The sequence below is a fragment of the Triturus cristatus genome, chromosome 10, assembly GCF_964204655.1.
Source record: "Triturus cristatus chromosome 10, aTriCri1.1, whole genome shotgun sequence".
Taxonomy (NCBI): domain Eukaryota; kingdom Metazoa; phylum Chordata; class Amphibia; order Caudata; family Salamandridae; genus Triturus; species Triturus cristatus.
This window is the reverse complement of record NC_140593.1, coordinates 7,432,908-7,577,086: the sequence shown is the minus strand read 5'-3', so window position 1 is coordinate 7,577,086 and position 144,179 is coordinate 7,432,908. Positions and strand designations below refer to the sequence as shown.

General features: G+C 47.2%; 1 protein-coding gene across 3 annotated transcripts; it reads left to right on the top strand.

The window, feature by feature from the left end:
* Window positions 1-65,962: 65,962 nt before the first annotated feature.
* LOC146788713 (uncharacterized) lies at window positions 65,963-135,778 on the top strand. Of its 3 annotated transcripts, XM_085630321.1 has the most exons (5): window positions 65,963-66,186; window positions 81,005-81,089; window positions 95,101-95,179; window positions 124,120-124,161; window positions 133,473-135,778. In XM_085630321.1, exon 5 carries the CDS (start codon window positions 134,101-134,103, stop codon window positions 135,463-135,465), a length of 1,365 nt encoding a protein of 454 aa, XP_085486447.1. In that variant the 5' UTR covers window positions 65,963-66,186; window positions 81,005-81,089; window positions 95,101-95,179; window positions 124,120-124,161; window positions 133,473-134,100; the 3' UTR covers window positions 135,466-135,778. The 3 variants fall into 3 exon arrangements, with proteins under 3 accessions (XP_085486447.1, XP_085486445.1, XP_085486446.1); XM_085630319.1 differs by lacking the exon at window positions 81,005-81,089; XM_085630320.1 differs by lacking the exons at window positions 81,005-81,089; window positions 95,101-95,179.
* Window positions 135,779-144,179: the final 8,401 nt, after the last annotated feature.

The window sequence follows — 144,179 nt, the reverse complement described above, 5'->3', positions numbered from 1 at the left end:
GCTGGTCTATAAGGTTGACTTTACAACCAATCACCATAAGGGTTGCTTGGACTGATATAAGGTGTACACTAGAACTAGTGACATCATACATCAGGTCAACTTCTCACACCCACCCAATACCTAGGGCAGATGAGCTCATTGACAGATTGGCAGCTGCCAAGTTTTTGAGTACATTTGACCTGACAGCAGGCTACTGGCAAATCAGACTAGCTGAGAGTGCAAAGGCCAAAACTGCTTTCTCAACCCCAGGAGGACATTCTCAATTTGTGGTAATGCCCTTTGGCTTGAAGAATGCACCTGCCACTTTCCAAAGGTTGGTGAATCAAGTCCTTACAGGCCTGGATGACTATTGTGCAGCTTATCTTGATGATATTTCTGTCTTTAGCTCCACTTGGGAGGATCACCTGGTCCACCTGAGGAATGTTTTAGAGGCCCTGCAAAAGGCAGGCCTCACTATCAAGGCCACCAAGTGCCAGATAGGGCAGAGCAAGGTTGTGTACCTGGGCCACCTAGTAGGTGGGGGTCAGGTTCAACCACTGGAGAGCAAGATCCAGACCATAAAGAACTGGACAGGTCAGAGCTTTCTTGGGCCTGACTGGGTACTACAGAAAGTTTGTTAAGAACTATGGGTCCATTGTGACACCACTTAATGACTTGACCTCTAAGAAGATGCCAAAGAAAGTTCAGTGGACAGTAAGCTGTCAGAAGGCATTTGATGACCTGAAGCAGGCCATGTGCACTGCACCTATTCTGAAAAGTCCAGACTACTCCAAAGAGTTCATTGTCCAGACAGATGCTTCTGAGTTGGGTTTGGAAGCTGTTCTTTCACAACTGAATATAGATGGTCAAGACCAGCCCATTGCTTTTATTAGTGGAAGGCTGACCCCTAGAGAGAAACGTTGGTCAGCTATTGAGAGGGAGGCCTTTGCTGTGGTTTGGGCCCTGAAGAAGCTGAGGCCATACCTGTTTGGCACTCACTTCAAGATTCAGACAGACCATAAGCCCCTCTTGTGGCTAAATCAGATGAAGGGTGAAAATCCCAAACTTCTTAGGTGGTCCATTTCCCTACAGGGGATGGACTTCACAGTGGAACATAGACCTGGGACTGACCATGCCAATGCAGATGGACTCTCCAGATATATCCACTTAGAACATGAAGACTCAACTGGTCAAGGTTAGTTTAATGTCCCTAAGTTTTTTTTTTGGGGGGGGGGGGGGGGGGTTGTGTAGGAGAGTAGGGTCTGCTTTCTATGTTCACCCCCATTTTTTGCTTTTGCTTCACTGGTTTTCGACTTAGATGTGGCTGTGGGCCTGCTAATCAGACCCACAGCCCAGCTGTTCTCTCTCTAAATTCATACTATGTACTTTAGGTACATAACCCAATTGGTAAGGATCACCTTCTAGGGCCCTGTACAGTGTACCTTAGGTACCCAGGGCACAGGTGTACCCTAGGCCTACCAGGGGCTGCAGCATGTATTATGTCACCCCTGGCTTGCCTTCCATTATGACACAACTTGCTTAGGTGTAGTATTCCTATACCTACCTTATATATAGACACATGGGTAACCTATCAGTCACTCCTATGGCAGGCCTTAACAATCCTGAAGGCAGAGTGCTCGGTAACATGTGAGATGGTGCTCTAGCATGGCTGAGCCTGTCTGCAGCTTTCGGAACCATGTCCTTATAGCTGTTCTATGATATCGCCTACCATATACTCTTAAAGTGCCTTATACTCCTCGCGGTTATGGTAACTATGGTTTGGCTTTATCCCAACATGTCGTGTAAGGTGTCTAACACTTTGGAATACTACCCCCACACCATTTCTGGCGATGAGGATAGTATTCCTCCCTTCTAGAGGGAGAAGACATGTTAAAGACCTACTACCCGGTTAAAGTTAACCAGAGCCCCAGCATCACAAAATGGATGCTGCTGCCACAGACACAAGTCTGACCTCCTGCTGCTGGGAGTCCTTCCAGCGAGGGAGGCTTGGACAATAGGTTTCCTGCCTTGGGAGGTGCTAGCACCACCCTAGACAGGACTTAGTGTATTGGGGCAGGGAGGGATGAATGAAACGAGACACTAACTGGGGCACACAAGGTGTCCCATGCATAGTCTGGTTCAAACCGGTGCTGGGGCACTCCAGCCCCAGTCCTGGAGCGAAACTGGACAAAGGGAAGGGGGTGTAACCACCCCCCTCCCTGGTCCCACCCATAGGAGGGACCTAGCAGGTAACCCAGCCCCCCAGATTAGTATAAGAGTGGGAGCTGAGTCCCTAGGACTGTGGATTATCCTGAAAACTGCAACTTGAACAGAAACTCTGGACCTTCGACATTCAACTACGGAAGAAGACTGAAGAATCTCCCTTGTGGCCAAGGAGTGGCCACCCTGTGCAAACAGGCACCATCAAGCGACCTGCCATTTGCTTTGCCCAAGTTCTACGAGGAACCGACTGCAGAGCCCGACCAGCGCCTTGACTTCCAGACTTCTCCGACCCTGATCCACATCCACAGCAAAGCTGAGATACGTGGAGGCGACGAGAGACGTGGGACCGGCTACCTGTGAAAATTGGCTACTTGCTTCCAGCGCAGCTCCTGAGGCATCCTCGAAGTTGTGCTCTGGGGATTGAGAAGTCCCAACCCCGAGCACCATCTGCACCGAATATCAGCTCTCCACACTCCACGAGTTCTGCCTGGGGCCCTTCTGCATTTTCCTGCTCGATGCGTCTGTCCGGTTACTTGCCCGCTGGCTAGTAACCTCTGTGACGACGAACCCTTGACTTTCCACTGCTGGTTTGGCTTCTCCAGACTGGCCCTTGCTTCCCTGTGAAAGAGAAGCACCTCAGGCCTTCCTGGTCTGCAACAGAAGCGAATCCTTCATTCTGCGTGGGTTGCGCTTGCCAAGGCTTGTTGGGTCCAAACTCGACATCGACGCCGCCAACAGCAAGAGCCCTCATGGGACAGCTCGCCTCCTGGTTCTGGTCATCCTCGACGCCTCCTGGTACCCGTGGCTGCTGCGACAAGCTTCACCTCTTCACCTGCATCGTCACGACATCGCCTGGTTCCTTCCCGGCTCCTGGCTGGTGACCTAGACTCTGTCCCCTCTGCTTGCAGGTATCCTCCTTCTTGATTCCATCCTTGGAATCCACCGGACACTCTTCACTGACTGCCTGTCAGCATCTTTTCTTCAGGCATCCATAGGAGTCGACGACGAAACCCGACGCAAGTTCACACCTATGCACCCGCAGCCCGTGGGCTAGGTAACTTGAGTACTCCGGTGCTCACAAGGGTATTGACTATCCTAGTGTCTAGTTTCCAAGTCTCTAACTCCTAGTTCCTTCCAAAGTGTCCTAAAACTCCTAATTTCTAAATATCACTATTTCTATCGACTTTAACGCATTACGCGTGAGTGTTTCCACTCTGCACCTGAATCCCGTGGGCCTCCCACTGCCTAGCAACTGATAGGATAGTGTAGCCCCAGCGATTCCCTAGGCCTAGGCCTAACCTGTGTTCGTGACAGTGGTTCTTATACCACTTACTTAGTATATGGTTTGCGTGGCCCCTAGGGCCTAACTGTATTACTTACCTGTGTGACTTATGTATGCTTAAATAAGACTGTGTTGTACTTACCTCGAATCTCATAAAGAGTGCAGAGGGTATTTTGACTAGAATAAATACATTCTATTTTTATAATATATCTGTTGTGGTGTCCTTTCATTTGGAATTCAAGGGGTTGCAAATGGTATAACAGCTGGCTTCACATGCCATACAGAGTTTAGCCTAAGACTGCTCTTGTCCATGCTACCACTAGGATAGCTGGTCTATAAGGTTGACTTTACAACCAATCACCATAAGGGTTGTTTGGACTGATACAAAGGTTACACTAGAACTAGTGACATCATATATCAGGCCAACTTCTCACATTGGTGAGCAGCGGTTGGGATCTGAGCTTGCTGTTGTAATACCATTGCAATCTTGAGATATCAAATTGAAAGATCACAAGGATATTTGTCAGGTACATATAACATAGCTTATAAATACTTAAGTTCTACTGAACTTAGTTGTTGTAGGTTGAAGGGCCTAGCACACCCTGACTACAACTACTAGAGAGGTTTTAGTAGATACAACTAGTGTAGGTAGGTGCACACACCACACCTTCACTAGATCATGTCTCTGAGAGGAGATCAAGTTGATTCTCTCTCAGGAGGGGTATATCCTAGAAAGATACCCTCCAGATATGATACCCTAACTTTTCAGGAGATGAGAAAATTGTGTACCTCCAGAAAGTTAAAACAGGGTTCAAACCCTACCCTCATTTATCTAGTGGAGATCTTAGAAGAGTATGATGCTCAGAGAGCCTCCCAGGATGGTGCCTTAGGTACCAATGAGGGTCTACCCTCTACAGAAGACTCCCCTCACAATACTGATCTAGATGAGTCAGCAGGGACTTCAGAAGATGAGGTAGATAGCCAGGTCCAAGTTAGGAGACTTAGCCAGGCTAACTTAAGCCTACATGGGAGTCAGAATGGGGTCCCCCCATTCAGACCCTCAAGTGGACTTAACCAGAGAAGCAGGAGAGGAAGATCCCCTTCAAGGGAATCTATCCACTCCCATGTCTCTAATAGCTCCAATGCCTCTTCTCACAGGGGAATGACTTTTCCACAGAGAAAAGAGCATCAAGCCAGAATGAGGGAAGTTAATCTAAGGATTGAAAGGGAAGAACTTGCCCTTGCCAAGGAGAGACTTGCTGTGGCCAGAGAGCAAAAGTTAAGTGGGTTAGGACCCACTGGTGGCACCACTATCCCTAAAGATAGAGACAGGTCCTATGACAATAGAAACCTGAGCAAGATTGTCCCTCCTTACAAGTGTGGGGATGACATCCACAAATGGATAACTGCTTTGGAGAGGGCTTGCAAAGTACAGCAGGTACCCCAAAGTCAGTGGGCAGCTATCTTGTGGCTCTCCTTCTCTGAGAAAGGTAGAGACAAGCTCCTCACAGTTAGTGATGAGGATGCAGACAATTACACTGTCCTGAAGAGTGCTCTGATTGATGGGTTTGGCCTAACCACTGAACAATACAGGTTGTTGTCCAGGGATACCCAGAAGACATAGACTCAGGACTGGATTGACTTTGTAGATTATGCCACTAAGGCTTTGGAAGGCTGGTTATTGGGTAGTAAGGTTAAGGACTATACAGGATTGTATAATTTGATCATGAGAGAACAAATCCTTAACAACTGTCAAAACCAGCTGCTGCATCAACACTTGATTGACTCTGACCTAACTTCTCCCCAGGAATTGGGAAAGAAGGCAGATAGATGGGTCAGGACTAGAGTTAAGCAGAAAAATCAGAACCAGGGTGGTGATCAGAAAAAGGCAGACCAGAAGGGTAATGAGCTGAAATCAAAAGACCAGAAGTCTTCACCAGGCCCCCAAAAGGCTCAGGGGGAGGGTGGTCCCAAAAAGGATAAAAAGAAAGATGGCCAAAAGAAACCTTGGTGTAACTATTGTAAGTCCAATTCCCATTGGTATAGTGAATGCACCAAAAAGGACAAGCCCCCATCCACCATTGCCCCTAAGGCAACTGTACAACCTAGTCCAGCTGTAAGTGGTGGTTCCCAGCAAAAGGGTGTAATAGGGTTAACCCTGGGAACTGAAGTGGATTCTGGCCTAGTCAGAATACCCACTCAGGCTGTTCTGATCTGTGATGGGGACATAGCTTTGTCCTCTACTGGGGGTCCCAGTAACCTGGGCAAGTACAGACAGACTCCTTTGATCAACCAGAGAATGGCTCAGGCCTACAGGGACACAGGTGCTAGTGTCACAATGGTGACACCTGCCTTTGTGGACCCTGGACAGATCATGCCAGGTGAGAATTAACTAGTGACCAACACTAGCAATGCCACTACCTCCCATAGTGTGGCAATTGTTAACTTCTCCTGGGGAGGGGTAACTGCCTCAAGAAAGATGTGGTGAGTTCAGATCTTCCTGTAGAGTGTCTGTTGGGAAATGACCTTGAAACTTCAGTGTGGGCTGAAGTGGAGTATAGGACCCATGCAGAAATGCTGGGAATAGATGCACATGTCCTTGCTGTGACTAGGTCACAGGCCAAAAAGTGCAACAAGTGCTGGATCCTGGGACAATGGACCAGACACAACCCAAGAGAAAGAGCAGTAGGGTTAAGGCTGTGCCTTCCCCCCTGCCTCAGGTAGAGGATCAGCCCTCACAGGAGGATGATTCTGAGAGCCCTGAAGGAACTGTCCTAGAAGAACTGGAACCTGACCAGGTTGAGTTTCTTGGGGCAGGGGGACCTTCAAGGGCAGATCTGAGGCAGGCACAATTAGACTGTCCTTCTCTTGAACCCCTCAGACAGCAGGCTGCTGCTGAGGCTACAGGGAATGCTCAAGGTACCCATAGAGTGTATTGGGATGAAGGGCTGCTGTACTCAGAGGCTAGAGACCCCAAGCCTGGTACGTCCGGGAGGTTGGTCATACCATTGAGTTTCAGAGGCTTCCTTCTTACCTTGGCCCATGATATGCCCCTTGCAGGACACTTAGGCCAGAATAAGACCTGGGACAGACTTGTCCCTCACTTTCACTGGCATCACATGTCAGAAGATACCAAGGAGTTTTGTCGCTCCTGTGTCACCTGCCAAGCCAGTGGCAAATCAGGTGGCACCCCAAAGGCCCCCTTCATATCACTACCTGTGGTGGGGGTTCCCTTTGAGAGAGTGGGGATAGACATTGTTGGATCAATGGACCCCCAAACAGCATCTGGGCACAGATTTATACTGGTGATAGTGGACCATGCCACCAGGTATCCAGAAGCTATACCCCTAAGGACCACAACAGCTCCTGTTGTGGCAAGGGCCCTACTTGGGAGTATTCTCCAGAGTGGGCTTTCCAAAGGAGGTTGTCTCTGACAGAGATGCCAACTTCATGTCAGGATATTTGACTACAATGTGGAAGGAGTGTGGTGTTAACTACAAATTCACTACACCCTATCACACACAATGCAATGGGCTTGTGGAAAGATTCAACAAGACCCTAAAAGGGATGATAAAAGGTTTACCAGACAAGCTTAGGCGAAGATGGGACATCCTTTTACCCTGCCTTCTGTTTGCTTACAGAGAGGTCCCACAAAAGGGTGTTGGCTACAGCCCTTTTGAGTTTTTGTTTGGGCATCCTGTAAGGGGACCCCTGTGTCTAGTAAGGGAAGGATGGCAGAGACCTCTCAGACAACCCAAAACTGGACATAGTGGATTATGTACTTGGCCTCCGCTCCAGGATGGCAGAGTATATGAAGAAGGCTTCTAAAAACCTTGAGGCAAGCCAAGAACTCCAAAAAGCTTGGCATGACCAAAAGGCTGTGCTGACTGTGTACCAGCTAGGACAGAAAGTGTGGGTGTTGGAGCCAGTGGCCCCAGCAGCACTCCAGGACAAATGGTCTGGACCCCACACTATTGTTGAACAGAAGGGAGAAGTCACCTACTTGGTGGACCTTGGGACTCCCAGAAGCCCCCACAGGGTGCTTCATATCAACAGGTTAAAGGCATATGTTGACAGGGCAGACATGGGCTTACTCATGGCTACAGATGAGGGGCAGGAGGAAGAGAGTGACCCTCTCCCAGATCTGCTGACTCAGAACCCTGATGATGGTTCAGTTGATGGTGTGGTCTTTTCTGACAGCCTCACTAACCATCAGCAACAGGACTGCAGACAAGTTCTACAGGCCTATAGACATATGTTCTCTCTGACCCCAAGTCAGACAAACTGGTGCACCCATGAGGTGGACACTGGTGACAGTCTGCCTGTGAAGAGTAAAATCTACAGGCAACCTGACCATGTCAGGGATTGCATAAAGATTGAGGTACAAAAGATGTTGGAGCTGGGAGTCATTGAACCTTCAGAGAGCCCTTGGGCTAGTCCTGTAGTTCTTGTGCCAAAACCTCACACCCAAGATGGTAAGAGAGAGATGAAGTTTTGCGTGGTTTACAGAGGTCTCAATGCTGTCACTAGGACAGATGCCCACCCAATACCTAGGGCAGATGAGCTAATTGACAGATTGGCAGCTGCCAAGTTTTTGAGTACATTTGACCTGACAGCAGGCTAATGGCAAATCAGACTAGCTGAGAGTGCAAAGGCCAAAACTGCTTTCTCAACCCCTGGAGGACATTCTCAATTTGTGGTAATGCCCTTTGGCTTGAAGAATGCACCTGCCACTTTCCAAAGGTTGGTGAATCAAGTCCTTACAGGCCTGGATGACTATTGTGCAGCTTATCTTGATGATATTTCTGTCTTTAGCTCCACTTGGGAGGATCACCTGGTCCACCTGAGGAATGTTTTAGAGGCCCTGCAAAAGGCAGGCCTCACTATGAAGGCCACCAAGTGCCAGATAGGGCAGAGCAAGGTTGTGTACCTGGGCCACCTAGTAGGTGGGGGTCAGGTTCAACCACTGGAGAGCAAGATCCAGACCATAAAGAACTGGACAAGTCAGAGCTTTCTTGGGCCTGACTGGGTACTACAGAAAGTTTGTTAAGAACTATGGGTCCATTGTGACACCACTTAATGACTTGACCTCTAAGAAGATGCCAAAGAAAGTTCAGTGGACAGTAAGCTGTCAGAAGGCATTTGATGACCTGAAGCAGGCCATGTGCACTGCACCTATTCTGAAAAGTCTAGACTACTCCAAAGAGTTCATTGTCCAGACAGATGCTTCTGAGTTGGGTGTGGAAGCTGTTCTTTCACAACTGAATATAGATGGTCAAGACCAGCCCATTGCTTTTATTAGTGGAAGGCTGACCCCTAGAGAGAAACGTTGGTCAGCTATTGAGAGGGAGGCCTTTGCTGTGGTTTGGGCCCTGAAGAAGCTGAGGCCATACCTGTTTCGCACTCACTTCAAGATTCAGACAGACCATAAGCCCCTCTTGTGGCTAAATCAGATGAAGGGTGAAAATCCCAAACTTCTTAGGTGGTCCATTTCCCTACAGGGGATGGACTTCACAGTGTAACATAGACCTGGGACTGACCATGCCAATGCAGATGGACTCTCCAGATATATCCACTTAGAACATGAAGACTCAACTGGTCAAGGTTAGTTTAATGTCCCTAAGTTTTTTTTTGGGGGGGGGGGTTGTGTAGGAGAGTAGGGTCTGCTTTCTATGTTCACCCCCATTTTTTGCTTTTGCTTCACTGGTTTTCGACTTAGATGTGGCTGTGGGCCTGCTAATCAGACCCACAGCCCAGCTGTTCTCTCTCTAAATTCATACTATGTACTTTAGGTACATAACCCAATTGGTAAGGATCACCTTCTAGGGCCCTGTACAGTGTACCTTAGGTACCCAGGGCACAGGTGTACCCTAGACCTACCAGGGGCTGCAGCATGTATTATGTCACCCCTGGCTTGCCTTCCATTATGACACAACTTGCTTAGGTGTAGTATTCCTATACCTACCTTATATATAGACACATGGGTAACCTATCAGTCACTCCTATGGCAGGCCTTAACAATCCTGAAGGCAGAGTGCTCGGTAACATGTGAGATGGTGCTCTAGCATGGCTGAGCCTGTCTGCAGCTTTCGGAACCATGTCCTTATAGCTGTTCTATGATATCGCCTACCATATACTCTTAAAGTGCCTTATAATCCTCGCGGTTATGGTAACTATGGTTTGGCTTTATCCCAACATGTCGTGTAAGGTGTCTAACACTTTGGAATACTACCCCCACACCATTTCTGGCGATGAGGATAGTATTCCTCCCTTCTAGAGGGAGAAGACATGTTGAAGACCTACTACCCGGTTAAAGTTAACCAGAGCCCCAGCATCACAAAATGGATGCTGCTGCCACAGACACAAGTCTGACCTCCTGCTGCTGGGAGTCCTTCCAGCGAGGGAGGCTTGGACAATAGGTTTCCTGCCTTGGGAGGTGCTAGCACCACCCTAGACAGGACTTAGTGTATTGGGGCAGGGAGGGATGAATGAAACGAGACACTGCCTGGGGCACACAAGGTGCCCCATGCATAGTCTGGTTCAAACCGGTGCTGGGGCACTCCAGCCCCAGTCCTGGAGCGAAACTGGACAAAGGGAAGGGGGTGTAACCACCCCCCTCCCTGGTCCCACCCATAGGAGGGACCTAGCAGGTAACCCAGCCCCCCAGATTAGTATAAAAGTGGGAGCTGAGTCCCTAGGACTTTGGATTATCCTGAAAACTGCAACTTGAACAGAAACTCTGGACCTTCGACATTCAACTACGGAAGAAGACTGAAGAATCTCCCTTGTGGCCAAGGAGTGGCCACCCTGTGCAAACAGGCACCATCAAGCGACCTGCCATTTGCTTTGCCCAAGTTCTACGAGGAACCGACTGCAGAACCCGACCAGCGCCTTGACTTCCAGACTTCTCCGACCCTGATCCACATCCACAGCAAAGCTGAGATCCGTGGAGGCGACGAGAGACGTGGGACCGGCTACCTGGGAAAATTGGCTACTTGCTTCCAGCGCAGCTCCTGAGGCATCCTCGAAGTTGTGCTCTGGGGATTGAGAAGCCCCAACCCTGAGCACCATCTGCACCGAAGATCAGCCCTCCACACTCCACGAGTTCTGCGTGGGGCCCTTCTGCATTTTCCTGCTTGACGCGTCTGTCCGGTTACTTGCCCACTGGCTAGTAATCTCTATGACGACGAACCCTTGACTTTCCACTGCTGGTTTGGCTCCTCCAGACTGGCCCTTGCTTCCCTGTGAAAGAGAAGCACCTCAGGCCTTCCTGGTCTGCAACAGAAGCGAATCCTTCATTCTGCGTGGGTTGCGCTTGCCAAGGCTTGTTGGGTCCAAACTCGACATCGACGCCGCCAACAGCAAGAGCCCTCATGGGACAGCTCGTCTCCTGGTTCTGGTCGTCCTCGATGCCTCCTGGTACCCGTGGCTGCTGCGACAATCTTCACCTCTTTATCTGCATCGTCACAACATCGCCTGGTTCCTTCCTGGTTCCTGGCTGGTGACCTAGACTCTGTCCTCTCTGCTTGCAGGTATCCTCCTTCTTGATTCCATCCTTGGAATCCACCGGACACTCTTCACTGACTGCCTGTCAGCATCTTTTCTTCAGGCATCCATAGGAGTCGACGAGGAAACCCGACGCAAGTTCACACCTATGCACCCGCAGCCCGTGGGCTAGGTAACTTGAGTACTCCGGTGCTCACAAGGGTATTGACTAACCTAGTGTCTAGTTTCCAAGTCTCTAACTCCTAGTGCCTTCCGAAGTGTCCTAAAACTCCTAATTTCTAAATATCACTATTTCTATCGACTTTAACGCATTACGCGTGAGTGTTTCCACTCTGCACCTGAATCCCGTGGGCCTCCCACTGCCTAGCAACTGATAGGATAGTGTAGCCCCAGCGATTCCCTAGGCCTAGGCCTAACCTGTGTTCGTGACAGTGGTTCTTATACCACTTACTTAGTATATGGTTTGCGTGGCCCCTAGGGCCTAACTGCATTACTTACCTGTGTGACTTATGTATGCTTAAATAAGACTGTGTTGTACTTACCTCGAATCTCATAAAGAGTGCTGAGGGTATTTTGACTAGAATAAATACATTCTATTTTTATAATATATCTGTTGTGGTGTCCTTTCATTTGGTATTCAAGGGGTTGCAAATGGTATAACAGCTGGCTTCACATGCCATACAGAGTTTAGCCTAAGACAGCTCTTGTCCATGCTACCACTAGGATAGCTGGTCTATAAGGTTGACTTTACAACCAATCACCATAAGGGTTGTTTGGACTGATACAAGGTGTACACTAGAACTAGTGACATCATATATCAGGCCAACTTCTCACAGTTTTGACGATCCCGCTAAAGGTTTTGTTCTTAGGGAAGCCTTGAAAGGTTGGGCCAAAGGTGAAAGCAAAAAAAAGGATCACAGGTCCTCAATTGATTTTAACACACTAAAAATTCTTATGGACCACTTCCCTTTGGTTTGCCACTCGAAATTTGAAAGTATGCTGTTTTGAGTAACCTTTTCCCTGGCCTTCTTCGGGGCCTTTGGCATTAGCAAATTAGTAGCGAGAGCAAAAGGGGATAAAAGCAGCAGGGCCCTGTTAGTTAAAGACATATCCCTGGGCACACACCAGGTATCCTTACGGGTGCGACACTCTAAGACAGATCAAGTGGGAAAGGGACAGTACATTACACTGAATAGGATGGAGGGGCACAGCTCATATTGCCTAGTTAAGCTTTTGACCGTCTATTTAACTCAGAGATAAGAGAGGTAGTGCTGACATGGTTCAAAAATTTTCTTGGCCAAAGATGTCAAGTCACTGTACTAGGGGAATTCAGCTCTGAGGAAAAATATATCAGCGCAGGGGTCCCTCAGGGCTCTAGTCTGAGCCCTGTACGTTTCAATCTATACATGGTCCCCCTGATTGAGCTTATTTCCTCCTATCAGATCAGCACACAGTCATACGCTGATGATACACAGCTCATCCTGGTGCTGGACAGAGAGCTGCCTGGAGCTGAAGAAAACCTCAAAAACTGCCTCACTGCTACTTTCGAGTGGATGAAGTGCAACCACCTCAAATGTAATTCGGGGAAAACCGAAAACTTGCCTTTCGGTCCTCAAAATCTGTTCTCGCCCAAACAGTGGTGGCCTGAAGATGCCGAAGCTCCCCCAAACACCATCTCCTCTGCCCGTAACTTAGGCATTAAGTTCGATGACGCCCTGTCATTTAAGCAACAAGCAGTGGTCGTGGCCGGCACCTGTTTTCACATCATCAGAACCCTTAGAACGTTTTTTGATCTCCTCCCCCCTCCCAGCAAGAAAAACGGTAGCGGTTGCACTCATAACATCTAGACTGGACTACTGCAATAGCCTGTATGCAGGAGCAAATAAATCCGTGCTCCACGGACTGCAGATGGTCCAACACGCAACCGCCCGCCTGGTCCTTGGCTGGCCTAGGAAGTCATCTGCTTCGGCTGTACTCAACGCCCTTCATTGGTTACCAATACATAAGCGTATCTTATTCAAAATCCTGGTTATCACTTTTAGAGCCTTTCACTTACAGGGGCCCAGGTATCTATCGAATGGCTTCAGACGCTATTTGCCTGCGCGTAGCCTAAGGTCCTCCAATCAAAACCTACTAGTGACCCCTAAATTAAGGCTCACCAATAAGGGTGGGAAATCCCTGGCTGTCATTGGTTCCAGGGCGTGGAACGAACTGCCACCACAGCTTCGGCAAATCTCAACAGAAAGGTTCTTCAGGAAAGCCCTGAAGACCTGGGTTTTCTCCCTTACAGACACCGCCTGTAAAGCCCTAGTATAAAGTGTACAGGACCCTCGAACAACATCAGTTAGCCAACATGTTCCACCTAGGTAGGCACCAAGAGCCAAGATGCTCCTTGGAGTGATAGCTGCGCTATACAAATGTATTTTCGATTGGCAGGGTACATACAGGAATGGGATGGTGTCAACGGCGACAACTACCTTCTCACCCATCAAGACGGGACCCCAGTAACACTTTATCAGTTTAAAAGGGTGTTAGCAGCAACGGTCCAAATGGCTGGGCTCCGAGGGCATCACTACACTACACATTCCTTCTGCATTGGGGCAGCCACAACAGCTTTCCAGGAGGGTATGTCGGCAAACGCAATAAAACGAATAGGAAGATGGGAATCAGACATGTTTCGGGTTTACATTCGCCCAACACCCAGCAGTTAAAGGATTAAAAGGCAGGGGTTTGTGGGGGTTCTGGTAGGGGTCGTTTATCACACTTATGTACACCAAGCTACACGTATAATAAAAGGCTGATCGAAGACTTAACTCAACAATTCTGTCCTGTTCTACTCCACAGAATACAAAACAGTGTGGGTCATCGGGCACTCTTACGTATCCATGGCTGCAAAAAGTTTTGGGGGTGAACCCGCCAGGAGGGCCAAGTCCAACAGGTAAGAACAAAGCTCTCCGGACAAAATAGTGGTGTGTAAAGGATCGCTTGTATGTTGGAAATGCCTAATAAACTGCGGCCTCAATTCTTCAATAAAACACAAATTTGTGGTGGTCTGAATTTATTGGGATTCGGGTGGGGCAACCATGTGGGGGGTTCCTTTGCTGAGGGGCTCGGGCACTGCAGTCCTACCTCTGTGTTCTTGGTCGCAGTCAGTGTTTGCAGTCCTATCTCTGTTTTTATTGTTCGCAGCCTGTCCTGCCAGTACTATCTCTGTTAGCAGCGGGGTTCGGGCGCTGCAGTCCTATCTCTGTTTTTATTGTTCGCAGCCTGTCCTAGCAGTACTATCTCTGTTAGCAGCGGGGCTCGGGCGATGCAGTCCTATCTCTGTTTTTAGGTCTCGCCTGATCCAGCGCTTGCGCTGGTCTGGCGAGACTTATTGAGAGGGCTTAAAAAATTGCTACCATGGCCAGCCTAGAGCCACAGTGCATGTGCGCGGGCGCGCGCGCTTGATCGCGGCCACGATCACTTTCACTTTCACAGCCGCACGGCCGCTGTGATGTTTGATCGCGATCACTGTGAAAGCATTGGCTCACAGAGAAAATCAAAGCGGCAGTGAATTTCACGGCCGCAAGGCCGCTTTGATGTTCTCTGTGAGCCAATGCTTGTTTACAAATTGAGCACAGGGCAAAATCTCACGTAGGCTGCGTGCTTTTACAAATTGAGCACAGGGCAAAATCTCACTTAGGCTGTGTGCTTCACCAGTGCAGCTGACATCTTTGTTTGTGCCATCTGCTCCTAACTATCTAGCAACTCATCTGCCTGCTCTTCTCTGTCTGCCATTAATTCTACCAGTCTCAGCCTCAGCTTCTCCATGGGCAGTCAAGCTGCTGTCTTCTAGCATTTCACTTTGGTTTTCATTCTGATTCATTCCAGGCAACTTTTTCAGACATATCGCTAGCCCTGTGCTAGCCATCACTTCTCAGGCACAGCCCGGAAGAGCACACATGCAATTGCGCTGAAGACACTCTCTCAATGTCAGGATGGGGTCTGTCAGATGCCAGGAGCCAGGGTGTCAAACCATGAGCGGCCTCTGTGCTTTTCCCCGGGTAAAACTCCAAAGGCTTCAAAACCAATAACTCCGACCCGCTCGTGCACGCACCAAGCTTTGCAAGAGAAAGCAAAAGTGTTTTGGGGGCCACACAAATAGGAGCAATCGCTTTATAGGTGAAACGACAACTTAAGAGCACCGCAACAGCAGAGGTACTTACAATGGGCTCCCAGTGTCTGCTGAAGCATTAAATGACTGTAGACTAGTGGAGCCAGGTCATCGAGCCCTCTACCTCTGACATTCCCATAGGCTCACCACATGTGCAGGCTCAGTGTGCAGAGCCTAGAGAGATGCTTTGCAGCTTCTGGGCATTGTTGCTGTTACACCTCGCATGACCAGGGCAAGAGTGTTGCACCCGTTAAACTGTACTTTTTAGGCCATTACAATACACATCATGAAATAAAATGTAGCGTTAATCTCATTACATGGCCATAAATGATTTGTTCCGTTCATGATAAAGAGTCACACAAAGTGCCACTCATAAGGAATTCAAAAGTCACACATAAACACATTGCAATCATAGAAATGTTACACATACACAACCTGAAAACGAAGCAGCTGTGAATAGGTGAAAAAAGGTTTGTAAAGCAGTCACTGTCTGTTTGGGTTTCCTCTGTTTCCAACACTGTAAGCTCAGTTTGCATACAAACGTTTCATGTTTATGCTGTGGTGGCTGGCTTCCTGGTTGATTCCTGTTGTCATGGTGGCATCTTGGATGAAGTGACCTTTATGAACAATACCTGTATGATTTTGCGGCTAGAATTTCTAACCCGATATCTTGGAGGTGCGAGGATTCTAGAAGCATTTCCTCTGCTTGTGGCTTTGGGAGCTTAGACTGCCATCGTGGTACTTGATTATTAGTCCTTAGAACCAGAGTCCCACAAACTCAGTTTAGAAAACAAAATGGAAACTCATAGAGTACCCGCTTCTGAGACTGTGCCAGGTCTGCACACTGCATGTGAACAGTATGTTCCATTGGGTCCGCCATCAGAATCTTCTGCGCTTGGGGGGTTTTGACCATGCTGCAGTCGCTGGCTTTGGTGCAGGTCACAGGGCTGACCATTACCCCCTCATTGATCCTCCTCGTCCCAGTCATTACATAATGAGGAGGCGGTCCCGCCTCCCAACATGCACTCTAACACGCTAGTATTTTTTTTATTACAATAGAATAAAGGCCCCTCCCACCCGCCTCCATGCCTGCTTGATTTTCTGTCTGTCGACAGGTAAGAGTACGTGCTGGTTTTTGCTATGTTTTGTGTTTTTAGATCGCGCCTGAGCCAGCGCATTCCAGAAAGACTATTAAGGAGGCATTGTAGCTCACTATGCATGTTCCTCAACTCCGCATCCTTCTTACAACATGTCTTGTGCTGCTTGTCTAACTTTTGGTTGGTATAGTAGCACTGTACATATGTTTAACAGTACTTAGTTTAGTGGTGAGTCAGTGGTGCAGTTCGGGTTCCTCAATTTCCCTCTACTTCCACGGACAGAATGATTTCTCAGTCACACACACACACACACACATCATACGCTGGTGGGGCCCATAACACCAACATTCCTTCTATCAAACTATCCATGCCTACAAAGGGACATCAGTTCCGAACCAAACTGCTTTCCTTGATGGAAGAACCACTCTCCCTGAATCACCCTAACAATTCCTCCATCAATCGGTCGATCGAATCATTTAGTTGTTATTTAGTTCAATGATACCTTAACACTCTAAATTAATCAATAAACATTTCAATGAAATAATCACCCGACACATTAATTCAAATAATGATTTTCTTGTATCTAATTTAAATGCAGGTTAAATCTTATTAATGCAATATCATCTTTTGTCATATTTACCTATTCTGGCTAATTGTCGTTTTCTAAGTCAGAACTGGTCCTCAGTAATTCGTCAGAGTTCTGTTCTATCATGTAGAGTCACCATCCTCTCTGTCAGCATAAGGATCTCTGATCATCGGTTTTCCGTCAGTAGCTTCTCTAAACCCCTCTCTAGTCTACCAATATTTATACTAAAATTTAAATATCAAATGTTACATTTCTCATTTCACAGGAATATGATTGGCTGAATTCAAAACATCTCAGCACATGAGGAAACATTTGTCGATCTTCCCATGCGGAAAAAGTCTCAAAGCGAATGTATGGGAAAGAGTAATCCGTGGTCCTAAATGTATCAGTTTGTTGAGAACAGGTCGGGTTCAACAGTTCATATATTTCAATTGTAACATTTTCTTCACGTTCAGGGGTATTGGAACCTCGCACAGGGTAGTCTTCATGGGCATGGTCTGACAGGTCACACAGGGGACACGGTCGAAGTTAGTGCAGGCGCCTTTTTCCATTGTTCAAATGGTGAAGAAATGTACTTTAGTTAGGCTTCAGTCGGCGGCCATCTTTTGGTAGGCCAGAATAGTCAACTTAAGCAAAGAAACACAAAATCGTAATTAATACATGGAAATGATTAAAACAGTGTTATTCCCTTGCTAATACCCTTATGAGTGTGTTTTTATCTAGCCATATGCAACATCCAAAGCCATTAATGCTGGTTTATTTAAGCGCAAATCACAATAACATTACTCAAGCAACATCTATCATTTTAATATGCATACAAACTTAGTTCACTTATTATTTTAGCCATGCAAATGCATTCCCACGTGTATTCTTTCTGTTAATAAGGTTGGTTTAGTCCTTACACATCAAACTATTAATTATTATAATTATTCATTAATCGTTTTAATATAAACATATATAAATGGATTGGGTATTGTGACGGGACTCCGAGCACTACCCAGGGGGCTACTGAAGACGCTGATTGGTGGACCCCGCTGACACGGGTCTCTAACCTTCTTCCCTGTCCGCAGGATGAGTGGGATTCGGCAGCCGAGGATCAGCTTTTCCGGATGGGTGCCGGGCCCTTTAACTGGGAGTACCCAGATTCACAAGGACCACCCTGCGAGGACGTCACGACGCGAGGTCCTACAAAAGTGGGTGGAACCAGGAAGTCGGCGAACGGCGAACCCAGGAGGAGTGTTGGAGTCGCAGAGAGCAAGGAGCACGGTGAGAAGGAGAGCGAGGAGCAGCAGAACCAACCGGAGTACAGCAGGAGGACGGAGGTGGAGAGGACCGCAGGATACGGATCCGACGAAGCGCCCTGCCACGTTCCCGGGGGAGGAGCGTGGCTAGGACAGGTACGGGACCGGGTAGCGGGCTGGATGGGGAGGCGGGATCGTCCACAGTAGTCGGCGACCGCAGCGTTTCTCCCTAGACCTTATTTGCGTTTACCCCCCCCCCTCACGGTTACGATCACTGGAGTCTATTGTTTGTGGCTATCACAAGGTAGTCCCTCACTCCCCTGGCCCTGGTGTTAGGTACAATTTCAAATATACAAAACCTAATAAGCCCCTTCTCTTTCCTTCAGGGGACCGGCGAGAGCGGACCTTGAGAGACGAGAAACCGGAACCCCTCCGTGGGAGAAGACAGCCCCAAGACCTTGACCCTCATCTCATCACGGATCCCGCCCGGTTTGCCCGTGAAAGACTGACTATCAGGACAAAACGCAAACTAACAGCAATAAAACCTAAACTACCCCGACCCCGTGTTACGTCTCTTCTTGGTCCCCCGTCACACGTGGTGTCAGAAGTGGGATTAACATCTCACTCCGTCTGTGAACCAAAGATGGAGGCCCTCGTGCAGCATCTGATTCAGGGCCAGGAGAAACTCAGCTGGGCCGTCGAGAGGCAGATGACGTCCGCTCAAGCGGACCGGGAACTGTTCCAGAATTCAATGAAAGCCCATCTCGACTCACTGCCCAAGCCAATACCGGATATGCCCCCTCCTGTCCCCGTAGAAAGACGGCTCCCTTATTCGAGTGCAGCGGGGGTGTCCTTACAGAAGTATGGCCCCGGCGAAGACCCGGATGCCTTTTTGACTAACTTTGAGCGGGCCGCTCGTGCCTGTGGGTGGCCAGAAGAAAAGTGGCCCTTCTTTCTGGCCCCGCTCCTGTCTGGGGAGGCCCAAGCCGCGTACCAGGTGGCCAACCCCACCGGTGCCACTGGCTATCAAACCATCAAGGAGATCATCCTGGAACACTTGGGGCTTGATGGGGAAGCCTACCGGTGGAAATTCCGAAAGGAAAGAGGTGTACCAGGAGAAAATCCCAGGACCCTATACTTCCGCCTAAAAACGGCGGCGGACAAGTGGCTGAAGCCTGACGCCAGCTCCAAGGAGGAAATCATGGCCAAGATATACATGGAACAATTCCTAGAGGCTTTGCCCTTCGGAACCCAAAGATGGTTAAGACAGCACCCACACTTAACCCCGGAACAAGCGGTGGAAATGGCTAAGCATTTTTCAAGAGCTCAACCCCGCCTGGAGGTTGAGAAGACAACCAAACCACCGGTGGGAGGCCGACCCGAGAGAAAAGCGGCCCCTCCCCCTGTACTACCCTGTGCTAAGACTTACCGTTCAGAATCCCCAATGACCCGTGGTCCTCAGTGCTTCGAGTGCGGAGAATGGGGCCATATCGCCAGGATGTGCCCCAGGAAGAGGACAGAGGAACCCATGGACGTGGGGTACCTGGCAAAAAGCGTCCTCTACTCAGCAGAAATGGGCCCGTCATTTTACGTACGTGTGGGGTTGAATGGCTTTTCCTTAAGCGCGTTATTAGACTCCGGATGCCGGCAGTCGGTAGTCCAGAAAAGGCTGGTGTTGTCCCAGCAATATCTAGCCCAACAACAGGTTCACATACGGTGTATACACGGGGAGGTCCGACCCTACCCATTGGCCCTGGTAACGCTTAAGCCCATGAACAGTCCCGCCTGTACGGTGAGGGTGGGGGTGGTGGATTCCCTCCCCGAAGACATCATCCTGGGAGTAGACAACCCGGATGTCCTGTCAATGTTTAAAAAGTCCACGACAGGCGAGTCACAGGGAATAGGGAGGGTCACCTCTGGCCTGGTCTCAACAGATCCGTGGATTTCCGACAGGAGTTTCCTCTTTGCCCAGGGCAATGACCGCACCTTGTTCAATGCCTGGGAAAGCGCTCACATACACCAAAACGACCCGACGGACACGTATCCCAGATTTATCATAAAAGACAACCTTTTATACAGGGAAGGAACCAAGGATGGGGGTCTCCAGCTGTTAGTGCCCCAACCCTTCCGGGAACAGATATTGTTCTTCTCGCATGCCCACCTAACGGCCGGTCATGCAGGGAAAGAAAAGACTACAAGTGGAGTATTACGGTTTTTCTATTGGCCAGGGGTTTATAGGGACGTTGAGGAGTACTGTAAGACCTGTGACGTCTGTCAGAGGAAATCCTCATATAAACCTAGAGCTGCTCTCCTACAACCCATGCCCATCATCGGGGTTCCATTCGAGAGGGTGGGTATGGACCTTATAGGGCCACTTCCCCGTACGAAAAGGGGCCATCTGCATGTTCTAGTTATAGTAGATTACGCCACCCGCTTCATTGAGGCTTTTTCTTTGACCTCCCCTACCACCAAGAACGTGGCAGACAAAGTGGTGGAACTATTCTCCAGAGTCGGATTCCCAAAAGAAGTCGTAACCGACCAAGGCACCCCGTTCACTTCCCGTCTCATGAAAGAGGTGTGTAACACCCTGGACATTCACCAGTTGCGCACCTCAGTGTACCATCCCCAGACGGACGGACTGGTGGAGAGGTACAATCGTACTTTAAAATCTACTCTGAAGAAGATGCTGACGGCGGAACGCCAAGAGTGGGACAAATTGCTCCCCTTGGCCTTATATGTGCTGAGAGCCCAAGTGCAGAGTAGTACAGGATATTCCGCCTTTGAGCTCCTATACGGGAGACAGCCGAGGTCCTTACTGGAAATAACAAGAGACGCCTGGATAGACGAAGGCTCCCAAGACCACCGTACCGTCCTGGAATATACATCCCAGCTCAAGTCCAAGTTGGGAAAGCTCAGGGACTTGGCTCACGACAACCTGGAAAAGAGCCAAGCTAAACAGAAGAGATTGTACGATAAAGGAAAGAAGTTAAGGACCCTGCAGAGAGGAGACTGGGCTCTAGTGCTGTTACCTACCAGCACAAGCAAGTTCAAGAGCGAATGGCAAGGCCCTTACCAGGTGATAGACACAATCGGACAGACCACATACAAACTGCAATTGACCCCCTCTCGAACACAATGTTATCATATTAACTTACTAAAAAAGTGGCTGGGACCCTTACCGAAGAACGCCCACTTGTTACTTCCCTCACACCGGCAGAGCAAGTCCACGGTGGGAGACCTAGTGATAAATCCCGAATTAGCCAAAGACAAAACAAACCAGCTACTCGACGATCTCCGCCGATTTGATGAGATATTCTCAGACTCCCCGGGGAGGACCTCGCTGGCGGAACATACCATCGAAACGATACCGGGGAAGGTAGTAAGACAAAAGGCGTATAGAGTTCCAGCGGCCAAACGAGACGCCATTCGGAAGGAAGTGCACGATATGTTAAGGCTGGGGGTTATAAGACCATCCACCAGTCCCTGGGCGTCCCCCATCGTGATGATACCCAAACCTGATGGGTCATCACGTTTTTGCATGGATTTCAGGGCGTTGAATAGCATATCTTCTTTCGATGCATACCCTATCCCAAGAGTGGACGACCTCATTGAGAAGATCGGTGATGCCACCTACATAACAACATTGGACCTCACAAAGGGGTACTGGCAAGTACCCCTACGTGAACAAGACCGGAAGAAGACTGCCTTTTCGACCGACCTTGGGCTTTTTGAGTTTACGGTGTTACCGTTTGGGCTCCACGGGGCCCCAGCGACTTTCCAAAGACTAATGAACGAAGTATTGTTGCCCTACTCCTCTTTTAGTTCGGCTTACTTGGACGACATAGTGGTGTTTAGTCGCTCGTGGGAGGACCATCTGCTCCACATCCAAACAATACTCCACGCCCTAAGCCAAGCCAACCTGCACATAAATGCCAGGAAGTCTAGGGTGGCGTTTAACCAGGTCCAGTATTTGGGGTATGTCCTAGGGGATGGGGTCATAGCTCCCCAAGAAAGGAAAATCAGGGCTATAGGAGAGGCACCCTTCCCGTCCACTAAGAAGGAATTAAGGGGTTTCCTAGGTCTCATCGGATACTATAGGCGTTTCATACCCTCTTTTGCAAATCTGGCGTCTCCCTTGACGGATCTCCTCCGGAAGGAGTGCTCTTCCCATCACCTGAGGTCCCTCTCCCCTGATGCTGTGAACGCCTTCCAGCAGCTGAAAACAGCTATCACTACAGCTCCGGTTCTTCTATCCCCTAACTTCCAGAAACCGTTTATTGTAGCCACTGACGCATCAGACACCGGGATAGGGGCGGTATTGTCCCAAACCGATGATGAAGGACACGAACACCCGATCCTGTATGTCAGTCGCAAGTTGTTTCCCCGGGAACGGGCCTATCCCACCATAGAGAAATAATGCCTGGCAGTTAAATGGGCGATAGAAAAACTGCGATACTACCTTGAGGGGAAGCCATTCATCCTCTACACTGACCATGCCCCCTTACAGTGGGTTCATCGCAATAAAAGCAACAATCCCAGGGTCCTCCGGTGGTTTTTGTCCTTACAGCCCTTCGCATTTACGGTACACCACCGCAGGGGCCGAGACAATGGCAATGCTGACTTTCTTTCCCGGGTCTCACCTCTGCCCGAGCGGGAGCAGCCAGGGAGGGGTGGTATGTGACGGGACTCCGAGCACTACCCAGGGGGCTACTGAAGACGCTGATTGGTGGACCCCGCTGACACGGGTCTCTAACCTTCTTCCCTGTCCGCAGGATGAGTGGGATTCGGCAGCCGAGGATCAGCTTTTCCGGATGGGTGCCGGGCCCTTTAACTGGGAGTACCCAGATTCACAAGGACCGCCCTGCGAGGACGTCACGACGCGAGGTCCTACAAACGTGGGTGGAGTCGCAGAGAGCAAGGAGCACGGCGAGAAGGAGAGCGAGGAGCAGCAGAACCAACCGGAGTACAGCAGGAGGACGGAGGTGGAGAGGACCGCAGGATACGGATCCGGCGAAGCGCCCTGCCACGTTCCCGGGGGAGGAGCGTGGCTAGGACAGGTACGGGACCGGGTAGCGGGCTGGATGGGGAGGCGGGATCGTCCACAGTAGTCGGCGACCGCAGCGTTTCTCCCTAGACCTTATTTGCGTTTACCCCCCCCCTCACGGTTACGATCACTGGAGTCTATTGTTTGTGGCTATCACAAGGTGGTCCCTCACTCCCCTGGCCCTGGTGTTAGGTACAATTTCAAATATACAAAGCCTAATAAGCCCCTTCTCTTTCCTTCTGGGGACCGGCGAGAGCGGACCTTGAGAGACGAGAAACCGGAACCCCTCCGTGGGAGAAGACAGCCCCAAGACCTTGACCCTCATCTCATCACGGATCCCGCCCGGTTTGCCCGTGAAAGACTGACTATCAGGACAAAACGCAAACTAACAGCAATAAAACCTAAACTACCCCGACCGCGTGTTACGTCTCTTCTTGGTCCCCCGTCACAGGTATATAAAAAGAAAACATTTTACCCGCTACATCAATCCCCCCTTTGGTGATTTTATCACCACAAAAATCAAAGCCCCAAAAATTTAAATTTTTTTCCCTTTTTATGGAAATTCGAAATGTTTTCTTGCTCAATTATAATTCTGCTTCCCCTTCATCTTCTCTTTTTGTTTTGTCATACATACTCTCCTTCCATTCTTCCAATTCTATCTCTTCAAAATCCCTTTCTTGTTTATTTTCCTTCTTTTTACTAATTTCTCGTCTAATTTTCTTTTTATTTCTTTTATGTCTGCAACACATACATCCTAGTCTAAGTATTAATAATGTGAAAATTACACACGTTAATGGAAATAATATTTTCCCTAAGATAGTCCTACCTAGTTTCCCTAAGAAAGTCTTAATAGCAGCCATCTTATTACTAATTTTAGTCCAGATACTTTCAACCTCCAGTGGTACTATTCATCATGCAATTCTGTAATATTTTTTATATAAACCTTTAGATCTTTGCTTTCATCAGGAAAGTAAGTGAAACAATGTTGAACTTTCAGCATTCCACAGACTCCACCCTCTTTTGCCAATAAGATATCAAGGGCAAGACGATTTTGCATAATCATAGCACGCATAGCAACCATTTCGGTGTTTACCAAAAGAAAACCTCCAGCGGTGCTTGTTGACAAGCGATCCACTATGGTTGACAATTTCCGAATATTATTTGCGTTCAAAGATATTCCCACTGCTGGTATCAAGGCTCCAAAAATATCACCTACAATTTCTAACAAAGTTTCTCTTCTACTACGTATTAGTAGGTTATGTGCTCCACTATTTTCTACTCTATCCATGTGAAAGATTTTTAGAAAGACCAGGCCAACATAACATGTGCCATACCAATGGTTGGGCAACCTGTAGTAAGCCTTGTTCCCACAAATGTAGTACAATCCAGGAAAGACTGGATCTTCTCCGCCTCTAAATCCCCATCCAGATGCAATAAAATATGTATCATGGCACTCACTTGTCCCTATATAATAGTAATCATATTGAGATCCTTCCCTCATAATACATAATTTGCCTTTCTGTGGTGAGTCTATAGCTATTGTTGGTCTAACTTCACCCTTTGTCTCCCTTTTCCCATCTATGTTCCAAACATTTTCTCCTACTTCATGTCCTTCTGCCTTTTCATGCATCTTCAATCTCCTTTCTTGACCATATCTAGAAATTTGTTCTCTTCTTTCTTCAAACTGCAAGTTAAATTGTTTCTAAAAATGTATTCTAATGTTAGTTCCTTAGTCTCAATAAAAATTTCACCTAGTACATTAGCAGTTTTAGCTGGATTTAATTAATTATTCATGGGCAATTGTCCAAGAATGTTATCTATATTAGACAAATTATATTCTAATTTCCATACTTGATAAAATATACTTGTTAAAACGCTACATGTTATTCCATAAGTTGCTGGGAGGTGATGATAAGTCACCCCTTCTGAAACAGAGGCAGGTAACTGCATACATACGTAGCAATCCCTTACATCCATGGTTTTTACATATTCATACAATAATTTTGAAAATACATTGCTAGAAAAATCAGTTATAGACCTATCCTTGTGTATATGTTCAGTGCTTGTTTTAAATGGAACTACCTTTTGTGAATTCTTCACTACATTAGTCATATTTTCTGTATGCCCTTCTAGTGTATCTAAAGTTACTTTGAAAGAGATCAAAAGAGCGAGCACGCTCCATAGAAGCATTACCAATCCTGTACAACAGCAACACATTTTGCACCATCTTCTCATAAAAGTACATCTATGTTAGCCATTTTGATAAATTGACCGTGTCTTTTGACTTAGCCTCTTCTATTTCACTCCTTGCTCCTTCACCTGAAAGAGCAAAGCACTTAGCAGGTTAACCCAGTTCTTCGATTTCTTATTCAATCCTTTATTTTTCTACAATGACCTTCTTGAAATTACTCAGTTTGGCATCTCATTGTTTTTCACTTCCTTTTCATCATCCACATACAGAAAATCCAGAATTTCCGCTTCTTCTCCAATATCGGATAGGATAACTCTCAGGATTTCCGCTGTTTCTTCTTCCTCCACCACTTTCAGTAAAGTCTCCTCTGGATTTCCTTGACTATCTACCTCTTCTCCTTGTTCAGGCAGTGCCACATACGTCCATTCAGGTGACTTATACTTCTGGTTAGGTTTTCTTGATCGTTTTTTTTCCTCAGACACCTCTGTCTCTCCCTCTTTTTCTTGGAGCTGACTTGCCACTTCATTCACTTGCTCAGCTTTTGGGGGTTTGACTCGTGTCAATCGGTATCTCAGTCTCTTTATTTTGTTCGGCCAAAAGTCTCCTTTAGCATTTCTTCTTAGTTTACCTTCTTTACTGCTTCTTTCCTCGATCCAAGTTCTCTTTCTCAGAACTCGTTTTCACTGTCTTCAGATTCTGTCTCGTTTGGCTTTTCCTTCTCATCAGTTTCTTTTTCCACCTCTTGTGTCTGCCCTACTTCTGTCCCTCCTCGGGTCTCCGGCATGCAATCTTTCTGCTTGCTACTTGTCCCTTCACCTAACTCAGTGTTGGATGTCCCTACACCTCCTAGGGGGTCTTCTGCAGAAGTCTGTCTCTCTCTCTATTTCTGTCCCTTCTTCTCCTTCAAGAATTTTCTCCGGTGGAACTTCTCCTACTCTTTCATCTGGTGTGAATGTTACTTCTGTTGAGACATTCTTTTCTTTCCTTTTCTTCTTTCTGTGCTCTCGACTGGCGTTTTGCTCGTCTCCAGAATCTGAACTATCTGAAATCTGCAATCTCTTCCTCAGGATTTCTTCTCTTGGAGTTGGAACTAGTCTTGGCTCCTTCTCCCCCCCTTTCGGGATTTTCTTTTGTCTTTGAATTCTCATCATCTGAATCAGCACTTGATTCCGAAGCATCAAAATATTCTTTTCCAATGCTGTCTGCTGGATTTGGGACTCTCAAAGTGTGACTTGCATGTATCCAATTTTTCAGTCCAGCACTCTTCACAGCAGTTGTTGTGGTTAGGATAACTTGCCTTGGCCTTCCCCACCTTGGAACCAAGCAATTCCTTCTTCTGTGTACTTTTATTCTCACCCAGTCACCTGGGCTCAGATCATGGGCTGGTTTTCTCTCAAGGGTGGTGGCGTCCGCTCCAACCTGGTGAAACACAGAATGGACTGCGTCAGCCAGGCCTTTACAGTAATCCAAAATCATGTCATCAGTTATTGTCATCAATTTGTTGACTGGAACAAATACGTGTCTCATGGCTCGTCCCATGATAATTTCGTGGGGACTCAAACCTGTAGTTCTGTCGGGAGTAGACCTGATCGTCATCAAGACTAGAGGCAAGACATCAGGCCATTTCATTCCTGTGGCTAAACACATTTTCCCTATTCTGTTTTTGATCGTACCATTCATTTGATCAACCACACCAGAAGCCTCTGGTCGATAGGCACAATGTAGTTTTTGTTGTACACCCAATGCTTCACAAATCAAACCCATGATCCACCCCCACCCACCTCGCCGGACACACACTCGACGCAGTCTTCTCCTCCAGCACAGACATCAACTTCAGCCATGCCACAGAGCTTCAATGGACGGACCACAGCTGCGTCCACTTCACCTTCAAGAGAACGACGACCCACCACCACCAGCAACAGGCCGCCCGCAGAAGCTGGAACAAGATCACAGCAGACCAGCTCGCCACCTCCCTGAGCCAGCACCCTCCTGCCAGCTCAGCGAACCCCAGCCAGGCCGCCGACAACCTCACGAAGTGGATCAGCAACTGCGCGGACGAGCTCGCCCCGCTGAGGACCCCGCCCAGCAGACCCGGCAGCAAGAAAGCCCCGTGGTTCACCGACGAACTCAAGAGCTCCAAGAAGAACTGCCGAGCCCTCGAGAAAGTCTGGAAAAGGGAACCTACACCGGACAACAGGACCACCCTCAAGCGGGCCACTCGGAAGCACCACCAGCTGATCCGCGCCGCCAAGAAAACTGCATTCAAGGACCGGCTGGACAACAACGCACACAACAGCAAGGAACTCTTCAACATCGTGAAAGAGCTATCCAACCCCAGCGCAGGAAACAACAACATCACCCCATCGCAAGACCTCTGCAACTCCCTCGCTTCATACTTCCACAACAAGATCGCGGACATACACAACAGCTTCAACAACCAACCAACGCACACCATGACCGAACAACCACCCCCCACCACCACCCTCCACGCCTGGACCCCGATCAGCACCGAAGACACCATCCGCACGATGAACTCCATCCACTCCGGATCACCAACCGACCCCTGCCCTCACCACGTCTTCAACAAGGCCGACGCTGTCATCGCACCCCACCTGCGAGACATCATCAACACATCCTTCGACACCGCCACCTTCCCTGAGAGCTGGAAGCACGCCGAACTCAGCGCTCTACTCAAAAAACCAACAGCAGACCCCACCGAACTCAAGAACTACCGCCCCATCTCGCTCCTCCCGTTTCCAGCCAAAGTAATCGAGAAGACCGTCAACAAGCAGATGGCCGCCTTCCTCGAGACGAATGGATCCCTCGACCCCTCACAGTCCGGCTTCCGAGCCAATCACAGCACCGAGACCGCCCTCATCGCCGCCACCGATGACATCCGAGCCCTGATGGACAACGGAGAAACAGCGGCCCTCATCCTCCTAGACCTCTCCGCGGCATTCGACACTGTCTGCCACCGCACCCTAGTACAGCACCTCAGCAACATCGGAATCCAGGACAAGGCGCTGGAATGGATCATCTCCTTCCTCGACGGAAGAACTCAGAGAGTCCGCCTACCACCGTACAAGTCAGAGGCCTCCGAAGTCATCTGCGGCGTCCCTCAAGGATCCTCTCTGAGCCCCACCCTCTTCAACGTCTACATGAGCCCCCTCGCGGCCATCGCACGCCAACACAACCTCAGCATAATCTCCTACGCCGACGACACCCAGCTGATCCTCTCCCTGACCAACGACCCCGCCACCGCCAGAGCCAACCTACACGAAGGGATGAAAGAGGTAGCCGAGTGGATGACGACCAGCCGCCTGAAACTGAACTCTGACAAGACGGAGGTCCTCATCCTGGGCTCTTCACCCTCCGCCTGGGACGACTCCTGGTGGCCTCCCGCCCTGGGCACCGCACCCAAACCGACAGACCATGCACGCAACCTGGGCTTCATCCTGGACTCCTCCCTCTCCATGACCAGGCAAGTCAACAACGTCTCCTCGGCGTGCTTCAACATCCTACGCATGCTACGGAAGATCTTCTGGTGGATCCCCACCGAGACCAGGAAGACCGTCACCCAGGCCCTCGTCACCAGCCGACTGGACTACGGCAACGCCCTCTACGCCGGTACCACCGCCAAGCTCCAGAAGAGACTCCAGCGGATCCAGAACGCCTCAGCCAGACTCATCCTCGACATCCCACGAACCAGCCACATCTCCGGACATCTGAGAGACCTTCACTGGCTCCCCGTCAACAAAAGAATCACCTTCCGCCTCCTCACCCACGCACACAAAGCCCTACACGACCAAGGCCCGAGCTACCTCAACAGCCGGATCAACTTCTACGCTCCCAAACGCCACCTCCGATCAGCCAACCACGCCCTCGCCGCCGTCCCCCGCATCCGAAGAGCGACTACAGGAGGAAGGTCCTTCTCCTACCTGGCCGCCAAGACCTGGAACTCCCTCCCGGCCGACCTGCGCCTGACCCAAGACCACCTCTCCTTCAGGAAGAAGCTGAAGACCTGGCTGTTCGAGCAGTAGCGGCACCCCCCTCCCCCAGCGCCTTGAGACCCTACGGGTATGTAGCGCGCTCTATAAGTGTCACTGATTGATTGATTGATTGATCTCATTGTAAAAGTGTCCTCCTCTGTCTGATTCAATGGTCACTGGGAACCCGAATCTCGGGATTAATTCCCTTAGCAATAGCTTGGCCACTGTGATTCCATCATTCCTTCTTGTTGGGTATGCCTCCACCCATCTGGAGAACAGACAAACTACCACCAGAACATACCTTAACTTGTTATAAGGGGGCATTTCAATGAAATCTATTTACATTCTGGTGAAAGGTCCTCCCTCTCGGCCTATTGTGCCTAGGCTCACCACTGTTTTCCTTCCAGGATTGTACTGCTGACATATCAGGCATCTTTGACAGAGACTCTCTGTTATCAACCTGAATTTTGCATTGTACCAGGTCTGCTTAAAGGCCCTTATCATGGCATCCCCCCCTAGGGTGCCCTTGGCCATGATACATCCGTGCCATGGTTGACATCATGCTATTCGGCATGACTGGTCTTCCATCCCGATAGACCCACACATGGTCTTTCTCCCTTGGGGCACAACCTGCTTTTACCCACTGTTTCATTTCTTCATCTCCTGCTTCATCCTGCAACTGCCTCACCTCTTCCCACGTTCCCACAACGTTAGTAAACATTAAGGAGCAAGAAGACATTTCCTTTTCTTTAGCCCGATTAATTGAATACTGATTTCGGGCACAATACTGAACCATGTCATTTGCGTATCGGTTCCCAGTAGTGATGTAATCACTACCTTGACTATGAGCAGCACATTTCACAACAGCCAGTTCTTTAGGCAACTGTATTGCTTCAAGCAATTTTCCACCCACTTCTGCATTCTTTATAGGAGTTCCACTTGAGGTCAGGAAACCTCTCTGTAGCCAAAGTTGGCCAAAGTCATGGACAACTCCAAAGCCATACTGGCTGTCAGTTATCACAGTCACTCTCACATTCTTCCCAATTTTGCATGCCTTTGTCAGTGCCACTAATTCTGCTACTTGAGCGGATTTAACTCCTTTCAAGTGTGATGCTTCCACAACTGATGCAACTGTGCATATTGCATATGCTGCACTCAGCAATCCTTCATCCGTCCTCAAACAAGATCCATCCACAAACATCACATAATCACTTTCTGGCAATGGTAAATCTTTTATGTCTGGTCTGGGTTTCGTGCAAAAATCAAGCACATCCAAGCAATCATGATCAACATCATCTCTTACCTCTACTCTCTCCGCATCTGGCAATAGTGTAGCTGGAGTCACATACACACATCTCTCCAGACTCACATTGGTTGCACCTAGAATGACCTTCTCAAACTTAGTCAGCCGACTATGTGACATGAACTGTGTTTGGCTCCTTGTTAAAAGGATTGCCACAGCATGAGGTACAAACACTCTTACTGGATATCCCATCACAATTCCCTCACTTTGCTCTAGACTTCGACATGTAGCAGCTACTGCTTTCAGACATCCTGGCAGACCCACCACTACTGGATCTAGCATTGATGAGAAATATGCAACTGGTCTCCTTCATCTTCCATGTTTCTGTATTAACACTGAGAGTGCACATCCGTTTCTCTCACTGCAGTACAATTCAAACTCTTTCTCATAGTCTGGCATACCCAGAGCTGGAGCTTCACAAAGTCTGTCCTTTAATTGTCTGAATGCTGCCAATTCTTCTTTGTTCAATTCAAGAGGATCTTTAACCTCACTTTTTGTCAATTTTACCAAGGGTTTGGCAATCAGGGAAAAGTTACTTATCCACTGACGACAGTAGCCAACCATCCATAGGAACATTCTCACTTCTCTTTGGGTCATTGGGGCTCTCATCCCTCTGATAATTTTAATTCTGTCTGTTGTCACTTTTCTCAGCCCTTTTTCAATGTTATGTCCTAGGTATTGTACCTCCTTTTTGCAGAATTGCAATTTTGTCAGATAAACTTTTAGTCCTCCATCTGCCAAATGATTCAGTAAAGCTATGGTATCTGTTTCACAAGCTTCACGCGTTTTCGATGCCACCAGTAGGTCATCGATGTACTGAACTAAAACTGAATTTTCAGGCATAGTTAGCTTTCCAGAGATTTCTTCAGCAACTGATTAAATATTGAGGGGTTCTCTGTGTACCCCTGTGGGATTCGGCACCATGCCAAAATACGCTCTCCAAACCGAAAGGCAAAAATCGGCTGGCTGTCGTGATGCAATGGAATGGAAAAGAAAGCATGACACAAATCAATTACTGTTTACCATTCTGCATCATGGGGAATCTGGTACAAAATCACTGATGGATTTGGAACAATGGGACAGCATGACACAACAATTTTGTTAATTTTTCTCAAATCCTGCACAATTCTGAACTTTCCATTAGGCTTCTTCAGTCCCATTATAGGTGAATTACATGGACTGCTCATGATTTCCCTCAACACTCCTTGTTGAATAATTTTCTCAATTAAAGGTGCCACTCCTTCAATTATTTCAGGTGTCAGTCGGTATTGTGGAATGTTTGGATAAACTACTCCTTCTGTTAATGTAATTTTTACTGGATCTACATTTCTCATAAGGCCTACATCTTCTCTAGTAAAATCCCAGACTCCTGCTTTCACACACTGCTTCAATTCTTTGGGTAACTCATCAGGATTGAATACTGCATAAGCTCCTGTAACTTCATGCTCCTGATTAGCCGGTGTCATTTTATACAGTACATCCTCATCTGGTGTCTCAAATGCTATTCCATCCGGGGTACAGAATATAGTGCAATTCATCTTGCACAACAAATCCCCAGGACTGGTATCGCACACCACAAATCGGTGCATGTCTGTGAATTTCCCTATTTTAACCTTTACCGGTTCAGTAAGGTAGGTCCTAATCTGGGTGTTTGACACACCAACTACTTGGATTGTTTCATCCGAGAGAGGAAGATTCTTCACATCTGCTGACCTGACAGTAGATCGCGTAGCTCCAGTGTCTACTAGAAAAGTAATGTTTTCATCATTAACTTTCCCATCCACAAATGGTCCTGTCTGATCTATTTCTAGAGTTGCGCCAAGCACGCACTCTTCTTCCTCCCTTCGGCACCGTCAATAATTCTCCTCTGAATCACTCTCTTCATTTCGCAGCCAATATTGTGAAACAACGCTTGCGCGTTGCGGCTTGTTTACCTGTTCTTCATTGTAGAATCCCACTTCTTTATTGTATTTCTGGGTATTTCTGCTTTGCGGTAGTGGCAGTTTTGGCACCTGATTCTGTGGATTAACAGCCTTCTGCTGTTGCTGCGGCTGGCCACCCATCTCACACTGCACCTGTGGATTCAATGATGGATTTTCATTATTAGTACTCGGTGGATATTTACACTCGGATTTCCAATGCCCTAACCTTCCTCAATAGTGGCATGGAAACTTCTTTTTGGCTTCTTCTATATTACCCTTCCCCTTTCCTGGGCCAAATCTCGGTTTGATTCCTGGGTTATTGGCTTGTTCGACCAGCTGAGCTTCCTGTCTTTCTGCGACTTTCACTTGAGCCTACATTGCCTTTTCTTTTAGTTTTCGCTGCTTTGCCTCAATCTCATCACTAAAGTATTTGGCATGTCTCAAGATCTCATCTATTTTCTTGCTTTGCCAGTCTACAGTGTGCTGCTTGATCATTTCACTAATTTCGGGACGTAAACCATACACAAATCTGTACACAAAATGACTCGGCTCCTCGGATCCTTTTCTCCCAGATTTTCATCTCCACTAAACTGTTTGAAAGCCAGTATTAGTCTCTCATAGTAAGCATGAACTGATTCCTTCACTTCCTGATGTGTTCGATCTATTTTTACCCAATCTGTTTCTTTGGGAGGTACTTTGTTTTTCAAAAATACCATAACCTGTTCGTATTTCTTCATTACCTCGGGATCTGGTGCTCCTGTTTTGGGGTCTCTCGGGTATTCTTTAGCTGGCCAATCAATGACTATTTTGCATTCTGCCCATAACTCTGCTGGCACTATTATATCAAATAGGCTATTTAAATCAATCCACAGCACTTTTGACAGCTTAACAAATCTGTCCACCTGTCTGTACCACTCGACGGGCTTTTCCCGCAATTGAGGGAAGTCATTTGTAAATGACAAAATGTCCTGTCTGGTCCATGGAACATGCACATATCCCCCTCCTGGAATCTCTCTCATGGGAAACTCTGTCACTACCTTTTTCTTTTCTCTCACAGGAAATGCTGGGAAAGTTCTGTCTGAGGTATCACCCTGCTTTCTATACCATCTGCTTTTCCATTTGTCCACATCTCCCCATTTCCTTAACAATGTGATTATATCCTTAATCTGCCCTATTCGTCCTGCAGTGTTCACATTTTCAATATCCTTTTCCGTGAAATCCACTCGGTAAGGCTTCTGTAAAGCTTTTACCTTATCCATGTCAATTCCCATTTCACTTGCTATTTCTTCTAGCCTGTCATGTAAATTCGTTGCTCTCCAAGTGACGCTCTTACATAAGAACAGCTCCTCATCCTGGTAATTTTTCAGATTTTCCATGTGGATTGTCCCTACTATTAATTCTTCTAACACCATGTGTAATTTTGCCACATCAATAGTTTGGGATTCTTTCTCTTTTCCTTGCAAACCCTTCAGTCATTCACTCAATTCATCTGTAGTTATACCTACTGATTTTTCCACATTCCCTGGTTCTGTCATTCTTTGTGGTTCTAATATTGATCCTCCTACTATTCTGTCTCTTTCTACAGAATCAGGACTATAAAATGGGTTATTTGACACGTTTAGTCCACCTTCACTCATTGTATGTCTCCAAGGATTCTCCCTTGCTCTCATTAGGGGCTGTTCCGCTTGTCTACTGCTTACATACGGAACTGATAGACCATGCTCACTCTCTTTCTGCTTCTCAAAAATGGGCATAACCGGACCTATGGTTACAGGGACTGTAACTGCTTCTAGATTCTTTATCAATTCTCTTATTTTCTCTGTTAATTCTAACGTGGTTTTTGCTAATTCTTTTGAATTTTCACTTCCAGCCTTGTTTTCCATCTCTCTTTCCCTAAGGGAATTTCTCCTCTTTACCTCTGGAGTCACGACCTCAGTCTTAATAATTCGTAGGGTTTCCCTTACTGGAGTATCTGGAGTTAATATTTCTGATTCTTTTCTGTACGGAGGTGGGTTTTTGTAAAACATATCATCTAGGACGCCGTCCTCTGATTCATTTGCTCCATACCTTCTAGGTTCTACATTATGTCTCTTCTCTACACATTTCCTTCCTTCATTTTCTCCTGCAACTCTTACGGGAAACAGTCCTTCAGGCATACTTGCGTCTCGCCACCTTCTCATTCGATCACAATGAGTTTCTCGATCATTTGGCCATCCAAACATATATCTATACCTACTGCCATTTCTCTGTTTTCTCGCTCATGTATCTCATCTTCCCACTCAGTCAATGCCTCAAATTGTGTAGGTCTTGGTCGGGGATCTAATCCCATCATCCTTTCACGTAGGTTCCTTAAAATCGCCAGATTAAATGTTCCGGAAATGCTAAAACTCCATCTTCCCTTGTATACTTTGCCCAATTGTCTAACTAAATGCAAGTATGATAACCATATTTCACAACCATGAAGGATGCGGGTGTCTTCGTCGGAGGAATTAACTGTCCTTCCCTTGTCACAATCTCTTTGTCTTTCACAAACCACCCTTTTATTTTACTAAACAAGGATTTCTTCTTCTTTTCGGCTGAATGATAATACATCTTCCTTCCTTCCGCGAACCCATAGGCTTTTCGTCAACTATACGGTCTCTAGTCCAATAGCAGCGCACCAATCCTGGGCGTCTACGTCACTGTCACAATCCTCAAATCCCAGCACGACTCACACTAACGCACCAATCCTGGAGCGTCTATGTCACCCTGTACTTCTCCCAATCCTTTCGCGGCACACACTTACGCACCAATCAGGGCGTTTCTGCTGTTCTGACCCACTGTCCAATCCCAGCGCGGTCTTTCTGACGTCAGCAGTCGCTGCAGCAGCTCCTGCTCCTGTCTCCTGTCTCCAGTCTACCCCTCCTTTACAAAACTACTCGGCAGACTTTGTTTCAATTTTACGATACTGTTAGTCACAACATATAAACATCTCCATTGTCTGCTTCGCTAACCACACAATAGCAATAGACCTTTCCCACGAGAATTCTGCCTTTCCCGAGAGCAGTGCTTACCTCTGCCCTACTACAGAATCATTACTTCCGTTGATAAAGTAGCACATCCCTCTACTTCACCCTTCTATCAAGCATCAATTAACTGTTTCTCCATGTGAGAAGTGGCCTGGCATATGCTGTTCCTAGTTATAGGGACACCTTGCACCAGTCCAATTCGACTCTTATTGATGATAGGTTTAAGACAACCTTTAAAGAAAGCTATCCTAGTGGTAGCTGTGGAGAGCAGCCTTCAGGCTAAGTCTTGAAGGAGTGTTAAGCTTATTGTTTCACCATAATAACCTCTTGAATAACCAAATGATAGAGTAGCCCACACAGGTATATATATAAAATATATGTATTTATTCTAGACAGAATCCCACAGTCGCTTTATGTGACTAGTGGCAAAGTTACACTTCAAACAAGCATTTATAAACACAATAAATAGCACAGAAATCAATGGGCCCCAGGGGGTGACCAAACCATATACCAAAATAGTGGTATAAGAACCACGACAATTCTACAGGCAATGCCTAGGGCATTCAGGATCGCTTGCCCCTTCAGAATCCACCCACAGTTATGAGGAAGGGGACCCACGGGAGACGCATGCAGTGCAAAGAGCTGCTATCGGGATCTCAATGTTAGCCTATCGAGAATGTCGCGGTTTGCAATAAACAGTTTAAAGATACTTCTAGCAGGAGTACAAAGTTAAAACTTTAGACTTAAGCTTTTGAGATGCCCACAACCACGAGAGTACCGAGGTACCACTGTTATCTGCCCCAGGGAAGCCGGGTGCATAGGTCGTTTCTGCTGTCGGGTCGCGGGCTGATTTTCAATGGGAAAATAGTCAAAAGTTCTGCTAGCCAAAAGCGTCGATGATGCCGTGAAGATCAAAGATGTGAAGAATGTAGACAGGAACCTGAAAGCAGAGGGGACAGAGTCTGGGTCACGGCAAAGTGACCAGGAGGCTCAAAGCAAAGAGCCCTTCGATGTCGGGTGCTTCAGGTGGAAAGTGGTGTAGATTGGATCTGCAGCCACGGGCTCCGGGAGGCTTCAAGGAAGGCTAGCTTCAGGAGGGTAACTGACCCGCGTCGGATGAGGGTTGCTGCGGTGTTAGTGTCCGGAATATATCCACTAAGCCTTGGCAACCGCAACCCACGAAGAATGCACAAATCTGCTACAGTGCAGACCCACGAGGTCTGGGAGAGGTCTCCTTCAAGGAGACTGTAGAGCAGGCCTGGAGCAACCAGGGGAACTCTTGTTTTCAAAGATAGACCTCCGCTAGGGCCCATGAGTCGAGAGACAAGGGACCGCGGGAGGCTGCAATTTGGCGTGCGTAAAAGGGCACCCACGGGCCACCGGAGGAGGCTAGGGCGCTGGTCTTTGGTACAATTGCTGTAGAGTGGTTGGCTCGATAACAGGCCAAAGCACAACTTCCCCACTCGTCAGGGTCGTGTGCTATGCAAGAGGTGGCCGGTGTCCTGGGGTATTGGGGATCTCGGCACCCACATGGTCCACGGTGCCCAAACTCGTTGAGCACACTCACTGGCCTCTGGGATGCGCTGGAAACCCACCTCAAGGGTGCTGGAAGTCGTCGAAGTCCGTTGGAGCAGCGAGGTTCCAACGGGGTCACTTGCAGTGTTTCAGGTGCCTGCCAAGCAGGGGGATAACTCCTTTATCTGTGGTAAATAAAATATCACGCTCTCATAATTTCATAATATCAATAAGATCATGCATAAAGCAAGAGGCTGAGTCTGTGGTATCAGGTTCATAAAGGGATTTATTCCAATAACTCGAGTCAAAGGGAGAATATTTCCATCACCAAAAAAGGATCTGGAAGGGACTGAAAAGTATTCTCAATATTCTCAAAACATTATTCACAGAGTACAGTATATATACATTTCTCAATTGTACGTAAGCAAAAGAGCAAGAGAGAATGAGATAAGAGCATGTGGGCGTGTAAGTAGGCGTGAAGGTGGGCGTCCATGTGGGCGTCCACTTGATGATAATGGGTAATTTGTCATGTGTGGGTGGATACCTGGAGAATCCTGCAATGTCAGCAGAAATATTTGGCAGAGATGCGTGCGCAGTCGCATGACGTGTGATAGACGTGCAACTAGAGGGAGAAAGGGACTTGACATTTAGCTCTACATGTGGAGACAAAAGTCTGGGGTTATGTCAACCTAATCCCAAATCATATCTAATTTCCTATGTTTAAAGAACTGTGTTATCCAAAAAGAAAGGTCTCTCGAACAAAATCTATTCTATACTGACTGTGAGTGCGTGTACAAGCGTCTAAGTGTCTACACTAAATGCGAGGGGGTAGGAATATTCCATGGTAACAGGGCTATGAATTACTTGCATGAGGACAGAGAAGCCGGGCCTTTTGCTCGGTAGCTGGAAGAATGTTTACTTAAACTACTAGACAGGAATGCATTGGATAGGGAGCGGAGCAGATAATTTCGAAGGTGAAATACAGTTTCTTGGCAGGCAACAGGCTGATGTCAGGCATCGTGAGCCGCGCAGGGAATGAGACAAAGTTCATGGTCACAGATGCAGGCTCAGACTGGAGCTTCAGAGGCAGGAAGCAAGAAAAGCTTGATGACAGAATCAGGGCCTACTCGCCTGGACTGAAAAATAGCATAAGTGAACCATATAAAGCCGGTGGCCTTTCGTACTTAGGAATGGAATATCCGGCCCATTCATGGCGGATCTGAAAGAGGACATGTTAACGGTGGACGCACATGTATTTGCGTCTTCATAACTGGAACTGGAGGGAACATACATGTACTTGTAACATGCACATAGAACCGTTGGGGTCCAAGATAGGGGACATAACTGACCAGAAAAATCCATATTTCCACATTCCCTCCTTGTCCCCTACTTGCCCGTCAAGAGATATCAATCTTCATCAATCCATTGATCTGTTCATATAGCATCATTTGTTCTTCTTTTTTCTTCTGGGACGAACGAAATCTTGGTGGTGGAATACACGATGTGGCACACAGACCACAAATCGCTGGTCCACATTGTAGGCATAAGCAGCAACTGAATAGTATGAGAAAGCCAATACCTAGGAAGGATAGGACCCTCCATCCAAAGGTAGATAATACACTCCAAAACCAACCGGACCAAGTCCAGGTGCCTGGATTCTGGTGTATCTGGCTTACAATCTTATGAAGGCGAGTTATGGCTTTATATACAGATGGCGAATTTTCTGGTATGAAAAATGCAACAGCTTGATTTGATGACCCTACAAGCTCCGCCCCTATCGGCCAGGATAACGTCAAGGACAAGACTATTTTGAAGCACAACAATCCGCATAGCAGACTGCTCTTCTGTTAAATTGCCTAAGGCGGAAATAGTTTCGTTCACTACTGCTTCAAGGGTTCTGGTTAATCTACGTATCAGCTTACTATTGGTAACTGTACCTATATAGGGAAAGAAACCTTTATTGAAATCTGTGTATTTTTCCCATGCTGTTTCAGTGTAATCGACAATTGGGAGATCTCTCTGCTGTCTATTGTGTACTAAATGAGTATTTCTATGATAATCAGGAGGAGCTAGGAAAACAGGTGGTAGGAGGAATGCTATGTAACAGGTACCATCCCATCCCAATCTAGAGGTAGGCGTATATATGCGGTCTGGCCACATATAAAGTAGGAATGACGAGAAGCTCTAAATGTAGACTTGCCTTGATCACTAAATTTTATTACAGTGGTGCATTTACTATGGCCCATGTGTATGGAGCCATTCTTTCTTATACATAATTCCCCTTTTACTGGGAATACGGACATGGCGGGCAAGATTGGTGTAGCTTCAGATTCAACGTTCAGGATCATGAGGTTAAGTGTAAAATTACCTAATCCATATACTTCATTTCTTAGATCAGTTCCTGTTCTTTTGGGAAGTCCCTCCTTGTTAGGGTAGCAGACTTTAAGCAAAACTAAGTTCAGGTTTCCCCATACCCAGTTGTCTTGATAAACTGCGGAATTCGAATCTAGGGAATTAATCAAACTAAACCATGCTCCACAGGAGCCATTGTGTGTGAACGGATAGAGAAAGAGGGGCAAAACTCCCTTATAGTTCTGATAGGGGGGGAGTCGGCCACAGACCCAGCAGTCTGTAGCATTGCTAGTCTGATGTGAATGGTGCAGCATCTGAATAAAGGTATTGTTGCGTAAGGCAAGTCGATATGATAGCTCATAGGATGGCAGATCACTAAATGTGTGCTTTATGGTATCATTAGTGGAGGAGTATAAGAGTGAGGCAATAGGAGAAAAAATAGCATGTAGTATTAAGCTGATACATATTATCGTGATGCACATCTTGCTTTTTCTTATCAATATTATTGTCCAAGATCTTATGCAAGCCAGAATACATGTTCAACCACTTCACCACCTAGTGGACTTAATTGATCAAACGGGTTCTGACTTTTTAGATCTAAGTTTAGCTTTGTGGAAACTGCTGGGGAGTCTCCTCTAGAAAATGGTGTTCAAAATCCAAAATCCAAGTTTAAAGTCTTTTTCCTTTGTAAAAGAGTGGTGAAGGTGCACTTTGACTTTAACGGCCGTCCCCGTGGTCCAGAGCACTGACTTTGGCGCCTTTCATCCAGGAGCGATGGAGTATTCTTTGACCTGGGTGTTGTCAGGGAAGGCGGCAGCAACCTGCGAACAACAAGAGAGTAGTGCAGACATCAAGGAAGCCAGGTAATCTGTCAGCATGTTACTATTAACATCAGTAATCTTTTAGGCATTGTAGTGCCCCACATATTTGGTGGTCTACCAAAGACCACTTCATAGGGAGATAAGCCTGTTCTAGAATGAGCTACCATTCGCATGAAAAAGAGGGCAACCGGCAGGGCTACCATCCAATCTACACCTTTGTCTGCGCAAATTTTAATATCCGATTATGTCTTTCTACAAGGCCTGCTGCTTCAGGATGTCGCACACAATGGAATTTCCAGGTATACCCTAACAGAAGGGACACCTGCTTCATTAGTACCAGGACATGTTTGTAACCTCTACATCTGTTTATTTGGATATAATCCATTTGGAGCACTTCAAAAGGGTGGTCAGGTGGATGGAATCCACCTTGTTCCATCGGAATGCCTTTACCTGCATTGAATTGGCAACAGATCATACATGTTCTGACCTTTTGTTTCGCTGCTGCACGCAGGTGCTTGTTGAACCATATATTCTGTAAGCTATCTATCATTGCTTTCTCTCCTAAGTGTGCAGGACTATGTGCGGTATTTATAATCACTTGTACCATAGAATCAGGAAGAAACCATATGGATTTGCCCTTATTCATCCAACCCTGATCAGTCAGTACCCCTCCTTGTTCCGACCATTTCTTTAATTCGTCCATAGTAGCATGTGTCTGTATGTCTTGTACATCCTTGGAAGGATCCCTAACTGTCATGGCTTTGGACACTTATTGAACTTGTAACTTTGTCATGTCTAGTGGGGTCTGAGCTGTCTGTTTAGCTGTTCGGTCTGCCAGATCATTGCCTTGGGAAATGGTATCTGTGGCTCTAGTATGTGCTTTACATTTTAGGATAGCTATGGCTGTTGGTAAATGTATTGCTTCCAGTAGGGCTTGAATATGGGGGCCATGCTGTATCTTGGCCCCATGAGAGGTCAAGAAACCTCTTTCTCGCCAGAGAATCGGTGTAAATGTTTACTCTCAGGTGCTTAGCTCTTATGCACGCTTGTGTCAGGGCGATGAGCTCTGCTGCTTGTGCTGACAATATGTCTATTCTTTTAGTCTCTATTATTACAGTATCAGTAGTCACTGCATATGCTGCCACTAATTCTCCCGCCCCTGTCCTCATGCATGAGCCGTCAACTTATAGTGTTAGGTCGGGGTCTGGGAGTGCAACGTCTGTCAAGTCTTGTCTTGGTTTAGTCACGGTATGTATTACTTCAACACAGTCGTGTGGTGAAACGCTTTCTGTACTGGAGGGCAAAAGGGTAGCAGGATTCAGTATGTTGCATCGTCTGATCTCTATGTGTGGTTGAAATAACGTTGGCTCATAGCCTGTCAGTCTAGCTACAGTCAGGTGTTGTGTTTGTGTCCGGTTCAAGAGAACCTCTACTGCGTGTGGTACTTGTACTGTCAGAGGGTGGCCCAGCACTATCAAGTCACTTTGTCTTATGGCTAAGGCCGTTGCTGCAACTGATTTTAGGCACGCAGGCAAAGCCTGTGCTACTGGGTCTAATGTACTAGAAAAATAAGCACAGGGCTCGTGTTTTCCTGCATGATCTTGTGTTAGGACAGATAGTGCTGTTCCATCCCGCTCTGTCACAAAAAGCATAAACAATTTGTTGTAATCAGGGTTTGCTAAAACTGGTGCTTGACATAAAGCTCTCTTTAATTCTTCAAATGCCACAGTGTGTTCTTGAGGACTTTAGTCTTTTTGTGTCTTGGGCTGGGAAAAACCAGAAATCAATTGAATACGTTCCGGTGCCCACAACTAATTCCCCTGAAAGATCACAATAAAACATGAGAAAAAGGGGAAAGCACCATACCTATTTCCTCGACTTAATTTCTAAGGGGGCTAATTTCTAAGGGGCTTAATTTCTTAAGGGGCTAGCGGGAAGCGAACCTCCTCAGGGGCCAGCAGAAAGCCAATATTCTCCTCCTTCCCCCCCTTTTTTGACAGGAGGAAATCTGAAACAGATTTCACTGCTGTCAAACACTATCAAACCCTGTGTCTTGTCAACACTATTAATCCCTGTGTGTAGCTACTGGGCGTAAGCAAAATTATAGGAGATACACAGCGTATTTGAAACGGCGAGAAATCCTTCAAATTAATGTACAAACCTCATTGTGTTAGCTCATAAGCTAGCCAAATGACATCTCATATGCAAATGTCCCTATTACATGAACCTACACCAACCTGAAGTCAATATTAATGCTAGTAGGCCCTAATAGGAATGCTAAATTACCTAAATATTCGGAAAACCAAGTTTAAGAACAGTTGTTAATGTTGATAATTAATAATTTATCTGCTAAAAAAATCAGTCATTTTGCAATAATTTCCACCTATACAATAAATAGCCTAATTTAAAAACAAGTCAACTTTTGGGGCCACCACTTACAAGAATGAGCTTACTAAAGCAAACTTGAAAAAGGAAATCCTGTCAGATATTTTCTCATTACCCTAAATACCGAGCCTCATTTGTCACTCTGGGGTGGCAGTCCTTATTTAAAACAGGCCTTTCAAGAGTTAAGATGCGAGTGCACAGATCATAAGTGTTCCTTAATGTCCAATCTGGAAACATATGACCGAGGCTGCCTGTCTATAAGAGAAAGGCAGTCATGTGAAAAATATTTTAGTCTTGCATAATTTTTCCTTTTATTTCATTCATCTCCAACACCAATTAGACATACACTGATAACGTGTTGTCTGCTATTTTGACAGCATGATAAAGGTAATATCACGTCTGTGAAATTTAGTAATTGTGAACAAGTTCCAGCCAAGCGCTGTGCAAAGATCGCCGTCGTCACGACTATCTCTGTACTTGCACAGGAGAACTTGGTATTAAACGCTAAACAGACTGGTCAATACAACACAAAAACAAAACATATATAAAATACATATGCCAAGCCATCAGTATACCAAGCACAGAAAGCATAGACAATTGCACTAACATATATAAATGAGCAGCGATGCGCAATTACAGTACCTACAGCTCAGAGGCGAACATTCTGGCCTGCTTAATTTGTCAGGCTTATAATCAATAATTCATTTACCTGCCCTATACACCCCCATCTGAAATCACCGTGTCAAGTCTGACACACAGAATCAGCAATAATAATCAAAAACGAAGAACACACGAACCTGTTTGTTTTCTTTTATAAAAACAGAATCAGCAATAATAATCAAAAACGAAGAACACACGAACCTGTTTGTTTTCTTTTATAAAAATGAGCTATGCATCTTCGTCAACACAATGTACCCTAATGTCCCAGACGAAGACGCACCTCTCATCTCTCCTCACAGACTTTTAACCACCGGATCATTTATCCAATGCAACTGGTGGCAGCTTGTGGCCACAATTCAAAAATGTCTGAATTTGAAAATCGTTTTTATATAGGCACATAGCCCTTAAAATTCCAAGCAAGAGCAACATTTTACTTTCTGGCCAGAAGCAATATAGCATTTTCTAAAAAATAAAACAAATCTTCTCCATAGACATTTCCTCGGGGCACTCGTTTTGCACAGAATAGAACAAGGGAATCTTTCTCGACTTACATTTCTCAGCTTCCCTGTCTTATCAGAGAAGTTAAAAATAGCCCCTCAGCGCGGCCTGAGCCTGGGCTGCCAGCCAACTTTTTTCGTTGTTCCGGCTGCAGGCATTACACAGATGCGATGTCAGAGAAGCTTTCTAAGCAGTGCCTCTGTTCTGCTCCTCTCACCGGCCCCCACCTACACTGGCTACAAGGTCAGAATCTGTCTCCGATTTCTGTATCACATACTGCTCTACACAGCCCCCACCTTCTCCTCACTCTGAAGCTGTCAAAGACAAAAAGACTACTCAATTCCATAAAAACTGCAATAATTCGCTCAATTGAAAAATTATTTTTACATACAATTTGCACTCAGGGGGTCATAATCTTACCGACTTGACCCAGCACATTGGCTCACTGGACCACCAAGAACACAAACCTGTATTCTTGAACAATTTGCAAATTCGAAATACCCACAATTCTTTTTTTTTTTTTTTTTTTTTTTTTTCAAGCTAAACTTTTCAAAAATTACTTTTTCGTTAGCACTTTGTACATTAGGGGTGTCATCAAATCACAGGTGTTGCTCCTTCTCTAGCTACACCCCTCTCAATTTCCTATTGACAACGTAGTCAAATGTTGGACCATGTAAACACCAGCTATGCGCTGTTCATTTGGTGGGTGGCTCAAGAACCTTCGGGCTACTATATCATTATTATATGTATCCAGGTACTTGCGGTGGCACTCTAACTGGTCTTTCTACTGGGGCCACTCTTGCTAGGTCCTCTGAAAGGACGGGATAAATACCAGCAACGTCAGTATTTCTTTCTCTGTCAGCCTGCGCTCATTTTACCTACTCCAATTACTCCTGTAACATCTGTTCCTTGGCTTTTCCAGACTCCAGTCTACTCCTCTCTGCTTCGTGAAACACTTACTCTGACCTACTATGTGACTCCTTGCGCCAAAACTCAATGGCATCCTGCCAAGCTGGTCTACATTTTCTCTTTCATAAGAGCGTTACGTTGTCCATCTACTTGTTCTGCTTTTACTCGGATACCTTCCTCAACTAACACGTTTTCTCGGGCTTTGTCTGAATCCTCCCTACTTTTCTCTTCTTTTCTGAGCGCTTACTCTGTGCGTCTATGCTATTCTTTACGCCATAATTCAATGGCATCTTTCTGTTACTGTCTGGCTATCTTTTTCCATAATTCTTCTTCTACTCTCATGATGCAATCTGCATCCCATGTCCCAACTGCGGGCCACCTCTGACTTTCTGGTAAATCCTTGGTGTAGTTCACCCATAAATCAAGAAATAATACGGCATCTAGGCCATGCTTATGATACATAAAGTACCCTGGAGTGTCCCTATGTTAAATGCGAACATCTTCTTCGAGTACCCCTTTTCTAGTTTTGATCTGTCTTAATTTTGAAAAGAGCGGCATATTGAGAACTGATCTGATCTGATACCTAATTTTGAACATGTTTAATACCATAAAACACAATAATGAACAGTCATTCACACCACAATATACAGAACGTATTTAAAACATTTAACATTTAACATTTAACGAACAACAATGATCATTAGGGAACTAATCACTTAGCATAATACTCGACACTAACTAGATTATTCTGAATTATATACTAGACATACTAGATATACTGCTAAACAGTACAGATACACTGCTGAAACAGTGCAGACCGGATTTGTGTACCCAAACCCGTCTTGACCGGCACAACCTATGTGCACGTCAGAACGCCTCCCCGGCAATGGTACTCACCGGGTAGCTCGGAACGGAAGGCCTCGGAACTGAACTGGACTGGACTGGACCGGACTGGACTGGACTGGACTCGACTCGTGACCTGGATACTTCGGAACTTCGGAATCTGGTGGGCCTCTGTATACCTCGGACACAGCTCTCTCGCAGGTGGGCTCTGGGTAGGACAATCTGCGTTCCTCACCGCCTCGTATGGATGCCTGGTCGCAGTCTGTCCCCTTCGTTGGCCTGAGGGAGTTGGCGGAAAGACCCGCGACGTGCGCGCTTGAAGTCCATCACGGCTGTGGAAGGGGGCAAAACTGGACCTTCATCTCCGGCGTGTGGGGAAAGAGATTAAACTATTCGGGCGCCATTATGTGGTAAATAAAATATTACGCTCTCATAATTTTAAAATATAAATAAGATCATGCATAAAGCAAGAGGCTGAGTCTGTGGTATCAGGTTCATAAAGGGATTTATTCCAATAACTCGAGTCAAAGGGAGAATATTTCCATCACCAAAAAAGGATCTGGAAGGGACTGAAAAGTATTCTCAATATTCTCAAAACATTATTCACAGAGTACAGTATATATACATTTCTCAATTGTACGTAAGCAAAAGAGCAAGAGAGAATGAGATAAGAGCATGTGGGCGTGTAAGTAGGCGTGAAGGTGGGCGTCCATGTGGGCGTCCACTTGATGATAATGGGTAATTTGTCATGTGTGGGTGGATACCTGGAGAATCCTGCAATGTCAGCAGAAATATTTGGCAGAGATGCGTGCGCAGTCGCATGACGTGTGATAGACGTGCAACTAGAGGGAGAAAGGGACTTGACATTTAGCTCTACATGTGGAGACAAAAGTCTGGGGTTATGTCAACCTAATCCCAAATCATATCTAATTTCCTATGTTTAAAGAACTGTGTTATCCAAAAAGAAAGGTCTCTCGAACAAAATCTATTCTATACTGACTGTGAGTGCGTGTACAAGCGTCTAAGTGTCTACACTAAATGCGAGGGGGTAGGAATATTCCATGGTAACAGGGCTATGAATTACTTGCATGAGGACAGAGAAGCCGGGCCTTTTGCTCGGTAGCTGGAAGAATGTTTACTTAAACTACTAGACAGGAATGCATTGGATAGGGAGCGGAGCAGATAATTTCGAAGGTGAAATACAGTTTCTTGGCAGGCAACAGGCTGATGTCAGGCATCGTGAGCCGCGCAGGGAATGAGACAAAGTTCATGGTCACAGATGCAGGCTCAGACTGGAGCTTCAGAGGCAGGAAGCAAGAAAAGCTTGATGACAGAATCAGGGCCTACTCGCCTGGACTGAAAAATAGCATAAGTGAACCATATAAAGCCGGTGGCCTTTCGTACTTAGGAATGGAATATCCGGCCCATTCATGGCGGATCTGAAAGAGGACATGTTAACGGTGGACGCACATGTATTTGCGTCTTCATAACTGGAACTGGAGGGAACATACATGTACTTGTAACATGCACATAGAACCGTTGGGGTCCAAGATAGGGGACATAACTGACCAGAAAAATCCATATTTCCACATATCCCAAGGGAGATTTCTTCAGTCAGCTGGGCAGCAGCTCGTCGAAGGTCGGTTCTGTGAAGTTCCAAATTAATCTGAGGCTCTGGGGCCACGTTATTCACCTTTATACACACAATTAACCCGAATGCTATTTCATTCACGCACTTTCACACAAGAAAGTGTTGTTCATTCACATAAAATGCTGTCTTTTCCGAGAACAGCGAACAGTCTGTCCTACTACAGAATTATGACATACATTAACAAAGCAGCGCTTACCTCTACTTTGTCCTTCACTCAAGCTCAGAGAACACCTGCTACCTTTTCAGTGATAAGCGTTATCGGTATGCCAATTGGTTTGCTGGTACTTAAAGACCAAAATTTCACAGGTACCCTTCGCTATCATACGCACTTCTTTCACACAGAAATTGTCTCTAATGGCAACACACGGCGATGTCACCGAATCGAACCCAGACAATGCGACGCGCAACTTCAATTGTTACACGTTTCTCCCTGTGTACCTTCAGGGCCAACAATCCCGCCTTTCCCGAGAGCAGCGCTTTCCTCTGCCCTACTACGGAACTGTCACCGACTTCTTACATCCCAGAAGCCGTACAGACTACATAAAACTCAATACGACTTCAACATATAGTGTTAGTACACATATCAATACCAATCAATAATCAATAAGCTATATACAGGCAAAAATCATCAAACCAAAACAATAAAACCATCATTTTGCTACCAGAAAAAACTGGTGCAGTTCGGGTTCCGCAATTTCCCTCTACTTCCACGGACAGAATGATTTCTCAGTCACACACATACACACACATCATACGCTGGTGGGGCCCATAACACCAACATTCATTCTATCAAACTATCCGTGCCTACAAAGGGACATCAGTTCCGAACCAAACTGCTTTCCTTGATGGAAGAACCACTTTCCCTGAATCACCCTAACAATTCCTCCATCAATAGGTCGATCGAATCATTTAGTTATTTAGTTCAATGATACCCGACACATTAATTCAATTAATGATTTTCTTTTATCTAATTTAAATGCAGGTTAAATCTTATTAATGCAATATCATCTTTTGTCAAATTTACCTATTCTGGCTAATTGTCGTTTTCTAAGTCAGAACTGGTCCTCAGTAATTCGTCAGAGTTCTGTTCTATCATGTAGAGTCACCGTGCTCTCTGTCAGCATAAGGATCTCTGATCATCGGTGTGAGACCGGCCTCGTGGCGTGGGCCCTCCCGACCATCAAGCCACCCCGCAAACCGCACCCGATCCCCGATGTCACAGACTTCCGGCCACCATGGCCCAACATCCTGATGGCCGGCCGGGCCCCAGCAACACCCAAGACCCCACCACGCATGCCCGGTCGAGGGAGAGAGAAACCGCCAAGCCAGACCAGGAGGCGCCGTCCCTGTCACACCTCTGGTCTCCTCACCAAAGAGGGTTTCGATCGGCCACCAGGCCCCCGGTGAGCAGGCGCCTCGCCTACTGGGCGTCTGGAGTCCCTCCCAGACCCACCTGAACAGATCAAAGGGCCGAGCGACAGGAAATCCCGACACACCGCCCCTAGGCACCAAGACCCCTCTCAGCGAGGACTCCGGACTTCAAAGAGGAGGGGGAGTATAACAAGGGGTGCTGAAGGGACAGGAGGCAGAGAAGACCTGGACCTACGAGAGCCCTGCTGACCTGGTCGCGGCTCCATCGACCCCTGAACCGAAGAACGCTACCCGACCTCTGAACCATCTGAGCCCTGCTGACGCTGTCGCGGCTCCCCGAACTCTGAACCATCTGAGCACTGCTGACGCTGTCGCGGCTCCCCGAACTCTGAACCATCTGAGCCCTGCTGACGCTGTCGCGGCTCCCCGACTCCGAAACCACCTGTGCCTGCTGAGTGACTCGCGGCACTCCCCTCCAGGAGAATCGGCAGTGATGGCCGAAAGAAACAACATCCCCCGGCTCGAGGATTGAGAGCTGTGCGTAGGATACTCCGCAGAGACACTGAACTCAAAGACTGTCCCGCTACCCCCATACCCCCATCACGAAACCACCGCCGCTTGTGGCACTGATTCAATACCTGCATTTCGGATCATAAAGATCCCTTGAAACTATCGATAAAGTCTACTGTCTTACAAAGAACTACTGTGTGGTGTCCCTCTATCAGATAGTGCAAGCTCAGCGTGTGCGATCCTAGGAACGAGACCCTTCCAGGAAGGGTCTCCCCACCCTTGCTCGGCCTAACTCTGGGAGAGGTGGGTCAAAGGGTGGTCCGGAACGTATTCCGAAGCCCCCCGGAGAACGCCTTTCCAACATTTTGGGGCAGACAACGGGATCCGAGCCGACACCTAGAGACCGTGCAGTAAACGGCTGACGCACTACCAAAAAGAGATGGAAGGAGAAACCTCCCTAGGTGCCGCAGGTACCAACACAAGCCCGACATTCCAAGAGGACCAGTTGGAATATTATACGCATCGAGAATTAAAACAATTCTGCAAAGACCTTGGAATCGCTACCACCGGATTAAGCACGAAAGAGGATTTCCAGGGAGCATTGAAGACCTGGGTCGAGGCAGGAGCTTCCCGGGCCCAAACAGAAGGAGAGCCGCCAAACGAACCACGAAGCATCCCGGTAAGGAGCAGCGCCCCAGAAGGGGGCCTATCTCCGGAGGAGCTAGCGGACCGAGAAAGGGGCCGCAACCACAAACTAGAGCTAGCGAAACTGAAAATCGAGGGAGAGCTAAAACTGGCCGAGAAAAAGTTGGCAGTAGAACAATTACGCCTACAAGGAGAACTCGAGGAAAAGAAATGACAGAGAGAACACGAAGAAAGGAAACTCCAACTAGAACACGAACGCAGCCTGAAAGAGATTGAGCTCAAGGCTAAAAGTGAGGAGTCCAGACCCTCGGGAAATCAGCCACCCTCCTCCACCGTGGAACCAAAGGTCCACATCCCCAAGGATGTGGTGAAAGAATATTACAAAAACGACGACATCCAGCAATGGTTCAAGGCCTACGAGGTGGCCATGACCTCCCACCGAGTTCCACAGAAAGACTGGGGGGCTGGTTTGTGGGGCCGGTTCCTGAGCGAGGGGAGAGATACCCTGCTGGACCAGCCCTCCACGATGCTGAACTCCTACAGCCACATGAAAGAGGCCCTAGTAGCCAGATATGGGCTCACCCCCGAAATGTACCGGCAACGGTTTCGAGACTGCAAGAAGATACCCGGTACCACATGGGTGGAGTACGAGAACTTTTACAGCCGGGCCTTGGACGGGTGGATCAAGGGCAGCAAGGTCTCCACCTTTGAGGAGCTGTTCGACCTAATCGCGTGGGAACACTTGTCCGCCAATTGCTTTGTGGAGTTATGCCAGCACCTCCTGGACAGCAAGCTCACTGACCCTCGAAAACTGGCCGTCGAAGCTGACCGATGGGTGAACACCCGGGCCTCCCGGGGTCCCGTGGGGGACTACGGTCGCCACAGTCAGGGACCCCCCCGCCAGAGGGGCGGAGGGAACCAAGGCCGACCGAGAGAATTCCCGGGGGGCTCCTAGCACAGTCCTCCCAGAGGCCAACCTCCGCACTTTCCGGCCCCACCTCCAGCCAGCACCGGGCAACCGGGGAGGTCGGGACCCCGAGTCAAGATCACCTGTTTCCGCTGCCAACAGACCGGACACTATGCCAGTGACCCCCAGTGTCCCATGTACCAACGACCCGCAACGACAACCCCTCCGGCTCGACAAATGGCCTCCGTAGCCCTAGGAGAAGAGATAGAAGACTCCGAAGAATGGGAAACAGCCGCCATGGCCCTGGTCTCCCTAGGGGACCGAGAGATGGTCCCCGGAACACCCCTACCCACCAACACGAAGAAGTACCCACAGCAGGTGGGTCAACGGTCACCGCGTCGAGGGCCTCCGCGACACCGGGGCGAGTGTCACAGCGGTCCACTGCCACCTGGTCTCCGAAAACCAGATCCTGCCCGACGCCTTTTGTCCAGTCATCTCTTCAGACAATTCCGAGAGCCTATGCCGGATGGCCCTGGTACCCTTCGAATGGGGGGGAGTCACCGGTAAATTGAGGGTGGCAGTCCGAACCTCCCAACCCGTAGACTGCCTCCTGGGTAACGACCTTGAGAGTTCCCTGTGGGGAAAAGTGGAACGAAGAGCCCATCTCGAGATGATGGGCTTACCCGAATGGGTATGCGTCACCACGGGCTCTATGACTATCCGATTGCCTTCCTCCGAGGGAGTTGAGGCCATACCGCTGAACACAGTCGCCGTCCCCGAGGGCCGGGACGCACTACCCGAGCCCGACAACCCTCTTCCGGAAGAAGAAGCCAGTCCCGATGACGGGTCAGCGCATCCAGATCCCGAACCACTGACCGAGCTCGGGGACCTGCCCGAGATGGCCCAGTGGCACTGCGAGGGAGGTCCCTCCCGAGAAGAATTCTGCCAGGAACAAGCCACCTGCCCTTCCCTCATTGGACCCCGGCAACAGGCCGAAGCCCAAGCAGCAGGCGACCAGTCCAGAACCCATTGGATATACTAGGAAAACGGCCTCCTGTACAGCGAACAGAAGTCGGCCGAGCTGGGATCGGCCCGAGTACTGGTGGTACCCCTGCGCTTCCGAAGTCTCCTCCTGGGCCTGGCCCATGATGTACCACTGGCAGGACACTTAGGCCAAGACAAGACCTACCAGCGACTAGTTACCCACTTCTATTGGCCCACGATGCGAGCGAATGTGGAGGCCCACTGCAAGTCATGCCTCACGTGCAAGGCCAGCGGAAAGAGTGGGGGGAAGCGCAAGGCTCCGCTACAACCCTTCCCCGTTGTTAGTACCCCTTTTGAGTGGGTGGGAATCGACATCGTGGGACCCCTGGATCCCAAGACCTCCCAGGGCCACCGTTTCATCCTCGTCCTGGTGGACCATGCCACCCGCTACCCCGAGGCCATTCCCCTCCGCACCGTGACGGCCCCCGTGGTAGGCCGGGCCTTGATGGGGATCTTCTCCCGCGTGGGGTTCCCCCGCGAGGCTGTGAGTGATCGTGGCACGAACTTTATCTCCAAATACATGAGGTCCCTATGGCAGCAGTGCGGGGTATCATACAAGTTCACCACCCCATACCACCCCCAAGGGAATGGCCTAGTCGAGCGATTTAACAGGAGCCTGAAAGGGATGATCATGGGCCTCGAAGAACCCCTACACCGGAGATGGGACGTCCTCCTCCCTTGCCTCCTGTTCGCCTACCGAGAGGTTCCCCAAAAATCTCTGGGGTCCAGCCCGTTTGAACTACTGTACGGACACCCCGTCCGGGGACCCCTGAGCCTGGTCAAAGAGAGCTGGGAAACGACTCCCCGGGGGACCCCTCCTGATGTGTTCCGCTATATCTTGGCGCTCCGCAACCAGACCCGGAAATTCCGAGAACTCGCAGAAGCAAACCTCGAGGCTAGCCAGGAAGAGATGAAGCGCTGGTATGACCAGAATGCCACGCTGGTCGAGTTTCAGCCGGGCCAACAGGTCTGGGTCATGGCCCCGGTGAAACCCTGCGCCCTCCAAGACAAATGGACTGGTCCCTTCAAGGTGGTCGAGCGGAAGAGCCAAGTTACCTATCTAGTCGATGTGCAGTCCCCACGGAACCCCCTCCGGGTCCTCCATGTGAACCGCCTCAAACCCCACTTTGTGAGGACCGAGTTGAGTTTGCTCCTGGCCACCGACGATGGGACTGAGGAAAACACAGAGCCCCTTCCAGACCGCCTGTGTGCTAACGAAACAGATGGCTCCATAGAGGGGGTGAGACTGTCAACCACCCTCACCCCCCAACAGTCCGACGACTGCTGCCGGCTACTAAGACAATTCACGGACCTCTTCTCCCTAAACCCTAGGGTTACCGACTGGTGTGTCCACGACGTAGACACCGGCGACAGCCCGCCAGTGAGACGCCGAGCCTACCGGGTCCCTGATCGGGTCCGAACATGCATCCAGACCGAAGTAACCAAGATGTTGGCCCTCGGGGTGATTGAACCCTCCGACAGCCCCTGGGCCAGCCCGGTAGTCCTGGTCCTGAAAGCGCCCGCCCCTGGTGTCGCCCCCGAGCTGAGATTCTGTGTGGACTACCGGGGGCTCAATGCGGTCACCCGAGCGGACGCTCACCCTATCCCCCGCGCAGACGAGCTCATCGATCGCCTCGGGCCGCTCGCTACCTCAGCACCTTCGACCTAACCTGCGGATACTGGCAAATTGCGCTCACTGAGGGAGCCAAGGAGCGCTCCGCCTTCTCCACCCCGGACGGGCACTACAGCTTTAGGGTGATGCCGTTTGGAATGAAAAATGCCCCGGCCACCTTCCAGCGGCTGGTGAACAGGGTCCTGTCCGGACTAGAGGGGTTCAGCGCAGCATACCTCGACGATATAGCAGTGTTCAGCTCCCAATGGACCGAGCACCTCCAGCACCTCCGACAAGTACTGCTGGCCCTGCGCCAGGCCGGCCTAACCATCAAAGCCAGCAAATGTCAAATTGGACAAGGCTCCGTGATCTATCTGGGGCACCAGGTGGGAAGCGGGCAGGTCGCCCCCCTCCAGCCAAAGATCGACGCCATCCTGTCCTGGGAACCCCCAACGACCCAAACGGAAGTCCGGGCCTTCCTGGGCCTCACCGGTTACTACCGGAGGCTTATTAAGAACTATGGCAGCATCGCAGGCCCCCTCACAGAGCTAACCTCCAAAAAGCACCCGAAGAAAATACAATGGACTCCCCCATGCCAAAAAGTGTTCGACGCCTTGAAGGCCGCTATATGTACTGCTCCGGTACTCAAAGCCCCCGACTACTCTCAGGAGTTTGTGGTCCAGACGGACGCCTCGGAACACGGCATCGGGGCCGTCCTCTCACAGTTCAACGACAAGGGCATAGATCAGCCCATAGCCTTCATCAGCCGAAGGTTGCTACCTCGAGAACAACGGTGGAGCACCATTGAAAGGGAGGCCTTCGCAGTAGTCTGGGCCCTCCAACAGCTACGGCCCTACTTGTTCGGAATCCACTTCCGAGTGCAAACGGATCATCGACCCTTGCGGTGGCTGATGCAAATGATAGGAGAAAACCCCAAGCTGCTACGATGGTCAATGTCCCTCCAGGGGATGGACTTCACTGTGGAGCATCGCCCCGGGACTGACCACGCCAACGCGGACGGCCTTTCCCGATTCTTCCACTTCGGCGAGGAGAACCCCCAAGTGGATGGGTAGTTCTCCCTGCCTTTCAGCTGGGGGGGGCACGTGTGAGACCGGCCTCGTGGCGTGGGCCCTCCCGACCAGCAAGCCACCCCGCAAACCGCACCGATCCCCGATGTCACAGACTTCCGGCCACCTTGGCCCAACATCCCGATGGCCGGCCGGGCCCCAGCAACACCCAAGACCCCACCACGCATGCCCGGCCGAGGGAGAGAGAAACCCCCAAGCCAGACCAGGAGGCGCCGTCCCTGTCACACCTCTGGTCTCCTCACCAAAGAAGGTTTCGATTGGCCACCAGGCCCCCGGTGAGCGGGCACCTCGCCTATGTTAACAATCACACCCACCTCTGACAGATGTGAGCCTCTGATCCACGGGAGCGACGAGAATGTTCCCACACTCTCTAACCCTATCCACAATAGAGTGACTAACAACACCCTAAAAGTAGAAAGGCAAAGAGAGATGTGGGGACTAAAAACGGAGAGGAGCTTGCTTCTTGTCCCCCAGCTGGTCTTCTTCAAGGGTAGGCCTACGGAAGGACCTAAGAGGAGACAAAGAGGGTATTAGTATGACTAACCTATCTTCTGACTCCGTAAAAGTATGCTGTAACTACCTAAAGTGAGGTATAGTAAATCTGTCCTCTCTCTTACCAGCTGGACATCTCGTGAAGCTTGGTATGACTCATAGGCTGCTGGGAAGTATTTCAGACAAAAAGGAGCTTCTGGCAAGTACTGAGCAAATACTCTCTTTGATAATAAAAGTGACTTATATAGCGTGGGAAAAAGGAGAACCCTTCTACAACAACTCACACCACAAGGACTTAGACATGTCACCAATGTATAGTGCAAACGTGATAACTGTCACACAATTGCTCAGAAGGCTGCACACTCCAAGTACGCACAAGGTTCTAGAGGTGTGATGTCACTCTCAGCAGCGTACACACCACGCGTTAAACAAAAACTGCAGCTCTAAGCCAGAAATACCAGGTAACGAAACTATTACCTACGCGCACCGCGCGTTCTAAGTTGCAAGGTTTACAAGAAATGTCGATATGCCGCTTGCATACCAGTACGCGCACCGCGCGTTTACTAAATAAAGAATTTCCCCAATCCCAATACGGGACACACTACTGCGTGTTACCATTAGTACCAGCAACTGACATGCTCCGGGAAACGTAAAAAGCAATACAGTGAGAGATGACCGAACCCGCCACAACTCTCCGAAATACGGGGGGAAAGGGGGACAAGGAAATTGGAAACAAAGGAAGGAGGCCCACCCACGACAGAGAAAGGGAAATTCCTAAGCAATAAATCAGCGGTATTCACAAGCTTACCGCACAACGAACATGAACGAACCAGGAGTGAAGCCACAAGCGGAGCAATCCTCTCGCTTCGACAACACGCACCAATTACACGGGACCTTAGGGCAGGGAAACAACACAAACCACCTGCGAGGGAAATCAGGACACTAAAGGGAGTCGACCAGCTCGAAAACAGGATCAAGAATCTGAAAGCCAAGCACTGGCTTCATGACAACGCCCATTATTTAAGGAGGGAGTGTACCCAAAGTCCGCCTCTATACTCCACAACCAGGGAGCGTCTGCAAAGTGCCTGCCCTTGTGTATAGAACTTTATTGTTCCCCAGCAGCCAAGAGGCCAAACACGAAGCCCGAGGTGTAACAGCCTACTGGGCGTCTGGAGTCCCTCCCAGACCCACCTGAACAGATCAAAGGGCCGAGGGACAGGAAATCTCGACACACCGCCCCTAGGCACCAAGACCCCTCTCAGCGAGGACTCCGGACTTCAAAGAGGAGGGGGAGTATAACAAGGGGTGCTGAAGGGACGGGAGGCAGAGAAGACCTGGACCTACGAGAGCCCTGCTGACCTGGTCGCGGCTCCATCGAGCCCTGAACCGAAGAACGCTACCCGACCTCTGAACCATCTGAGCCCTGCTGACGCTGTCGCGGCTCCCCGAACTCTGAACCATCTGAGCCCTGCTGACGCTGTCGCGGCTCCCCGAACTCTGAACCATCTGAGCCCTGCTGACGCTGTCGCGGCTCCCTGAACTCTGAACCATCTGAGCCCTGCTGACGCTGTCGCGGCTCCCCGACTCCAAAACCACCTGTGCCTGCTGAGTGACTCGCGGCACTCCCCTCCAGGAGAATCGGCAGCGATTGCCGAAAGAAACAACATCCCCCGGCTCGAGGATTGAGAGCTGTGCGTAGGATACTCCGCAGAGACACTGAACTCAAAGACTGTCCCGCTACCCCCATCACGAAACCGCCGCCGCTTGTGGCACTGATTCAATACCTGCATTTCGGATCATAAAGATCCCTTGAAACTATCGATAAAGTCTACTGTCTTACGAAGAACTACTGTGTGGTGTCCCTCTATCAGATAGTGCAAGCTCAGCGTGTGCGATCCTAGGAACGAGACCCTTCCAGGAAGGGCCTCCCCACCCTTGCTCGGCCTAACTCTGGGAGAGGTGGGTCAAAGGGTGGTCCGGAACGTATTCCGAAGCCCCCCGGAGAACGCCTTTCCAACAATCGGTTCTCTGTCAGTAGCTTCTCTAAACCCCTCTCTAGTCTACCAATATTTATACTAAAATTTAAATATCAAATGTTACATTTCTCATTTCACAGGAATATGATTGGCTGAATTCAAAACATCTCGGCACATCAGGAAACATTTGTCGATCTTCCCATGCGGAAAAAGTCTCAAAGCGAATGTATGGGAAAGAGTAATCCGTGGTCCTAAATGTATCAGTTTGTTGAGAACAGGTCGGGTTCAACAGTTCATATATTTCAATTGTAACATTTTCTTCACGTTCAGGGGCATTGGCACCTCGCCCAGGGTAGTCTTCATGGGCATGCTCTGACAGGTCACACAGGGGACACGGTCGAAGTTAGTGCAGGCGCCTTTTTCCATTGTTCAAATGGTGAAGTAATGTACTTTAGTTAGGCTTCAGTCGGCGGCCATCTTTTGGTAGGCCAGAATAGTCAACTTAAGCAAAGAAACACAAAATCGTAATTAATACATGGAAATGATTAAAACAGTGTTATTTCCTTGCTAATACCCTTATGTGTGTGCATTTATCTAGCCATATGCAACATCCAAAGCCATTAATGCTGGTTTATTTAAGCGCAAATCACAATAACATTACTCAAGCAACGTCTATCATTTTAATATGCATACAAACTTAGTTCACTTATTATTTTAGCCATGCAAATGCATTCCCACGTGTATTCTTTCTGTTAATAAGGTTGGTTTAGTCCTTACACATCAAACTATTCATTATTATAATTATTCATTAATCGTTTTAATATAAACATATATAAATGGATTGGGTATATAAAAAGAAAACATTTTACCCGCTCCGTCATCAGCTGGTCGGCCACAGTGGTGCCATCTGAATTTCATTTGGTTACAAGTGGCAGAGCGCAGCTTTCTTGTCGGAGGTATTTTCTGATCCAGCTTTTTAGTTTGTCTAGGCCACTTTCCCAGTAAGACGTTGTGTGTTTCAACATTTAATCACATGTCGTGTTTGACATTGCTTCTGGATTGCCGCTTACAATTGATGCCTGTGGCAGAATTTGAATACCTTCTCCTGTCTTTTTCTATTTTTAGCAAATGTATATTGCTCAGCATTGTGCTTGGTCCTGATATTGAAAAGCCCACTCATAATTTGTGTGACTTGTCCGTGCAATGCTTCTTTAGACATTAGACTACAGTAAACATCATTATTTTAACATTGTAGGGAATTCAAAATTTGCGAACATACGTGACAAGAATTTTCAATTCTATTAAGGACAAGGAGGCGAGGATTATGCTTTCTCATTTCTTTATTAGAAATGCTCAGCAGCCAATCAGAAAACAGTAGATAACGAAAAAACGACAGTACCCATAAACACTAGGGTATCACGTGGCTAACCATAGAGACCCATACTATGAAAGGTCCTGAGGAAAGTATCATATCCTCTTTCTTTGGTGAGTAACAGGTCAAGTCAAAGCAGTAAGTCCCAGAAAACGAAGAACAGCAGGGATACAGAAGAAGTCCACTTCGAACCAAACAGGATTCTGCAGCCGAATATCCATGGAGACAGGAAAGCTTCAAATCGGATGAACCAGAAGGAGCAGCAGCCGCTACTTAGGATCGGAACCTGAAAAGAGACATACAGCCGTAATACACATCCAGTAAATGGAATGAAGTCAGAAATAGCGGGGGGTAGAGAAAAGGTCCATTGCATTAAACAATAATCATATGCAGAAAAAACACAATATAAGTGCAGAACATGTGCAAAAGATAATCACGGGTTGGATAATCCTCGCCTCCTTGTCCTTAATAGAATTGAAAATTCTTGTCACGTATGTTCGCAAATTTTGAATTCTATGTCAGGACAGGCGGCTCCGATTATGCTTGTTCAAAGCTGATCCACCACTACAGAAGCAATATGATCAATAGATTTAAAATAGTAAGTTTTAAACACTGAGTCAGAAGACCAATCTGCGGCCTTCATGATGTCAAACAAAGTAACACCCATGGAAAAAGCCTTAGAAGCCATAGCCCCACGTGCCGAATGAGCACCAAAAATAGAGACATCAATGCCGGCTTCCGACATGAGCCATCTGACCCAGCGAGCTAGAGTAGCTGGGGTAACAGGACGAAAAGGCTTCTGCAAAGCAATTAGTAATTGACCATGCATATCTGAACGTAAAGGGGCAGTACATACCTCATAATCCTTGACACATTGAACAACACAAAGGTTGGGATGATTGGGAAAAGACGGATAGGTAATTTCAGAAATATTAGTCTTGGTACGTCTGGAAAGGCGAAAAGTGACACCCTCCGGTGTAAAACTGCGACCCGCCAGATCCAAAGCACGCACATCCGAAATTAGTTTGCAAGAAACAAGACAAAGCAACATGGTCAACTTAGCCGACAGTTGTTTACGAGAAAGTAAAGAGTTGGAAGGCCATGATTCCAGAAATCGCAAAACAACAGAAACATCCCATAAAGACGCGTACTTGGGACTAGGAGGTTTCAAAAGACGAATACCCCTAAGCAATTTGGTAATCAGAGGATGTTCACCCGCAGGTTTACCATCGATTGGAATGTGAGCTGCCGAAATGGCAGAACGAAAATTGTTTACCGTGCAATAAGCCAAACCAGAGGAGGCAAGAGAGGCAAGAAAATTAAGGATTAAAGAGATATCCGCTGAAGAGGGATCAGCCTCCCGTTGAATACACCAGTCACACCATCGCTTCCATGACCCTCGGTATCGCTTATGAGTATTGGGGGACCAGGCGTCACTGATAAATTTGGAAGCGTCAAGAGAAAGGCCTGGGAGCGACCAGCGATCCCCGAAATTCGCCACGCTAGCAGAAGGAGAGTGCCCGACAGAATCAGGGGATGCGGCTTGCCGAGAGGATCCAGCAACAGGTTCCACTTCTGGGGAAGAAGGAGAGGGACTGCGCAACACATTTCCAGGAGAACTGGGAACCACGCCTGAGCTCTCCACAGAGGAGCAATCAGGATCAAATCAGTTTGAAACCGTTTCACGCAAGCCAAGACCCTGGGAATCATCATGAACGGGGGAAAGGCGTAGCACAGGACCGACGGCCAAGTCTGTAGAAATGCATCCGTGGCCAGAGCCAGAGGGTCCGGTCTCCAGCGGAAGTTGAGTGTTCAGACGAGATGCAAACAGGTCTAAGTGGCAATGACCCCAAATCCGTGTGAGAGAGCGGAAGATGCGGGGATGAAGACGCCAGTCGCTGAAATCCCGCAGATGGCGTGAATTCCAATCCGCAATCTGGTTTTGGCGACCAGGTAGGTATTCGGCAATAACCGTGATCTTTTGTTGCAGACAAAAGTGCCAAAAATCTTTGGCGATCTCGGCTAATATTTTGGACTTTGTGCCCCCTAACTTGTTGACATACCTGACCGCCGAAATATTGTCCATGCGGAGAAGGATGCAACAATTGGAACGAAGAGGCGAAAAGCAACGGATTGCAAACGATCCCGCCAGTAGTTCCAGGCAATTGATATGGAGAGACAACTCCTGGGAGGACCAACGACCCCCCGTCGAGACTGGACCGCACCGGGCTCCCCAACCCCACAGGCTGGCATCGGACTCTATCACTAGATCCGGAGATGAACCAAACAGGGCTCGTCCATTCCAAGCCTCCATGTGGTCCAACCACCATTGCATCTCCGTCTTTGCCTCCTCTGAAAGAGGAATGAGATCGGAATAACGAAGACCCCTCCGGAGATGACATATCTTCAAGCGTTGAAGAGCTCTGTAGTGCAGAGGGCCCGGGAAAATCGCTTGGATGGAGGATGCTAACAGACCGACAACTCGTGCTAACAATCTCAGTGACACAGTCTGTTTGGAAATAACTGAATTCAACTCCCTCTTGATGTACCGAATTTTTTGATTGGGCAAGAGAAGTTGACATGAAATCGAATTGATCTGAAAACCCAGAAAGTCTATTATCTGCGATGGAGTCAAGATTGACTTCTGAGGGTTGATCAGAAAACCCAGAGATTGCAAAAGATCTATGGCCCATTCTAGGTGAGCCACTACCTTGAGGGGACAGTCTGCCAAAATGAGAATGTCGTCCAGATATATTATTAAGCGGACTCCCCGAGCGCGCAAAGATTCCACGACGGGCCTCAGAAGTTTCGTGAAGCACCAAGGTGCTGACGAGAGGCCGAACGGGAGAACTTTGTACTCTTACCAAATCCCCTGCCACCGAAATTGTAGGAATCGCCGATGAGGCTTGAAGATGGGGATCGACAAATACGCATCTTTGAGGTCTAGGCAAACCATCCAATCCCCCTCGCGAAGCAGATCGCATAACAAATGAATTCCCTCCATCTTGAAGTGGCTGTACACGACACCTCCGTTGAACTCCTTTAGATTGAGAACAAGGCGAGAGGCGCCCCCTTTTTTCTGCACCAAAAAGACCGTGCTGACGAACCCTTGGGGATGGCGAACAATCTGTCTGACTGCCCCTTTTGCCAGGAGCGACTGAATTTCTGCGGAAATAAAATCCTGGTCTTGAAGAGAAAAATGCAGAGGAGAAGGAAGAAGGGGTTGATGCAGGGGATGATAAAATTCTATTTGAAAACCCTGAACGGTTTGCAGCACTCATGCATCTTTGAAGATCAAACGCCAATTGTGGAGAAAAGATTGAATTCGACCCCCCAGAACCACCTTGGAAGCTGGAATCAAGCTCACCTGAAGTGTTGGAATCGTGGTATCCACCTTGATGTCCTCCGGAACATCCCTTTTTAAATTGCCCTCTCCCCTTACGAGAGGGATATAATTGAGCACGGGAGCTGAAACCGGAATCTTGTCCACCGCCTCTGTGGGACTGGAATCCCCTTTAAGAATTCTGGGAGCCACGGCCGAACGATCGTCCCCGATGTCGTCCGGCCCTGGCAAAAACCGGTCGAAAGGCTCGTTGCAGGGAAGATTGAGCCTTATCTAGGCCACTGAAAGTTGCCACAAACTTAGTGAGCTCCTTCAAAAAAGGATGCCCAAAAAGAAGCCCCTGAGCTAACTCGGAAGACGAAAGTTCCGCCAGCTTAGGGTCTAATTTGAGAAGAATAGAGCGACGGCGCTCACTTGAAATTGCACAATTTGCATTGCCCAATTGGCAAATAGCCCTTTGAGCCCATTCTATGAGTTCATCTGGGTTGACAAGGGCGGAAGACTCCTTAGCTAAGAATCCGAGGTCTAAAATTTTAGCAAGTGGCCCTAGTAAGTCTAGTAACTTATCCTGGCAGGAGCGCCAAGATCGATCCGGACCCTTCTTGGGGTCTTTGGCATATTTTTTCAGATATGAAACCATTGTTGGATCCAGCTCTGGAGTGTCAGCTAAATGGTCTGCCAGATCCGGACGCGGACACTCAGACCGAAGGCGGGCCCTAACATCTTTCTCAAAAGGTTGCCTGATGTGAGCCTGAATATACTCCGCCACCGCCGGGGATGGAAGCCAAGAAGAAGAGTGAGGGTGAACAATTTTGGAAGGCTCAAAAGTCAAAACAGGAGGACGAGAAGGGGCATCAACATAATGTTCCTTTCGCGACTTTTTGCGAGGTGGAGGAACATCTGGATCAGTGGAAGCTGAGGAGTGAGTACCTTCAGTATCCGAGACCAAGCTGGTGGAGGCCGAAGCACCCCGTGAGGACAATTTAGGGGACTGATCAGAGGTGAAAGACTTGGCCAGTTTCTTAAAGTCGGATTTATGAGGATTAGAATGAGTCTCAGAGGACGTACGTGTGGCAGGCAACCAGCCTTGTTTCTTGGCGTAATGTGTCAAGTGACGCTTCAATAGATTTATAGCACACACAAGTGCCTTATTCACTGAGTGTTGTACACCCTGGTCTAAAGCCTCCACTAAATCCTGTTCCGAATAACCAGAGGCGTCATCCTCATAGTAATAGTCATCTTTGTCTAAATAATCATTCATTGTGACACAAAGTGTTACAGTAAAGCCCACAAGATGACAAAGTTATAAATGGCCAAAGGCACAATGCAGGGGGAGTGCAAAAACCCCTCAGCAAGCCAACAGTACAGATACGAAATCTGTCTACACTGTTAAAAAAAATATATTTTAAATGTGGAGGGAGGGCTTGCTGCGAAAAAACTACACTCTAGGCAGAGCCTATGCTTAATTATACAGCCCAACACAATTTTATATGCAGAGGGAGTCAAAAAGGGGCCAAAAACGCGAGGCTGTGGGCAGTGGTGTGTGAAACAACCTTCGTCATTGAAAATGCGGTGAAAACAGCATTAAAATGGCCGCCGTGCATGCGCGGTAACGGCCGCCTCCGTGAACATAGAAAGGAGGTCGCGCACAGCGCGAGTCCTCCGGCCCCTGTCTCCCGCTCCACAAAGATTTAAAGGCAGGCGCGAAGCGCCCGAACACCGGGGCGCGAGACACACGCCCCCGCTAAGAAGCCGCTGCAGCGCGCGGCTCAAAAAACTAGAACAATGGAAACAATGGAAGCGAAGCAATGCGCCGCCACGAAGCCGCAGCGCGGCTCGTAACCACAGCAACCAGCAATGCGGAATTCAAACAAAAAGGCAAGCACAAGTCGCTAACATAGCACGCGGTGCGAGCGCTAACAGTATATACGACAACAGCACCATGTAGGAACAAATAAGTAAATATAAGCACTTAACTGGCTGCGGAGCAGCAAAGAAAGCGGATATGATACTTTCCTCAGGACCTTTTATAGTATGGGTCTCTATGGTTAGCCACGTGATACCCTAGTGTTTATGGGTACTGTAGTTTTTTCGTTATCTACTGTTTTCTGATTGGCTGCTGAGCATTTCTAATAAAGAAATGAGAAAGCATAATCCTCGCCTCCTGTCCTGACATAGAATTAAAAAGCATATTTTATGGTTCCATCATGTTTGTTTATTTTCTGATTTGGTGGTATAGGCATGTGCCAAGTTTCTGTTCAAACTTAGTTTTTTTTTCTGTGTGGCTGATGCTTGTGTGTATGGTGGCTCCACGACATAGAGTATGCAAGGGTACAGGCGCTTGTCTTTGTGGAGATGCAGACATGTATTCATCCCATGCAGTCCAGGTCAGCAGCTCTAGGGCAGCAAACGCAAATATGTTTCAATGTCTTTGCTTAGAGACCAACGTTGTAGTGGTCTCCCACACGGGGGCCTATGTTACGCCACTGCTCCCACCTCTGAATGACATGGCAAATCGTGGATCAGTGCTTCCTGAAATGTCTGTTGCATTTTTTAGGTCTTCTATGGCAGTGGATGCCAAACTGGGGTCCGGGGACCCCCAGGGGTCCTTGACACATTCCCAGGGGGTCCGCAGGCAGCAGTTTTAAAAGCAATGCAAAGTTCCTTGTATAAACAGCAGTTTTTGGGCACCAATAAAAATGTCAAGATAACTCCGATGATTAATGTACCTGCTGGAGAGAGATGGGGGGTTCGTCCAGTGGCAGCTTTGAGTCATCTTAGGAAGCCCAGGTGGTTAATATGCCTGCTGCAAAAAATGTCTACCATGCATTTAATAAATAAGTATTTTGTTTTGTGCATAGCTCAGTCAGTTCCTGCTTTTGCCAGAGACTCTTTTGTTATTATGCAGTTCACAAGTTCCAATTGCATTTAGCACAGTGAGCTGTGAACTGACATTAAAGAGCTGCCAGCAAACTGCATGGTACAAGTTAGTAAGTTATGCTTTTTCCCAGTCTTTCATTATCCCGATGCTGCTAAAAAGGTTTGTTTGGGTAGAAATAAACCCGTATTATTAAAGTCAATGCTAACCCCTGTGTTATGTTCTGAATCCTGAGTTTGTGCTCTCCAGACCAAGCACTCTTAAAAAATGCCTACCAGTATGGATGACTTGTGAATCCTACACCTTTTAGTCCCCTTTGCCTTATGTAACATTTTCTAGTCACTGATTTACAGACGTATGATTCATTGTCTCTGTATGTGTGTGATGTAAAGTGCTCTGACACCCTACAGTGGTATGAGAGGTGCTATAAAACAAATTAAATAAATGTGACAGTGGGGCTATGGAGAGATGAGAGGCACTGTTGGAGGGTAGTAGTGAGGGAATCAATGTAGATTGACAAAAGATTGTTGTATGCTGGTGCATAGGAAGGTCATTATTTCAATTCAATATATGACAAATGTGTTGTAAAATGCACCATTTTCCCCCAAATTTTCTTGGGGGAGAGGCCCCCAATTCCCCCTTTGTAGTGGTCAGACTCACTCGCTGCACTAGGTGTGCGATGTATGGGGACTAGTCTGACAACATTTGTCAGAGCAGCTTTAAGTTTCAAGTCTAGCCTTGGCAGGAGTAGGAGCCCCGGGCTGTGAAATAAAACCAAACAATGAAAAGTTAGTCGTGAGATGCAGCACCAACCTTCCCATTAGGATTTTTCTATTTTTGGAAATATTTTAATATAAAAATACTAAAATCTTCAGTAATTTAAGTCTAGTCTTTGTTTGATGTGCATACGTGTGTGTTTTATTTTCTTCAAATTACAGTTTTACTGTTTGACATTTAAATCATACAAATTGCCTGGGGGGCCCCCGGCTGCCAGTAGTGACTCAATGGGGGTCCTTAGGAGTGAAAAGTTTGGGAACCACTGTTCTATGGTATGCAGGGTGGAATAATAACAAGCACTGGCATAGCCAATAGGTCTCGCCTTTGGGACCTTATAAGTGTTTAGCCATGCAACAGTTAATGTTCTTGCACCAAGGATATTGTGCTACATAACTAAATACTTATAAGGTTCCAAAAGCGAGACCTATTGGCTATGCCAATGCTTGTTATTGTTCGCAGTCTATCCTGGCAGTACTATCTCTGTTAGCCGCGGGGCTCGGACGTTGCAGTCCTATCTCTGTTTTCATTGCTCGCAGTCTGTCCTGGCAGTACCATCTTGTTAGCAGCAAGTCTCGGGCGTTGCAGTCCTACCTCTCTGTTCTTGCTCGCAGTCAGTCTTTGCAGTCCTATCTCTGTTTTTCTTGTTCTCAGTCAGTACTATCTCTGTTTTACCAGCGGGGCTCTGGCGCTGCACTCCTACCTCTGTTTCTCCACTCCAGGCCCCGTAACACTAGGCTGTACTCTAGCTATCATGGTTGGCGGCCATGTTAGGTGAACTCACCCTATCCGCGTCTCAGGCTGCATGATGGCTGAACTTCGGTGAGCCCCGCCCCACGGCGTGTGACGTCACGCGCAGCCGCCGCCGGTTTCGGGTGCCATCGAGGACGACTCTTCAGGCCCCGTCCGGGGTTCGCGCTGGTGAACCGGAGGCTGAGGCCGCGCGTGCCGTCGCCGGTGCTGACACAGGGAATCGTGAGGTGGGCGCAGGAGGCCTCGGTGACCGAAGACCGGTGAGACTGCGGGACTAGGGGTGCCCCGGGGGCTGGCCACCGGTGGCGAGGACTCGCCCCGGAGCGGGAAGAGCAGAGAGTCGGGGCCAGAGGCAGCAGCTGAGGAGGATCAGGACTGGGGCCGGAGAGGCTGAGGGGGTGTGCGGGCAAGGAGCTAAAGGGCTGGGGCGAGGAGGGCTGAGGAGATCGGGAGGGGAGGGGAGCAGTACAGAGCCCTGTAGAGCAGGGGCGGAGAGGGCTGAGAAGATCAGGAGGGGAGGGGAGGGCTGAGGAGATCAGGAGGGGAGGGGAGGGGAGCAGTGCAGAGACCTGTAGAGCAGGGGCGGGGAGGGCTGGGGAGATCAGGAGGGGAGGGGAGCAGTACAGAGACCTGTAGAGCGGGGAGGGCTGAGGAGATCAGGAGGGGAGCAGTACAGAGACTCGTAGAGCAGGGGCGGGGAGGGCTGAGAAGATCGGGCGGTAGGGTCTTGGGGAGGGCTTCCAACCACGCTAGGCTCTGCAGGTCATTTGATCGACGTTGATGGCTCCGACAGAGGTGATTGGAGACCCCGAGTTGTGGACAAGGCGAGAAGGGGGGCGGGGGCTGAGATACCGAGAGGGCTCTACAGGACGGCAAAGGTGAAGAGGATGGCAGAGATACTGAGGAGTCACTCCAGAAGAGCAGAGGTGAAGAGGCTGAGTCGGCACAGAGGAGTGCAGAGATAACGAGGGCTTTGCAGTAGGGCAGAGCTGAAGAAGAGGCTGAGGGTGCTCCAGTGAGAGGTGGGCAGAGATGCAGAGAGGAGGGCAGAGGTGAAGAGATAGAGGGGTCACAAGTGAGAGGTGTACGAAGAAACTGAGGGGAGGGGGCACCAGTGAGAGGAGGGCAAGAAACTGAGGGCACTGCAGGGGCAGAGGTGAAGAGACTGCAGGTGAACAGAGGAGGGTAGAGATACTGCGAGGGCACTGCAGGAGAGCAGAGGTGAGGAAGAGACTGAGGGCACTCGTGAGAGGAAGACAGCAATACTGAGAGGGCAGATTTGAAGAGGAGACTGATGGGGCACCAGTGAGAGGAGGGCAGATATACCGAGGGCACTGCAGTGTGCTGAGGTGAAGCCAAGGCTGATGGGCCACCAGTAAGAAGAGGGCATAGATACCAAGAGGGCCCTATAGGAGGGCAGAGGTGAGGAAGAGACTGAGGGCACTAGTGAGAGGAGGACATATACTGAAAGGGCACTGCAGAGGCGAAGAGACTGAGGGTGCCACAGTGAGAAGAGGACAGAGACCAGGATCTGGCACTGCAGGGGCATAGGTGAAGAGCCTGCATGGACACAGAGGAGGGCAGAGACACTAAGAGGGCCCTGCAGGAGGGCAGAGGTGAAGAGACTGAGGTGGCACTCTCGAACTCAATTTGGAAAAACGAGGAGTTGGGCTGTAGTAGACTTATCCTGCAGGACAGCTTACAATTAGACATGCCCCTATAGATTCCATGGCTGGCGTATGTGGCATGTAGCTTGAGGCCTATAGGGAGGCCAGATATGTTTAACACCCCTAGCATAATTTGCGCTGATGGTAAATGGGTTGAATCTGCACTTATGGGCAAGCTCAGGCTAGAACGCTAAGATGTTGCTTTAAAAAACTCTATGCGACACGCTGCTGGTGATAAGTCAGTAATATTGAACCCTATCTGACTTAGGATATACCTCGCTATCATTGTTTGTTGACTTATTTTAGATTACATTCATTTCGCCTTCTGGTCCCTTTTAACCGTGGCTGTTTTAAATACTCAGATTTGCCCCCCTGCAACTGAAACACCTCGATCAACGACATACTACATGTGGGTATGTTTTGCCCAAAATATAGTTGCCTGCGATGCAATTTTATACGTCCAAGTTTATTACCACTCAAAGTTAGGCCAGTCATACTCTTTTTACAGTTGTTGAATTCACCTTTTAACTGCTTTTCTCTTTTACGTTTTCTGGTGGGCATTCTAATACGGATGACTATGTTACTGATATTCTGTATTTTGTTTTTAAATGACTTGTCTTTTTGTGATTTTACCCATAAAATCGAATAAAGATTATGATGACTGAGGAGGGCAGAGATACCGAGAGGGCACTGCAGGAGGACAGAGGTGAAGAGCTGAAGGGGCACCAGTGAGAGGAGGGCACTGCAGATAGAAGCAATGCCAAGGGGGCTGAAGGTAGACAGGGTTGGAAAAGCTCAGAACATGCTGGATAAGATGGTGTGGAGGGCAGAAGTGAGAGGTATACTTGGAACGGTTGGGGCATGGTAATTTCTTTGCAGTGGAATAGGGCATCTATTGAATTGGTAGCTGGTGTGGGGCAGGGATACGTGCGGAGCACCACGTTTGTTTAAAGCAGTCAATTAGGGCACAGGAGAGATTAGTAGAGCGCTTGTGTGAGACAAACAGCCCCCAGGACAGTTTCATGCCCGCAACACCAACAATGTGTGTGAAGGTGTGGAGACTAAAGGGGCAACATCAGTGCTCAGTGTTAATAAATAATACAAACCAGAATTTCGGGCTGGGTAAATGTCAGCTCAAAATTTCTCCACAATATACTAAACCAGTCAACACATCAGTTGTGATGTATTGGGCCACAGGTTAGTGCTCCAGGGGGTAAGAAAGGCTACCCAAAGTGCCCTCAAGTAGGGCAAATCCCAAACACCATAGTGAGACCACTGAGCACTCTGCAGGACAGCGTTAAAAATAGAGTATTCTCAATATTGTATTCACAAGAAATCAAAAGATCTTGTACTTGCTGTACAAGTTTCTTTAAAACATTAGCCAGCACATGTTTCGTTGTTGTATTCATATTTCCCAATAGACTTCCTCAGGGCTAAAAGTGGCAGCACATTGGAATACCATGGTAGAACTCCTGATGTGAGCCATCACCAAAAGTTTCTATTAACTTAAAGAGCAAGTGCGTTGATAGAGGATCTGGAAACCTTTTGTCTGCTTATAAATTAAAACTTCATGGTTTCTGGTTACAAAGATAGTCCAATCTCTAAATATGAAGCAAATCAAACTCATAATTTCAGCTATTGTGACACCTGAAAATCCCCTTGCCATGTGTTGACATGGAAAAGTCCTCTGTATGGTAAAAGGCATGTAGCCCTACCTTGAGTACCCAACTGTACTGTTGTCTGGATTCCTAATGATGATTTGTAGTCATTGTTACACATGGCCTATGCATGCGTGCAATGAGATAGGCATGCCTCATGGATTGCAGTTTTGTTTGGTCCGGGAGCGGTACACAAAGCCTTATTAGTGCTGGAAGGCTACCTCCTTCACAAAGAGTGGAGCTGCTCTATTGTGGTGGTGGCAGCACACCGCGTAGCGATTGGTAGGAGCGAACAGGTTGTTTATACCCTGTTTAACTGGAGTGAGGCCTACAGTCTTGCTCACCTTTTTAGATCTAGCCTTAGTTCGTGCGCATGCACTGCTCTGATGAGAGCTGCTGTAGTGGAGTATGGAAGAGAAGCCCTGCCCATTCTCTGCTTATATTTCATTGGCTTCTGTCTTTGTCCTTCGTAAATGCAGACTTCTGATTCAGTAATCTGTTTGTTAATCCCTCCTTAGTACCGCCGTTTCTTCATTTGTAACCTCCCATGGCTACTGACCTCTTTACTTCGGTTGTTACACGGTACGTCTTTAGTCTGAAAGCACTACTTTTTTAAATGAGTTTCTCTTACTGCAGGCAGCACATGGGCACCTGCTTTTCACTTTAACCCAAGCGTCTGGCATTATCTCAATCCCCCACCCACCCCTCGCTCCTTAATTGCTTTGTCGCTCGCGTGTATGTTTCTCCCAACCCAACCAGACCTAAAGATGCGACCCTCGCTTTTTTTTTTTTTGCAGGTGCATATAGCGTGAACTTGACCCGAGAATATTTGAGCGCTTTACATGAGAACCAGTTACGTTACGCAAGGACACATTCATTCTTGGTAGGCACAGGGAGATTAAGTTATTTGCCCAGAATCACAGGTTGTTGAGCCGAAGCCACGGCTCGAACCTGGCTCCCCATCTCCAAAGTCGGCAGCTCTGGCCGTTGCACCACATCCGCCTCATGAAGCTATGCTCATGACTTGATGGCTAGAGTAAAATCTAAATTTTCACTAAGTATAACGGTTCAGCCGGTTTGTTCCTGAGTCTTTCTTTTCTTCTTTTTATTTATATATTGCTTACTACCCCCTTTCGAGGTGATATAGTTGAAAACTAAGTGCCATATACGTTGATTTTTGTCTCCATATTTCCACAGCATATGGCCTGGGTAGCGCAAACCACTGGGGTTGTAGCATATATGGCTTAGAACTGCATTAGAAATGCTAATACTCACAAACTAGAAAGATAGCTCAGTGGGAGAATGTGCCAGCATGCCACCTTCAGACACACATCCAGCAGATCAAGAACTAATGGACCAGCCTGCCTGCAGAGGCTCTCCACCCCTACAGACTGGACGACTTCCTGCCCTGGGCGCTCACGGGACTGACCTGATCCCTACTATGTGGAAGCCTTAAAAAAAAAAAGTTCCATATTTAGGGGGACCTGAAGGCTCCATCGCAATACATGTTGCCATTGCTGGACTTCGTTTTTACATGCCATAATGACCTTTTTGTCCAATTTGGCTCCGTGAAAATGAACCAAGACTACAATTCCCAGAATGCACCGATATGCTAAATCAAAATGCAAATCTGACCAAGTTGTCTTGAGCTGAGGAGTGATCTGGTGTCCCTACCCAGGCTTATTGTGCATTAGGGGGTGAAACATGTGAGCTGATGTTACCCCAATATGATCTTTAACACCATAAATATATAATCATAGCAACTGACTTTCTGACCAGATTAATTTCAACAAAATCCTTCCATTTATTATTATTTTTTTTAGGTCGAGTCAATAGCTGCTGGCAGCGAGGCATGCCGTATTCAGTATGGAGTGGAAGCTCCGTCCACACTCTGCCCATCTTTCTCATGGGCTTAGTTCCTAAATGCTGCCTTCCGATTGGTATTAGGCTTGTTAGTCCCTCCTTATGACGAACATGACGTCATTTGTATCCTTCCATGGGCACTGGTCCCTTTACTTCAAGTGTTGTACAGTATGTTTTATTTATACTGTGAGCACTAATTTCTACCCGTGCCTCCCCCTCCCGCAGTCCGTGCCTTCTTGCCGGCCTGCACTCTTGTTTGCAATGCAATAGGTCTCGTGTAAATGCGTGCCCTATTGCATTGCAAATGCTTGTTTTTCTATTTACTTTTGTTACAATTGCGGCATCCGCGCTTTAGCTTGCAACATTGTAAGCTAAAGCGCGGGTGTCATCATTGCTTCAAAAGAAAAGAAATAGGAAAAAAAGTGTTTTCTATTTCTTTACTTTGGAAACCATCATGGAACCCGTACTTTAGCTCAGTTTTGCAAGCTAAAGCGCGGATGCCATAAATGTCTCGCATTTGAGACAGTTTGAGCTATTGGCGTTGTAAAGACATTGTCATTTAAAATGCAAATAGCTCAAGCGCTCACAAATACGAGACCAATTGCTTCGTAAATGCTTGTATTGCACCCGACTGGCTGTGCAGCGTTTGGACTATTCGCAATGTGACATACTTGGACTCTGAACTTTTATCGGGTCAGAGTTGCCGAAACAATAATGACATGACTTGTATTCTGCCTATTCTAAGGCTTTATCATCTGTTTACAAAAAACTGGCTTCTGCCCTCTGTCTCATTGGGCCTGCTGAAAGACGTGTTAATTTGGAGTTTAATCCTCCATCTTCCCCCTTGCATTACTCTGCGGCTGCATTAGGGGGCTGCAGCGTTTTCCCAGAACTGTAAAATAAATAAATCGAAATGCACACGTCATTCGTGTAAACGCCATCACATCACACACACAGAGTGCAGAGCTTAATACATTGTGGGAAATTCACCCAAAATGCTCCAGTTACCTTTAAGGGCATTACTACGACATATGCCAGCAACTCTCAGGCCCCACTCGGATCTGGATGTGCCTTCTGCTCGTTTAACTTGCAGACATTGGCACACAGTGGATTGGCATTGACGCAGTTGCAGCCTCGGAAATCTGCAGAGCTGGCTGGAAGCGCAGTGTGAAGGAAGGAGGTGAAGATTTATAAGGGGCTGTTTGATATACAGGCAGCATGTCCTAGATTATGTCAGACCATTATTTAAATGTTGAACTTGGAGACACGAGTAAACACGGGGAGCCTTGAACTCGTCCACTGGCAGTGTTCAAGGCTCTCGCTGTTCAAGACAGGTAGGCTGGGCTTTTAATCCTTCTAATATTAAATTTATTAAAAACCGTAATCGCAGCAAACAAAACTCCTGTTTCTCTCTAAGCAGACGAAATGCAGTGTGTATTTGCACCGTATTTACTTTGAAGTAACAAGCATTGGTATAGCCAATAGGTATCACTTTTGGGGCCTTCTAAGTATTTAGTTATGCAGCACAATATTCTTGGTGCAACAACAACTGTTGCATGGCTAAACACTTAAAAGGTCCCAAAGGCGAGACCTATTGGCTATGCCAATGCATGTTTTATATCCGCAGCAGAAAAGCAGGAACGGATTGTCAGTTGCTGTTGGGAGCCATGAAGACATTGCACGGATACTGGCACTTTCAGTTTCATTAGTTTTGATAATATGCACATTGTATTCTGACACCAAGCAGAATGGCCATTTAATGGCAAAAAGGCATGCCACACCTGATGCGAAAATCATGGCAGGGAACCAAACCCATCATTAATGAGCAATTGAAAATATAGCGAACTGAGAAAGAATTAGTTGGAAACTGCGTCTGCAACAGTCCTGCATTTTTCCTTCTGCTTTTATGACCTTTAACATGCTTAGAAAGGAATTCAAGCTTATGCAGTGTCAACAGACTGCAATTAGCTTGGGCAACAAGCTGAACCGGGGCGGAGCAGTTGCCAGAGAACCACACAGGATTTGCACAAGCCAGGGCATTTTACATTTTCGGATGAAAACGTATGCGTTTTCAATATTAGCATCTACTTTTGTAAGGGAAAAGCTCCGTAGTTCCATTACTCGGCTTGAAAAGGAGAAGTCTGTTTATAGCGTGGAAATGATTTATTTTAAATAGTTCAGTTTAGATCAACTTGTGAGTTTGACTGCGTGGACTAGTAATTACATGTAACATCCGTTCAAAGATTATAGTTATAGAGTACACAAAAAACAAAATTACAAAAATATTCTAAAAGTCTTTAATTTGTGGCCCTGCGACGCTTCTCTTCCCAGAGTTCTACAAAGCTGCACGTACACGTCTAAAACTGCAGAATATTTAATGTAACTAACGGCTCTATGTGACCGCGTGCACCTGCAACTTACCATTTAGGTTTAATAAAATTTACATAAAAGCGTAAGCACGTGACTTTTACCTCAAAAGAATGTCTTAAACAGGATATTTTTGCTAATGATACACGATTTGTACTGGTGAAGTGAATCCTTATCCAAAATAAGGCGTACAAACGAAAGCCTACTGCTACAAGGACAAAATGCACAGTAACAGCTGAAGCCAATTAAAATGCAACTCGCGCTTTATTTAACCAGTACAAGCAACAGTCAGCACCAGGAGAGGTGATAACAGCGGTAGGTGAAGCGGCAGCACAAAGGAAGACCAGCATTGGCCGCGCGCCCGAGACGCCATATGGGGAGGGGGAGAAGCGGGAGTTGTGTGCGCCAAAGCTTGGAAAACCAGCATTGGCTGAGCGATGCGGGTGGAAAAAGTGAAAGCTCCAGATGGCGCCTCGGGCGCTGAAAGCTGCCGGCTGCGCGTGCGCACACTTGTGTGAACGCAAGCGCTAGGCCATGTGGCAGCACTATCAAAACCCGTACACTAAATGTCTCGGCCAGATCAGCGCATGTACTGGATCAGGCGAGACCTAAAAACAGGCTCTGTGCATCAAAATGATTCAATTAAACGTGTACCTTTTCAAAAACACATTGATGGATGAGCTACAGAAGTAGGGGACTTATTTTGTCACATCTACTCTGCCAAACAATTTGTTCCGGTGCAAGTATTTCCTGAGCTGCAGCAAAATGACATGTTGTCATTTGGACGCTCCCAACAAGCCCATTTAGATGTCAATTGTTACAACATTGAACCATCTTGTGGTCGTATATGGTGTCGTCTAAGGCAGCTAATTTCAGTGCCCTAGCCCTTTAATTATTATATTATTAGTATTATAACTCCTCGCTATTTGATCTGATCTCCATTTCATTTGTCCACTCTTGTTCTGCAATGATCGTTTCACAGTTTCCTTTAGTTTGTTGCTGTCACTGCACCTGCTCATTCTGGTGTCTGAGGCAAGCATTTGCCATGTCTTCGGGGAAAGACGAGGTGCAGTATGTGTTTTGCTTGTTTACTTCTTCTCACTGCCCTTTTGGATTTAATACTGTTAGACCTGGCACAGGTCTCCCTTCTATTATTTTTTCTTTGTCTCCTTCGTGGTTGCTGGCGTTAGACGCTCTGGGCGCTGTGCCACTGCCATTCATTGTCACAGCGCGAATGCTCCTTATTTTAAATTAACTGTATGAACTAGTATGGTCTTAGTAGTGCCAAGGAACATGTTAGGAAAGTCGAATTTGGTATGCTGGAGCTTCAAATATTAACGTGCATCTGGTTGTGGTGATTGTCTTTATACTACAGGGGGTTCGCCAGGGCTGTGTATTAGCCCCCACCCTGTTTTCCTTATACATTAACGGGGTGGTGGATCTTCTTAGAGAGGACCCAGCTGATGATCCAGCCCTGGCTGGTGAAAAAATTCCTACCCTCCTGTTCGCTGACGACACTCTCTTGATTTCAAAATCACCAGGTGGCCTACAAAAGATTTTAAACAGGTTTGGTACCTTTTGTAAGTCCTATGGCCTGACTATAAATACTGAGAAAACCAAATTAATGGTAATTAATCCTCCAAGACGTTTTAGAAATGTTTTTACTTTGGATGGCAACCCGTTAGATATTGTGGACTCCTTCGATTATTTGGGTATCCGGATCGTGAAAGGGATGAAGTGGAGTCCTCACTTAACTAAGATGCTCCTATGCCACAAGAGGGCTTCTGGTACCATTATTAGAGAACAACATCTCTCTACGAGCAGACCAGTGGCCCCGGCCCTCGTGGTATATGAGGCCAAAGCATTATCCTGCACAATGTATGGAGCTGAAATTTGGGGTCACGAAAGTATCCATGAGCTAGTTAAGTCTGAGAATAAATTCATGAGGGATCTTATTTCTCTTCCCACATCAACTCCATTAAAATCACAGTTTTTTGATCTAGGCAGACATTCTGTTCAGGACATTGCAAGACTTCGACCTTTATTATTCTGGGCAAGACTACGAAGGACACCGGAGCTTGCTAAGTATGCTGCAGCCGTAAGCGAACTCACACTAGCTGACACTGGGAAGAGGATAACATGGATCTCCTATGTAAGACAATTGCTGAGAGAAATTGGATACGAAGACTGTTGGGAATCTCAGACACCCCCTTCAAAATTGGATCTCAAGAAGGCATATTGGAGATGGGTTAATGATAGAGAGCTAAGAAATGCTAATATGGGGAAGCTGACTGAGGCTTATTTTGAGCACAAGACACTTGGACAATTAGAACCGTATCTTGATTTTATTCAAATTCCACTGGATAGATCACTGTATGTGAGATTCAGATTAGGAACCTTACCTCTCAACTCCGTCACGGCTAGTTGGAAGGGTCAGATAAGCATATCATCTGGTTGCCCAAGTTGTGCATCTCCGAAGGATACTATTCCCCATTTCCTTTTTGCCTGCTACACCTACAGAAGAGCGAGATCCAAGTGGCTGAAACCAATTTGCAGAATTCTGGGCTCCAGAGACTATGTAACTGTGTTGCGTATCTTAAAAACAGATACCTCGTCTCTTATTGTAGTATGTGGATTGGCCAAGTATCTGGGTTGTGCTTGGCTATTGAGAAATAAAAAACTTGCCACTTTTGCACATTGAAATGTTGTTGAGGTCCGGCTTTTATCCTTTTCTACCAATCCTTTTACAATGAAATTTGTGTCTCTTTGTATATAGTGTCTTATTCTGAGACATAGTCCAATTTTAGATACATTTATGATCAATTCTTTTTATTCGTCAATGTTTTACTTGATCCTTTTTAACTTGTATTGTATGTTGTGCTTTTATGATATTTTTTATCGAATAAAGCTCTACCTACCTCCGCTTTTGGAAAGCAGGTATCTTTTTGTCTAAACCTTCCTGTGTGTTTTCTTAGTATGTGTATTGGCTGTCTGGTTTAGAGGGCCAGGGCAGGCTGAGGCCGACCTGGGTCGAATGGAGTAATCTGCCTTTGAAGTATGGGGAGGGGTGACTCCTTTGATCTGAGCAGGGCTGTGCCTGGCAAGGTGAATGATGGCTCCACCTCCCACTGGGCGTCTGATGGTGGGCCCCCTCTTCCTGAAAGGGAGAATGCCACCTCGTAAATAAAGTGACCCAAGTCGACACCAAACTGGTTCTGGCCGAGTGATTTGTGACTTTCTCAAGAACAAAGACTTTTGGGGTATAAAGATCTGAGCTGAAACCCCTTTGTGGTGTGTAACTTCGTGATGCGAAGACGAACCTCTGTCCGCGTAACAGGAGGGAAAGAACTTTTAAACTTTCATCCATCTACTGAAGCAACTACCCAAGGGCCTGATTTGAGCTTTCCTCCTGCCGAAGTCTCAGGGACATTAGACTTCATTCGTCAGCCGCCCGGATTCCCCTTGAAGGGAATCCTATATGCAGGTGATGCCTTTGTCGGGAAATCCAGGGTCTCTAGTTCTACTGTGGGGAACGCCGCATTTGACTTGCTACGGAAACTATTGCTATCGCCATTGTGGGCTTCTGCAGCTGAGGATCTGTGCCGCGGAGTGCCCGCATTTGACTTGCTACGGAACCTATTGCTATCGCCATTATGGGCCGCTGCAGCTGAGGAGCTGTGCCGCTGAGTGCCCGCCTTGGCCTTGCCACAAAAACTATTGCTGTTGCTAGTGTGGGCTGCTGCTGCTGAAGAGTTGTCGCCAAGTGCCCGCATTGGTCCTACCACGAGGATACTACAAGAATTGCTATTTTGGGCTGCCGTTGCTGAGAAGCTGTGCCGCTGAGTGCCCACCCTTATTTTACTACAGAAACCATCGCTATTGCGGGCAGCTGAAGAGTTGTGCCGCTGAGCGCCCACGCTAGCCCCTACGTCACGAACCTTGCCGTCTTCTGTGTGTGCCGCTGGTCGCCGCCTTCTAACCCCATCCTAGGATTAGCGTGAGTGCACGCCGCGGACTGCTGCAGCCGAGGAGCTGTGGTCACTGAGAGTCCGACTGTCATCCCGCACCTTCACCGTGAAGCTGTGCCCCCTTCATATCCCAGGTGCATAACCGGGCCGCCTAGGCCCCGATCTTGAACTGAGCCCGTTTCACACGCACGAGTGCTTCAATCACCCTGAATGAATCTGTAATTATGTGCATTGTGGTTCTTTGAGCATTTCTCAGTTTCGTACTTAACCTATATAAAGATAACTATTTTTCTATACTTGCTTGTGGTGTCTGTTTTGTAGCGTCTTTCCAGCGTTATTGTGTATGGTCATAAATGCTTCAAACACTGCCTCTGAGATAGGCCTGTCTGCTTGTCCTGCGTTACCACAGGGTTGAGCAGGGGTTATAAAAGGGTGTAGCCCCCTTACTCTGACTTAGGAAGAAGGGTCACTATTTGACACCGGCGCCAGCCGCTTCCAACTGGAGGCCCCCATTTCTAACAAATACACTGGGGTTATGTTGCATAATACACTACCTTTGAACAATAGTGTAAAAGTATGTTTTCAAAACCTGCAAGGGGTGTGTAAACATGCACTTTGTACTTGGTCATTGCAAGAGTGTGTGTTTTTACACACCACTTGCAGGTTTTGAAAACATTTAAAACAAGAATTGGCATAGCAAATAGGTCTCGCTTTTGTGACCTTCTAAGTATTTATTTATGCAGCACAATATCCTTGGTGCAACCACATCAACTGTTGCGTGGCTAAACACTTATAAGGTCCCAAAGGCGAGACCTATTGACTATGCCAATGCTTGGTGTGGTTGGGGGTGTGGTTGGGGGTGGGTGGATATGTGTGTGGTGGGTTAGTGTATGACAGTAATACTAAAAGCATCTAAAAATAAAGGAACACAAACATCGAGTTTGTGGAAAGAGAAAGCACGTTGTAAGTCAAACGGGCGCAGCAAAGCATTAACACAACAACAAAACAAACAAGATCACTTAGCAAAGACTGAGTGCTGATAATGGATACACACAGCCCATCATCTTAAGAGTTCGAATGCAGCCGATGTGCACTCAAACCTGCCCCCTCCTTGTGAGTTGCACCCCATATTTCATGAGCTGTAACTGTTGCACCCACCATAGCGCTTTGAGATCTAAAGCGCTACATAGGTGTATTCGATTAACCAGTCGCCAACATGCTGTGCTTTTAAAGAGAATGTGCCAAAAGTTTCCAGCTTCCTCATGTCCTCATGAAAGCGCCAAAGAAAGGACTCCCTGAATGGTGCAACGGACATGAAGCAGCCGCTGCGATCAGAAATAAACACTGTGAACGTTGTCCAGTAACATTTCCTTAATGTTCTTTAAGTCACAAATCAGTAATACTAAATGCATCTCAAAATAAAGGAACACAAACATCGAGTTTGTAGAAAGAGAAAGCACATTGCAAGTCAAACGGGCACAGCAAAGCATTAACACAACACGTTCTTTGATGTTTGGTGTTCTTTCAACGAGAACATCAAAGGGGTGCCGCGAATGAGCATGACTAGGTTTGCCAGCCTCTGCTCCTAAGCCCGCGCACATGCACTGTGCTCTAGGCTGGCCATGGTAGCATTTTTTGGAGCCCTCACAAAAAGTCTCGCCAGACCAGCGCATGCGCTGGGTCAGGCGAGACCTAAAAAGACATTTTCATTTATAATGCCAATAGCTCAAACTCTCTCAAATGCGAGACCTATTGCATTGCAAATGCTTGTTTGTTTTGCTACTCATGTTATTGAGTTGTTCTCACAATGCGGAAAATGCTGCTGCTGGACATGAATATCCAGTTGAACCCAACAGGTTACAGGTCAGCCCTTTGATCGTAGCGCCTGCTTGCAGTCAGTCTGGCCTGTTCTGTGCTCAAAATGTTTTGAAGAACGAGGGCAGGACAATGGGCTCTCAGGATTTTACCACACCTGGGGGTTTATAATCACATCTGTCACAACATGAGGCTCCAAACAGTCCCATGTAACACAGTCTGCCATTATTGGCTATTAGCAAACAGCATTCTGGGACTTGTAGTTTTCTCTATACAGCTGGAAGTATGGCATACCTGCAGCATGCTACTGAGAAAGAAACAGGGGTGGTATAAGGTGTCACACCTTACTTTGGGGCACCTTAGCTGACCAACTAAGACGGACTACGGGGATTTATACTTTCCCACAGCACTACTACGTCACTACAGTGTGCCAGTTTGTCCAATTTTACACACAGCAGTTACTTGAAGAAAGGTTACCAGAAATGATCATATAAAACTGTGTCTAATACACCGTTTGTACTGTGTTTTTTCTAAGCGCTTTATATAATGGGTTTTACGGTATCGAATTACTTAGTGCCAGTGTATCGACTTTGGAAGGATGAAGAGCTCAATTGAATCAGACGTGCAGACTATGCAAACGTAAAGCCATCCGGCTTAAATGCTGACCTATGGTTTATTGTAAATGAGCGTTGTAAAGTGATTCTCAAATGGTCATTTTTGAGGGGGGTATAATTACTGCCTCTTCTTTCCCCGCCCCCTTCACTCCATCAGTTATCCCTGTCAGCCCCCCCTCTCGCAAGGCCTTCCTCAATGCTGCAGTGTGACCTTTCTCGGGGGCTGTGGATGACAGTGAGGTAAGTTTGTAAGGCTTTATTTCCACACCTAAGATTTTGTAATTTTGCCTTGTGTGTTTTTAACTTAATATATTTATAAAATATGTACTAGTCATAATTATTCTTTAGTATGTAACCCTTACATTGAGATAAAATGACAAATGTTGAGCAGTTGTAATCAAATGGTTTTTATGTGGAATACCATTGTTTAGTATAATACTATACAGACTTTGATTGTGGTAATCCCTATCTTTCTAATTAGTTAATTTCACTTATCGTTTTATTTTTTCATCTACTCTAAGTTGACTAGCTTGAGATGGCCGTCTTTAGGTCTCGCCTGAGCCAAGCACGCATGCGCTGCTCTGCGAGACAGACTTTCAGTAAGTGATTTAAACTATGAACACACGCTCGCTCATGTGCTTTTTTTTTTCCACCTGCTATTGGCCTTTGCATGCGTCTTTCTAAGAAAGACAGCACGCAATTGGCCCAAGGCGGGTGCATGTCCCGCCTTCTGTCTCCTGTGGCCTAGGGTGCTCGGTAGCGAGCGGCCGTGTGCCATCTGTTTTTATTTAATTATCGGCGGCGCGCAGTGTGCCAGATGGAGGGCAGGCTGCGTTCCAGTCTCAGGTGAGAGCAGGTGAATTAAGGAAATGCATCACCAGCTGTAAAGCGCAATGAAGTCGCAAAACTGTGCGCAACCACACACATACAGGTTAATACTGAAAACGAGTGAAAGGGAGTGTCTTCGCCGCGACTCACCAGCTCATGGAGTCGCTGCAGCTAATGGAAGAAGTTTCATGAATCACGATAGAGGCCCGGATCGTGCAGGCATGTTCCTCTGAGGTGTTCTTGACAAACCCGCTGCCACAATAGTTTGACACAGGCTCTCCTGTGCTTATTTTTACAGTATTCTTCCTTCCGTGAACTAACAGCCCATTTCCCGGCAGAGTGCCATGAGCCGTTTCGGAGCGGCCCCCAACTAGAGGCCGAAGGTATGTCTGTCACATTGCTGCTGAGCGCCCCATCTATGTATAAAAAATGTTTACTGTTTTTTGTTTTTTTGTAGTTCAAACTCGACCCAAAGGTGTTGGAGCACTTAACAAGAGCTCCACTCACTTTGCATGGGGACACGAGCCGATTAAGTGATTTGCTTAGAATCACAGGCTATATTGAGGCGTTGATGAGAATGGAACCTAGTGCTCCCCTAATTCCAAAGTCGGCAACCCTGTCCGTAACGGCACAACTTCTCCAAATACGTTGTGAGTTTGCTTAGTATGATTGTTTCTTGCCGAGTTGCTTTGTGCTATTCCTATGTGCGACATAACATTGCCGGGCCTTATGTATGAGCCTATGAGGGACCCTTTCAGATAAACCAAGACAAATGCATATGCAAATTCAACTGTTATTTGATAAGCTACCACTGTTTTTCATGAGAACTGTCTAACAGTTGTAACAAACCCACAAAGTTTAAATATTGCGTGTAACTCGCATAATTTAGCGAACTCGAACTCCTTACTTGTGTATACCGATTTGGCATCTGCAGGGTTGTAGCTTGGTTAGTAAAACGGGGGCAGGAGTGGTTGTGGGCTTCAGATTTTCCAACAATCATGCTGGCATATCATGTTAATCATTATATTAGAGGCAGTGCATGAGGGCAGCATAAGAACCAGTGGACAGGAGTGCAGATTATGAGGGGTACTTAAAACCCAGTTTTTGGTAAATAACCATGTTTTAAGACTTATGAAATAGACAACACACGCACATTCACATGTTTGAGTGAGTATTTAAAAATCCCAGGTGAAATCCACCAGCCTGTGGGGGTACACGGAATCAGTCTGGCACCATCCCAAAGTTTGTCGTTCACAAACACGCACTTCCTACTGATTAGTGGAAACTATGCAACACTGCATATCTCTTGTTTGGGATAAGTAAACACGCGGCCGCGGGTCCAGATTGTTCTTATTAATGGACCAGTATGTATGGGGTAATCCGGTAGGCTTAATGAGGGCAGTTTTATTTAAGAGAGCCCCAAGCATGGTCAACATGTTTTTCCAAATGTCGGAGTAATATTAAAGGTACCTGAAAATTGGAGAGAAAAAATTGCCTTTATTCAAAATGACAATTTGCTTTTAAAACAGATAGCGCAAGGATAAAAGATTGTGGATGGCAGCCTACTTTACTGGGATACTTTGTATGAAACTTCATTTTGCGTTATCTCATCTGCTTTTGGGCAGCTGGGAGAAAGCGAAGTCTGGCGTTCCAATGTTTATTTAATATTTTCTAGGCGCTTATTAGTGGGGAGCGCCCTCTAATCGACAATCGCCTCAGAAAGAAACACAAGACTAAATTTGGCCTAAATTATACCAGTACCAGTAAGACTCTTGAGGGCAATCTACAACAATAAATGTAGTGGAGAATTGAGCACAACTATTGCCGGCAAATTGAGCTTACGATATAACAGTACATTGCCTATTCTCAAATGTGGCCATATATAATACTATTTTTCAGTCTAGAATTCACATCGGAGCATTTTCGCTGGCGAGATTTAATGAGATGTGGTATTTTCTGTAAGGGGCATTAAGCTCCGCCCCTCTTTTCCATTGACTGGCGTCACCGTTTATGATAAACGGTGGCCAGCCATTGGAAAAGAGGTGTCTGTGACGTATTTGCTTGGCTTTCCAAGCCGTCCCATTTGGACGGAGTCGCTTGCTTTGCGTTGGTCGCAAAAGGTTTCTTATCTTTATGGGGCCAAACGCATGGCCCCATAAAGACAAGAAACCTTTTGGCAGAAGCCGAGCAAATACGTCATGGCGAGCGCTTGTCCGATGTGAGCATGCGCAGAGCCTTTCGGTCCTAGCGTCGCCTCTTGTGTGTTCCAGGGGGAGCCTGGTGACTTGGATAACTGTGCAGACTCGATCGAAAGCATTACGGTGGTCTCCATGTCAAGGGGAGTGGACAGGACAGAGATGGATTGGTGCTGGCGCTCCAGTGAGGGATAATCAGGGCAACATGTGCTCAAGATCAAACGGTCTGTATAACTGTGTTGCCGGTTGTCTGGTCCGGCGTGGTGCCATGGGGTTGGCTCCGGTTCCACAGTGTGGGCATTCGTTGAAGCCTACACAGAGGTATGATCTGCGTGACGTCCGCGGTGATGCTGCATTATTTATGTTGTGGTCGGAAGAGGAAATTCTTCCTCCCCACCGGGGCTTCCAGACTTGTACTACGGCAAAGGCGGGACGGACTGTATTTCAGCACTCAGCGCTTTCGACTACTGCCACGTGACTACTTTATTATAGGCCGTTTCTGCATCGCTGCTGCACTAGTCACACCGAGTAGCATATTGAGCCGCACAAGCTTACATAGCAGGGCCGCAGTACGAACTGCGTATGCCATCCATAGTACCTCTCTGATGTTAGCACTCAGTGGGACGAGTATTATTGCTTCAGTATGAGCACCTGGTGCAACACGCGCACAAAGCAGAGCGTCCGACTCCTAGCTCCACATGTTACGTTACCTCTAGCTGGGTGCCCTATGCCAGGGGTGTGGGCACAGGTGCATGAGCCCTGTGCCCCTACTGTACCCAGGTCCATTCCTGGGCACTGTATGTGCAGTGCTGCCATTAAGAGTATATGGTGCTGGGAGGTCGTCATCACGAACTACACAGCACCATGAAGGCTGCACTGAAGACTGAAGTTTGATATCAAACTTCTCAGCACATTAAACCCACACTGATGCCAGTGTGGTATTTAATGTAAAACGCACGACAGGGGCATCTTAGAGATGCCCCCTGAACCTAACCAACAACCAGCGTCCTGACTAAGAGGCTGCCACCCAGCAGACATGTTGCTGGACCCCTGGGTAGAGAGCCATCCGCTCTCGTGGGTCTGCAACAATGCACATCCTGGGTGAGGTGCTAGGTCTCCTCCCACAGGATGGGCAGGGGACGCTTCAAAGGCATGCCACCTTTATGGAGTTCTCCAGTCCACTTGCTGGTAGGTAAAAGGCAGGGACCAATTGGTACTTATTCTGGGGTGGGAACACCCCCTACTATACCACCCTCCAGTGGGAGGGGGCATGAGCCTATCCCTGATTGGCTGAGTTCCCCAACTGCAAGATGGTGGGCCTGAGAGTTGTGCTTCACATCGCCTCAACCACCTGAGGGTGGAGTTGGCAGAGGTGGGCACACCTCTCTTCCTCACTTGCTTTCCCTGCTGGTTATCCCATCCCAAAGTGGGGGTCAGAACCAGTGGGGGCCAGTTTCTGAAAGCAGCAAGTGGCCTGGGGAAGCTCACAAAGGCGGTAAGGCAAGCCTTTGAAGCTTCCCCTTCGTGAACCATGCCCATCCTGTGGAGGAGGCTTGGCACCTCGTCCCAGGATGTGCATTGTTTCAGGCCCCAGAGAGCAGGAGGCTCTAGACCCAGGGGTCCAGAAACATGTCTGGTGGTGGCATCTGAAAGCAGCCACTCAGCCTGGACACTAATGATAGGTTCGTTTTTAGGGGGCATCTCTAAGATGTCTTCTGTGTGCTTTTTTCATTGAATCCCACACTGGCATCAGTGTGGGTTTAATGTGCTGAGAAGATTGATACCAAACTTCTCAGTTTTCAGTGTAGCCATTATGGCGCTGTGGAGTTCGTAATGACAAACTCCCAGCACCATATACTCTTGATGGCAGCACTGCACTTACAATGTCTAAGAATGGACTTGGGCACTGTCGGGGTAGAGGGTCCATGCACCTGTACCCTCACCACTGGTATAGTGCACCCAGCTAGAGAGGTGACTGATCTATGCCAGGGCAGTTGGTTGTAGGCATGGCACACAGGGATGTGTATACAAACACTTTACGCATGCCAACATTGCATTGTCTTTGGTGTGCCGTTCTCAACACATTCTTTTCCACACAGGGATGTGTGCCATGTCGACTCTTCACTTTGTTCTGCACCAAAACACGCAGCCTGCAAAGGGGTGTGTGTGTGTATGTATGTGTGTGTGTGTGTATATATATATATTAACAGAAAAAACCATAGGTTTCAGGCACGTTATAGTTAGGAATTAGCATTTAAAAAACCTCAGAAATTCACTGAAAAAACCATAGGTTTCAGGGGTGTTATAGTTAGCTGGACTTTTCACTTGTACAAAACCATTGAAATTCCCCCGTTATAGTTAGTTCAGCTAACTATAACTCGCGCGCCCGCAATGCACTGCTGATGACGTCACATATTACATCACTCATGACATGGTCAGTGACATCACTCATGACATCACTGATGACATCTCAAATGACATCACTGATGACATCACTGATGACATCATCCAGTGAATGTGTGTTATTCTGAAAATTAAATATGTTTTATATATGTATATCTCAAGGTCGATGGAAGAATAAATGGGTATATAAGTGTCTAAATGGATGATTTGTTTTTGAAAAATTGATTGTGTAACTGACTAAGTGTATCATAGTGAATACATGGCTTAGTGAGTAATGTTTAAATATGTAAATATCTGTATCAGTCTCTCACTTTGTGTATAAGTGGCTGCATGGGTTGGTGAGTAGCTACATGGGTGTCTATATAGGTTATTAGTTGGTTTTTTGAGTATCAGTCTGAGGGTCTGCATGGTTCGGTGGGGGGTATTACGTAGTGCATAGGTGCATGAATGAGTGACTCACTGTTTGTATGTGTTGAACACAGTATGTGTGCAGGACTGTATGGGTGGATGAGTGTGTGTATGGGTGTGTTAGTGAGTGAATGACTGTCTCAATAGTGTCTTTATGAGTAACTACATATGTTGTAAACTAGTATATGTGACTATTGGTGTATATATGTGAGTATATGTGAGAGTGAGAGATTGAAAGAGTTCCTGTATGAATAAGTATGTGTTTCTATAAGTGATTGTTTAAAAGACTAAGTATGTGTAAGTTTCCGTAGAAGTAAGTGTGGTGGTGTGTGTATAACTGTATATGCAAGTAAATGTATGTTTGATTCTTTATTAGCATGAGTGACTATGTGTGTGAGTAACTCTATGGATGAGTGGCATTGTGTAACAGGATGTATAGGTGTATGAGTACATATGATGAGTGAGTACATGTATGAGTGACTGTATTGGACTGTTGGTGAATGAGTGGATGTGTATGTGGATCTTAGAATTACTGAAGAGGTTGTTGTAACTGGTATTGGTATGTCCATTGTTTTGAAAATTTTAGTCTCTATTTTTGAATGTGTGTATCAAAGGTTATATTAGGGTGAGAGGAGGTCTGCCACTCTATCACAAGGATGATGTCATCAGTGATGTCATCAGTGATGTCATTTGAGATGTCATCAGTGATGTCATGAGTGATGTCACTGACCATGTCATGAGTGATGTAATATGTGACGTCATCAGCAGTGCATTGCAGGCGCGCGAGTTATAGTTAGCTGAACTAACTATAACGGGGGAATTTCAATGGTTTTGTACAAGTGAAAAGTCCAGCTAACTATAACACCCCTGAAACCTATGGTTTTTTCAGTGAATTTCTGAGGTTTTTTAAATGCTAATTCCTAACTATAACGTGCCTGAAACCTATGGTTTTTTCTGTTAATTTCAAAGGTTTTTTAAATGCTAATTTCTAACTATGCCTACAGAGATAGGACATGTGAAGAAAGAAGAAAAAATGCACAGAAAGAAACAAAAGAAGTGCAGAAAGAAGCAACAGAAGTCCTCAAAGACGAAGAAAAGTGCAGAAAGAAGGATAACGTGCAGAAAGAACAAAAAGAAGAGCAGAAAGAAGCCTTGTTGCAAAATCATCCTGTACCCTCAACTTTTTCAGACGGATACTGGTGGTAACTGAGTCTGACTAACCAGTCCTAGAGCCAGTGCTATGTTAAAAGACACTTAGAATACAGTGAAAACACCTACATACACTAGGGAACATTATGCGTTGGGGTCCCCCTGTGATTAGCCTTACCTCCTCTATAAGCCCCTAGTATATAATAGGGCATGGGGATTAAAACTACCTCTTAAAACAGGCCACAGGGCGTTTTTGCACACGTTAACTCAGGCCCCGTCCCCTCCTTTCACCATTGTGTAAACACGCCCTGTGTCCGTTTTTAGTTGGGAGATTAAGTTCATTTGAGTCCTGAGGGTCCCTAGGGTCCAACTAGCCCACTAGGTACCTCCAGTAAGTGCCACAGAGCTGCGTTGCAGAGAGGTGTAAAAAGTGGCATGGCCTGGACCACCTCTCTGCAATGCAGCTCAGTGGCGCTTACTGGAAGCACTTGGTGGGCTAGTTAGCCCCCAGGGGCCCTCAGTTTTGAAGGGAAATTATATCCCCAATTTAAAACGTGCCATGGTGCGTGTTTGCACACGTCACCTCAGGCCCCGTCCCCTCCCTTCACCACTGTGTAAACGCGCCCTGTGGCTGTTCTAAGTTGAGAGATTAAGTCCCCTTGAATCCTAAGGGTCCCTAGGGTCACACTAGACCACTAGGTACCTCCAGTAAGCGCCACAGAGCTGCGTTGCAGAGAGGTGTAAAAAGGGGCTTGGCCTCAGAACACCTGTCTGCAGCGCAGCTCCCTGGCGCATACTGGAGATGCCTGTTGGGGGCGCGTTTGCAGAGTGCTGCATGGAGGGGGCATGGCCTCCGGGACGATGCCAGTCTTTTATTTATTTTATTTTTTTAAGAAGGGGGGCTGTGTGGTTCTCCTTCTTATTCTAATTTATTGGCCCTGATGACCCCATCCCCCAGGGCCTGTCTCCTAATTATATTTTTTTGACCCCAATCCCCAGGGCCGGCCACTGTTTTTTATTATTTTAAAAAAATATATATTTATAGACACACCTAGGACATGCTGGACAAACCGTACGTACCTATCACCATGACGATTTGCGTGATATTCATTAAAAGGCGACTATGCATGCAATTAATCCACGTGGAATGTATTTACACCACTAGTGAAGCTCTGACATGTCTGATGCTCTACCGTGCCTAATCCCGGTAGACACCCTTGTCGTTTATTTATACAAACATGGGTAGCTATTGACGGGCACATTTAATACACATGCACACCAAGCCATTCAAAGGGGATTCAACAAAAATTCGACCAAAACTATGCAAGAAACCCCCCTCACAGTTAATAAAACACACATCCACTGCCGGATGTGTAATACTTTTTATTTTACTCTCTGGAAAGGGGACGAACATCACTTGCGAGTCACAGCGCGCTCCTGACAGAGCCCAATGCTGTGTTACACCCACCATTTCCTGCCGAGTGCCACACACCTCTGTATTGTATTCCACTAGCTAGTGCATATGCTATGACACTCTCTAGCCCATGTGCACTGTAACACCACCCCGTGAAAATGTCATGCCACACTTGTCTTCGCACGGGTTATATTGCCCCATCTAACGTGCCTTCCTCGATGCCTATGTTATAACGCACAGTGCTATGCCATACATATTACAATTTGGGATCCATATCTTTGTCACAGTGCATATGCAACGTTACACTCCCCAGCACATATTTTATATTACAACTTTAGAGACTAGTTGGGTTACACAACACTGCCCTGTGCATATTACACTCCAAGGCGCATATCGCATAGCACGCGCTAGTGCCTGTGCTATCTCGCGCTCTCCAATGAATCTGTCATTGCGCACAATGTATTGCATATTATATTTCACGCCTGGTTCATCTTATATCACACTTTTTGGTGCATAGTTTATACCATACACTATATCTAGTTTTCATTTTCAATCGTGCTCTCAGGACTATGTTCTATATAACACTGTGTTCACCTACCCTTTTCACGGGCATTACATTTTGCGATAGGGGGTGGAGGGTCAGGGGGTGTTTTTGCCAAGTGAGCCCGGAGTCACAGTCACTAACGTCTTCTTCTTCCTGAATAAAAGTGAGATTATGCTGCATACTTGTTCATATTTTAAGTAGTTTGCACAGACAAAATGTTTTAAAAACAATAAAGTTTCTAATACCCGCCTTCTCTGAACAGTTAGCTTGCTGCCCCATCCCCCTCCTCCCTATCCTCTGTTGTGTGAATCCATGGACTAGCCTCCTCCCTCCTGCCATGCATGGTCTGATGTGCTGCCACTGCCCTCAATTTAGTATGATGTACCAGTCCACTCCTCCTGCCCTCCATTGCCCAATTCTATGCCCCATCATTGACCTCCTGCTTAAACTCTGTGCTTAGCTTGCTGCCCCTATTCTCCTTCCCCCTGCCCTCCGATGTCTTTGTGCATGCCCCTGCTCCATCCTTTTTGCCCACCATGTCCCATGGACCTGCCACTCCTATCTACTCTGAGTGTTCTGTTGAGCTGCCACTCCCCTCCCACCTGCCTAGCATTGTCAGATGACTGTAACCTGTCCCTGCCACCTCCGCCCTGCCTGTCCACATGCCATGCCTCTATCCTCTTCCTCCTGTCCTACATGGTCCATTGTACTGCCACACCCTTCTGCCCTCCCTGGTCTGTTGTGCTGCAACTGCTCCTCCTGCCTGCCCCGTGTGGTCTGTTGTGAGGCCCCTTCCCCTGAACTTTCTTGTCTGTGCACAGGTCCTGACCCTCCCTTCTATCCTCCATCGTCCTTTGTGCATGCCCCTGCACCCTCCTTCTTGCCCATCATAGCCATTGTGCTGCCACTAACCCTCCCACTTGCCATGCATGGTCTTCTGTGCTGCCATGGCCCCTCCCACCTTCCCTGTGTGGTCAGTTAGCTGCCCCTGACCCCCTCCCACCTTCCATCCATGGTCTGTGTGTATGCCATCACAGTCTCACTGTTGCTCTTCATGTTGTGTCTTGCTTCTAGTGCCCATCCTGCCTGACCTCCATGGCTATCTTGCTGCTCCTGCCCTGCCCCCTTGCCCCCAGCCCTCTGTTTACATGTGCAGACCCCTACTCCCTCCCTCCTGGCTTGTCTGTTCCATTGTAATGCCCCTGATCCGTCCCTCCTGCCCTTTATGGTCTGTTATGCTGCAGCCTTCTCTCCTGTCTGTCCATTATGGTCAGCTAGCTACCATTGCCTCTTGCCCCTCTGTTCTCTGTTGTCCATGTGCATGGTCCTGTCCCCTCCCTCTTGCTTTCTATGGATTGTTGTGCTGCACTCCCGTCCTGCATGCCCTGTGTGGTGTATTGTGGTGCTGCAAACCCTGATGCCTTCCCTGCAGGGTCAGTTTGGTGCACCTCTCCATGTCTCTCCTGTCCTCTGTTATCCAAGTCCATGTCCCTATCCAATTTCCTTTCATGATCCAATGTACCATACTTGCGAACATTTTGAACTTGGTAAGAGGGAGATTTTGAAAAAAACTGGGGTATTGATTTTCCCCTTTGAGTTACATTGAAAAAGAGGATATTGTAGACAGGAGACAGATCAAATAAAGCCCATTTGAGCTTAAAAACATTGGACGTTTCCTGGCTGTATCGGGTCTGTTGGCATGTATGGTTGTACTACCATTGCCTCTTCCTTCTGCCCACAATGGTCTATTACATTGCCACAGCTTTGAAGGAGGGTAGATTTTGTATCACAGGGGGCCCCTGGCCCGTTCTGTCCACACCTGAAGTATGAGACCCTTGTCCTTGCCCTGCCAGCCGCATTTGTAGGCCGTATTAAATTGACCAGCGGGTCCTGTGTTGCTATATAATTATCCTGAGACATCCTTACCACTCAGCCAGCATAAAACCCCTGTGTAGGCCCTTCTGTTCAATATGTAGGCCTCTTTGTTAAATTGACCATAGCTCTGCAATTTTAGTGTATAGCAGTCTGAAGGCAGGTCTGCGAGGCCTTCTGCTCCAAACTAGTAGCCCCCACCCTACCCGAGTGCTCCGTGCTCGGTATCAAAGTTCAACATCCCCCTGAAGCTGTCGACATACAGTAGGCTGCATCCTGGACTGGTACTTGCTTCCTGGGCAGGTTTCCCGCTTTTAAGGAAGTGGCAACCGCAGAGCGTCAAGTTAGGAGAACTGAGGAGATTTTATACATGAATATATTGAATTCCTGTAGAATACCCATTATTTTCTGCTTGCTCTATGGAACTTACGATAAGCGATTGGCCTGAGAGACTGACCTTTTCACCCAGTCCATTGTCAGCATTAAGTGTGTAAATGACGAAATGTCTGGTAAAATCTGCAGACGAAGCTTTTGGGTAGCATACGTAGGTAGATGTAGCGTGCAAAGGAGCCCACAAAATGATATAAAAAGGGAGCACCCACAGATATCGACGGACAACCTCGCCGTCTGTATGTAGGTTAACAGGCTGTGCAGGTTTTCCCCAAGAACTGGGAGCTCTTGTCTTCCTTTGCTTAAAATGTCTTGCTCTGCTTTGCTTGAAGTATCTTATTCTATTTTACCTATATGAAATGTCATGTTATTTTTTAACCATTGTTCTCTTTACTTTTGCATTTAAAAGATGTTGTATTGTAATTGCAGGAATGCTTGCTCTAAGAGTAAATGTGAGTGTCCCTAGGTAACATTTTCCTTGGTGTAACTTGTTTCTCATGATGCATTTATAGATGTGTTTTCTCTCTCTCTCTGTCAGTCCATTAATTGAGATACAGAGAATATCATGACAGCTGTATGATTATCTGGATTCTGTATTTTGTACTTTATGTCTCTATTCTGCGGTTTCTTTGAAGTTGCATCTTCTCATTAAACTGCCATTGTATTCTGCCTCCAATTCCATGTCTCATATGTCTGTTTTCTTCATTTTTGGAGCAAGCGTTCCTAGGCACCCCGGCTCAAATTAAGGTGCCCCTTTTGTCCCTGACTCACTCTCCTGCTCAGTTCTGTGGTGGCTCCCGGGGCTCTGGGGACCGCCCCTAGCTTCCTTGACCCGTAATAGATCTTCCCTCCAACAGCCTCTCTTGCAAGTCCTGTATTGTTGGTTTGTATTGTTGGTTTGTTGCCCCTGCCCCCCTTTCCACTGCCCTCCATAGTCTGTTGTGCTTCCACGGCCCTTCCTGCCTGCTCAGTGTGGTTAAATTGTTGCCTTTGCACCCTCCTACCTGCCTTCAATTTTCAGAGTCCGTGCCCCTGGCCTCTGCCTCTCAACAGTATCCTAATGAACAACTAGATTGCTAACATTCTATATTTATTACAAAAGTGTGGAACGCCTGACATCATCTTAATGTAATTAAAACTGTAATACCTAGAGCACTCCTTTAGAAATTACATATATGAGAGGGTCTTATTGGCTTCAAAATTATGGTTAGTGCTCTAAAAGACTAAAATAAGGACATATTTTCTGAGTTTTCAAATAGCGACAAAGCACTTTTAAATTATTTGTTATCTTTATGTTTTTTTATCTAGTTGACAACTCCAATACCTGACAAGTCTGCACTATATAACACTGCAAAAACACAAAATAATAAGTGTTTTGCACACTTCTGTCATTGGGCTATTTTTGGGCTATATCTGGGTGATTTTGGGCTACATTTGGGCTCTTTTGTCTCCGGTGGCCATCTTGGGAGATTTATTTGTTATGAAGTTTCCTAATTTCCTCATGTACTGCAGTCTCCTCAGTCGGAAATGCTTTCAGTTTTTTACTTTGATTCCATCATGAAGGTATTCAAATATGTCACACATTTGCCATATCTTCTGAATGTTAGCACTCTAGTTGCTCATTAGATCACTGTAGTAAAACTACTGTTCACCATGGAAGTCTGCTCCTGGTATTAAAAGTGCATGTTTCAGTCTGCATGTCAGAATTTTTTAATGAAATAGAAGAGGATTTGAGAAGTCACTCAAAATGTGCCCTCATTTTCTTTCTTCAGCATTAATCATAATTTCTATGGCAAAATGAACCCCCTCATTGTGTTCCTTTTTAAATTAAATGTTTTAAGTGTTACCAGTTTATTCCAATCAAGATGGCTTCAGGTGTGCCATACTTTTGTCATAATGAAGACAGTAAGTGCTCTAGTTGTTTTTAAGAACATTCTTGGACATTCTGTCATTGGGCTATACTTGGGCTACATCTGGGTGATATTTGGGCTACATTTGGGCTCTTTTGTCTCTGGTGGCCATCTTGGGAGACTTATTTGTTATGAAGTTTCCTAATTTCCTCATTTACTGCAGTCTCCTCAGTAGGAAATACTTTCAGTTTTTTACTTTGATTCCATCAAGAAGGCATTCAAATGTGTCACACATTTGCCATAAAATCAGAATGTTAGCACTCTTTTTGCTCATTAGATCACTGTAGTAAAGCTACTGCTCACCAGGGAAAACTGCTGCTGGTATTGAAAGTGCATGTTTCAGTCTGCATGTCAGAATTTTTTAATGAAATAGAAGAGGATTTGAGAAGTCACTCAAAATGTGCCCTAATTTTTCTTTCTGCAGCACTAATCATACTTTTTATGGAAAAATGAACCCCCTCATTTTGTTCCTTTTTAAATTAAATGTTTTAAGAGTTACCACTTTAATCCAAGCAAGATGGCTTCAGGTGTGCCATACATTTATCATAAGTAGGACGGTTAGCGCTCTAGTAGTTCTTTGGAACACTCTGGAAAGCTGCAGTAGAACACAAAGGAATCAACTGACAGTCTCTGCCCTTGTTGGATGTACATGTTTTACTGAGAATGTCAGACTTCATTCTCACATGACTGAGAAAGATAATGTGAATTTACAGAAAATAAGCTCTCAGTTTAGCTTATAGATCACCTTCCAAACCTCTGTGGTAAAAGCATGAGAAAATATTTTTCTCTCAATCATGATATCCCAGCAGAAGGCTTTTTCACATGGTGAAATCACCTTAGAACATACCACAATTCCTAAAATGAGTATGGTACCATCAACAAATGATTTATAGTGTAACTAAAGTCTTAAAACCTTCTATTAACTGCAATGCTTTTTAATGAGGTGCTATCATGTATATTGGTCCCAAGATGGCTGCCAACACTTCTTGGCTGAAGTGCTGACAGCCAATCAGATCTCAGGATGAGATGTGTGGTTAGGCTCCGCCCACATATATATATTGATTTAAATGCTATTTTCTCAGGAACTACTGAACAGATTTACACCAGACCTACAAAAGGCACTTCCTTGACCTGAGGACTACCTCTCTGCCAAATTTCAAGTAACTCTGTTCAGCCGTTCGGGCTGTAGCTGTGTCTAAAGGTCCTATGGAAAAATGCATGGGAAAAACGCGTTTTGGGACCCCCCTTTTTTCTCAGCCCCCGCTTGACGAATCCCCCCGAGACTTTCAGGGTAGGAGCGGAGCGTAGCGCCCCACCTATTTTGAGAATTTCGCGAGGATTCATCGACCGGCGCTAAAGTTATTCCAAATAGAATGTTGCAGATTTCCTATGGAAACAGGGTCCTAACTATAACTATCTACTGGCGACCGCCAGTAGATAATATATATATATATATGTACAGGCTTCTAAGGGTTCTAAGGGTGGCACAATAAGTGCTGCAGCCCTTAGAGGTCTTCCCTGGTCGCAGTGCCCTGGGAACCTGTGGTACCATTTACCAGAGCTTGACCTTTGGCCTGAGATGCCAATTGGGTTAGTTTTGGGGAAAGAACACCGGCCCTGGGAACCTGATTGGCAGGGAACCAGTGCACATCAAGTAAAGAGTGAATCAATAGTCTGGCAAAAAGGGGGGGGGTTACTGCAACAGAAACCCACTTTCCTACACAGATATATTAATATACCTGTTGGATCACTTAGTCTTTAATATTGTGTTTCAAAGTATGAGGATATTTGTTCTTTTCTGAAGAATAGATTTTTGGGTGATCTAGGGAACAGGTGAGCCTTATGGTGTGTTCGGTCTCCTTGCTTGCCCTTTTCATCCTTAATATGGCTTGTGGGTGTCAGTACTTCTGGTGTGTCACTAGGGAAATTTTATTTGCATCATATTGGGAGTATCTTTGCCACAAGATTGTATCAAGTTTGTATACTTAAGCAAATTTTTTCAGTTCTTCTCTTAACCAAAAGAGCAAGTGGGTGAAGGAAACTTTGGGCGATGGTTCGTACCATTAGCTCTAACATGGAATTCTAATGTGCTGTAACTTCTTCTTCTAGCCCTAAGGAAGTTGATGGAGAATAATTACCCAGCGACAAATGCATGTTGGCCAGTGTTTTGGAGAAACTTGTACCAAGGGTAAGATTCCTGTGAACAAAATATTAAGAAAACTATTCTAACTCTTTCCAAAGGCGCGCTTGGGGATCTATTTACCATGGTAATGATTACATCTGGGGGTGAGGCTTGGCGGTACAGTGGGGAGATGAGGCAATCCAGGGCAGTTTGTGGCAGTGTATTTTGTCAGTGCTGAACTCCACAGCTGAGTATGCAACAAGGACTCCATCATGGAGATTCATGTTCACTACAATTGCGGCAGGCGTAAATGAGCGTGAAGCAGAAAGACACGGGCAACAGCAGGATAAAAAGACCATTGCACGTTACTAGGTGGATGTGAGTAAAGTGGTAACAAGGGAGTAGCAGGGAAGAATCAAAGTTGCTATATCAGCAACAGATGCTTCTGACAAGGACAGACTAAATGGACTTCTTGTGCAGAGATGGGAGATGTTGGCATCAGGAAGAGTGTTGTGGGGAGCTGTGTCTACAGCGATGGGAACGTGAGAGGTGAATTCACTAAGTAGGCACCTCTAGGGCTACAGCACAGCTGCATATCCTCTATCTTTCAATCAAGGGTTGGTAAAGCGCCAGTACTCGCCTATGAGGGTCTCAATGTGCTGGGTGGAGCAGATCCGTCCAAGTGCTGGGCTCATTCGAAGAGTCAGGTCTTGAGGTCCTTCCTGAACTGGGGTAGTGTGGGAGACATTCTGAGTTGGTGGGGTAGGGTGTTCCAGGTCTTGGAAGCGAGGAAGGAGAAGGACATTCCTCGGGTTCTGCTCTTGCGGATCTGTGGGACAGTGGCCATGGTGAGCTGGGCAGGGTAGAGGTGCATTTTGAGTGCGTGGAAGGAGAGGCGGCTGTTCAGGTATTCTGGTTCAGTGTTGGGGGGGGGGGGGGCCTAATAAGCGTGGGTGAGGAGTTTGAAGGTTATTCTTCTATCTGCTGGGAGCCTGTGGGTTTTGCAATAGTGTTGAGTGATGTGGCTGCGCCGGGGGAGGTCGAGGACCAGTCTGGCTACAGTGTTCTGGACATTCTGGAGCTTGCTGAGGTTTTTCTGTCCAACGCCGGCATAGTGCGTTGCCGTAGTCTAGTCTGCTGCTGATGAGCACTTGAGTGTTGGGCTTTCACGATTCAGCGGGGATCCATCTGAGGGTCTTTTACAGCAGGCAGCGGATACGGAGTTGATCTGGTGGTCCATAGTGAGCGAGGAGTCTAGTATGATGCAGAGGTTCCGTGCATGGTCTGTCAGGGCGTCATCTCTTCTTGGAAGTTGTGCTTGATAACGGGTTTGTTGGTGAGGGAGAGGATCAACTGTGTGTTGTCGGTGTAGGAGACTGTTGAGTCTGTGGTTCCTGATGATGGTTGCGAGGGGGTCCATGTAGATGTTGAAGAGGGTGAGGCTAAGAGAGGAGCCCTGGGGCACTCTGCAGTTGGTGTCTGTTCCGAGAGGTATGGCAGAAGTCTGACCTGCTGGGTTTTGCCTGTGAGAAAGGATCAGATCCAGTAGAGGGCCTTGTCCCTGGTGGTGAAGTCTAGTGGTTGGTGTGCGGTGGTAGACCGTGTTGAATGCTGCGAAGAGGTCCAGGAAGGTCCATGGTTTCGCCCTTGTCGAGGAGGGAGCGAATGTCGGCGGTGACAGTTAAGAGGGCAGTCTTCGAGCTGGATTGCTCAGGAAATGGTATTGGGAGATTTCTAGGATGAGTTTGTTTCAATGAAGTCGGCCAACTGGTTGTTGACTGCTTTTTCGACGACTTTGGCTTGGAAGGGGAGATTGGCCTGAAGTTCTTATGGTCTCTCAGGCCCGCTGAGGGTTTTGTCAGGAGTGGGTTTATTTTGGTGCTTCCAGTGGGGGAGCAGTTGATGGTCTGGCGTAGCTCGGGTGCGATGGTGGATCTGTGGAAGATCTGGAGCGGGCAGGGGTCCGATGGTGCTCCGTAGTGGATGGTTTTCATGTTGTCTCCTGTGGTGAGTGGGATCCAAGGGAGCAGGGTCTGTTGCGGGGGAGGGGCGGGGGGGGGGGGGGTTTGGTTGAGGCGGTTGCTGGTGCTGTGGGGAGGTCCTGGTTGTCGTAGATAGTCTCAATCTTGTGGAGGAACAAGGTGCTGAGTCTGTTGCCAAGGTCTTTTGAGGGGGGGGGTGGGGGGGCGGAAATGTCTGTGGTTTCGTTATTGGGTTTTGCAAAATCCTTGGTGATGGTGAAGAGTTCCTTGCTGTTGTGTGCGTTGGTGTTTCTGTCTTGGAGGGCCCTTTGTGTTTTTGATGAGGTGGTGGTGTGCGGTGGTGGCTGCTTTGAAGGCCGTGTGGGCTTCTAGGGTTTTGTGGTTCCTCCCTGCCTTTTCGAGTCATCTACAGGAGCTTCTGATTTCTTGCAGGGCAGGCGTGAAGCAGCTTGCTTTCTTGATGGGTTTGCCATTTGGCTTTCTTGAAAGGGGCCATGGTGACTGAAGTTTGGATCCATTGGTGAAGGTTGCGTGCTGCGGTGTTGGCGTGGAAGTTGATGGTGGTGAGTTGCTGTTGGTGGCGGTGGTGGTGAGCTGGTCCTTGGTGACCATGTGCCAGCTTCTGCAGGGGAAATTGTGGGCGTGTTTGGGTGCGGTGGGTTTGTTGAGGAAGTGGATACTGTGGTGGTCTGTCCAGAGAAGTTTCATGTTGTGGCTGTCAGAGGCGCGGTTTCCTGCGGCGAAGACTGGGTTGAGTGTGTGCCCTGCTGGGGGCGGTGACTAGCTGTTTCAGTCATATGTTTGTGAAGTTCTCTAGGAGGGAGGTGGTGTTCGGATCGTTGTAGTTGTCCAGGTGGAAGTTGAGGTCTCCAAGTAGGATGTAGTCTGTGGATGTGAGAGCCTGGGGTGTGATGTGGCTGATGATGGCATCGGTGAATGGAGCACGGGCCGGGTGGTCTGTAGATGAGGGTGCTAATGAGAGTGGGTTTTGGGTTGGTCTGGATCTGGAAGTGCAGGTGCTCCATGTAGTTTGTGGGGTCGTCTGGGTGGCTGGTCAGACGGGGGGTGCTTTTGTGGACAATGGTGATGCCTCCTCCTGGCGGTTTGTGCAGTCCTTGTAGATCTTGTAGCCGTCAGTGATGGCAATGTCTGGTGCATAGCTGGGGTTCGTCCAGAGGTGGTTTGTGGAAGGATCGTATGTTGAGGATGCAATTGATCGGTTTGGGTGCGGTACGGGTCGGCTAGTTGGGTGGTGGAGCTAAGGTACGGAGGTGGGTGAAGGTGCTGCGGCAGTGAAGGCAGGAGAGGGGGCCATAGGTGGTGGTTGGCATTGAGAGCTGGCATTTGTTGTTGCGTCTGGTGTTTATCGTGGAGGCCACATCGGTAGAGAATTACAAACAGGGCAATGGTTTCTCGGAGAACTGCAGACCCTCTTTCCTGGCAACTAATTCAGTGGCAGAGATGAAAAACACGAGCTGGGTGTCTGCCGCACCAGCAGAGAGGAAAGATGAGTGACAGTCAGAGACTGAGGGGCATCAATGACATCAGAGGGAAGCTGCCTAGTAAAGTACAGAGGGAGAATGGTGGTAACTCTCGGTCACAGAAAAGAGTCCTGACAGAAGCTGCAACTACTGTGCATGAGATGTGGCAGAGTTGACTTAGTACTACTAGGGACTTTAAGCTGACTAGCAAGCTACAGTTTCATACCAGGTTACCCCAGTAACTAGGTCATCCCGTCTATGCTTATAAATGTATATATCAATCAATGAAATTATGTCGCACTCCAGGGATTTAGTTTCAGCAGTTTTATTCCCTTCTCACCACCACCAATGCATTTTGAGCCTGATTAAGACCGAGAGGGTCGAAACGCAGTGGTGATGGTAAGAAGGAAATAAAACAGCTGAAGCGAAATTCCTGGAATGTGACATAATTTTGATTGATGGTAAATAGGATTTGAGGCTCGATTCAACTTCACACGATCGCACCGGCCATGCTGCGTGCTGCTTTGGCAATCGATGGTAAGCTTATATTTTAACACAGAAAAAAACATAGGTTACAGGGATGTTATAGTTAGACATTTTACTCCTACAAAACCAGAGAAATGTGGCCGTTATAGTTAGTTCAGCTAACTAGAACTCTCGCCCCCACTATGCACTGCTGATGAGGTCACATATTAGATCATTCATGACATGGTTAGGGAATTCACTGATGACCTCACTGATTTTTAAATGCTAATTTCTAACTATGCCTACATAGGTAGGACATGTGCAGAAAGAGAAAGAAAGGCTCAGAAAAAAGCAAGAGAAATGCAGAAGGAGACAACAGAAGTCCAGAAAGACAGAGGTTAAAAAAGAAGCAAAGATATACAGAATGAACCAACAGAGGTGCAGAAAGATGACTTGTTGCAAAGTCATCCTGTGCACCCAATTTGTTGCTGACTGGTACTGGTGGTAACTGACTCTGACTGACCAGGCCCAGAGCCAGTGCTATGCTGAAAGACACTTGGAATACAGTGAAAACACCTACATACACTAGGGTACACTATGGTTTGGGGTACCCCTTAATATCCCCAATCCCGACATGCGAGACCTGCTGTAACAGAGGTTGTGCACAGATTGGCCTAAACTCCATTCCTTATCACTAGAGACCACGTTTGCGGCTCACAGGTTACTGGCTTGCCATCCCTGATATACAGCAGCCCACTGCAATAGGCCACTCTGATTTCAAGACTACTCCGCGGCGCGGACATTTCAAAAGCCTCCTTTAAGCTGTTACAGCATTTATCAGGTCGACTCTGACCCAGCATCCAACTGCACAGACTGTGTCTGTCTGCATCCTTTACTCTTCTTGTACTTGGCCTGGAGTTCTACTCTTGACTTCGCCTGAAACAAACCTCCCACAAGTCACTCTGACCTGGATCAAGGCAAAATGTATACAGGCGTACCATTGTTAATGTCCTGATGATGATCCTATATCTTTTGTAAGGATTGAAATGCCGTCGACTTGTTGTACCCCATATAAACTTCTTTATTTAATACTCCTTATGTGTAATGGTGTCTCCACTATAATTTTTGTCCAACCAAAATGTCTCATACAAACAATTTACTCTGCCTGAGCATTTTTGTTTTGTTTTGTCCTCCCCACTAAGTTGGATACAGGCTTGTGTCCCACTCTGTTTCTTGCTGAATTGTGTGTATATTTAAGCAACTATATATTAAAAACACCTGTCCGGCTGGAAAATTGTAAATATAGTACTGATTGGGTCTATATTTGTTTGCTCTCATAAATCCTTGTCTAGGGACCACTGTCTTTAGAAATAATTGATTACCCAAGGTCCCTGGCCAACTTTATTTGGGTTCCCTTGTTCTTCATACCATGCTAGTACATAATAGGGCAGGGGGATTAAAGCTATCTCCAAGTCGGAGGTTTTGAAAGAGGCAAGGGAGGTTTTGAAAGAGGCAAGGGAGGTTTTGAAAGAGGCAAGGGAGGTTTTGAAAGAGGCAAGGGAGGTTTTGAAAGAGGCAAGGGAGGTTTTGAAAGAGGCAAGGGAGGTTTTGAAAGAGGCAAGGGAGGTTTTGAAAGAGGCAAGGGAGGTTTTGAAAGAGGCAAGGGAGGTTTTGAAAGAGGCAAGGGAGGTTTTGAAAGAGGCAAGGGAGGTTTTGAAAGGGGCAAGCTAGGTGCTGCAGAAAGGGGTGCTGCAGAAGGGGGCGAGCTAGGTGCTGCAGAAGGGGGCGAGCTAGGTGCTGCAGAAGGGGGCGAGCTAGGTGCTGCAGAAGGGGGCGAGCTAGGTGCTGCAGAAGGGGGCGAGCTAGGTGCTGCAGAAGGGGGCGAGCTAGGTGCTGCAGAAGGGGGCGAGCTAGGTGCTGCAGAAGGGGGCGAGCTAGGTGCTGCAGAAGGGGGCGATCTAGGTGCTGCAGAAGGGGGCGAGCTAGGTGCTGCAGAAGGGGGCAAGCTAGGTGCTGCAGAAGGGGGCAAGCTAGGTGCTGCAGAAGGGGGCAAGCTAGGTGCTGCAGAATGAACCAACAGGTGCAAGAAGAGGCTAGAGGGGTAGGAGAGGTGCAGAAAGTACCAATTTAAGGGCAACCTTGGGGCCACCCCTCCTCCCATTACCTCCAGTAAGTTCCACCCAGCAGGATTGCTAACTTCTCATATGGAGCCATGCCCATTTTGACCACCACTCTGCAAACACCTCCCCTTCGCTGCTGAGGGTCCTTAGGGGCCAACTAGCCTATCTTTTACCTCCAGTAAGCCCCACACAGTGGGATTGCTGAGAGGTGGACACGGGCCACACACCCTTTTTCCACCACCCTGCAGGCACGCCTCCTGGCACATTAAAAGTTGGGGTATTAAGCCCCCTTCATTCCTGAGGGTCCCTGCTCCCAACTAGCCCACCAGGTACCTCCAGTAAGCCCCCTTTTCACACCACTCTGCCAGCGCAGCTCCTGGCACCATGCTGCTCGGGGGATGAAGTACACTTGTTTCCCCGAGGTCCTCGGGACACAAGAGGACCTCATCGCCCCACCAGCAGTGCGCCAAGAGTTGTTTGCAGAGTGGTGTAAAAAGCGGCGTGGCCTCGGAGCACCTCTCTGCAATCCAGCTGACTGGCAGTGGGCTTTGTTGGGATTGGCAGGCGCAACGTTGCATATAACCTCTAGATCATTTTCTTATCTGAATGTTTCGTCACTAGCCACTTCTCATATGCTGTCAATTTTCTATTGACTTTCGGGTGTACTTCTGGCTGAAGAAGCCAATGCCTGATTTGAAGCTAGTGGACCCTTTCTACTGCTTTGAGGATATAGTCCTGTCTTAGTTGAGAAAAAGGAATGAACCCCTCTACATCAAGCAGATGGCCTGCCGCTTTGCACTCCTAATCCTGCCACGCCGAGAATGCCCTCCCATCAAGTCCCTGTTTTCCAGGAAGTGAGTCGTTGGAGAGGGAAAAGTTGTTAGCCCCCTTCTACTGGCCACCCTGTACCATATCTGCATTATTGTATTCGTAACCTGGGAGCCCTGAAGGTTCTGTGGTCGGTCCGCTCTTTTCGGGAAGGTAACTCTTCATAAAGAGTTTTGCTAATGCCCTATCTTGAAAGAGCTATCTTTCCCCATTCCATCCTACTCCATTCCACCAAGTATCGCAGTTGGGCTGCCCTAAAGTACTCTTAACGGATTCGGGATCTCCAGACCTCCCTCTTCCGTTCTCAAATGCCCCAGCTCTCTTCATGCATGGTCACGCTCCTGCCCAAATAAAATGGTGTATTGGTTTTTGCAGAGTGCGTTTTGGCCCTTTTGGTGGCCAAACTGGCAATGTTTGGAACAAGTATAGTGCCTTGGGGAGAATAGACATTTTAACCGCAGCGACGCGGCCCAGCAGTGACAGCTGATGATGCTTCCAGCTCTGTAACTCTTGTGACCCGTCGGACTAGCGTGGAGTAATTTAGTGTTAAATCGTCTGCTTCAATTTCTAAATTTGGGATGGACTCAATGATCTTAATTTCGGAGGCAATATCCTCTCCTATCCTTAAGGCTGACCTTCACCCATCTAGTCGAAGGATCATTGACTTTCCCACATTCACTCTAAATCCAGGGACCTGACCGAATAACTCCAGTTCTCTTAAGAATGGCGGGACCAAGTGATCTGGAGATTCCAGAGAGGCAATGATATCATCTGCGTACATGCTTATTGCATGTCTCCCCCCCCCCCCCCCCCCCCCCCCCCAAAGGGAACACTCGTGATGTTTGGGTTATCTATGATCTTCTGGGCCAGCGGCTCGATGTATAAGGCGAAGAGGCGGGGTGACAGCGGGCACCCCTGCCTCTTCCCCGTCTGGATGGCAAAGGGTTGGGACGATGGCCCATTTACCCTGATTGTCGCCATGGGCGAGCTATAGCAACCAGTCATCCAGGCCCTGAACCGATCTCCCAGACTTTTATATCTTTTTAGTAGGGGAGCTGTGTGGCCCCTCTTCTTTCAGTCTTTTTGGGGCCCTGGGAACCGCATCCCCCCAGGGCCTGCCACATTTAAATTAAAAAAAAAAAAAGCCAATTTCAGCCCCGGAGACCCCATCCCCAAGGGCATGGCCACAAATGTTTTTTAAAAAATTTTCATGGAGGGGGGGCGCATGGCCCCACTCTTGAGGAATGTATCTGCCCCTTTATTATTCCGGAGGGCTGCCGCGTTGACCCTCCCTAGGGCCAGTTCTGGCCCCGGGGACCCCATCCCCTGGGGCCTGCAGGTGTCTGGAGAAGTCGTGGAGGTCGTCCAATGCTGGGTCATCAAATGTCTGGATCGCCAGGGGGACCTTTCTGGGGAGTTTGGCCGAGAGCGTTTGGTGCAAAGTGGTGAGTTATCGTGGATCCGGCTGGATCTGGAGTCCTGGCTAGTGCTGGTGTTGGGCAAATCCAGTGTCCATGACAGATCAGAGTTCTTTGGGAAGCATCAGGAGCTGTGGAGTTAGTGTTGACAAACTCCCAGCCCATGTACTCAAAATGGCTCCACTACACTTGGTGTCTTTGAACGGCACGGACACTGTAGGGGCATATTGCTCATGCAGCTATGCCCTCACCTGTCGTTTGCTGCACAGTTCCTTTAGGGCTGAAAGGCCTGCTATAAGGTTTACTTACCCATGCCATAGTCCGCGTTGGTGGGCATGGCACACCAGGATGTGTGCCACATTGACTCTTGATTTTGCTCTGCACCAAAACATGCTGGGGCCATCTCTGGTCACAAGGCTGTTGGTACTAGGGGTACCTTTTACAGGGGACTTACAGGTGGACCAGAGGTGTGCCAATTGTGGGTAACAAAGGTCCAGTTTTGGGAAAGAACACAGGTGCTGGGGCCTGGTTAGCAGGATCCCAGCACACATTCAGTCAAGTTGGCATCGGGTATTTGGCAAAAAGTTAGCGGGGTAACAATGCAAAAATGGGGATTTTCCTACATAATCCCACTTTAGCAAGTTTTGCAGGTGCTAAATACAGTCTCCTCCTGTACTGCACCTGCCTCGGTGTCGGATCTGGTTATTGTCATCTAACCCATTCCATAATTATTCTACTAGACTGCTGGTCCCGCCTCCCGTCATTTGTTTTTTTCATCCCCCCCTATAGTAACCTTTAATCTTGGCCATCCAGCACATGCATGGATATAGAAGAAACGTTTGGATTCGATTCTTCGCCCAATAATCATTTATTAATATAAAATCATGTGTACGTTCTCCTGCTGCTGTGAAAGATACATTGGCAAAACAGGGACAGTTTGTTTAAACAGTTTGGCCGGAAGAACAGTGACGGGCACGAGGTCTGGAGATTCTCAATGTACATTTGATTTGTGTCCTTAAATACAAAAAATACAAGTCATAAGTTTCTGGAGTACTATATTTGGTGAAGAATGTTGGTTGCTGCCTTTGGAGATGTAAATTAACGGTCAATGGTTACTAATGGCGGGTCTCGACACAATGTGGCTAGTGGTGAACGTATCCAGCTGTCCGTGTCCTTATTGATTGTGTTTCTAGCTTATGTGGCTTCTGACTTTATTGTGGGTTTTTTAAGAGCACGCTTACCCCCTCCAGCAATATGTGCTTTATTGGGTCAATCTACTATCTGTGGGATTGATAAAGCGTTTTCTACCCGAATGTTTGCCTGCTAGCTCCACTCCCTCCCATCTGTGATCTATCAATCAGCAATCCCCGTTTCTAGGTCTCAGCATGCTTAACTACATACTTACGATTTGAGGTTCACTTAAAGTTCACAGCGGATGATTGTTATTGGAGACTATTTCATTATCATCGCTGTATGCATCGTTTTCCATATTAACTAGTTGATTTTTCGACAATTACTGTATTTGGAGCCTGTTCCTTAAGTTTGCTATTGACTACCTCTACCACCACCACCCTATTTACTTGCACTCTACCCAATTTGAGGACTGCGTTTTTACAGCAGGGGATCACTTATTGTATAACCCAGCCTACCAATAGAAAAACAGTGATAACTGGCACCAGTGATTTACATTAACCAGATGTCCATCGTGTAATCGAGGAGAACCAATTTGAAAACCACTCGTGCTCAAGGGAACCTCCCTCATCATGCATGCTCTCTGTCGATTATGCAGTGCTTGGATGGCAAGTGTCAGTGTTCCATTGTGCGTCATTCCCTGGGATGAACATGCAGCAGGCGCTGTCTATCTTGGCACAGACCCCTCCCTCCATTGCAGTCATTCAGTCCAGTATTTTGAGAAACAAGACTTTCAAATCGGGAATAGACTTTAATACAGTTCAATATGCAAACAAATATTTTGCAGACTTTCAGGCAGTGAAAGAAAATGCAGTTCAAGTATGCAGTACTTTTGATATCTAAGCACACGATGGTTGACCGTCCATTTCCATCGCGGTCGTCAGTGAAAACAATGGTTGGAATGGAGTTCGGAGGACAGCCAACACAGCGGGTGCTGGAAGAAGGTCTCTGTAAATCAATGGATGCTGAACACTCCAGACCCAGAGGTCGTGGGAAGGAGGTGCAGGTTGGGCAAGCGGAGGACTGTTGTCTCAGATGTCACTGGAGGACTCCGCCAAGGGGTTTGGGAGTTCACCGGCAGCAGCCAGGACACAGGGGTTATGCAGAACAAACTGCCATTGAGTAGGCGGTTGTGCCAAATGTTGCTGCAGTCTGCCGTTGAAGTCACTGGCAAGAGGGAATGTGCTATCGGAAGCGGGGCTGTTGGAAGCGGGGCTGTCTCCAGCGTCTGTCACTGTGCTCCGAGGATCCCTCGAGGTGATGGAGGTGTTCAGTGTTGGTTCCACCAGACTGGTGAACCAACATTCTGGGGGGCAGCAATGTTTCTTTTCAGTGGTGAGTCGCGTTGACACAGTGTGCCGGTCCTCAACCACATTGATTCCTTTACCAGCGGACGCTGGGGACTAGAGCCTCTAGCCCATAGGGAGGTTCTTGGCAATCGGTGAAGTCTGCAGGGGCTCCGGGTTTTTTTGGATCCTTGCAATGGCTAGAAAGGACAGCAGGTCACAGTTCAGTCCTGTTGCAGTTGGCAGGATTTGCCTGGTTTCTTCTGCAGCAAGGCTCCGTTCGTGGTCCCCCAGCGGTCTTCTTCCATCATCTTCTTTTAGTCAGTCGAATCTGAAGTCAGATTCGCGGAGAGAAACCAAATACTGAATTTAGCGGCGGTTTTAGGGGAGGCCAGGTAATTGGCAATGGGCTATCTTCCTGTAGGGTGTCATCCATACATAGTGAAAAGTGGGGTTTACCTTGTCTGCCCCACCTGAGGGTTGTTGCAAGATGAAGGTAGACCCACCTCCTAGTTTGCCTAATTTTCCAGCCAGTTCTCCCCCCCCCCCCCCCCCCCCCCCAAAAAAGTGGAGCAGGACTGAGGGTTGCCATCTGCTTCTAATAGCAGAGGCTGCGGGCAGGGTTCAAAGGAGGCATGTCCTTTGAAGTTCCCTCATTTGATGAGGCAGATCTTGCAGGGAGGAAGGTGCGACCACCTACACCGGCATTGATTCTGGATCTGGAGGCCGATCTTGCAGAGAAAGGGTGGAATCACCTCTGCCTAAAGCAGGCATTGATTCTGGGTCTGGAGAGCTCTGGCTCTCTACCCAGGGGTCCAGAAACGTGTGGTGATTGCAGGCTGGCTACAACTAGACCGGGCGACACCAGTGGTTGCTACGTTTCAGGCGACCTTCTAGTAGGGTCTCCTGTGTGAATTTATTAATGAATCCAAGACTGGCATCAGCAGGAATTTAATAAGGCAAGATGTTTGGTAACAAACCTCTTAGAAATCAATGATGCTTCCGGGGAGCTAGGAAACTTGTGTTGACTAGTATCTAGCCCTTGTGCTCTTTGTTGGTTCTTTGTTCACTTACGGCACCCAGAATGGATTGATGATCATATGGGCCCATCTGCTCGTGTGGGTATGCCATCACATAGGATATAGTGCACCCTGCCTTAGGGCTAAAGTCATGCTGTAGGGGTGGTTTACCCGTTTCTTATGCAGCGCAAGGTTGGCATGGCACACAGACAGTGTGCTATGTGGACTCTTTGTCCTGCACCTGGACACGTGACATACCCCTCTTCACCCTGCAGACAAAATTCTAACGACCGCTGCCTGCAGATTACCCGGTGTGAAATGATCAAAATGATGAAAAGTACAGCACTCTGCCTCAATTCGATTGAGGAAGAAATACGAACCATCTGCCCGATTGTAATGCAGCACAGTTGTAGCAAAGTGCCTCTTTTGACATGGTTAGCCCCCACCTTTTACCTAATGTCTGTGATTTTGAGCAGTAAGTACACGGAGATCCTTGTAATTAGGATCCCTGTGTCAGATCTCCTTCCCTAAAACTACCATGATTAGCCAAACCCTCTGGTGCCTATATAAACCCCCGTAAATGGGACTTCCCAGTACCCGGGCAAAAGCATGTGCCCTAGGGATCCCTCAACCAGATCCAGCAGAGGTGTTTGGAAAAACAGGAACAGTTTGTCTCGTTACAGGCACGAGATCTGAGGACTGTCTCAATGTACATTTGGTTTGTGTCCTTGTATACAAGAATACAAGCCACATAAGATTCTGATGTACCAAAAATGGTGAGGAATGTTGGTTGTTGCCTTTGAAGTCATACATTAATGGTCAATGGGTACTACAGGTGGGTTTCAATGTTGCATGGATACAGTGTGGCCAGTGGTGAACGTGTAATCACTGTGTGTGCTAGGTCCTTATTGGCTATGTGTTTCTAATGCCCTGCACCAAACGCCAACAGTGAGTCCAGTCCGTATTCTCAGTGCACCAGGACTAAGCAGCCATCGAGGGACGTCCGCATAACTAAGACCCAATGCAAGAGTGGCCCAGTCACCTTGATTTCTCATCTGCCAGCTGTTTGTCCCTAACTACGAGGTGCATCTTTGGGTGTCCTGCTGACCAATCCACTCTGCATCGAGCCGCCCAGCCTGGGTCCCGATGAGCTGGCTGTGCCCCGTGCTCTGAGGCCCCTTGCAACCCAAGCCCGTTTGGGAGCTCTCGGACTTGGATACAAAATTAATGATATAATTTTCCTACAGCTATAGGAACACCGAAACCTACATTTTGTTTTTTTTTCTTTCTTTCACTTAGCCCACATGAATTTGCCCCGGTTGATCTGTCACCTAATTAATTGTAGGTATTCCTGAAACGCCAGAGTTCTCCCCAGTTTATATAAAACTGTTTTGTAAACCTTTCCAAACTCGCTAACAAGGCTCATTTGACACAACACACAATCTACATGTGAAGTAATCAATGTCTTGGCTGCCAGGTAGGAGAAGGATCTTCCTCCGGTGGATTTCCGAATTCTAGGGATGGAGGCGAGGGCGAGTCTGGCGGATCGGAGCTGGCGGGTGGGTTTGTGGAAAGTGAGGCGGCTGTTGAGGTACTTCGGACCCATGTCGTGGAGAGCCTTGTGTGCGTGGGTGAGGAGTCTGAACGTGATCCTCTTGTTGACGGGGAGCCAGTGCAGGTCTCTCAGGTGGGCAGAGATGTCCAGGATGAGTCGTGCCGAGGCGTTCTGGATGCGCTGGAGTCTTTTCTGGAGTTTGGCTGTGGTTCCAGCGTAGAGGGCGTTCCCGTAGTCCAGACGGCTGGTTACAAGGGCCTGGGTGACCGTCTTCCTGGTTTCAGTGGGGATCCATCGGAAGATCTTTCGGAGCATGCGCAGGGTGTTGAAGCAGGATGATGAGACTGCGTTCACTTGGTTGGTCATCGTGAGGGAGGAGTCCAGGATGACCCCTAGGTTGCGTGTGTGGTCTGTTGGTTTGGGTGCGCTGCCCAGGGCCACCAGGAGTCGTCCCAGGCGGAGGAGGATGGCCAGAGGATGAGGACTTCCATCTTGTCTGAGTTCAGTTTTAGACGGCTGATCTTCATCCATTCCACGACGTCTTTCGTTCCTTCCTGGAGGTTGGCTTTGGCGCTGGCTGGGGTCGTTGGTGAGGGAGAGGATCAGCTGGGTGTCGTCGGCGTAGGAGATGATGTTGAGGTTGTGTTGGCGGGCGATGGCTGCGAGGGGGCTCATGTAGACGTTGAAGAGGGTGGGGCTGAGTGAGGATCCTTGCGGGACGCCGCAGATGACTTCGGTAGCCGCGGACCGGAACGGGGGGAGGCGGACTCTCTGGGTTCTTCCGGTTGGGAATGAGATGATCCACTCCAGTGCTGCTCCTTGGATTCCGGTGTTGCTGAGGCGCTGTATCAGGGTGTGGTGGCAGACGGTGTTGAAGGCTGCTGAGCGGTCCAGTAGGATGAGGGCAGCCGTTTCCCCATTGTCGAGCAGGGACCTGATGTCGTCGGTGGCTGCGATGAGGGCGGTCTCAGTGCTGTGGTTTGCTCGGAACCCGGACTGTGAGGGGTCGAGGGATCCGTTGGTCTCGAGGAAGGCGGAGAGTTGTCTGTTGCCGGTCTTCTCGATGACTTTGGCTGGAAAGGGAAGGAGCGAGATGGGGCGGAAGTTCTTGAGATCCGTGGGGTCCGCGGTGATGTTCTTCAGGAGGGCGCTCAGCTCGGCATGTTTCCAGCTCTCCGGGAAGGTGGCGGATGCAAAGGAGCTGTTGATGATGTTCCGGAGTTGGGGTGCGATGGGGAAGTTGGCTTTGTTGAAGATGTGGTGTGGGCAGGGGTTGGTGGGGGAGCCGGAGTGGATGGTGTTAATCAGGTGGGTGGTGTCTTCGGTGCTGACAGGGGTCCAGGTGCAGAGGGTGGTGTTCCACAGTGTCAGACAGCTGACAAATATTGTTCCTCTCATATCTGAAATAAAACCAGTGTGACCTTTGAGTGTAAGTCTTTTAAACATATTATCCATCTTACTGCCCATATTTTGGGTAGGATATTTTAATCTGAATTGCTTAAATATGTAGATTTCTAGTTCCTACCATCTAATAAATCTTTACATTGTTTTGGTAATACCATCAGTATTGACATTTTAAGTCCCACAGAAACTTCCATTAAATGTTTGTATTGTGAATGTTTAATGCTCGGCACAACTTATTCTTAAATTGTGCAACACAAGTAAATCAGTCTGGGACTGGTGATTTACACTGTTGTGCCTGTAGGTTAAGGAGGTGGTGCCCTTCTGTGATTTCCTCTTGTAGGATTGAATTGTAAGTATATTTCTGAAATTTGACGAACATTCTCTGTCCTTCATACGAACGTGCTCTCCATGTCGGGCATTTTGTTCTCCATAGTTCACCAGCACCCCTTTACTACTTTTAAGTCTTCCAACCTGGCCTCTGTGGGGTTTGTACTTTTATGTTTCACCCGAGACTGCACATACGTAATCTGCAAAATCTTTTGTTCACTAAGAAACTCACAATGGGCTTGGAGCTTGCCCATAACTTGCTATCGGTTGGCTTCCACGTCACTCGTTTCCGTGCTTCCTATTGATCAAGGCCTCCTACCTTCCTAACTCTGGGCAGTGTCCTTCTACTAGCTGCGCGCTCCTAGTTTTTGCTATGCACTCTATAAGAGTTCATGTGTCTGCGGTCTGTCTCTCTCCCTCACTTCTCTAGTTGCTTGTCTCCCCTCCTTGTCCTCCTCCTGCTGTCCATTGTTGCTGCCCTCTCCCTCCACACCTTCGTGTTGCTTGCACCACACATTTTATTGAATGTTTTTACACAGGCTGCTGTGCAACATGGCTTGAATAAAAAAAATGCTACGGCGCGGTCAATGCTGGCTGCATCATAGTGCTTTTTAGGTTTCGCCTGCGTCAAATAAACAAGCAAGCCCAAGTATATAACTGTCCTTTTATTAACTGCTCTCAGTCCAACCTCTTCATGCTGGAGGGCCCGGTTTCCTGCCACAACTGTAAATTCCAAATGAGTATAGTTGAGGAAGACTCCACCTTCCCGGAAGAAATAGGAGAGTTAGGACCCATGTCACATAGAAACATTCTATGTAACGTTAGATCTTTAGCAAAACACCCCTTTGAAATATGGGACATGATGACGCTCCATGACCCCAACTTACGTTTCTTCACTGAAACATGGCTAGGCCCCTCTAACCAGGCGATGATCACTCTGGCGATCCCATAGAACTACAAATTTATTCATCTGGATCGGGAAAAAAAAAAGGGAGGAGGCATCGCCATTGCATTTAAAAAAGACCTTGAGGTAAAATGAGTTGCTTCAGTATGCAATGACCACTTAGAACTAGGTATTTTTAAAGTTGCAGCGACCCCGTCCGACACCTGGTATGGAGCCGTAGTTTATCGACCACCGGGTGCAAAGGGAAATTTTGTAGATATGCTAGTTGAATACCTGGCTCTACATGTACTGTCAGCAACAACCTTCCTCCTGTTGGGAGATTTTAACTTTCACGGGGAGAAAGTTGATGATCCAGAAGTAACTAAATTACTTGCTTCCCTCAAACTCATAGGCCTCTCGCAAAGAATAACAGGTCCTACCCATAATGCGGGGCATCTATTGGACCTTGTATTTTCAAATTCGGACCGGATTCAATGTGACCTTCCGGACCCGCTCCCATGGACCGACCATTATATGATTACGATCCACATAGCCCGCCTGGTCGAATCCTGTGTAATACGGCCCATCAAACAACCCCAAATCCTACGTAGGAGGTGGGAGAATCTCTCTCCCATGGCATTCATGGACTTGCTCACTAAAGCTAATTCAGGTTCCCCTCTTGACCCCTGTCCTCTAAAGATTACGAAACTAGCACCGGGGCCGATAGCCAAACTTCTCACGCCCATTTTTAATGGGATGTTCCAAGAAGCAATCTTTCCTAACATCTGGAAGATGGCTTCCATTCTCCCCCTCCTGAAGAAGCCGAGTCTAGACGCGACGGACCCTAACAATTTTCGTCCTATTTCCCGGCTTCCCCTCCCGGCGAAACTTGTGGAAAAAGCAATGAACACACAGCTTACAGCATTTATAAAGTCATCATCCTTGCTGGATACATCCCAGCATGGGTTTAGGGAGGGTCACAGCACCGAATCCGCTTTGATCGCGGCAACAGATCAGATCAGGTTAGCAGTTGATCAAGGCGGCAGAGCAGCCTTGATCCTGCTGGACCTATCCGCCGCGTTCGATACGGTCCATCACGGATTGTTGATGGACCGGCTGAGGAAAGGAGGTGTTCGCCAAAAAGCATGGAAATTGCTGAACTCCTTTCTCTCAGAGCGGAGTCAAACAGTGGCATTGGGAAATTTTACTTCCCGCCCTTTCTCCCTGCCTTGTGGGGTACCACAAGGGTCCTCACTGAGCCCGACACTTTTTAACGTTTACGTTGCATCCCTTGCCCACATCATTAGATCTTTTGGGTTTAGTGTCACGTCATACGCCGATGACACACAGATCGTCGTGTCTCTATACCCCGGAAGTGATGTGGGAATGGATGTCAATTTCCAGGCCTGCATGCGGGAGGTGGCCCGGTGGATGGCCAGCAACTGCCTCAGGCTAAACTCTCCGAAAACTGAGGTAATGCTGTTTGGAAATAATCCCAGCTTTTGGACTCCTACCTGGTGGCCTCAGGAACTAGGAGCCTGTCCCAGCCCAGTAAGTAATGTAAAAAACCTTGGGATGGTGCTGGATGACAAACTCACTATGTCACTACAGATTAAGGCAGTAGCTTCTAAAACAGGCTTTATCCTAAGAATGTTGAGAAAGATCCTGTTTTTTCTTCCTCCTGAAAGTCGACAAACGGTGGTCACCGCTCTTGTGTCCTCCAGACTCGACTATTGCAACAGCCTTTATCTGAATATTCAGGAGAATCTGATGCATAGACTGCAATTATTACAAAATGCGGCGGCCAAATTACTTACGGGTATTCCAAAGTTCATCCCGATTTCCAAGGCTATCCATGATTTGCATTGGTTGCCTATTCACAAGAGAGTTCAATTTAAATCCTTGTGTTTGGTGTTCAAAGCCTTGAAGGGTGAAGGCGCAGGTTACCTGACTAAGCATCTTACCAGGTATGTCCCTGCCCGGCACCTTCGTTCGGTAGAGGCCGGACTCGTCTCCATTCCTACCATAAAAAAAGTCCGTTGGGGAGGACGCAGGTTCTCCTATGGGGCTGCCAAGCTCTGGAACAAACTACCTCCCCATTTGAGACTTATGGAGAATCTTCTCCAGTTTAGGAAAGCTCTAAAAACTTGGTTGTTTTAATAACTACGCCAGCTTAAAAATTCAGGATTTGTGGACAGCGCCAGGACACCTACTTGGTAATCGCGCGCTTTACAAAACACCATAACATAACATAACATAACATTCAGTGAGATCTTCTCTCTTGACCAATTAGATCATACTATTGATATCAGCAAACAATTGGAGACTTTTAATGCCACGTTGGAAGAAGTTTTCGACGCAGTTATCCCCAAAAAATGAATGAATCCTGCTACTCGGAGAGTTTCGACCCCCTGGTTCTCAGGTGAATTAAAGTTGGAAAGGGCTACCTGCCGGTGTCTGGAAAGAAGATTGCGCACTGACAAATCAGAGGAAAACAGAGCACTGTATAAGAAAGCATTGTCTAAATACCATCAGAACTTAAAATCAGCCAGACAGCAATACATTATTAGCCAAATTGATAATGCGAGTAACCCCCAGAAAACACTGTTTAGCATTGTCCGGGATTTTGTCTCCCCAAAAGCTTGTAGACAGACGCCCCAGGAATCCCAGGAGCTATGTGACTCCCTGGCTTCCCATTTTCGGGAAAAAATATTGAATATCTATGCCAACTTTCCCTCCCCCCACCAATTCCCCTGTGGCCTTTCCTCAATCACTTCAGCATCAAAATAACATGGCAGCCTGTCCCCTAAACTGTTTTAAATTAGTTACAGTTGAGGAGGTTGTTAAAGCTCTTTCAGGGGCCAAATCTGGATCACCATGGGATGTTTGTCCACCCAAAGCCATGGCAGCACTGGCCCCGAGTTGTGCCCCCGTAATCCGAGACATATTCAATAACTCCATCATATCGGGCACCATTCCGACCGCCTGGAAAGAGGCGGTTGTGCGTCCCATATTGAAAAAATTATCGGCAGACCCTCTGGTTTTGGGTAACTATCGTCCCATCTCCCTGCTACCACTGCTAGGAAAAATCCTGGAAAGTTTCATCAACCGACAGCTAAGTCTATATCTAGAGGAAAACCACCTTTTAGATCCTTCTCAGTCTGGTTGTCGTCCCGGCTTCAGCACAGAAACGGCTTTGTTGGCCGTAACAGACTCGCACAGACTAACTGTCGATAGTGGAGGCTCAGCCATTCTGATCCTCCTTGATCTCTCCGCAGCTTTCGATACTATTTCACACTCGAAGCTGTTGGAGAGACTCCAGGAATGTGGCATAAAAGGGGTAGACTTGAAATGGCTACAACAGTACCTATTGGGAAGAACCCAATCGGTTATGTTGGGACCGTATGTCTCGTGTAAAATGCCGTTGGATAGGGGAGTTCCACAAGGCTCTTGCCTGAGCCCCACGCTCTTCAATCTATATATGGCTCCTTTGGCTCAAATAGTCGAGCATCTGGGTTTTGAAATCATATCGTATGCGGATGACACCCAGCTTATGTTTACCATCGGACCCAACCCAGATATCGACAAACTCCGTTTTGCCTCTGGAATGCTTGCCATCTTTGACTGGATGTCAAGCGATTGCCTCCAGCTCAATCCAGGAAAAACGGAGGTTATGCTTTTAGGCAAAGCCAAAAACAGCTGGTCGAACGATTGGTGGCCTAGTCAACTTGGTCACCCCCCTATTCCCAAACAGTCTGTAAAGAATCTCGGGGTCCAATTGGATCGGGCTCTATCCATGAAAGATCAGGTAGCAGCAACAACCAGCTCCTGCTACTATGGACTAAAGTTGCTTAGGAAATTTTTTCCCTACCTGCCCATGTCTCAGCGCAGAACCCTGGTCCGTAATACGCCGACACTGACTTCCTTTAGGAAACAACTATCTATATTTTCCTTCCCCTCAGACTTGCTTCTCCCAGTTAGCGCCTAGATGCCCCAGGGTGAGTTGTGCGCTTTATAAGAAACCTATAACCTAACGTGAAAATGCACTGGCACGGTCAAGGTTTTTGTGTTCAGTAATGCTCTTAGGACCCGCTCATTGCTAACCATTTGCTGGCATCATTTTCTGTCTTTGCCGCCTGCTCATTACGCAGCAATTACTATGCATTGCTTCCTTTTTCTTTCCAGCGCACAGACCATGTGCAGATTAATTCAGTTTTGTTCGCACTGTGAATCCGGTACTATTTCTGCGCTATAACGTGGTCAGCGCTAGCTGTTAAACTTTTTTTAAAACTTTGTTTTTAAATTAACTTCTTCCCACCCTCTCCCTGTTTCTTCTTCTGGATAGCCTTTACATTTTGTTATTTTGGCACAATTGCTGTGCATTGAAAAGTGTCAAATTTCGGGATCTCCTCTGAGGGAGCTTTATATTTACTTTTCTTTATCTGACTTGAACGTTTGGATATATGTGGCAATCTAGCCGGATACTGGGGGTGGGAAAGAAGCATTTTTTTCTAGAATTGTACAATGTAAATGTCTTTAAATGAGTTGCAAATATTTCAGCATGGTTCAGAATTAGGTCAAAATTGAAGCACATTATTTTGAATTTCTGAAGTGTGGCGGAAACAAATATTTTTATACAACCAAACCAATAGATACAACTGGTGATGACATTTTCACACATTGTGGTTTATGCGCTGTATAGTTTTAATCCGTAAAACTGTACGTGCAAAGGTAATTGTCATTTCATTTGAAAATGTGTAATAGCAGTGCGCTACCATACATCCATGCCCCTCCTGCTGCTCTGTGCCTCGCCCCTCCTGCAGCTCTGTGGCCGCTGCTCTGTGCCTCGCCCCTCCTGCAGCTCTGTGGCCGCTGCTCTGTGCCTCGCCCCTCCTGCCCGCAGATCTGTGCCTCGCCCCTCCTGCCCGCAGCTCTGTGCCTCGCCCCTCCTGCCCGCAGCTCTGCAGCTGCTCTGTGCCTCTGGCCCCCGCCTGACATGTTAGTGTTTATAAAGAGCATAACTGCTCCAAAAGCTGGACCTAGAGGAAGGTTGTATTGCATCTACTAGCCGGTCAGAGGGAAGAAGAATGAGGAAATAGGTAGAAAAAAAGCCATGTCTTCAGGGTTTTCCTAAAATGCAGGTCGTTCTCAGTTTTCCTGATGGAACAGGGGCCTTGGCATGAAGAGTGGCCTCCCGCTCTTGATTGCCTAACTCTAGGGACAATAGCCAAATTGTGATGAGCTGCATGAAAGGAGCAGGATGGTTGGGAAAGAGATAGAAGATTGGACATGGTGAGGGTACCCTGGGAGTGCAGGATCTTGTGAGCACTACACAGTGTCTTAAAGCTTATGCGCTTATCCACTGGGAGCCAATGCAGGTTATGAAGATCAGAGACAGTGCAAAATATTGGGCGGGAGAATAGCAGCGAAGCTGTAGCATTTTGTGCCCACTGGAGTCTTCTGATAATTGACTGGTTGGCCCCTGGGTGCAAGATATTACAGTAATCTAACCACGACAGAGGTACTGTCTGAATGATGGTTGGTTTGGTGCTATGGTCGAAAAGACGCAAATGGGTTTAAGGCTTCTCAAGAGCCCGAAACAGGTGCCTGCCACCGAATTTGGCCCTAGCCTCAAAATCCTGGGTGCTGTCCATGGAGACTCCTAGATTTTTATATGGAATACTTTGGTATGGGAGGGTACCCGAGGGAGGAGGGCCACCAATGGTCACCCCAAGACTGGGTATCTCTTTCCCAGTAGAGGTACTTCTGTTTTATTCTCATTCAAGCAAAGGCAGTTGTCATTCATCTACTCTGCAGCAGCTAGCAATCCTCTTTGGAAGTTAGCCCTGGAAATGTGTTCGGGCAAGATGGCGGCTGCTTGAGCACCGAGTGAAGGTCACTCCTGGCTTATAATATGCCTGAAAAGAGATATGCAGTTTGATCCGGAGTACTAACTGGCGTTTCAGAGAAAATTAATTCTGCTTATAATCGGGGGAGAACTGATGTGAATATCCTATTTACCGAGAGCTGAAGCCTGCTCTATGCTCACCGTTTTCGGCGTTCACGAGTCTTGGCGGCGGGTGATCGCCTCCCTCCTGAGCCGTGCACACCTGAGAGCTTGGCGGGTGTGGCTCTCAGTGGAGGAACAGAGGAGTGGGGGTGGCGAGACTCTCTCAGTCACCGCGATGCCGGCTCGTAGAGGACCGACCGCCGGAGCTACAGGTACGAAACCGGGGATCCAGCCATCTGCGATTACCCCGTCGCAGAGAAGCTGGAAAGCACGGACAAGACGGATAAGCCGGAATCTGAGGTGGATAAGATCGGAAGACTGGCTGGGAAATCTACGGCAGCGATTGTGAGTAAAATCACCTTAACCAAAGGGAGATATGGAGGGAAGCATGGAGATAAGACTGCTGAGAAGCTGCTGCCCAGTAATTCTCCTAAGGGGGTGTTAGGATCGGTTCCTCCGGCTTTGGATAACCCCGAGCAGGGGAAAATATTAACAGTCCCGGGAATGTTTGGCGGAGGTAGCATGGCGGCTAAAAGCCAGATACAGGATCCACCAGTATCTTCAAGCATTTCTGCAGGCGTATCAAAGGTGTGCAATGAGGACCCCCCGGCCTTGATGGCAAGAAAATCGGAGGGGGCAGACAAAATTATTGAAGATTTAGTTGACCCTACATCTTTTAAAGAAGCACTTACCCAGCTAAATGACAAACCCCCACGATGGGGGTAAACTAGTGGGCTCGAAGGATTCTGGAGCAATTTCTTCTACTTTTCTAACCCCTATTGGGGGAAAGCTAGAAAAACCTGAAAAGATGAAGGGCCCGCTACCTGATCTTATGGATGGGGACAGTTTTTTTTCTGTAGCGGAGGAGGAGTCTGATATGGAGTCTTTTGCTGGCTCTATTAGCGATAACTCCACCTCAAGCAGTGAGAGATGTAGCCCCCCAAGAACTGCGGGCACGAAGGCCTCTTTGTGCCGCAAGCATGGCCTGGGAGGAATGGACAGTGATGGCTCCGAGGTTAGTGACAAACTTCAATGGGATTACGCTCAGGCTACTATCAATCTTGCAAGTCTAGGGGGGCCCGCTGTTTCTAAAAAAAAAAACAGAAAAAAAAGGTCTAGAAGAGTCGAGCTCCCCTCCTTCTAATTCTGAGATTTATGCCTTGTTAAAATCAATACAAGGGGAGGCGCGACAAGAACACAAGAGGGCCCAACTAGCTACCAAGAAGATTCAGGGTGCAATTCGAAAAAATACTAAAGCATGTTCCGAGGTAATTGCCAGGACTACAGTTTTGGAGGAGAGCATTGTCTACATAGAGATGGGGCTACAGAAGACTGATCTTAAAACTTCAGCAAACGATGACAGACTAACTGACATAATGTGGAAGCTGGAGGATTCAGAAAATAGACTTCGTAGAAATAATCTTCGATTACTGGGAATAGAGGAAAATGTGGAGGGGCAGGACATTAGAGGGTTTGTTTTAAAACTGTTTAAAGCTGCCTTTCCAGAACTTTCTCATTGGTCGTGGGATACAGAGATACAAAGAGTCCACAGGTTCCCTCTTATGTTGAAAAAGAATTCTGATATAGGAGCTAAACCGAGAGCAATCCTGATTTTTTTTTCGGCAATTTTCTTTTGAGACAGGCTATTTTTGAGAAAGCTCGCCCTGATGCTAAAAAATGTGTAGACGGGCATACCTTTTTCGTGCGCCCAGATTTTTGCCACACTACAGTGGAGCGAAGGTGGCGGCTTCGCTCACTGATTTCCCCTTTTCAAAAGAAGGGGTGCGAGGTGTTCCTAATGAACCCCGCGCGTTTAAAGGTCATTTGTGCTGGCAGAGTACGAGTTTTTACATCAGAGGTTCAGGCTGGAGAATACTTAAAAGGATTGGGTGAAGGTTAAAAAAAAAAACATAGATTTCAAATAGGCTATTTTTCTCTTTTCACTTCTCTATGTGCTTAATAGGGGGCTGACCTTCTTTCACTCGGGTAGTGGCTGTCATCACATGGGTCTCGCGACCTATTTTGCCTGTAGTGGGGGGGGGGGGGGGGGGGAGTCCCTTAGAGGGCGAGAGCTAGTTGGGTGGATTAGTTACAGGAGGAGATGGCAGTGTGTTTCTTTTGATAAGTTAATTAAATTTGAATATATGCAAAGGTTTATAAAAAGGCTACTGGAATTTTTTTTTCTTCTGTATGGCTAGTTTAAGAATTGCATCAATAAATATATGTGGGCTGAATAATCCGTCTAAACGACGCCAGATTGGCGAAGACCTGCGTTTCTTGCGGGCAGATGTTCTCTGCCTACAGGAAACACATATTGAAGCTAGTCGGCATAAGTTTTTGGAGTTTGAGGGATTCCAACTTCTCTCTTGGACTAAATTTGAGGCTAAGACTAGGGGTGTTGCAATCTTAGCAAAACAAGGGAAAGTTAATGCTATGCGCTCTGCAGCCGATACCTTGGGTCGTTGGGTAATGGTTTATGGTGATTTTCAGGGTAAAAATCTTACACTCTGCTCTGTTTATGGCCCGATATTGGATGGTCCCGAATTAGTTAAATGGCTTAGTTCTGAGTTGGTGGGGTGGCCTTCTCCGATCATTATATGTGGAGACCTGAACATAAATATAGAATGTGGAACTTTAAACAATATAGAGAGTGTATATACTGGGAGGAAACCAAGGGTTTACCAAGCTCTGCAGCATTTATTAGATCTACACAACTTAACTGATGTATGGGCTTTTTTTAATCCAAATGATCCTGGCTATACATATTTCTCTGCACCGCATAGAATCTGTTCTAGGCTCGATTACATTTTTGCCTCACCTGTTTTGCTTCAAGGCTCTGGAATCACTAGATTTCCGCGAGTAATGTCGGATCATAATCCGCTGTTACTTGAAATAAATACGTCAGCGTGCATGAGTAGCCCCAGAAACTGGACATTTAATCGGGGTCTGCTTAAGAATACAGAATATGTTGATTGTATGTCGATATGGATTCCTCGATTTCTGGAAGAAAATATTGATAGTACTAGTATTCAGAACGTCTGGGATATGCTAAAGGCAGGGGTAAGGGGTGAGACAACCCGGTTCGGCTGGGAATATCAAAGGAAGGAAAGGGACAAGCTGCAGCGGTTATATACAGAATTGGCAGAAACAGAACAGAATCTGGTGGTTCAGCTACGGCAGGGTGGGGATAGTGATTCTGCACAAACTCGGATCATTTTAGCAAAAGCAGCCATAACCGAACTCTCTCAGACTAAGGCAGCTGACAAATTTTTAATTTGGAAATCAAAAATGTTTGAAAACAGTGAACAAACAGGGCATTTGCTAGCCGCAAGAATTAAAGAGAGGGTGACTGTTAACCGCATTAAGAATATCCAAGATCCTGATATCGGTCTGGTATCCGGGGAAGGGCCCATTGCGCTTGCCTTCCAGAAGTTTTATCAGCATCTGTACAGCGAAGATATCAGGGATAATGACAAACTACAGGAGGAAATATGAGTATTTGAGGGGGATAAGGGTGGATTCATTAACATCGGAAGATCGTGATCTACTAGATGCTGAGATCAGTTGGGATGAGGTTCAACAAGCTATAGATTCTATCCCGGGGGGAAAAGCTATGGGACCTGATAATTTACCAGGTGAATTCTACAAAATATTTCGGTTGCAACTCACCCCGGTTATGCTGGCATTATTCAGAACAGTGCAGAAGGGAAAAGTCTCCCCCGAATCATGGCAGAAGGCTCGGATTATCACATTTTTAAAGAAAGATAAAAATCCAACAGATATGGGATCATATCGCCCAATCACGTTAATTAACAGTGACACTAAAATTTATGCCAAGGTTTTAGCAAGGAGATTTTCTGGGGTGATTAAGAGGTTGGTATCGGTGTACCAACATGGTTTTGTCCCAGGACGGGAAACCATTAATCATATTCGGCGCACAATTGCCTTGTTTGATTTTACTAGGGTCTCAGGGGACCCTATGGCCTTAATTCTGCTTGACGCGGAGAAGGCCTTTGATAGGGTCTCCTGGCCTTTTTTTATGGGCGGTTTTGAGGCACTATGGGTTTGGAGAAGGATTCATTACAGCAATAAAGATCATGTATAGACGACCAACGGCGCAAATTTCAATTATGGGGATTCAGTCAGGAACTATTAATATCTCAAGAGGTACGCGACAGGGCTGCCCTTGTTCTCCCTTATTATTTGCCATTTATATAGACCCTTTAATTAAAAAATTTCTTTTGAACAATTTGATTAGCCCAGTGAGATCTAAGGGTGGTGAAACTAAAATATTAGGCTATGCAGATGACCGTGCCATTTTAACTGATTCTCCGGAACGTGCACTGCTAGAAGTACAAAACTTGACACTTCAATTCGGAAGACTGTCAGGTTATCATTTGAATGAGGCAAAAACCCCAAATTATCTGTAATGATAAGATTTTAATTTCTGATCCTAGGGTTATTGATAAAGCAAAATATTTAGGAATACTTATAAGTGCAAACTCCGAAGAAACTGTTGAGATTAATGTCAAGCCACTGCTATACAAAATTGAAAAAGATGCTCGGAGGATGAATAATCTTCAGTTAACTCTTATGGGGAGATGTAATGTTGTAAAATACTTTTTTTACCAAAGATTTTATATCTCTTCAGAGCTATCCCTTTATTGTTTGATGTATTATGGTTTAAAAAAATAGAGCGCATAGTCTCATGGTTCATTTGGGCAGGGAAAAGACCTAGACGAGCCTTTAAATTTATGACACTTCCAAGGGAAAGGGGGGGGCTGGGCTGTACCCAATTTTCAGATTTACTACTGGGCAATTACTTTGAGGCATATAGCGGAGTTGTCGGATTGTCAAGATTCCGATGACCCGGAGAAATCAACATATAGACTTGTCTATGGAGAAGAAGTATCTGGGGTATTACTTAGACATATAGATTTTGCATATTTTAAACGTGTGAGGTTTAAGGGTCTCTTTGCCGCCTTTAAAATTTGGACCTTTATCCGGAAATTATTCAATATAGGAAGATTGCATATATACACACCATTCAACAGAAATGCCCTTCCCCCTCCAATTTTTGCAGATGGGTATTCTAGAGGATGGAATTCCCGAGGAGCCATTAGGCTAGGGGACTTAGTCTCGGATAATGGGGTCAGGACCTTTGACTATTTAAAACAGAAATTTAATCTCAATAATCAACATTTCTTTAAGTCTTTACAGATTCTGGATTTTCTTTCTCGCAAAACTGTTAGCTGGAGTACAATACCTTTAGTTGAAGCTATTAAAAGTGGGCATTCTACGATATCCTCAATTTATATATTGATAAATGTAAGAAGGAAAGATGATCTAGATAAACACTTTAATAGATGGCAAGTTGGATTAAATGCCAGGCAGGAAGTTTGTGAAGTCTTTACGGCTCAGCCACACTGCCACGCCAGCCGCAAATCTCCAGGTTCAATGTTTTAAAACTTGGCACAATTTGTATATAACCCCAAAGCGGGGAGATTGCGGTTGATAGTATTCATATGTTTTCCTCTTGCCCTAATTAAATTCCTTTATTAGATAAAATCAAACAATGGTTAGAAATGCTGTTTATTCGCCCGCTTCAGCTCTCATATTCAGCAGTTATATTTGGGGTTGTGGATGCCAATATGACACTCTCCGAACAAAAGTTATTTTTTATAGCCATGGCTACGCTGAGATTATGTATAGCTACTGTTTGGTTAGACCCTGCCCCCCCCGACAGATCATGAGTGGTTAAGCAAATTTATTAATGTTGGGAAATGGGAGCTGTTGATCTTTAGAAAAAGAAGTCCCAGGGCTCGAAGAAATGGCGAATTAATATGGGCACCAGTAGTCAATTGGTTGAATCGGATAAATTAGTGTTCTTGAATCAGCTAAAAATATTAATGTATATATATTGCATATATTGTGTTATTTTTATTTTTGTTTCTGTTGTTTTTTGTTGTTTTATTTTCTCTTTGGAAGATAATTGGTTTTTCTAATGGAGTTTTTTAAGTTTATCTCCTCTATGTAACTACCTTGGGGTCGCTGGGTGGGGCTCTTGGAGGGTGGGCTGGGAGGGGTTGATAATTGTTAAAACTGAGTCATGATACAGATTTATTCTGTGTTAGGTTGTTTTGTTTTGTTGTTGTATATATCTGTCTGTAATGCTATTTTTTGGATGATTTCTGTATCATGTTACTCTTAAATAAAAAAAAAAAAGGAAGTTAGCCCGATAGAGTTAAGGTTGATTTGTGAAGGCGAGCACAAGCTGAGTGTCATCGGCATAAGATATCAGCTCAATCCCCTCAGATTTCATAACCTGTGCCAATGGTTGAATGTAAACTTAGAAAAGGTAGAGCTCAGTGAGAAGCCATGGGGAACACCGTGGTGTAAAGTGTGGAGTTGGTAACTGTAGGGGGGAGAAATTACCTGGAAGAAGCATTCAGATAAAAAAGCCACCATATCAAATGCGTCATTCAATAAGGCTATTTATTAGGTTAGGAATACTTTGGGGTTATTAATGTGGCTAATTTTATTAGTAAAATGCTGGTGTCCAACATAGCTAAAACGCATTGCCAATAGCTCTTGCACATGCAAGACCTATGGCCTTTGCCAATGCTTGTTTAATCATCCTGTTGTCCTCTACCAACCTCCCCCTCTAATTCCACTTGAGACCAATTGGCTTGGCCAATGCTGATTTTCTTTACTCTTTTTGAAATTATTTTTTCCCCTTTCTCTCTTGAAAGATTTGAACTACAAGTAGAAGCAAAACGTTTTGAGAGAGAGGAATTCGTTTGAGCACTAGCTATCTAATTTTTGTGGCTGATTTGCACTGAGAAACTAAATTCTGATACAAATATTGTATATACCACTAAAAAATTGGTAGGATTATACATGAAAATACACCTGGAGCAGATTAATTAAGTGGATGGTGTTACTTACATTATGAACAAATGCCCACTGCTGTGTCTTCTAAGAACCCCATGCCCTGAGCACTAGTAAATACCTTTACTTGTCCCCTTTCTTTTCAGGCTGAGGAAAATAGCACTTTGCTGCTTTCATTTTCTACTCTGGTGAGTACTGATAGTTTATTTGTTATTTTTTCCTCTAAAAAGTTTTTTTTTCTTTGCTTTTAGATATAGTCATGGATACGAAATGTGGCTACGAAATCTGGCTGTTTTACTACATCTTGTTTCATCTTCGTTAATTCTACACTTATACGTGGCTGCCAAGTTTTTGTTTTGTATTGTAAATGGGTCTCTCTTGCGGTGCGTTTATACGCAGCCTTTCAATACTTCATGTTATACTTTGAGAGAGATTTTTTTGTTGGTTGAACAACTAAGTTTCTTTGCAGAGAGTTAACATTTCAAAAGTAATCGTTTGGTGCAGTGTAATGGCCTAGAAACCACACTTAGCATTCCATTATGCAAATTACTTTTGGCTAAAACGGAGATTACTGAGAATGTCCTTCCAACAAGACGCAGGGAAATTACCCTGTCTTGGGTTGGCGTGTCTCTTTCAGACTCACTGACAGGGGCTTACTTTTGCATCACTTTATAAAACAAGCCAGTAGCTCTGACTTAATGTGCTAACCCATTCAAACATCAGCATGCACAATGCTGTTTGCATGTGTTAGCTCATTACCATGAGACCTATTGTGTTTGACAGTCTCAAATGGAACGACTCTGGTTTGCACATCTGTGTGGGGTTGTTTGAAATTGGACCAGTTTCTGCTGGGGGGAGAAGCAATGACCTCTTTTGGTACAACCTGAACCATGATAAATTGTGTGTTCATAAACCTCATGCTTTGGGATCCTACGTGGGACCCTGAAATAAAATAAGTGACTGTCTAGGTTAACGTCAGAGTTTCGGTGCTGTAGCCCCACACACTTAGTTTTGTTTTAGGGGTTTGATAATAGCACAGACATTATTTGCGTATAATCTACAGCCTTATTTGATACTAGGTCTTCTGATACCACGGTTGAGATATTTTCTTTTGAGAACGTCTCTGCTTTAACCAGTATTGGTAATGCCAATGGATCGGACTTATAAGTGAAAGTGCCATTGGGTATAGGCATACGGGCGCGCGCATTCATCTACCTATTCATCCATCCACTGACTCATTTTTATAGTCACCCTTTCAGTCCGTCAACTAACTCTTTGTCGAACGCGGCCAATCACCCATGAGGGTATTCAGGCGTTGCCTTTGGCATTACCTGAACAAAACATGCAAAAACTCAACATATGGAAGGTAAATATTGACAGATACTAGTGGAAAAAAGAAAACTTGCTGCTACCTGAACATCACAGCCATATGCTTGCAATAATGAAACATAGCAGATTTCTTGAGGTCCCTCTGCTATTGTGGTGTTCCAAAGGCTTCTAATGGACAGAGTATGCTGACATAGCAATCAGATAAGCACTGTTCATCCCAACCCATCGTCTTTTAAGCAGCAAAAACTGACTTTGGCCACAGCAACCAAGACTCCGCACTTAGGACTGCATTACCGGCCTGAGTGGCCTTACACGCCCCTCTTCAGAAGGAGAATGCATTGTACCTAGTTGCATAGACCTAGAGTAGGGCTTGAATGGACCCCTGTACTTTCTGTATGATTTGCATTATTACAGCTTTCTGTGTAAGTTAGTGATCTTTAGATCTGTCCTCTGCTGCTCTTAAGTGTGTGCCGTGGATAAATAAGATATTCCCCATTGCAGCCTTTTATCTATTCTGTTTGGGCTGCAGCATAATAAACTGGTGTGTTCAATAGTTAGCCATCACCGTGTATCTCCTAAAGGTCAGCAGTCTCAACAAGAGGGCCATTTAACAGGGTTCATCCTGTCTCAGCCCCTGTCACTGCTATCTACCCAGTCCTCTTGCTGCATCTCGTACCTTCTTCCAGGATCTCCCCCAGCAGGGGCTGTTGACCAGGATGGGGTAGCAGCCTTCAGTTTTGCAGCATGAATCTTTCTGGATTCACTATGCTGTGCATTATTCCGCTGTCTAGTGGTTGGGTCCGGAATCGTATATATATTTTTTTTTCCGTGGCCCAGGTGGGCATCGACGTCCTGCCATTTGGTGTCCTCCCGTGACATCCGCGCGCTTCCTCCGGAATCTCCCACTTTTGGGCGCCATCCTCAGATTCTTTTTTCTGCCGTTTGGTCTGGATCGTCACCGAGAAGTTCCAGAGTTTTTGGGAGAAACGCCAAAAGTTGGAGTTTTTCAACACTACCAGGTGCACAGAGCCGGGATGATGAAGAGAGTGAGAAAGATTAAGATCTTCGGCCTCCAACGGAGAATGCGCACACAGGGGGCCACCTGAGTGCAGGAATGGACAAAACCCCGTTCAAATTTTGCTGTAATAGCCACCACAAGTATGCGCAGAAGGACCAGCACCCGGTTTGCAACCTCTGCCTGCCAATCGACCACGAAAGCAAGGATTGCAACGCCTGCTCGGCATTCACCCCCAAGACCCTCAGAGTGAGGGAGAGACAGAGGATAGCGAACTACACCATGCAGGGACATGGACAACTCCCGTCGCTCCGGGACTTGGGCCTCTCCAGCGGAGAAGAGGACACCATCTCCGAGGGACCAGAGGACTTCCCGGTCGCAGAGACCGATGAGAAGTCGACAAAGGAGGAGAGAGACGTCGACCCTTAAAGCCCCGACACTCTAGAAAAACTGAGCCAAAGTCCTCAAAAGGAGCACTGACGTCGAAGCACTCGACTGCCACAGCTGTGTCCACGGATAAACAGCCCAGCGGATCCTTCGAAAAGGACTCCCAGCTGTCGAAAGCTCTAGAAAAGCCTAGGTCATCGAAGCATGGCCCCAAAAAGTTGTGCTCAACGCTGAAGGAAAAAGAGCTGAAGGCGACTTCGACGTCAACATCGACCTCGAAGAGAAGCACCGAAACTCTCGACACGGAACAAGCGGCCGAAATGGAGATGAAAAGAAGGCTCGAGGCTGAAATGGACAGTATCCTCCAGAGGAAAAAGGACTTTGACGAACTGATGAGCAGATACACCATCCCTACGAAGCCCTCGACGGTAGTCGAAACAGAAGTCGAAGAGGAGTTCGGCGCTGCCGACCCGCAGAAAACTCCAGAACCAGAAGAGCAACAGGACGAAGAGGGCCTGTATTATTACGATGGAGCCAATTCCTACCCATGCTCCCAAGTGTGCTGGACCAGGGCAGGGAAGCTTTAAAGGAGCCAGCAGCCTACAGATCTGTCACCCCAAAAACAGAAAAAATACAAGCATTCCTCGAAGGACCCAGCATATATCCAGTGATCTGTACCAGCTGACTCATTATAACGTCAACAGCCAGGAAGAGGGCCAACATTCCCTCCAACTCAGGGCCACCGCCAGACAAAGAGTAAGAGAATAGACCTCTCGGGGAGGAAAGAGAGGAATGCGGCGATTCACTGGTGCATTGCGAACTCCAATGCCCCAATAAACAGGTGCGTGTACCAACATTGGGAGATGGTTGGGCAGCTGCTCAAACATCTCACAGAACAATACCGGCAGAGGGCAACACCTGGTGGAGGAAGGCAAAAACATGGCCAACACCTGCCTAAAGTCGGCCCTGGATGCGGCAGACACATCCAGCTGGCTTATGATGATTGGCGTAATGAAGAGGCATGCCTGGCTGAGGATCTCAGGTTTCAGACCGGAAGTCCAGAACAATATTCTGAACACACCCTTCAGCGGGGAACAACTGTTTGGGACACCAATTGACGAGAAGCTGACGCAGCTCAAAAAGGATAATGAAACTGCAAGGTCCATGGGAGCACTGCAGTTCAGAGGGATAAGAAGGGGCACACCCTCAAGTACACCGGGCGGCAGAGGAGGAAGCCAACCAGGAGCATCGCACCAGGCATTCCGACTTATCAGGGAAACAACCAGGCACAGCAGCAAGGTCAGCAACAGCAAAGCTGGGATTACCAACCGAGGGGCCAGTCCTTTTGGGGGCGATCGAACGGATGGGTATAAACGAGAAGAGGGGGGACAGCAACCCGCCTCCAAGTGACTCCGCTGTATCAAACGTGCCCACCCAGACAACCTCTCTAGAGGGGCGCACAAAAAAGACTCAAAAAGCAATTAGACACACACAAAGAAGAGATCATCGAACATGTAACACCGGTAGGAGGCAGGCTAAAACACTTCTTCCAGGAGTGGAAGATGATAACGGACAAATGGATACTCAACATCATACAGTTCGGCTACTGTATAGAACTGGAAAAAACGCCACCAGACGGGAGGACAACCAAAAAAATGCGCTCAACAAGAGCTCTCGCTCGCTCGCTTGTGGAGGCACAAGAACTCCTCCACAAGGAGGTGATAGAAACAGTGCCATACAGAAACAAGGGAGTGTACTCCAACCACTTCCTCGTACCAAAGGTGGACAAAACGGTAAGACCCATCCTAGACCTACGGTTCCTAAACAAATACATAAAAACGCAAACATTCAAAATGACGTCCCTACAGGAAGTTATACCACAAATGAGGGACGGGGATTTTGTCTACTATAGACGTCAAGGATGCCTACCTACACTTTCCCATGGACCTAAAACACAAATATCTACTGAGGTTTGCCATCAACAAAGCGCACTACCAGTTCACAGACCTAGCCTTTAGACTGAAATCCGCACCAAGGGTCTTCACAAAATGCCTAGCAGCGGTAGCGGTGCACCTATGGAGGCAGGGAATACATGTATATCCCTACCTCGACGACTGGCTGGTAAAGGCGAACTCTTACAACCAATGCAAACTACATGCTCAGCGGGTCATGCACACGCTGACAGAACTAGGGGTTTCGATACATTGGGGAAAGTCCTCGATAGACCCAGAAGAGGTGAAGATCTTTCTGGGCACACAGATCAACACCATTCAAGGCAGGGTGTTCCCCAGCGAGAAGAGAACCTTCGCCCTGCTAAAGGAGATATGTCAATACCGGAAGGGGCAAGCTCTGACAGTGAGGACAGTGAGCAAGCTCATGGGGATTATGGCGTCCTGCATACACCTAGTCCCCAATATTTGACTCCACTTGAGACCATTCCAGGAATGCTTCCAACAACAATGGTCACAGGCAACAGGGAGTTGGGAAGATCTAGAGGTTGTAACGCATGCAGTGCAAGAGGAGATAGCGTGGTGGAACAAAGAGAACATAACAAGGGGGAAGCCATTTACACCACCAACTCCAACAGTGACCATCACAACAGACTCATCCCAAATGGGGTGGGGAGCGCACATGAACCGGCTCAAAGTGAGGGGTTTGTGGACATAAACAGATGCGATCAAACACATCAGCTACCTAGAACTAAAGACCGTGTTCCTTGCCCTAAAATCCTTCCAGAAACAGCTGTACGGGCAAAGGGTGTTAATACAAACAGACAACACCATAGCGATGTTCTATATCAACAAGCAGGGAGGAACACAATCAGTGGCGCTATCAAGGCTAGCGCAGGAGATATGGAGATGGACCATCCCACGTGGAAGAGGTGTGGCCAGGGTGCCTGACTCCGCACCACAGGGTTAACGGTTCGATCCCCGGCTCCGACGGCAGGTTAGCCCAGCACCATGTGACTCTGGGCAATAGCTTGCTTAATCTTCCCGACGGCAGGTTAGCCCAGCACCATGTGACTCTGGGCAATAGCTTGCTTAATCTTCCCGACGGCCTCCAGTGCCTGGACACCTCTCCGGAGGTACCTGTGCACTTTACAAATGCTGGCATTTACATTTTATTTACTACAAATAGACCTCCTGGCGATACATCTACCAGGGAAGGACAATGTGGAAGCAGACAGACTGGGCAGACAGACTGGGCAGACAGACTGGGCAGACAGACTGGGCAGACAGACTCCAGCATCCCACGAGTGGGAGCTCAATACACAGGAAACGCGAAAGCTATTCAAGAAGTGGGGGACCCCACAAATAGACCTGTTTGCAACACACCAGAATGCAAAATGCCAATACTTCGCATCCAGATAGCCAGGTCTGCAATCTCAAGGAAATGCCCTATGGATAAGCTGGTCGAAGACATTTGCCTACGCTTTTCCCCCGATACCGCTGATGCACAAGGTGCTCAGCAAGTGCAGAACCAGCAACATGATGCTACCAGAATCAGCACCACAGTGGGCCAGGCAGTCCTGGTTTTCACAAATAGTGGAAATGACACAGGGGCCACCACACAAGTTCCCAAGAAGAGGAGACCTGCTCTAGATGCAAAACGGAAGGGTGCTCCACCCAGAACCAGAGAGCCTCATCCTAACTGCTTGGCTCCTGAAGACTTAGAGTTTGCGCACCCAAAGCTCCCAGAGAGCACACTGGCGGTGCTGCGGGAGGCAAGGAGACCCACCACACGGTAGTGTTGTGTAGCAAAATGCTCCAAAAGAGAATCACCAGGGAATCAACAGTGCTACGATACTTAACACTTGCTAAAGAGTAACCGAAGCTACACCTCGTTAAGAGTACACCTAGCAGCAATAGTGGCCTATACAAGAGGAGAAACAGGGAAAAGTTTTACATCCCAGGTGGTCAAAAGGATTCCTGGAGACATAAAGACAGCCTTTCTGGTGGCAATCACCTCGCTACTCAGGGTGAGCGATTTGCAAGCGCTAACACTACAAGAACCCTACATTCAAATTCACAATGACAGGGTGGTAATGAGAACAGACCCACATTTCATGCCAAAGGTGTTGTCAAATTCCACATAAGCCAGACAATACAGATACCAAGTTTCTTCCAAAAACCATCCACACGCACAGAGAGGGCACTGCACACTCTGGACGCTAGAAGAGCAGTGATGCATTACATTGAAAGGACTAAAGATTGTAGGAAAACAAAGCCATTGTTTGTGTATTTCGCAAGTTGTTTTTGGGGAAGACCGGTAACTAAAAACACCATTGCACGATGGATTGCACAGACAATCCAATTCTGCCACAAGCAGGCAGGTCAAGAACTACAAGGAGCAGCACAAGCTCACTCTACCAGAAAAAAGGGAGCAACAATTGCCTTCCTGACAAACACACCCATCCAAGACATTTGCCTGGCAGCAACATGGGCTTCAGTGCACACGTTCACTAAGCACTACTGCGTGGATATACAAATGAACAAGGAAGTACAAGTAGGACAAAAAGTGCTTCAACATATATTCAACAATCAACGCTCATCTTCCACCCAGCCGCCACAAACTTAGCAAACCGCTACAAAGTCTATGCACAGCATAGTGAATCCAGAAAGATTCACACTGCAAAACGAATAGTTTCTTACCTGTCAGTGTAGTTTTGCAGCTTGAAGACTTTCTGGATTCACTAGCTAACCCACCTACCTCCGCCAGAAAGATGAGACGGGAGGAAAGGGATTAAAATGGGAAAAGGCTTTGAAAAAAGAAGAGGAAAAACGAGAATAACACAAGACAAGAAAAAAATAATCCGAAGATGGTGCCCAAAGGTGGGAGCTTCCGGAGTAAGCGCGATGACATCACTGGAGGACACCAAATGGTGAGACGTCGACGCCCACCTGGGCCACGAAAAAAAAAAAATACTACGATTCCAGACCCAACCACTAGACCGCGGAATGATGTACAGCATAGTGAATCCAGAAAGTCTTCAAGCTGCAAAGCTACACCGACAGGTCAACTATTTGTTCTTTCTTAATCCACAGACGCACATGGTTCTATACGTGTTTTGTCAGCCACTGGCTGCTCTAAAAAGACAGGAGAGGCGGGCCCCCTTGCAACAAAAGGACCAGGCGCCAAAATGACTAAGTCATCAAAGATTTCCCTTTTGGTGTGAAAGGATGTAAATTGTGCTGGCTACAAACAAAACAACCATTCATCCAATTGAGACTACTATCACAAAGTAGTGCCCTTAAACTGTATGAATAGTATACAGTTAAAACACTTTTTTTATTTAAAAAACTGGAAGATTTCTTTAAAATTTGTTCAAAGCATGCTATCATTTGGGTCCTGTATTTTGTCAAGCTTTTATTCTACTTTAAAAACACATCAAAATGAGTTTATGCACAAATTAAAGAACCCAATCTGAAGGAGACTATTAGTTATGGATTCCTTACTTTAGGATTACCCCCAGGCGTCAGACTGGATCCTGAGAATTTTTCAAGAGAACAGCCAAAATATTGCCCCAATAAAGGTGAGCAACCCTTGCCCAAGGGGCCGCTCCCTGACCTACAAATTCAAATACCTGGTGTCTAAGTGGCTTTCTGCCTCCCTTGGGGCAGATCGGCATACAAATATGGCCACACTGGGCAGGGGGCAGAAACGGCCAAAAATATACCAAATATTTTCCCGCTAAAGGGGAGCGACCCTTGCCCTAAAATAAAATCCCTTGTATCTATTGGGCTGCTTCCTGCCCAGGTGGCAGATCGGTGTAAAACCGGATGTTTTCCCTCTGGTTGAGGGGTAAAAAAACCAAAAACACCCCCAAGGGAGCAACCGTTGCCCTAGGGGTAGCTCCACCCAAAATTTACCCAAACATATATCCCTGGCATCCAGTAGGTTTCTGATTAAATGGCTGATCTAGCCCCCAGGGGGTACTGAAATAAAACATGTCCCCTTACTTAAGGGGCTGCTCCCCCAAAAAAGAAATATGCCCTGGTGGTCTATGGTTTCTGGATTCCTACTCGTGAGCAGTAATACTCTTTAGACTGACACGGTCGAAAGGAGAAACTCTTTCCTTTCCCTTTGTCTGTCATATTAACCCCCCTGTAAATGCCATTACTCTGGCCATCCCCTTGTAGATGCGCTAGAAGCAAATGGGTTCCAGCATGGCACGGACACCTTTAATTGATGTCTGCAAAACATATCGCAGACAGGGGGCTCTGGTGGTAGCGGAAGCGCTTCTGCTGCCATCTCTATGGGGGGGGGGGTCTTTAGAAGCACTTTCCTGTGGGTGGGTGCGAGGACAACTTGGAGCCGTCCTCCGTACAAGCCCTCTGTGGCCAAGGTTGGCTTGGAGCTGTCCTTGACACACAAGGGGTTAAACATTTCACCAGTCTCAACACTAAGATGATTTAATACCGTAACAAATATTTGAACCAAGCTAGCATGGTCGGTAGGCCTGGCTTTAATGTTGTGACTTTTGCATACAGAATTTGTTCATTCATGCCTTCTTTGCATGCATTTGTGAATTATGCTAGCCTTATTGGCTATACCAGTAGTTTTATTTATATAATTATGATAGTTATTTTAAGAATATTCCTTGCTCTTTAAAAGCTTCAAAGTGACAATTATTCAGTTATGATTAATTCTTTAGTGAATTTTCAATTCCGTTAGCTAATCTGTGATTTTATTGGCTGTCATGTTAACTGCTTCTCATACAGTTTTTCATATCGGCTGTATGTTTAGTAATTTCGGATTTGTTTTCAGCCTACAGGGATTGGACCCACGACTGCATTGTAATCTGAGCTTGAGAGTACTTTATTTTGAAACTTATTGGATCTCACCAAGAAGAGTGCAGTGTTGAGCAGCAAGTTTAAAGGTGGAAAAAACACGAACAGATCCAGCTGTCAAAAGGCAATCGAGCAGTTCAGTGAATGTCTGGGTGCCTCCATCCCACTTGAATTAAATGAATCACTAAATTAAGGCATTATCACCAAATGCAGCAAAATGTGCCCCATGCCAGAATTTGGTCAGCGCTATACTTATTAAAATTTTGCAGTGTTTAGTCCACTGTCTGTCTTGGCTGCTCCCTATCAAGAGCCCAAAGTTCCATGAATCATTAATTGTGAATCAGACAACTAAATATTAAAATAAAGACTTAATATTTGTACTAGAAAGCTCTATTCAAGCGTTTGCTGCCCCAGCCACTAGGCTCACTTTTCATTGTCTTGTGCAAAAATGACCCAACATTAAGCCAACCTTAAACATAGAAACCAGGTGTTTGTGATACATGGGGCAAGACCTTTAGTGTCCATTCAGCCTTACCGTTGTGTTTAAACTCTCTTGAAGCCCCTAGTGCAGTGATTGCAAGAGCATAATCAGTTTTTCATCAATCATGATGGTACATCCGATGACACAGTCATGGCATGCGGTCAAAAATGAGCCAAGCCAGGAGATGACAATCCGAAGAGGAAAACCGTACACATGCAGTGAGTGTACGAAAAGTTTTAGTTCCTCATCAAAACTTAAACTTCATCAGAAAACACACACTGGAGAAAAACCGTACATGTGCAGTGAATGTGGAAAAAGTTTCAACCGGTCATCAAATCTTACACTCCATCAACGAATACACACTGGTGAAAAACCATACACGTGCAGTGAATGTGGGAAGGGCTTTAATCGATCATCAGACCTAGAGCGCCATCAACGAACACACAAAGGAGACAAAATCTTCAAGTGCAGTGAATGTGAGATGACTTTTAGTCAGTCCTCACTCTTAATGTGCCATCTTAAAGTCCATCGGCGACAAAAAGCACACACATGTAGTGAATGCGGCAAGAGCTTTAATCATTCTTCACACCTCAAAATTCATCAGCGCACGCACACTGGAGAAAAACCATACATGTGCAGTGAATGTGGGAAGAGCTTTAATCGATCATCTGACGTAAGACGCCATCAGCGAACTCACACTGCAAAACCATTCAAATGCATTGAGTGTGGTATGAATTTCAGTCAGTCATCAGTCCTGAAGCACCATCAGCAGTCCCACACAGTAGAAAAAACACACACCTGCAATGAATGTGGAAAGACCTTTACTCGATCATCACACCTAAGAGTCCATCTGCGAATACACACTGGAGAAACACCATACAAGTGCAATGAATGTGGGATGAGTTTCAGTCAGTCGGCAGTCCTAAGGCACCACCAGCAAAGCCACACAGGAGAAGGAAAACACACATGCAACGAATGTGGGAAGACATTTAATCGAACATCAATCTATAAGCGCCATCTGCGTACACATACTGGAGAAAAACCATTCAAGTGTAGTGAATGTGGGTTATGTTTTAGCCGATCATCGATTCTAAGGCAGCACGAGCTAACCCACACAGGAGAAAAAACACATATATGCACTGAATGTGGAAAAGGGTTTTATCGCTTACAAAGCCTAACCCGCCATCAGCAAACCCACTCAGAAAAGCTATACTTGTGCAGTGAATGTGGGAAGAGATTTAATGAAGCATCAGACTTAAAACGCCATCAGCGAACACACACTGGGGAAAAACCATACACATGCACTGAATGCGGAAAGAGCTTTAATAAATCTTCAACTTTGAGCTGTCATCTGCGAATACACACAGGTGAAAAACCGTACACATGTGGTGAATGTGGAATGAGTTTCACCCAGTCTTCTGCTTTAAAGCGGCATCAGCAAACACATGCCGGAGAAACAACTTATTATACAGTCATTGTGATAACCTAAGTCAATATCCGTGAATGCATTGGGAATAAGTCACATGTGCAGTTAATGACCAAAATGTCGGTGCATGTTCAGTGCAAAGGGCTCATCGGTGAACCTCCACCAGACTAGTCAAGTCATAATGCTGTTCATGTATGCCTGCATCTGTGTCTACCCCACTGTCCCCTGCCAAACTCTGCCTATTTCAGTATCCTCCCACTTCACTACCTCCTTTTCAAAATGTTTTTTCTTGAGCGCTTTCTGTAACTTGTGCTTTCTCCAGATTCACCCTGTTGAGCTCTTTAACATGTAAATTAAACATTATACAATAAGGATATCTTCATTGTTTTACTTTTGTGCAAAATAGCTCGGTGCATGTTTTTCAAACTAATTTCATTCATCACATATACTCATTGCATTTAAATGTGTGTTTTTCACTTTACATCTTAATGATGAGCATTATTAATTTTATTTCCGCTTTCAGGATAATAGTTTGCTTGATCTCTTTGCTGGCTGCATATTGGTCCAACAGGTCTGTCTTCAATAATGTTTAGTATTGAGAAATACTACATGCAAATAAATGTTTTAGGGTGACAATCCATCTTTGCTTACTGCATTTTCAGTTTCTTTGCCTCTATACACCTGGGTAGAAAGCTAAATCCAGCACATATCATGCAACTATTACTGTGCACCCCCTCACAATTAGAGGACATTGATAAGCAAGTGGAGTGTGGAAGTCAGAGGGACACGCCACTTGCCTTGCTTCATACTTAAACTTCTGTGTTCAGTTGGTTTTGGTCAACCACCACTATAATGCTCATGACTGAATGAGCACACTTGTAAAAAAATATCCCTCTGCTGTAAACAGCAGAGGGATTTCCCTTTTTTTTGCTTTGAAAGATGGGACAGAGCTTCCCCAGACTCCAAAGCATGGTTTGTGTTTTAATTGTAATGACTATCTCGCGCATGTCGCGCTGTCATTACAATGAAAACAAAATTAAAACTTCGTTTCAGTTTCATTGTTTCGGTGCTTGTGGGGCTATCTCAGCCCACGAGCACTGAAACGCATGGGAGAGGTATCGTTGAAAAGGGGAGAATCTCCCTTTTCCGAATGATGCCCTTCTCTTGTGGATTGCCCCAGGACGATTCCCAATCAGGGATCTACCTACTAGCCACCAGGGGGGGGTGCCCCCTTGTGCAAGGGCCTTTGTCCCCCCCCCCCCCTTATAAAATATTCCCACAGTCTTTCTGCCCCTGTGGGGGGAAGATGGGGCAGTAGCCCCCCAATCTACACCAGAAAGCACCCTAGACGCCAGGGATAAAATAAAATTTATAGGTCAGGGTGGGACCTGCCCAGAATAGACATCACAATGCCCCCCACCCTACTCCCCCAAGCAGGAAAGACTTTCTGGGGGGAGGGGAAGCAGAAAGCCCACTAGGGATTTTTTTATTTTATATATGTAGGCTGCCCAGAATATGCATGCCAATGCCCAAACTAAAAAAAAAATGCTGGAAGTCCAATGGTTAGTTTACAATAGCAGTGTATTACTTAACTGAGTATAAAAGGCTGCAACATTGTCATTTTAGTAGCAAAACCAGCACACTGCTTAGCCAGTGTTCTGAGAGCACCGCCACTGCAGAGGCCACTATTATCTCTGATTTTCTCCCCACACATTGTGTTGAAGAGTCTCTTGGAGCTAATCTCAACCGTATTAAGGTAAGAGTTCCTATTTATTACTTGAAGATTGGGATTTTACAATGTGGGAAGTAGTCTTGATTATCTTAGAATTTGGGTCAAGCTACATGGGCCTAGCAGAGACCGCTAAAACAAAACAGTTTTGAGGCCTTGTGTGTTGTGAAGTTGAGGCTTTGTTGAAGACTTACATAAGGACTGCATTTGCTGTTTCTACACTTCCTATTAGGCCAAGGACTGTAAAATGTGCAAGTAATTTCCCTCAAAAACCTTGTGCAGACCAGAAATTTGCCTCTTCCTTTGGCCGTACATATCAAAGGGAGATCAATTTGATCACAGCACTCCTCAGTTATTTAAAATGGCTCAGAAAGGAGTGTTTTCAGACTGTGTCTTCTGACACAATTGTCTCCTCTAAAGATGTTAGATTTATTTCTAAGGAGCCAAGAGCCTCCTGGTAAAAACAAAAATCAGAAGATGGAGAAGAGAACTACCAAAGGTCAGTCCTTCTCTGCTTGTTGAAAAGATTTGTGTCAGAACCATGCTTGATGCCTAAACCATAAAATTCCACTTCTGTGGTGCCAGTTTCTCGGTTTGCTTAGTCTGGGAGCTTCTCTTCTGCACAGATGATTGTTGGTGCAGCTGCCTCCATCTTCGAAGTCCCATCAGTGGAGAAAATCTGGTTTCTCTAGTGCCAACGCATTTTCCGGTTGATGGCTCTCTTAATTTGTTTTTGTGTCCACCATCGGTGGGCCGCTATTAACCTTCAGGTTAGAAGCTGACCCACTAAAGTTTTTCATTCTTACTCCTATGTATTTAGCATCCTTGGTGGTGGTTGGGGAGATAACAGACTGGTAGCATCAATGATATCTGTCAACTTATGAAAAGGCCTCAAAGTTGACTCCTTTCTTACAAAGGAAATGCAGCAGTCTACTGCCTCAGCATACCTCACCAAGTAAGGCATCTCACCAATCATTTCACATAATTCTAGATACATTTGAGTCTGATTATGAAGGCTGTTGGAAATGGGATGTTCGAGGCATATGAGCTGCAGATTATACACTGTGCATAGATCGCCATCTGGTGTTGGGCCCGGATGTTTGCAGTTTGTTTTTCTTCTTGGACAATGTTTGGAAGTCACAAGTTCGGTGACTCCTCCTTCGGTCCGTACTGCGCATGGGCTTCGGCTCCATCCTCAGATTGTTTTTTTCCGCCATCGGGCTCGGATGTAATACTTCGTGCTCCGGCTTCGAACCTTTCCAGTTCGACCTTCGACGAAAAATCCTCGTCCATCGAGATTCTTCAGACAAAATCATCTTCTTTATCTCTCTCTTTGGCACTTCCTCGATTCCAGGCAGCCTCCTTCGGGCCTATCTCGACTCCGGTCTCGGCTGATGGAAAGGACTCCCTTTAAGAAGTGCCCAAAATGTGGGTCTAAATTTCCCCACACCGATCTACATCAGGTGTGCAACCTCTGCCTCTCTCCCGAACACGAGGCCCGAGACTGCCCCGCCTGCAAGTCTTTTCGATCAAAAAAGACTATTCGGGATCGACTAGCTCGACGCACCATGGCGCACTCATCGACCTCTGCTCCAACTTACATCTTCGGAGAAGACATCGGAGCTTCGGGACAGCAGCACACCGAACAGGAAGACCACCTCGTCTACGCTTCCGAGGCCGACGACTCCGACGTGGAGGAGATCACACCGGCGCAGAGGGTCGTGAGTACTCTACCCGCTCCCACTCCCGCGCCCATACCGAAAGAGACTCCGGTTACACCTTCGCCTCCGGGCCTAGGCAAAACCAAACATACCGCTTCCATCACCCCACCTTTTGGCCCGGTGAAGAGGCATCACAAGTCTCCCGGCGGACCGGGCTCGAGCCAGCCTACTAGCGGTGCCGAAAAACACCCTTCGGCACCGAAGAAAACCACACCAAGCTCCGTTCCGAAGCCATCGGTGTCGAAACCTGGCCTCTCGGTGCCGACCAAACATAAATCCCTCGGCACCGACGCTTCCGTGCCGAAGCCTGCCTCGGCACCGAACAAAAAATCGGAGGCCCTGAAAAAGCATGGCACAGATAAACCGAAGAAGCCGTCGGCCCCGAAAACATCGGCGCCGACAGATGAATCGGTGCCGGAGGAGCTCTTCACGCCAGATCCTCGACAAAAGACTTTAACAAAGGATCCAAAGACTGGACATTTGACTTTGTCTTCAAAGAAAAGACATTTAGCCAAGCCAGCTCCTCCTCCACCGCCAAAACGGAAGGACTCGGCCACATCCCCTTTCAGAGTACCCTCCCCACCGCCTCCACCTCCTCCATCTCCGCCTCCACCTTCTCCACCCTTGCCTCATCGCTCTCCAACCCCGTCTCCAGACCCTGATGACCAAGGGGATCCCTACTATGATCCAACAGATGCCCCACAGGACCCCACTCCTCCGGGAACACCAGACCCATGGGAGGATTCTCATAATCCAGACGTCCCAGATGTGCCTCATGATGAGCCTCATGATGATCTTTATCCATCCAGGCCATCTCCACCAGAGGACTCCCTGGGGTTCCACCACTTGTTACAACGGGCGGCACATTATCATGGGGTGGAGTTACACAGGGATCCAGTTGAGGAAGACTTCCTACTTGACACTTTTGACATCGCAGATAAATCTACTGCCATATTACCCATGCTTAAAGGGGTGACCAAACATGCGGCAGAGGTTTTCAAAGACCCAGTCAGGGCTAGGGTCTTAAACCCCAGAATAGAGAAGAAATAAAAGGCCGCCCCCACAGATCCTGCCTATATTAAAGGACCTGCGCCCTTAGACTCATTAGTGGTATCCACAGCTAGGAAGCGATCCAATTCTCAGTCATCGGGTGAGGCTCCACCACCCGATAAGGAGTCCAAGCTCTTAGATGCGTCAGGCAAACGCACTGCCTTGCCAGCTGCCAATATGTGGCGCACCGCCAACACGCAAGCGCTGCTGGCACGGTACGACAGAGCGTACTATGATGAGCTGGAGGCTATCCTGCAACATCTCCCAGAGAAATATAAAAATAAGGCTCATGAACTGATACAAGAGGGAAAGATCATTACCAACACCTCTATTAAATGTGCACTTGACGCAGCAGACACAGCTTCCAGGGCTATAAACACCAGTGTTCTGCTTCGCCGCCACGCCTGGCTCAGAATCTCAGGCTTTAAGCCGGAGGTCCAAGCATCTATATTGAACCACCCTTTTGACCAACAACACTTATTTGGCCCAAAAGTAGACGAAGCCCTGGAAAAAATGAAGAAGGATACAGATACGGCGAAGTCTATGGGAGCATTACAATCCCACACTCCTAGACGCTCCTTTCGCCGTTCCTCCTTTCGAGGCACTGGCAGGGGTTACTCTACTGATAACGCTCCTACGTCCTACAAGTCCCCTCCTCAGACTACCTTCACAAAGGGCTATCAAAGAGGTGGATATAGAGGGAACAATAATAAAGGCAGGGGCAAAACCAACACCGCCCGTTCTGCCACACTGCCCACACAATGACTTTCCCCCGCTCCCCCCCAGACCATTCCACTCCAGTCGGGGGCAGACTACAAGACTTTTTTCAAACCTGGGAGACCATAACATCAGACAAATGGGTGACCCAAATTATTCGGTCAGGGTACTGTCTCGAACTAACATCTACCCCCCCAAATATTCCACCCAGGCACCGTACAACGTCACAAGAACATACCACACTGCTGAAACATGAGGTAATCTCCCTCCTGCAAAAACAAGCTATAGAGCAGGTCCCCATCAATCAGCAAAATTTAGGTGTCTACTCTCTGTACTTTCTGATACCAAAGAGAGACGAGACCCTACGGCCCATTCTAGACCTCCGGCCTCTAAATGCATACATACATTCAGACCATTTTCACATGGTAACTCTCCAACAAGTTCTCCCACTCCTCTGCCAGGACGACTTTCTCACTACACTGGACTTGAAAGACGCATACTTTCATATTCCAATACACCCTTCTCACAGAAAGTACCTCAGATTTGTGGTGGACGGCCAACATTATCAGTTCAAGGTTCTCCCCTTCGGGGTCACAACCGCACCAAGAGTGTTTACCAAATGCCTAGCAGTAGTGGCGGCACACCTCAGAAGACAACACATTCACGTCTTCCCTTACTTGGACGACTGGCTAATAAAAGCTGCGTCCTACAACCACTACCATCCAACTACTCCACCAGCTAGATTTCACGGTGAACCACCAAAAGTCCCAGCTGATACCGTCTCACACAAAGCAATACCTCGGTGCCACTATAGACACCGCAAAAGCTATAGCCTATCCCAATTCAGCCAGAATTGCAAGCATACAAGCCTTGCGCCAAAGATTCATTCTTCAGCACTCTCTCCCAGCAAGAGTGTTTATGAAGCTAATGGGGATGATGGCATCTTGCATCTTCATAGTGCCTCATGCAAGACTCCACATGCGTCCACTCCAGGAGTGCCTAGCACGCCAGTGGAACCAGGCCCAGGGGCAGCTGACGGATCTGGTGTTGGTGGACGGTTGCACCCATCGCTCTGCAGTGGTGGAACACCACAAACCTTTCCAAAGGGCGACCGTTCCTGGACCCGGTTCCTCAGGTGATTCTAACAACGGAAGCATCGCTCTCCGGCTGGGGAGCGCACCTATTACACTTCACAGTGCAAGGTATATGAACGCCACAACAAAAGTTACTCCACATCAACCATCTGGAGTTATTGTTATGTTATGTTATGTTAAATAGTTTGTAGAGCGCGTGAATCACCCCCGTAGGGGTCTCTCAGTGCTGGCAGAACTGTGCGAAAATATAAAAGAGATGTCACTCCGTAAACATGGTGGTTTTCAGAATCTTCCTAAACCTGAGGTAGTTAGAGCATTGTCTGAGCGCGAGGGGGAGCTGATTCCAAACCAGCGGGGCTTGATAGGAAAAAGATCTACCTCCCATCCGTGCTTTCTTTATCCTGGGAATAAGTAGCAGAGATTTGGAGCATGATCTCAGTTCACGGTTAGGGGTATATCGGTGGAGCCTTTCAGCAAGATATATCGGTCCGGGGCCCCACAAAGCTTTATGTGTCAAGCAACAGAGCTTAAACAAGACACGTTTCCTCACCGGCAGCCAATGCAAGCGATGGAGCAGCGGAAGAGAGGCTGATCTGAACGGAGCGTTAGTAACCAGTCGTGCAGCGGTGTTTTGCACCACCTGCAAGCGACTGAGGGCAGATTCATTAGTTGCGACCAAAAGAGCGTTGCAGTAGTCCATTTTATTCAACACAAGAGCTTGGACAAGCGTCTTGCGAAAAGAATCCGGGAGGAAAGGAAGGGCTTTCCTCAAGAGGCTCAGAGTGTAAAAGCAAGCACTGACTGTATGAGATACATGATCAGTCATAGTCATGGCCTGATCAAAACGAACACCGAGGTTCTTTACTGTTAATTTAGGTTGGGGAGCTGGGCCCAAATCAGTTGGCCACCAGGAGGGAGACCACATAGTGATGGCGTCCCCATAGAGAATGATCTCTGTTTTGGTGGCATTCAGCTGAAGATAGTTACCGCTCATCCACTTCGAAATAGCTAGCATACCCAGAGAGAAGGTGGATTGAGCTGTCGGAGAGGATTTGTCAAAAGGGAAGATCAATTGGGTATCATCTGCATAGGACACGGGGATGAACCCAAGAGATCTTAGAAGAGAGGCGAGGGGAGCCACGTAGATATTAAATAACGTTGGGCTCAAGCAGGAGCCCTGTGGCACACCCTTGTTCAAGCTTTCGGTGGTGGAGCGGAAAGGACCTAGGTTGAGAGTTTGTGTGCGTTCAGAGAGGAAGCTAGTTACCCAGCTCATCGCCTTTCCCCCTAGTCCAGTTGCTTTTAGTCTTCCGAGCAAGGTCAGATGGTCCACCGTATCGAAAGCGGCGGAGAGATCTAACAAGACTAAGATGGCAGATTGTCCCTGATCAAGAGTCCGTCTGATGCAATCGGAAACTGCTACCAGAGCGGTCTCGGTACTATAATTAGCACGGAACCCTGATTGAGACGGGTCCAAGTAACCAGTTGTCTCGATATGGTTAGAAAGATGTTTTGGCCATCTTTCTAGCCCTGAAATCGTTTCAGAAACAAATATCAGCCAAAGCAGTCCTCATTCGCACAGACAATATGACTGCAATGTACTATATTCAAAAACAGGGGGGGACACACTCTCCCCAGCTCTCTCGGTTAGCACAGAGCATATGGAGATGGGCAATCCCACAAAAAATCTTTCTCCTGGCACAACACGTCCCAGGCATACAAAACACCATGGCAGATCTACTCAGCAGACAAACGCAGCAAATGCACGAATGGGAACTGCATCCACAAGTTCTTCACCCATTCTTTCACAAGTGGGGGCATCCTCACATAGACCTCTTTGCCACCCACAAAAACAAAAAATGCCCAAGCTTCGCCGCCAGATACCCACACCCATTGTCCAAAGGCAATGCGATATGGATGAACTGGTCAGGCAAATTTGCATACGCCTTTCCACCTCTCCCGCTAATTCCATTAGTGGTAAGGAAGCTACAACAGCACTCCCTCACACTCATTCTGGTAGCTCCAACATGGGCCAGGCAGCCGTGGTACACCACACTACTACAGCTCTCTACCAAAAACTGCACCTGTCCTCATGCTTCCTAACCCAGAACCATGGAGAAATCAGGCACCCGGACCCAGCTCAGCTCAACCTTGCGATCTGGCTCCTGAAATCTTAAAATTTGGATACCTTAACCTTCCCCCTGATTGCATGAACATTATCAGGGAAGCCAGACGTCCTACCACTCGAGCATGCTATGCCGCAAAGTGGAAGAGATTTGTTGTTTACTGCCGTAACAATACAATCATCCCTTTAGATGTATCCATACAGCACATCATATGCTACCTGCTCCATATACAAAGGTGTAACCTGGCATACTCATCCATCCGTCTACACCTAGCAGCAATTCCTGCTTACCTGCAAAACAGACAGCATTTATCACTTTTCAGAGTGCCTGCTATTAAAGC

Coding starts and splice junctions, on each gene's coding strand:
- LOC146788713 (XM_085630320.1), top strand. CDS start 134,101: ATGATGGTACATCCGATGACACAGTCATGGCATGCGGTCAAAAATGAG.